Here is a 110,796-nt window from a genome sequence, read left to right on the forward strand (position 1 = left end):
AGCACTCAACCGATTCATATCAAGGGCGTCAGACAAATGCTGACCTTTCCTGTAGCTTCTTAAAAAAGGAGAACAATTCTCATGGAACGACCAATGTCACCAAGCGTTCTCCACTCTCAAAGAGTACCTGACGACATCACCCGTCCTAGCAAAACCAACAGATGGGAAAACGCTGGGGCTTTACCTAGCAGTGTCAAACTTTGCTATAAGTTCGGTTCTTTTCAAAGAGGATAACAACTCAGAGAAGCCGATCTACTTCACAAGTAAGACATTAACACCAGCTGAAAAGAACTACTCTTACATTGAAAGAGTCGTACTCGCTTTATTATACTCTACAAGGAAGTTTAGGCCTTATTTTCAAGCACATCCTATCAAAGTACTCACCGACCTCACATTAAAGAAGATCCTTCTTAAGAAAAATAAGACAACTCGCATGGCAGTATGAGCGGAAGAGCTCGGAGAACATCACATTGAGTTCGTCCCACGTACTTCTCAGAAGGGACAAGTCGTTGCAGATTTTCTAGCAAATTTTCCTGTCGACGACCTGAATTGGGAACAAAAAACAGACATCCCAGCCATGAAGAAGCAAGACAAGTTTATTTGGTCTCTCTTTGTGGATGGTTCTAGCAACCCTGGAGGGAGTGGAATTGGAGTCGTCTTAGTGTCCCCAGATAGAGCTATGATGGAGAAATCACTTCGCATCGATTTCGCGACCTCCAATAACAAAGTGGAGTACAAGACACTAATCATGGGGATCATAATGACGCTACAGCTCAGTGTACAAGAACTTCAAGTCTTTAATGACTCACAACTATTTGTTCGCCAAGTTGCTAAAGAGTACACTACCCATGAAGGTAACATTTCTAAATACCTTCACGTTGTTTATCAGTTACTTCCTTCTTTTAAGAAAGCCACCATACATCACTTTTTGCATGACGAGAACCGTCACGTAGACAGTTTAGCTTATCTGGCTATCCAGACACCGAACTGCTCCCCTAGACAGTTACTCATCGAAGTAATTGACCGACCTGCTTACCGAACTGAACACATCTTGGAAATTAGCGACCTATGCCCACTCTCTGACAATCAGATTAGTCAAACATGGATGCAGCCCATCATAGAGTACATCCAACATGGTACAATCCCAGAAGAGCGTACCAAAGCCAGACAAGTTCAATATTAGGCACGTCGTTACTACCTAATCAATAACAAGCTCTTCAGAAAGTCTGCTGGCGGCCCTCACTGAGGTGCATAAGCCCAGAACAAGGTCAGTTGATTTTTGCAGAAATACATGAGGGAAAATGCGGGAACCATGCTAGAGGTCGCTCCCTGGCTCACAAAGCGATCTCCCAAGGGTACTTCTGGCCACGAATGCAGATTGATGCCAAAAAGTGCGTCCTTAAGTGCATCAAATGCCAAACTTTTGGCCACAATATCATTCAGCCAGCTCACGAGTTAATCAACATTGGCAGCCCTTGGCCATTTCACATGTGGGGCTTGGACATCATGGGACTGTTCATCCCACAAAAGAGCACTGGTTTTCAGTTCGTCTTGGTTCAACTGATTACTTCACTAAGTGGGTCGAAGCAATCCCCTTAGCTCATGTTAAGAAATCACACGTCAAAAACTTCATCTGGACTCACATCATCACCAGATGTGGCTTGCCACACACGCTGGTGATGGACAATGGCTCCCAGTTCAAGGGAAAAATAGTCAAGGAGTTTTTGGCCAAATGGAAGATCGTCCATGCATTCTCCACTCCCCAGTACGCCCAAAGCAATGGTCAAGCAGAAACTAGCAACAAAGCCATCTTGGAAAACTTGAAGAAAAAGATCGAAAAGAACAAGAGCCAATGGCCAAACCAACTAGAGAACATTCTATGGGCTCACCAAACTACAGCTCGCTCTAGCACAGGCGAGTCACCATTTGCATTATGTTATGGCACAGAAGTCGTTATTCCTACTGAACTGACAGTCACCACGACTCGGTTAGAGCTCGTCGAGTCTGGACAAAATAACTCCTTCCTAGCTCGAGAGGTCGACTTGTTTGAAGAATGTCGTGACCTAGCAGCCATCAGAGTGGCATCTTACCATCAGACTCTAAAGAAATCCTACAACAAGCAAGTCAATCCGCGATATTTTCAACCTGGTGACCTAGTTCTGAAAAAGACACAAGATGACGCTAAGCTAGCACCAACATGGGAAGGTCCATATATAGTGGAACGCGTCATCGGCAATGGAGCGTACTGGATCAAGACCCAAGAAGGAAAACCATTACCACGCCCTTAGAACACTTATTTGTTAAAGAAATTTTATCAATAAAAATCTAACATTTTGTAATCTATTTTTATTTACTGCAAAATTTTGTATAATTTACTTATGCATATTATTACAACCTACTCCGGTCAAGTTTATCAACAGACTCACACTGAAAGAGCCACCAACATATGCGAACTACTAACACGCTCTCAGCGAGCACAATGCTTTCTTAAGCTAACACGCTCTCAGCGAGCACAACGCTTTCTTAAGCTAATACGCTCTCAGCGAACACTACGCTTTCTTAAGCTAATACGCTCTCAGCGAGCACTACGCTTTCTTAAGCTAACACACTCTCAGCGAGCACTACACTTTTCTTAAGCTAACACGCTCTCAGCGAGCACTACGCTTTCTTAAGCTACCCCGCTCTCCACGAGCAACACGCTCTCATGAACTCATAGGCTCCATAGCCTATCCAATTCTCACTAGTTGAAGACCTACAACTCTATGATCAACTAAATGGGAACGCTCTCTACGAGCAAAGACTCCCCCTCAGCTAAGTCTCAGGCTACTCAGCCACTACATGTCTTATTTATTGTGAACAAAACAATAGATACAAGCAGATAAGCATAAGCAAAGGGTATGCGTTCCATAAACATCCATAACGAGAACTGCATGAACAACCTCAGGAAACCAGTTCCCAAATCCACTGATCTGCTGGGACTACCCAGAAATCCAGATCAGTCTACATACAATTTTTGGAAACATCGAACTGCCACTTCCGTGGAAACCAGTTCATTCTGTAGCAATGTAATCATAAAACAAAGTGAACTCCCCAGGCAAGCCTGAGAAACCAGTCCTATAGTTTAATTCTCTCACAAGGAGCAGAACAGACAAAACATTCAAAAAAAATTCACAACTTACGAGAAGACAAATCCAGCTTCATAGTCAAGAATCGGCAACAATGTGTTTATCCTTCGGAGCAGCACTGGTTGAGGGAGTGTGCCTCGCATCTCTGGGTACGACACGCATACTCGTACCCAAAGCCCCACAGTCACAAACCTCCTTCAACTGTAGGTACTTCTCTTCCAGCTCGGCATACTCGCCACATGTCAGGTCGTACGCACCTTGCGCTTTGCGTGCAACGCCCTGGCAATGTTTGGCATACTCCATCACACCAGCCAACTTTTCTTGCAAATCCTTCATGGAATTAATCAACACCGACTTCTCATCAATAACGTCCCAGTACTTTTTCGTCATTGCTTGCAATTTCTTCTTGTCAGCCCCCCACGCAACTCGCATGCAGCCCAACTCGACTTTAACACTATCATCATTATCAGCGCGTCGAACAGCACTTTTCAGCTTATAATACCCAGCAAGGAACTGCAAGTAAAATACCAAGGTTAGGGTCGCCCATCTAGCAACAGGAGGACAGATCAGATGAAGAGCTTACCAAACAACAGGCCATATCTATGGTCCCTAACAGTTCCCCCATATCTTCATCTTCGACCTCTGCCTTATCACTGTCCAGTACTATCCCTTCCAGAAGGCAGGTCACTATGGGTGCCGAGTGGAAGCTGCAATCAAAACGTTTGACATCATGCTTCTTCCCCGTCTTCCCAACATAGAAGAACTCGCTCCTTACGTCACCAGAACGCTGTGCTGAGCTGTCACCAGCACCATCTTGGCCTTGACCCAGGTCGCCACGTTCCCTATCAGTCAGGTCGGCCCCATCCCTCCGACTAGGGGACCTGAATACAATGCCACCAGTAGAGCAACCTGCACTTTTGGGTCGTTTGTTACTCTTGGCCTCAGAAGCAACAACCTTCCTTTTGCCACGATCACCATGACAGCGAGGTTCGAACTCAATCTCTTCCATTACAAGGGGGGAGGTTTCTCTTGTCCCTTCATCTTCAACAGCATTCTCACATTGTCTAGCCATGGTAGATTTTTCAAACACCCAATGGTCAGCAACACAAAGCAACAAAGACAAAAAAAGCAAACCAATGGAAAACACCTACCTGAGATGAAAAAGAAACTTGCGCAAGAACTTTGGAGCAGCAGCGTTGCGAAATGGTAAAGCAGATACTTTTGATCGTCTAGACACAGTTTCTCTTGTTTATGTTCAAGTAGCGTACCTTCTCAAGGCACATCATAATTACATCGAGACGCCAAACGTCAAGCCACCTGGCAACCATCATTTCATATTCGTAACTGTTCATATTACCACACGTGCTAAGCACGTGCTACAATCTCCTTTCATCAAGGCACTCTATGAATGATAACGCTTCATAAGAGTGAGACGCTCACCTGATTTCTTATAATTTGGGCCCTACAACGCTAAGCTTAAATAGCAGGATGCTCAATCAGGCTGACCGATTACTTAGCCTCACCCACTTTTGTCAAGGATCGCACACACAACCAGATAATTACGACAATAGCAAGAATCACACATTCAAACCATCAAGGAGTTAAACAAAGAGGAGAAGCAAAAATAAGCATTTCATACAAGCAAAAAGACGAACTGTTCGACCAAACCCCAGGCCCCAGTTCGTTAAATACTACCAGTCGAAGTCTACTCAGGAAATCCAGCTCGACTAATCATCATTCATCATTCCATAGGCTCCCCAAAACGATATGGGAAGCCAATTCGACCAGTATTTTGACAACCAAAAAGGAAAGGCGAACTGCCCAGGTTATCCTGGGAAACTAGCTCTAATGTATCACAACTTACACTATTACAACAAGTAAAAATCACTCGCAACTCACAACTTCAAGACAAAACTGACATAGTTTCGGTAGACAAGGGGTCCAGTACGTCCTCTGCAGCGTTCTCATCACCTGCCGCAAAAGAGAGACCAGTAGCATCCACAGTCACAAACACGTCCGACACAACACCTTCAACTTGAGACTCAATGACCTCTTGAGCAGGAGCAGCAGAAATAGGAGCATCACATGCATCTCCCAGTACGGGTACTATTGATGTACTGGGAGCCCCGCGTTCATGCGCCTCTTTGAAAGCTTTGTATTCTGCCTCCAGCTCAAGGAATTCAGCGTCCAAATCTTCATACGCTTTATTAGCCTCCTGAGCGACATCTTTGCAATGATGAACATACTTAGTCAACCTACCAATCTTCCCGTCCTCGCAGCATCAAGTTCTGCCCTCGCTTCTTTAAGCTTTAGATCTTTTCCATTCAACTCGATACTCATCACCATCTTTTCATAACAAACGCTCCGATGCTCTTTCTTCAGCTCATCAAGCTCCTTGCGATCAATAGCATACGCGTCCTGGACATTCTTTAGCTCATCACTCAACTTGGCCACAGACTCCCTGTCCGATTCTGATATCTGAGCGATCTCCTTCAATTTCTGGTACCTATTCACAAGCTACACACACAAAAGTACAACAATAGTCGGTAATTGACATGCACATACAAAACTAAGGAACAAGATCTGAAGAGCGTCACTTACCAAGCAGTGAGCCATGTTCATTCGCCTCAGATTATCGACAAGACCTTTTGTGTCCAGTTCCTTACGGTTACCATCTAGAGAAATGTGGTCGAGCAGGCAAGACGCAATCTTACTTGACTTAAAGCCGACATCAGTTCGCTTCACAATTCACTGCACACCCTGGTCGTCCTCGTATACCACTTGACGTTCCAGATCGTCATCAGCCATAACTGACTTCCCACTAACCTTACTAGGGACCTTCAACTTCGCCGACGAGCTGGGTTCTTGAGACGTTGGAGGTAAACTCTGGCCGACCTCAAAGGTCTCCAGGTCCAAGAGTGGTGCAAGCCTCGACCTGGTGCTACGAGTGGTCTTACCACCAACTCGTTCCCCACCAGAAGCGCCCCCATCATCCAAGCCATCCCCAAGCACATGCCTCGCAGCCTTAGCAATCTTAGCAGCGTGCTACTCACTCATCTCAGCCTTTCCTCTTCGAAATGGAAGTCATGCTTCGGCGGCTTGAAGCTGATAACCTCCAAGTCCAAGGGAAAGCCACTAGACCCCCCCTTCAAGTCGCTCACTCGACCCACCAACCCCCGAGGCACCAGCACCACCGGTTAATGTAGGGATCGGGTCGGGTTCGGGTTGGATATGGCTATATCCGAATCCAAATCCAAACCCGATCCGAACCCAATTCCGATCGGATAACTAACACTAAAAATTCAAAAAAAGCCCAAAAAATATATCCGAATCCGAATCCGACAGACCCGACCCGAACCTGAACCCGAATAAGTAAACGGATATAAAAATCGACCGAACTCGAACTATTCAGGTTCGGGTTGGGTCGGGTCGGATTCGGGTCAAACCCGACCTAATTCCCTGCCCTACCTCCGGTGGGTCACTTAGGACCAACCCGACTAGATCACTCTTTCGCTTATCCATCCTTGCTTCACTAGTTTGACCCCGAGCTTCTTTCTGATTCCTCCTCTTCTCCCTGACCACGCGACCTCCCCGCTCCACAAAGAAATGTGCAATCTCATGCAATTTCTTCTATTTCTAAGCTCAGGTTAGCTTCGCAAACTTCTCTATCACCGACCAATTAGTTCGCTTCTTTATAGTAAGCTCTGCAAAAATAGCAAAGACACAAAGTCAATTAAAATATCAACAATTCGAACATCAAGACAGCAGAACAGCGCACTCCTACCCACCAGCAAAATTGCAAACCCTAGTTTGCAAACTAGCACAGAAGTTCTCCACTAACAGCAACGACTTCCTCTCCCAAGCCTCATTGCTTACACCATCCAACACGCTGGATTTCCCAGTCAATGTTTGCAAGCTAAAGTTAAAAGTACTAGATTGCTTTACCGTGTAATGCTCGATAATGTCTGCGACCTCTATGCGGTATTCACCACTCGCATTCAACAGATCAAACACTCTAAGTAGCCGCCAGGTATTACCCACAAACTAGCAGGGCGCTTTCCAACAGAATATTAAAAAGTCACAAAGAGAACAGTATCCTCATACCAGCCCTCAGCTGCTCCTCGCAGACTATTATTCCGTAGTTCGGTGGCATATACTTATCATTGAACACCTTTATGCTCTTGTCCACTTCGTGAATTTCCAGGTTGCCCTCCTGGATGTCGTACACTTCCCTTAGATTAGCGAAAGCTTTCGTGACACGCTTATCTACAACCCTAGGGGGGAACCCACTAGAGGACGACCCTTCATCACGACCTGAAGTACTAGCCACAGCAACAGCAGATTTAGATCGTACTTCCTCCTCCACATCCTCACCCTCACATTCCACTGATTCATCCATTTCATCCTCCATTTCCCCACAGCTTAACGATACCTCTCGAATCTCTTCAGATCGAGTATCGTCCGAATCAGACATTCCTTTTTCTTACTGGTTATGAGTTCTAAACAAGACAAGCTAAAGACAACCTAACAACTCAACGAAACTAACAAGAAGTAAGAAAAATGAGCAGCAACAATGGCGGAAGCACTAACCTAAAGAGTGTTCAGTCTCTGCGGTTCTGGGAACGAAATAAAAAATGACTTTTCGAATCTCCAGAAATTATTTTGTATAACCGCCCTTCCAGTTCCTAATGCATTATGATTACAACCTACGCCCTAGCCCGCACACGTATACCAAGGACCTGTCTTTTCAAGATTCCGAAAAAAGCGGCGACACGTTTCCTCACCAACTACCCAGATTCTGTCACGTGCCAGTCACTTGCTAATTATCACCCACATCAGTTCATCATACAACACGAACTTCCATAGTTCAGTGGGTATTTTCACGCCAGTTCACTTTTTCACTCGTGCTCAACACACGCTACCATTTTCTCTCAGCAGGTCGCTTCAATGAACAACACGCCCTACTAAGAGGGGGATGTGTGAGGGAGTGATATCTATATCAAGTACGTGTCCAGCATAGCGGAAATACCACACCGACATCTGACTTAGTTCTCCGAACTGCCGTCGGAGCGACCTACATTATCGAAACACATCCACGAGCTACGAGACCGTTCTATAACATGTCGACCCGTACACCTTCATACAGAGCGTTCTACATTATGACTCAGCATATCTTTTAGAAGCAATCATTGTCAAAGCCTAAGTAACACACTCTGTTTCCGCAAATTATGAACCACTGTAACCATTCCCCATCATTACAGAATTCCTACTAACACCATTCTAATACTCATTCTCGATCTGACCCATACATTTGTGTTTGTCATTACACGTGTTGGAGAGGGATCCACTTTCACCATCTATAAATACTTTCCCTATAAACTACGCCAGACCTGATTCTTCTCTCCCCCCAAAATCAAAAGATATATACGTAGTCAGTTTGCTCAGCAACGAACTCGGTCTTTCCAATATTCAATCTCCTTCTCCTCTTAACTTTGTATGTAAGGGAATACCAAAACGCTCCTTTACAGTATTTATGTCCACCTAAAATACACAAGAAAAAGACATTTCAATAAAATTAAAGAAGAAAATATATCGAGTTAGACACATCAGATAGACAGATAGATGGTGTTGGGCATAGTACAAAATATCCCGATATATCGCGATATTTGGGGATATCTATCCAGATTTCAAAAAATATATATATAAATATCACAATATGTTCATAGATATATACAACTGCAAATATCGACAATATTTCGATAATATTTGTGATATTTGGGAGTATTTTGCGATATTTGGAGATATTTGGCGATATTTTATATATATAACAATTTTATTTAATATTTACCATTATATTTCAAATAAATATAAATAATGTATATATCATGATATATCAAAAAATATCTACAATATCTACGATATTTATTGATATTTTAGATATATTCACTATATTTGCATGTGAAACAATGTTAAATATCCCAAAAAAGAGGAATATATCCACTATATATATCTAGAAATTAAATATCGATAAATACCCATATCATATCATGACATTTTATACTGTGGTGTTGGAAAGGTGGAACACTAGTATTTTGGTATGTGCCAAAACTTTTCAAACTTCAACGATATTTTAGTTGATTCATTGATTTTTTAATGTCTTCTCAATGTCAGCCTACTCAAGATTTTGAATTAAGAGTCTATGATCTATGATATGAAAGAAGTTGTACGTTCAAGTCAGCGGGTACATTGCAGATTGGTTTGAATAACAGTGCACGAAGGGATAAGTATCAAAGGGAAAGACGATACCCTGTTCTTGCTATCTAACTATCTTAACTATATTTAGAAACACTTTATGGTTTCATCTATACGTTGTAATGAGGCGTAGGTGAGTGAGCTGGAGAGCTGTGGCAAATCCGTTCCCACAAAGAGACAATTTCATTTATATTATTTCGGACAGTTTTGTCCCAATTTCCATCTAAAATTACAATAAAAACAGTTAAATATTATTGTAATATTAAATAGATTGCAAAGGCTAAAAAGTAATTATGAAGGCTGACGAGATGATTGGCGTGGGCAAATGTATTAAAGTAATTATGAAGGCTGACGAGATGATTGGTGTGGGCAAATGTATTAATTGAGTTGTCTCAATCAAGATAATCCCTTTAGACTATTATGTCCCTATTTGCCATCTTAAATTACAAAATAAATATTTAGATATCAAACTAATAATTGATATATTTTAGGGGCAAAAACGTCTAAAAATTTTTGGGAAAAAATGAGTAAAACAAACGAATTGTATCACAGAGCTCAAAACTAGTTTAATTAAAAGCCCCCACTACTTAATATAATAAATGAATAACATAATTACACGAAAATATATCATTGGCAAGTGCTAAATAATTGAATTTTCATGATTCTTGAGAACCCAATATGTGATAAAGAGTCTACGCGTCTTTCAACAAGAATGGCTAAAAGAAATAACTAAATAATTTATCAAAGTTCAATTTGAAAGTTGGATTTTGAGACAATCCAACTTTGCCTAATGCTAATTGGTCTACGAACTTCAGGGGCAGCTAAACTCTCACTATATCATAATAGTTTATAATTTTCATCTCCACTCATAGAAATTTCAAAAGCATTATTAGTTGGAATCATGGAGAGAATCATGCCATTCATTTTGCTACGTGATCATGCAAGTGATTGGGCTTGAGGCCCACCCAGGCCATGCTCAAAAGTTAAAAGTTGTTCAATGCATATGCATGGGTTGATGTCAACCGCATTGTATGGCGCATTTGCAAAAGTTCAAGAACATTCTAGTAAAATGATCTAGTAATTTATGCTTCTAGATTTGATACTTCCTCTTCTGTCAAACTATACGGGACCATACTTCAAATTTTCAAAACACCAACATAACCATCTAGTGAGATGGTCTAGGAGATAAAGAGACTACTAGCTTTCAAATGATCTACCAGTCTTCTGTTTCCACTTTCCACATTATTGAATTTGGCTCAGTTCAGTTAAGAACTTGTGAAAGCAGAATTATTGTACCCTTGGCATTTAAATCTGAAGTGCACTTGACCAGTTGACCTCATCAGAACGTCAAAGGACTAGACAACCTACAGCATGACTTCCAACCACTGGAGCAACTACTAAGGTGCAGGAGACTACTGTTGCGAGACATGAACTTTGGTCATATTCATAAAGGCCACAACTACCTTTGCTTTTGCTTACTACTGCGATTTGACTACCCTATGTCCCCAGAAGATTAAAAAGGATATACCTCTTTGTGGGAAACATGTTCAAGTGCCTTCCATTCATTCCCACAGTAAGAAAAGTAAATTTTCCTGTAATCATTCCAAGGGAAATTATAGTGTAAAGGTAATATTGCTCAAAGTAAGCAATTCAATCATAGGCCTATACGCTCAAACTGTTATTTCTTCTTTAGTTCAGTAATTGGAGGAAGAATCGTGGTTTACTCCCTCTTACTAATAAATCGAGATGAATGGCAGCAAAGGATAATTGTTCGCTCTTTATCTACAAGATAATTTAGTAATATATATATATAGAACGGGAGGTCTATAATATCCAAATCTCCATATGAGAGGATGATATGGGTTGCATAAGGCTGAAAACTCGCCCACATTCACAAGGATCAGTATGAGACTCGATTGAATGAAGTCGAGAACTCAGGCACATTCACAAGAACTGAGGACCATTCTTAACAGTTCTTAACAGTTTTTGTAAAATGACCAAGACAAATCTTAAAGGAGGATGGTGACACTACTCCAGAAAAGAATATACTTTTAAGTACTTGGAATTTCTTTTTCCAAAAAGGTTGATGGATATCCTAGACCTCGGCAAGAATATCTTCTATCATATGCTTGCTTGAAGAAAGACGGGGAAATATCTTCCATTAGATGCATTTCTCATAACTAATTTCCTGATCCCTATTCTGTAACAATATTCGCTCTCATATGCAGGAGACGTGTTATTCCAAGAACCAAAACAAGAACACCAAACAACTAAAACCGTAACAAAATTAGAATTTGCTATAAACACTGACAAGAGAAGCTAAGATGGCAGGGGTGGCACCACTACAGTGGAAGATGATTATGACCTAGACATCTCCATTAAATTTAACTAAATAAATATGAGAGCATACAGGGGTGTTTCATTTCACAATTACCTTTTGCAACTACCATAATAGACAATATAATGCTCAATTATCTATCAAAAAAGTTCAAAATATCTTTAGTCCATTCCTCTTGCACTATCAAGTCTACAGAAGCAGTCACATAATTTTCACAAAAAAGAAAGACAGGTATTGAAGCAAACAGTGGTTCAATTCCTCAATCTCTTAAACAATGTTACTCAGTGAAGAGTCTAAACCAATTCTCACATGTCACAACCCTTTCACAACAAAAAGCAAAAGGACCAAACACAGAAATGATATTATAAACAATGCTGCAAATGGCCAGGAAAAAAACAAGCACAATTGTAATAGGCCAATGAATATAAAGCATATTAAATGTTGCCGAGTGTCATAAAAGCTCCCTTATGGTTAAATGACAAACTACAAACACATTTCAAACGACCCACCACAAAAGATGCGTACATATATCTCCTTGTGTCTATCTCGTTATCCTTATCACTTCTCTAAATTTGTCAAACAACAGTTTGGGGGGGGGGGGGGGTGTTTGTTGGCAAGTTCAGTGACTGTCGAACAATCCTTTAATAGCCCAAGTATGTTATGATTACTAAAAAGAACAATCTAATTCTATGGTTTGCAGGAGGCGAAAATATAGTAACATTTAATTGAAAGAAGATTGAAAAAAGAGAGAATAATTTAAATACCTTAAACATCAGAACAATGATATGTGATGCAAACTTATGCAAGAAACAGTCAAGGAAGGACATGCGAGAGGATAATGCATTTGCAAACATAATAGTCATAATAGTCGCTGATTCTCCTATTTTGGATGATCTCTTACCAGATACCAATAATAACAAGCATCCAATCTATGAGTGTTTTTGCTTATCATGTTTGTAAAACAGCTAAAGACATTAGTGTTACAGTCGCATACCAGTGGCTTACAATGGTTTCTTTTACTCTTACTCATACAAATGCACCCAGACTTAGGGTACTACTTGAATACTTTATGATCACTATTTCGTATAATCATATTACGACTCTTGTCGAACAATATCTTAATATGTAATCAAGCTTGAAGTGTCGTTCCTTCCAATCTCTTTGTTAAAATCAAATCTTTAAACTCCCTAAAACATTGACTAAGAAGTCACATTCACATGACGGATATTGTTATTCTTCAAGGAGAAGTCAGCAACTCAGCACACTTTACCTTAGCCTTCACAGCCATGGTTACTGGAGATCAGTAAAAAAGTATCTTCAAATTTTCCGCTTGGTGTAACACATACTACCATCTTAACATGTCCTAATTAGGTTTCTGCAAATCATCCTATAGCAAACACTAGAAGGCTCGGTTATACATTTAGAACATCAAACTTGAAAGCAAAACCAAATTCAGAAACATCCTACATGCAATAAAAAATGAAACACCAAATGATCAGACCTATGGAATCTCATGCATTTGTTTAAAGGAAAGCACTTGAAGTAATTATTCAAAAGAGGTCAACCCCTCGGGGTTGGATCCCAAGGTCTTGGGATTGATTCCCACCTTCACAAGGGAAGGGGATTAAGGGTTAACAATTATAACAAGTTTTACTGATGAAAAGGTGATGTTAGAAATTGCTCATACGTGTAAGAAACTAATCAAATGAAATTTCACTACAATCGTTAATGCAGCAAAATTGCGCTCAACAAAGTAGTTAAATGTTCTTGAAGCAAAATCAGGTTCAAAAGGTTGTTCCAACTTTGTTGGTAAAATCTCACTCAAAGTTATTGGCTAATCAATCCTGCTTCCACTTCAAAAAGAGAAGTATTTAAGTTGCATCTAATGAATGACTCATATCAGAGTTCCACATATCACTAGTAGTTACCAACTTCCAGTGCCTCACCATTCACTACCATATTCACCAAGTAAACGTATGGGTTCCAAATTGGTAGTATTAAAAATTTAATCAGTACTGTAAAATACCTTATCTTAAATTATAAATGGTTTTAAGAAAAATCTAGATAGTAAGAAATTTGGTTTTAACTACCACTCTTCCTTTAAAGCCTCAGATACCCTCTCTAATTGCTTGTGCCTACTGACACTTTTCACAAAGTGACACAAACTACACATATACATATACATCCTGACAACGAATTTAGAGGTGCCTTTGCCACAGAGTTCCCTTTTGAGCATTCAACTATTCTTCAACTCAATGATGTGGTCGTCCAATTTTGTAGTACTTCAGCATTTAAGTATACGTTAGCACGATTTAAATGAAATTTACAATCACTTTGCATCCCTCCTCCCTGGAAATCCACAATATGTATTAACATTCCACTTGCAATGACACTCGACCTGACTCAATCCATCTGCCTTTGGCATTTGATTCGACACCTAAGCCTATTGGCACTCCCATCAACAGATCAAAATCAAGACAAACTCCCATAATGACATAATCTGTCTTCAATATGCACTGCCAGAAACATTCCATTCCACGAGCCAGCTGCACAATCTGTCAAAACCATTTTGGTGCATTTTCACAATCATTTTCCATGCCTTTGCCCTAATTTAATTGGAATACCTTATCCTAATTTTAAGTCCTAGCCCTTAAATCAAACTCCTTTCCCTGGTGAGGCTTTTATCCAATACCTCGAGGCCAACATCTCATTCAAGTTCTTATTCTGCTTTCCATGCCCTGCGATTGCAAAGGTTGACCAGGGTCATTGGAAACCTTCAGATTTGCTCATTCCTATGTTAGCTTAATTACAATTATCCAAATTAAACATCAATGTTATTTTTATAAAATTTCATACAAGGCCGTAGATTTATAGGTTACCTACTGATCAATTGTGACAAGCCATAGAAAACTACTACAACTCTTCCATCACATACTAGTGCAGAATAAGTGGCATAAAAATAAAATAAAAAATGATTATTATTCTGCAAGAGAACTTGAGTATCTATAGTTCCTTACCGTTCCCTGATGGTGAAATTTAAGCTTTGTTGACACTCCCTTTACCTTCATCATTAGGTATTTCCTTATCGTTTTCCCCAGGGGATGGAAATTGAGCTTCTGCATCATTCCCCTCTGCCTTATCACTGGGAGTTTCCTCAGATACATCTTGCAGCTAGAGCAATTTCAGAAACATAAGTCGGTGCATTCAAGGAAACACATAGAGGTATGGAGGAAAGAGTTTCACAATAAATTACCCCCAAGTCCTTTAGCTTAGATGTTACATCATCTTGTTGCTGCTGGAGAGTTGTCCGCAATTCTTGAAATTCCTACATGTCTTTAGTTATAAGAATTTGAAAAAATATATATGTATACTGAGATATGTTACGTAACCAAGAATAATGTAAAGCCACTTACCGATCTCATTTGCTCCACTTCAACATTAAGGGATTTCTTTAGGTCTGACAGTTCCTGGAAGGCAAAAATTTTAGAAGACCATGATTTGGCAGATCATCCAGGTATCAACATTTTATTGCAAGTGGAAAGAAATCCCTCAGAAAAAACTTAACATATTAGCACATTTAACTACTGAACAAATTATTTAGCCATGCTTGCTAGGGCAGCTAACGGCACACGTATATACCCAAAATCTTCTATGATATAGATGAAACTGAGTGAAGGCCCAAATGCGCTTCTAGAAATATTATATACGAAAATGTTGTTCGAGATCAATTTTCCAAATATCATTCACTATATTATACCAGTCCAAGAAAGTTATAATGTTCAGCTAAAATTTCTAGTATCAAATGTATCACACGTTTTACTCATATACTAGCATCACCTATCATACCAGAAATGCATTTGAACAACGACAGCTAGTAAATAAACTAGTAGTGGTTTGAGTACTCACATCACGATAAACTTTAACTTGAGTATCTAACTTAGATCTCCAACTCTGTAAATCCTGTAATTCACAATTCACTTAAAAAAATCAACTGTCTAAAACCCTAATAATAAAAAAAAAAAAAAAAAAAAATCACCTGTTTTAGTCCTTGAATCCTAGTCAGCAACTCTGACCTAGATTCACTTAGTTCCTGCAAAACACAAACATATAATCAATTTTACGAAAACGGAATAAAAGAAAAAAATGACGGAATTTAAGTTATTGTTACATTGATTTTTGCAGTAATGGGAGAGATGGTATTATTTTTCTTTGGAGAAGGTGAGAGTGGAATGAAGACTGAAGAAGGAGGAGGTGAATTTGAATCTGACATTTGAGAGGAGTTTTTTGAGTGGAGATAATATTTATATTTATAGTGATTGGATTTTAAGCGGGGAAAGATAATTAATAATAAAAAACAAAATAAGGAATACGCTAGAAGAAGGGGTCGAACCTCCGACCTTGTGGTTAACAGCCACACGCTCTAGCCAACTGAGCTATTCCAGCTTCTGATACACTTATTTTCCAAAGTAAAGTGGTTCATTACGACTTACGACTACTAGTCTATATTGGGCTTGAAAAGCCTGTAACTTGAATATTGAATGTGGGCGTCTTAAAAGCTAGTGGATCCTAACACCAATCGGTTTCCCCAAAGTCCAATGTAACATAACTAGGTTTGTACAGTATTTATGTTGAAGAATTGGAGTTTTGGTTTTGAAACTTGTTCAGCAATCTTGCTGTTAATGACTTTTGAGTGAACCATTGAGATGCTCTTTAAAGCAAAGGAGGCATTATTGAGCTAACCAAAGTAAAAGTTTTCCAGTCCGATATATACCGATTCAAATGGATCCTACTACATACACAATTTTGGATGTAGCCACGATCATTTAGCTCAATCCTAATACCCTAATGAATTGAAAGCTTGATTTTTAAGTTTAGTACTTGCACCAAATGAATGTTATTACTTGTCCAGTACAACAATTCAAAATGGTAATGTAGGTAATCTCATTTTATTTCCAAGTTCTAGTACAAGAATTCGATCAGGCACGCCCACAAGGAACTTTAGGAAAGAGAAGACAAGTGACATCCAAGTTGAAGCTAGCATACTCAAATGTCCCTGTCCCTTACACACTCAGGAGGAACAGTAGTGTACCTAGACCTATCTGTACAGTAATTGTAAATAGTGTATTTCTTCCTGACCCAACCAAGTCGCCTGTATTGCAAACCATCTAAATCTTGGAATGCCTTTTGATCCCACCACTTCATTCCAGTTGTAGAACACACTTGAGCTGATTGAGGTGTAGTTGCATCACAGCCGTCCACGTGGAACGAAGTGTATGATGCTATAAAGGGTGCTTTTGACCAATCAGTTTTTTCTAATCCACCTCTTGTTGCCCAGTCATCAGCATTCCATAAGCTCGAATATATCTTCATGGGTTGATTGAATGGGAACCTCACACCAAGGTCTTTGCTGTTCTTGAAGATTCTTATTGGTACATTATCAACAAAGAAACTGCAATGTTACGTACAATAAATAAGTGCTAACGCTTTATCAAAGCAACAACAAATTTAAAAATGAAAATTCAGGACATGCCTTTTGACCTTTGTTACACCACTTACACCATAGTAGCAGGCACTTATGAAGTATCACATGGCTTATAATACGCAATAATGACACCGTATGTCCGTATGAAGTATAGAAGTGGTGCTATATATGGTGTAACACACAAGGAACAGAGGTTAATCTTTGCACCCCCGGCATGTATTATGGAATTTGTGACTTACGCAATGTGATACATGTTCCACAACACAGAGTAACTATGGTATGCTTGTGTTGGATCAAACCAAAGATAGATTCTTTGTTCCCTATTTCCTTGCCCTCCAGTGAAGACATTGGTTTGCACTATGTATGGCTGACCAGTCCTGTTGCCTAGGAACTCAAAGTCTATCTCATCGTGTTCTGAATTTTGTGAGGAAAGCTGAGGAAGAGATAATATAAATTAGAGTATGCAATTAAAAGGAATCAATTAGACTACACGTCTACACTTACGCCTACTGCCTACACACAAGTATAGTATGGAAGCTGCAATGTGGTACAAGTGTTACACTCATTTAATCATTTGTAACTAGAAAATATCATGTTATCAATCAAATATGTCCATTTTTTGCACTTACATAGAAGGCCGTAACAACTCCTGCTGAATCACCTCCAACCAATTTTATTCTCATGCTGAAGTGCCCAAAAAGGTAGGAGTCTCTTGATTGAAAACCAGTTCCTTCACAATTCAAAGAAAATTAAGTAACCTGCTTATAAGTTTTTGCACTTACAGAATGATCCAAAATTCCAAACTATGAATTCAGCAACGTTTACATGTTTTAGGCCTACTTAGCTAACAGAAATGCCTTCTTAGGTTTGCTACTAAACATAAATGCTCAGAAAACGTACTAATAAGATTCTGCCTAGCTGCGACGCACATTTTCAGGACTAGGAGAATCAGAGCGCCTAAAAATATGCGCTAATGAGCTCCATCTCAAATGAGTAAGTGGTACTAAGAAAAATGTTCGCGCTTATTTGATAATTGACGAACACAAAAAAAACGTACTGCACTATGAACCGCAAGGACTTGAGGCTAAATAACTGAGTGCTAACCAGAATATTTATCGAGAACAAGATGAACCTCGGAACCTCCATTAATGTACTTGATATGATCAGCAGACCATGAAGGATTATAATTCTTTTGAAATGGCACATCAACTGGTGCCTTAGGCACGGCACCAATAACCAAACCACATAGTCCACACAAAACCACTATAACAAAGCAGTACTTATTCACCATTCCTGCAACTTGAAAACAATGTGATAGAAATAAGGGCAATAAATGGTTTAGTGAAGAAGAACAAGTATTTAGAGATATATAGGATCGAGAGGTATGCATTTATAGGAACAAAAAGGTGCAGGTTAGGTGACTGATTTCGGTGCTTGTTTGTCTTGAGGAGTATTAAAATGGATAAGTTTGTCAAGTTTGGAGTGATTAGCGGAGTGTTGCACATGATTGCATGAAATGATGAGGGGACAGTGGGACACCAAACAGTCCGTGTAAGTAACCTCTGTATAGAAGACATGGTCATCTCTGTGGGGGTGTTTCACTAGATTTTGTCAAGATCTATGACCGACACAGAATATGTAGCTTTTAGCTCATAAAAAGTGAAACGTTTTGGGGACCATGTCACTTTTGTTAAATCAGTTATTGATTATGTTAGACACCTGTTTTCTGGACTTTAATTACAGATTTACAGAAAGGTTTAGTGGATCACAAGTTTACAGAGTGTAGTTATCTAGAGGAGTTGAGGTTGGTAGTTGGTACTTATCCCAGTTCGTTATGCTAGAATTTAGCTCTTGTCCATCTTCAGCTAATAATTAAGCAAATTTTCAACCTCCTCGAAGTGCAGCATGAGACCAGCTTAATCTTGACTGCCATTGTAATTATTAACTTTGTTTGACAACCGATATCCACTTCTTTTGGCACACTATAATAGCGTTACTCACCGGTCATGCACTTGAAAACACCTTTTTGGTGTATTGCCAGGGGCGGAACCGGGGTTTAACTATGGGGCAACCTAACTGAATTAGGGGGTGTGTAGTGACGCTAGTAGCACTTTCACAAAAATCTTGGGGTTCGGGTGCGAATTCTTACCATTTCGACATTATTTCGACAAGATTTGCCAAAACACACCAGTTGGGTCAGAAGTGATCTTTTTGGAAGAGATTGTGAAGGGGATGGTTGTTGTTGAGAGTTGAGACTGAACTTCGGTTTGAAGTTGCCTACGTACCCAAATATTGCATTATCTTGGGATCAAGTCTCGATTGTGTAGTTCTGAAAAATGATGAAGGTTGGATTTTATAGGTAGAATTAGTGATAGTTACTTCATCGTTCTCCAATATTCTAATCGTGGGATGAAGTTGGAGAACTGTCACACGATATGAAGTTGATATAAGTGAATCTTGAATGTGGACAAGGTTGTGGACGAAGTTGTGGAAGTTGTTTAACTCGCAAAACATGTGCGTAATTGATATTGATTTTACGTGTATGTATGTAGGCTTTGAACATGGGCTCTGAATGTGGGTTTTATTGTAGATAAACTTTGGCGTGGGACTTTATTATAGATTAACTCTAAGCATGGCTTTATTATAGATAAACTCGAGAGCTCTTTGGGTTTATTGAATTGGGTTTTATTGGGCCATATTTGTGGGGCGAACATCGCCTCTCTTTTACATTATAACGGGCAAAGCCTGTGGCAAAGAAGATAATAATGTTTTGTTTTTGGTAGGTTCGTAAATAGAAGTGGTAGCTGGTAGGCAAATATCTTGAATAGTTTGATATTAAATTGATATGTAAAAATCAAAGTTGGTTGACAAAATGTAATTGGCAGTTTGGTAGATTGTGGGTAAGAAAAGATCAAAAGGATTTTTTTTTTTTTTTTTTGCAATTTTAATTTTAATATTGGCTAGTGATGGTAGTTTGGTAAATATAAAAGGATTAAAGAAAAGAAAGTGGTCGGCATTGGTATTGGGCTTTTGCTAGTGGGCTAATTAGATATTAGCATTAGATATTAGAATCACCCAAAACAAAGAAATAACATCATAGCATATGGGCGGCATATTTATCTCAATCTCAAAAATCAAGAATATTTCTTGCAATTCAAAGGGTAGGCATTTCACAGGATAGGCAATTCAAAGGGTCGACAATTCATAGGATCGGCAATTCGCATTTCATAGGATCGACAGTTCAAGGGGTCGACAATTCGTAGGATCGGCAGTTCAAAAAGATTGGTAGTTCAAAGGGTAGGCAATTTAAAGATCGGCAATTCATAGAATCGGCAGTCCAGGATCGGCAATTAAATGGATTGGTAGTTCTAATGAATCAGCAAAAAAGATCGGCAATTAAATGGATTGTCAGTTCTGGTGAATCGGTAGAAAGAATCGGCAATTAAATGGATTCGCAACTTACTTTTCCAAAAAACTGATCGGTTCAAAATATTGATCAGGCAATAGTATCAAGCGACCTTAAATGATTTTTCAGCAAGTTGTCCATTATGTAATTGAATTTTTTCATTGAATTGATCGGCCAAGTTGATTGGCATGTTTCGATCGACCAAATTCTGAACTTTTATTTTTGATCGACAAATCAACTAACTTAATAGGTCGGCAGTTGTTATATTATTGTTGGGTTGATAATCAATTAGTTTAGACAAAAAATAATGAACCGCCCCAACTGTAGCTCAAGATTAGTGAAATTACACGCTATTAATTTGCCGATCAATAAAAGCAATAAATTCAATAAACAAAATATTATTTTGTTATATCTTGATGAGCGGCAAATCTTTTCAGCATGAGTTAACATCTTTTGAATGATCGGCAAATCCATCAACGAAAGTGAAATCTTTTGAATTATTGACCAATGAGTTAACATCTTGATGATTGGCAGTTCAGGGATCGACATTTGTTAGTTATTTAGTAATTTTAGTTCAACAGGCAATTGAATTGGTTTGATAGGTAATTAAAATGAAAGAAATTGGTAGTTCGTTGGGTATTCAAATCAATATGGATTAATAAATAAAACTTCCAACATATTAAAAAAGGGTCAGGTGCTCAATTTTGAATATTGAAAAATATTTCGAAAATGGTAGCCAATCAAGGATCTGTTATCAAAAGAAGTGATTTTTTTGTGATCGAACCAATAAGAGTCGGTCAAAAAATATTTCAGATTGATCAAAAGAATAATTTTTCGAAATGATTAATTTTTTGAACGGAAGAGATCTTTTCTAAGCTAACAGGAAGATCTAATTTTTAAAGTTACCCAAACTCAAAATTAATTTGAATCAAAGTTTGTATACGTTAGGTAGTGTTAATGAATTTCGAGTGGGGTGTCACTATTTCGTGTAGTGTAAAGATATTGCAATGAAACTTGGGTGTCGCCGCCCCCATAATATACTGATAACGTAATTAAATTTGGGGTGTCGCCGCCCCCAAAGTTTAATGATAACGTAAGGGAATTTGGGGTGTCGCCGCCCCAAAGTATAATGATAACGTAATGAAACTTGGGGTGTCGCCGCCCCCATATTGTAATGATAACATAATGAAATTTGGGGTATTGCTGCCTCCAAAGTATAATGATAATGTAATGAAGTTTAGGGTGTCGCCACCTCCAAAATGTAATGATAACGTAATGAAATTCAGGGGTGTCGCCGACCCCAAGTGCAATGGTAACGTATTGAATTTTGAGGTGTCGCTCTCCCAAAGTATAATGATAATATAATGATTTAATGAGTAAAACGAATGAATGAAATGCTATAAATGCTAATTTAAATGTAAATGTATGTATGTATGTATGTATGAATAACAAATTAATTATAAATGTAAAAGTTATTTAAGATGCCCCATGTATGAATGGAAGGTCTTTCGTTTGTTGGTTGAGTGAATGTCGTTATTGCAATATTTTTTTTGTAGTGAATCAATATGACTTTGAGGCAGAAGAATTGTAAGTATCATCATTCTTTGAGCCGTTGGTAAAGCACTTCTTGTTGTATGCCCAATCCATTCTTTATTTAGGCTATAAACAGAAGAATATCGATATCATCATATTGGACTGATCAGCATATCGATAATCCATAGGCTTGGCATACTATCAACTGTGCGAGTTCCAAGACGAGATCAATCACTTATAGCTATATGCTGACCCATTCTTGAGTGAGACAACAAATAGAAGGCTATTGATCAGCATATGGACAGATCAGTATGTCGATGAACCCTTAGGTTTGGGCTACTATCGACTATGCGAGTTCCATGACGAGATCATCAACTTCTAGTTGTATTCCAATCCATTCTTCAGTGAGGCTACAAATAGAACGCTATTGACATCATCCTATGGAACAGATTAGCCACGTTGATAAGCCCTAAGTTTAGGGATACTATCAACTGTGGGAGTTCCATGACGAGGTCAACCACTGTCCTTGTTATATGTCGATCCCTTCTTTAGTGAGGCAACAAATAGAAGGCTATCTACATCATCGTATGGACATATATCAGCATGTTGATGAGCCCTAAGGTTTTGGCTACTATCAACTGTGCGAGCTCCATGATGAGTCAATCACTTCTAGCTCCTATCCATTCTTCAGTGAGACAACAAATAAAAGGCTATCAACATCATCGTATGGACAGATCAGCATGTCGATAAGCCCTAAGGTTTTGGCTACTACTATCGATGAATGCGAGTTCCATGATGAGGTCAAAAACATTATTTCCGATCCATTCTTCGATCTCCGAGGTGTGACGACTCTCAACTTCCAAAACCCATAAATCAAGTTCAAATATGCGGATAATTAAAAACCAGTAAAAAATTTTAGGTTAAACAAAAGTCTTCTTCATTACAAAATTTACAAATGAAAATACAAATAACTTTGTCTCGATGCCAATTTCTATATCACCTCGAAGGAAAATCTCTAAAACATATCTCAAAATGATTGATATGCTCAATATTAGAAACCACATCTATTCAATATAAGATCAACACTAAAAATGAGATCTAATCAACTATTCTTTCATTGAATGAACACAATTAAGTTAAATAAACTTTGCAAAGTAAAATTGAGATTATAAAAATTGAAAAACTTTTAAAATACAACATTTACTTATACCAAATATATACTTAAACCAATTTTAGTTCCTCCATTTTTTTTTAAGGTAGGCAAAATCCTTAAGTATAATAATTGCAAATTGGTTAATGAAGAGTTTTAACTTCCAACAACTAATACCACATACCATATAAAAAAGGCATTTAGTTCCTCCATGATATCTTTAGGTTCTAATCTAAACTAATAACCATCCAAACATATACAATCATCTATCTAGAGATATATAATTTACCAACATATTACCATAATTATATTAAAACTTTCTTTGTGTGTCCCTAAAATGACATGTTATCTATGTCTTACCTTAGTTTCAACTGGAGAGCTACAAAGGTTGGAACTATCATGTACATTGAACTACTACATAATGTAGTAACTGAAATTGGCATCCTGGCGGGATGCTGCATGTCGTAAATCCCCTCCATTTGTGGTGTAAGTAATGCCACTATTCGCATAAAATATCCGGATGTCATCGGATAATTTCTTCTAGGACGGAATAATCAAGCCACTTATAACCTTTCGTAGGAGGGCCATTTTCTAGCAATTAACGCCTAAAGTATCTTCAAATTGAGACACTATCCAAATATCAAACACCAAATTTTCAATAGGTTTTGGATTTTTTGTAATTTATTCAAGTGTCATACATTAATTACTCATAATAAATCCAATATATCACGCAAGGTCAATTGCCAAAATTTTGCACTAAGCCACAATATATAGAAATATCTCAATATATCTCATAACTATTTTCATACTTTCACGCCGCCAATATATTATTGCACTACACCACACTCCCACCGAAGCAAAAAAGATAAGAAAGAAAAAGTTGATATGCTACATTCGGTTTTAGAAAGCATCTCACTTATATAATAATGGAAAGTGTTTATACATTTATTTATCCAAAACTATTCCATTTAATATATATATCCCAACATATATATGTTTTACACACTTTTTGGTTTCACAAAATTTAAAATTTGGTACTAAATATTTGGGATATATTTCCTGGGTTTGTATCGTAAAGATGGTCACATGGTGACATGGTCACACTCTTTTTTTCTTTCCAGTCCACTATAGGCAAAATCTGCCTTTGCCGCTGTATGTCGGTAACCACTTGCGTACAGATTCTCCCATGGTGTACCAATCACCAGCTCCGCCCTTTGAGGAAGATATAAGCCCACTGGAAAAAGAAACTGCCCGGCCCACAAGATTGGAATTCCCGCTCTGAGTATGAGACTATGAGTTGTACGTAATGCTTTGTAGAATCCTAATTATTACTTTGCATCAATATTCATCCACTGATTAGAAATCCATTAATCAATTGGACTCTCTTACTTAATCAGTACCAAGTACCAACAATTCAAAACTTTCTACAAATACTCACTGCAAGATTCTTAATATGAGTTGGCATTCAGTAATATTCCCTTAAAATCCAAAATCAGACGTACGTGGACTTGACTCGCTAATCCTACCTTTTGTTAAACTGCATGCATTATACCCCTACAATCTTTGTGCCTATATAATCTTGATTTCAGGTTTGTTCATACCATGGTGTTCTTACTCGACCTTTTACTGATGCAAACGTAGTCAAACGTAGTCAAAAATAAGTCAAGGCCGGGTTTGGCCGAGGCACATTGTTAATATTAATCTGCAAGAGAGGGAGAGATCTAGAAAGAAAGAAAGTAAGATGGAGTCTTCTATATTTTCTGGCGATAGTGTCAAAATTGTGCGCCTTGGCATTGGAATAATCGGTAGGTTTCTAGGTTGATTAGATTATTGGTTTATAAGTACTAGCCTAGTTATTCTCCTGAGCTAAGGTAATTTTTCTTGACATTGTTTCCCACATTCAAGTATTCTTCTTTTTGTAGAGAAAAAAAAGGTGTTTTTTTTTTCCTCGTGTAAGGCGCACCCACACTTATATGCCTGGACAAGGGTGCGCCCGCGCTCCACCATATTTGAGATGAACAGTGTTTTAGGCGCGTGCGCACAAACAGTATAAATATAAAGTTTTTTCTATAAAAACTTAACCTAACTAAAAGAAAGAAAGAGAGAGATTGTAAGAGAGAAATTCTTAGTGAGTTAAGTGTTTATTTTTTATGAGTGAATTGGGAGCTCTTGTAATATGTTATTATGGATATCTAATAAAGTTTGGAACTCGCAGTGTGGACGTAGGCAAATTGCCGAACCACGATATATCCGTGTCTTGTGGTTGGTTCTCTTTTGCATTATTATATTTACTTTATATACTTGTTAAATTGTTAATGAGAAGCGTTGGATAGTACTTTACTTGGAGGGTGTTTAAGTCTTGTGAGAAATATCAATTCTTGTGTAGGGTTGATATATTTGTAGTGGATAACGTTGTTTCCGCTGTTATTTATTCACAACACTTTTTCTTGCAGGAAACGTCGTTTCCTTACTACTATACGCGGCGCCAATGTAATCCAAGAAAAACTAATTTATTCAAATTTATTTTGTGTTACATTTATGCTATGTACTGATTTTTATGATTTTTGTTAATAGATTGACATTTACAAGGGTGATTAAGAACAAAAGTACAGAGGAATTTTCTGTTGTTCCTTATGTTACAGCGTTATTAAATTGCTTGATATATAGTTGGTATGGATCGCCGGTGGTGAGCCAAGGTTGGGATAATCTTCCATTGGTTACCATCAATGGCTTCGGTGTTTTACTGGAATTATGTTTCATTCTCATTTACTTCTGGTTCGCTTCCCCCAGAGGAAAGGTAACATTCTTTCCAGCAGAGTTTTTGCTTTTGCTTTCTTTTTATTTATTATCTTTTTTCCTGAATCTTAATTTAGATAAATTCTTGTTTTCTGCATGTTTTCGCCAACTGATCAAAGAAATTTTATTTGATTTCTGTCTATGAGATTTTTGAATAACTAAAAATTGACCGCTCTAGTGCATATTATCACCTTCTGCTTTTTAGACCCTTTGCTGACATTTAGATAACATGGCAATGTGATTACAGAAAGCTGTAGCATTGATAATGGCACCTGTGACACTGTTCTGCATTGCAATGTTTGTTTCCACAATCGAAATGCATGATCGTCATCTTCGTAAAGCCATGGTTGGGAGCTTTGGTTTTGTTGCCTCCATTGCTATGTATGGATCTCCCCTGGTTGCTATGGTAAGTGTTTATTGTTTGGTACAGTACTATAGTAAATATTTTTAATGGTCTAATATTGCACCTGAAATGGTTAAATAAACTGCTTTATAATCCCATTTCAATATTAGAAATTAACCTTTGTTTTTTGAACTGCAGAAACAAGTGATACAGACTAAAAGTGTGGAATTCATGCCCTTCTATTTGTCTTTCTTCTCCTTCCTTACTAGTGCTCTCTGGATGGCATATGGACTACTGAGTAACGATCTTTTGCTCACGGTACCTACTTAACTTACATTTTTACTTTCACCATATTTTGTACAATTTCTATAGAGGAAAACTGAAAAATTTGCAATCTTCTTTTTCCTTTGCAGTCACCAAATCTCCTGGGCTGCCCATTGGGAGTCCTTCAGCTTGTCCTATATTGCATATATATGAAAAATATTCCTGAAGAACCATACAAGTTGGATCTAGAGAAAGGAGAAAAGGCCAATCTTATCACTCCTCTCATCAGTGATACTTCTGATGTCAAGAACTTAAAGAATTCTTTTGAAAAATAAATATTTGTTGTAGGATAGAATTGTTTTTCAGTCTGGAGATTTCAGTTGTTGGATGATTGATTTTTTGTTTGATTCCACGAAGGTCCATGGTCTATAAAACCTTGCTCAAACAATGAATCAAATCAGTACAATTTAGTATCCTTTCATTCCATTTTTCATTCTGGAAATTTCAATTGTGTATCTTTTTGCGTGACAAATAGTTTCTAAGGAAAATTGACGCAGTTTTTAGGCGCAAATGATTCCCTGGTAACTGAAGCTAAGATTCAGAATTAGAGTATTGGAAAGGGGCTTTGGAGCTGACGCAACGGCAAAGAAAGCTTCAATTTTTGATAGAGGAGATTGTTTTTGAAGTGTAAATCGGCTATCTTTAACTTCTAGATAGGAAAATCCATACCAACCAAACCTACTATAGGTTTTGAGTGTGGTCTGTAACTTGGTTGCAATAGTCACACTGTATCATTCATTATTCCTATCTAATAAAACATCCCTACTTGCACCCAAAAAAAAAGGCAAATGATTCACCAAACAGTCTGGAAACATGTTTTGAGTAGGGGTGTCTCTTTTTGCCGAATTTTGAAATTTGACCCGAAATTGGTCTCGCTCTGGGTGTAGTTTTCATGGGCCGATTTTCCGATTTCCGAAAAAAAATTGGATCGGATTTGGATATAATTCTAAAATCCGATCCTATCCGAAAATTTCGAAATTTCCGATATTATTGCCAATTTATTCCGAAAATATATACTTCTCTCACTATCCACTTGATTAGATCTCGACCGTTCATTCATTTTCTAGTTTTTTACTTCCAAAAACAAAACAAAAACATAACCTAGCCGCCATTTCCCCACTTGAATTGCTTTAACTCTATCGTCATTACACCGTCTGCCATAACAACAATGATATGAAAAAAAAATGTCATAGAGTCATACAATGACTTCCAAACCAATCCAAAAGCCAAATTCCAATAGATAGAATATTATGTAAACCTACTTAGAGTCCAAAACCATAATCCATTATTTATGCAGATACTTCACGCTTCAATTTCCACACACAAAAAAAAAAATTGAAACATTACAAATACCCAGACCTCAACAGAATGCAATGCTTGCTATTGGTGGCTGCATGTTCTTTTTCTCGTTTTTTCTTGGATCACTTGTTTGAATGAAAATGAGTTTTCTCAGTAAACAAGTGTGTATTGTTGTTGGTACATTTGGTGTTGTGGACATGATTTTTTCTCCCTACAATGAACACTGGCGTATGATATTCCAAAAATAATTGAAAGTAAAGAGATCTTTGAAAATTTACCAAGTATTCTGAAATTTTCGAGTTATTCTGAAATTTTCGAAAGTTCCGAAATTGGAAATATATTTTAAATCCGAAAAAAAATTGGATCGGATTTGGCTAACATATTAGGTTCCGAAAAAAATTTGAAAAAATTCTGAAGGAAGTTAATCCGATCCGATCCGAAGTCACCCCTAGTTTTGAGGTTCCTAGCTCAAAGTAAAGAAAATGTAAGCACGCAACAAAATATTATCCTTGTATCTTGAGGGGTAGCACAACTGGTCCGGTCTTGGGTTGCTCCCCAATGGTTATAAGTTGATTCCCCTCAAGACTATTGGCGAGCAGTAACCGGTCGAATTTCCAACCAGGGCCCGGGATCCGCGTAATCTGGCTCGGACACCCGGTTAGGGAAAAAAAATATGTGAGAAAACAATTAACCACGCGTGGTTATTGAAAATGAGTCAGTGTAAATCATTTATATAACAATTAGTTGGTGAGAAAGAGGTTCTAGTCTTACTGTTAGGTAACCAACCGGGAGTAAAAAAGCCGGCTTAGTAAAACTAAACAAATAAGTACTAAAATACGCCGGCGTGCGCCCAAAACCCACTTCACACTCATTCTCTCTCTAACTCTCTCTCTACTTTACTTAATCCCACAACTCCAAACTAAACAAAAAAAAAAAAAAAAATGTACAAATTATTATAACTCAAGTGAAGGCAAAGAAGAAGAAGGGAAAAAAAATGAGTCAAGAATCATTTATATACAGTTTTGTAGCAAGAGGGACTATGATATTAGCTGAATACACTGAGTTCACTGGAAACTTCCCAGCAATTGCAAATCAATGTCTTCAGAAACTACCATCTTCAAATAACAAGTTTACTTATACTTGTGATCATCATACTTTCAATTTCCTTGTTCAAGATGGTTATGGTAACTATGTATGACCCCTTGTGTTTTTTATTTATTTATTAAAGTTTCAATCTTTTTAGTAATTGTTTGTGTTTGAATTGTTTAGGGAGTAGTGGTTTTTAAATAGTGTGTGTTGTTTAGTTTGATTAATAGAGTGTATGGATGAATTTTGATATAAGATAGTGTTGTGCCACTTTGAGGAATATGCTAGATTCATGTGAATCTAATTCTTAAGTAGTTTATCGCCTGTAAATGGTGAGTGTAGTAGGAGAAGACATATTTATTAAAAGATTGAAGTCCGAGTCGTCATTAGCTCTAAGCGTGAAATTACAATGTTAACTTTTGCTTTTTTCCTAGTTTTATGTGTATATGCTCGACTGTTCCTGATATATTAGCTCTTATTGAGTTGTGCAGCATATTGTGTTGTCGCCAAAGAGTCCGCGGGGAAACAGGTTTCTATAGCGTTCTTAGAACGTTTGAGGGAAGATTTCAAAAAGAGATACGGTGGTGGTAAAGCTGATACTGCTATTGCCAAAAGTCTCAACAAAGAATTCGGGTATGTATACCCTGGTTCATTTTAGAAGATATTTGCAAACCTCTGTTGTTACTTTTTCCTCCGTTGATTGGCAACTATGGCATAAGAACTTTGGACTAAAACAAACTTTTTCAATATATGTAGCCCTGTTATGAAAGAACACATGCAGTACATAATTGATCATGCTGAGGAGATTGGGAAGCTTTCGAAAGTGAAGGCTCAAGTTTCAGAAGTTAAAAGTATTATGCTGGAAAACATCGACAAGGTACTTCTGTTCCAGTACTCGTGTATCAGGATTAGTCTGTTCTAAACTAACATGTGATAGGCTTTTTTGTTGTTACATGAACAAAATTTTGCATTGACCAATTATACAGTACGGTGAAAGCAAATGCATAATTTCAGAGCTATAGGATAGTGGAATGGTGTTACCTATTCATATTAATATTGCTTAGGGTACTTCTGAAGCTAGTGTACTATGTTTTACACATTGAGTGCTGCTGATTTTTTCAGTTTGGATGAAAATTTCTTTGTTAGTTTTATTGTTCTATATTGAATATACGTCAAGTGCTTTTGACTTAGTTGTTTTGGTTGTATATATATATATTTTTTGATTTTGGTCAAGCTAAGTGTACGCCTCATTCTTTGATTGCAATTGCTTGGCTTCTTTTGTCCAAATTTCTATGGGGAATGATACATATACTCCTATATTTCATGATTAAATGAATACTTATTTACCTTGCGGTGGTTAGTGGTTACAAAGTGACGAGACTTGTTGATCCCCATGAAAGGTCCATTAAATTCTGTATGGAATTTTCATCATGTAATGTGTTGTTTTTTGTCTGTATATGGACAAGAGAAACTGTTTGATCTGGTCGTTTGATCTTTATAGATCATTTAGAAAGTAGTTGTCAACGTCTCTGTCTCATCACAGTTCACTGTTTATTTTTGAGTACAGACTTAGTTGCAGTCCCAAGTAAGTTGCTAAGAGAAATAGATTAGAAGTTTTGTCATCCGAAGAATGAATAATGCTAAGGATACTTGAGGAAAGGAAACTTTACTGGGGATTAATAAGTGAAAGTGATCTTAACCTACAAACTATATTTCCAGCGTTTGGTATGTTATCCATGAATCAGGACAAAGACGTGTGTCAATGTCCAACACAGGTAGGAGTCAACATGCATAGAGTTTTGAGTAAATTGAATGTAAGGCTGTTATAGTATTGTTGAGCTCAAGTTCTCAAAAGCATTATTGTGAAATTTGAAAATTCGAAAGTATAGAGGTCAACAGTTGAGATGGAGTTGGAAACGTATACGCGTACTTTGAACACGGGTTCAGCATAGTACTTGGCTACTAGCAGTTATTCAAATTAACTCTAGGATGAAATTCTACATGTTAAAACTGAAAGTCGTGCAAAGTAAATTACTTTGCTTTGGATATGGTAATCAAATTCTACATGGCTTCAGGATTTTGAGGCACTCAAAGGGTAGAGCTGGATTTACCAACATTATTTTCTATTGTAAATTTCAAAATTGTAGAGGTCAAAAGTTGAAAATGAGTTTGAAACTTGTACATCAAGTATGAAGAATCATTCAGCATTGTACTTGATTACTAGTAGTTATGCAAGTATGAAATTTCACCTCTAGTATGAAATTTCACAAGCTAAGATTAAAACTAGGGTGAAGTAATCACTTAAGTTCAGATGTGGTGATTTAATGGCTTCAGGATTTTGAGGCTTCCAAACGTAGAACTGGTTTCAGAAACATCAATTTGCGTAGTTGTCCTTAAAAGGAAATAATATTACTTCTATGAGGTTGATTATGGAATTTGTAGACTTTCAAGACATAATCTTGTCCCACTTGGCATTCGTTCACAACGCCTGGTAATTACCAAGTATGGCATCCCAAAGACAGCTGATGCTAGCTTGTTGGCATGGAGAGGGAGCAATGTTTCATTCACACTTAAGATTCCGAGAAATGGATGCCAAAACTGACACATGTTTGAGAATTGGAAACATTGATAAGATCATCCTATCTTATCTAATCTCTATAGTTGATACTATGCTTCAATTTAGCTCAACTTTGGTTATAAGATTGTCAAGCAGTATCCTATATGTTTTTCTGAACTTCCCTAGTTGATTGACTTACAAGTACTGCTTGCAGCATGAAATAATAATAAATTAGAAATATTTTTATTGTACTTTAGTAACAGTCTATTATTCCGTGTATTGAGGTACACTTAGGGGTGACTTCGGATCGGATCGGATTAACCTCCTTCAGAATTTTTCCAAATTTTTTTCGGAACCTAATATGCTAGCCAAATCCGATCCAATTTTTTTTCGGATTCAAAATATATTTCCAATTTCGGAACTTTCGAATAACTTCGAAATTTCGGAATACTTGGTAAATTTTCAAAGATCTCTTTACTTTCAATTATTTTGGAATATCATGCGCCAATGTTCATTGTAGGAGAGAAAACCATGTCCACAACACCAATGTACCAACAACAACAACGCGACTTGTTTCTTGAGAAAACCCATTTTCATTCAAACAAGTGATCCAAGAAAAACGATAAAAGAAACCGCGACCACCAATAGCAAGCATTGCATTCATTTGAGGTCCGGGTATTTGTAATGTTTCAATCTTTTTCGTGTGTGGAAATTGAGGCGTGAAGTTAATCCGCGATAAATAATGGATTATGGTCTTGGACTCTAAGTAGCTTTACATAATATTCTATCTATTGGAATTTGGCTTTTGGATTGGTCCGGAAGTCATTGTATGACTCAATGACATTTTTTTCATATCATTGTTGTTATGGCAAACGGTGTAATGACCGGTAGAGTGGTCCAATTCAAGTGGAGAAGCAAGTGTTCTAAAAACGGTTAGGCCGGTGGGAAGCGCCCTAGTGCCTAGGGGATTGCCTAGGCGGGCTAGGCGCTGGTTTTTTTTTCCTAATATATATAGTAATATACACATATACTACAAGAAATAAAGAAAATCATTTACCATAATTCAAAAATAAACACAAACAAAATACTTATTACAAAATGTGTAATAGTTGAAGAATATTGACTTCATATAAAACATACTCTTTGTTACGGTGACATAATTTACATTAGACTTAAGTATTTTAAACTCATTTAAATCTTAAGCCTACCGCGGGCCTTTATTTTTCGACATTTAATCATTCAAAAAAAAAAAAACTTGATTTGTACGCCCTAGAGGCCGCCCTAGACCCACCTAGCCGCCCTAATCGGTCCTTTAGACCCGCCTAGTCGGTTCACCGATTTTTAAATGACTTAGGCGGTCGGTTGGAGCACCGCTTCGCCTAGAGGCTGCCCCGGCCGCCTAGACCGATTTTTAGAACAGTGAGGAGAAGTAGCGGCTAGGTTATGTTTTTATTTTGTTTTTGGAAGTAAAAAACTAGAAAATGAATGAACGGTCGAGATCTAATCAAGTGGATAGTGAGAGAAGTATATATTTTCGGAATAAATTGGCAATAATATCGGAAATTTTGGAATTTTCGGATCGGATCGGATTTTAGAATTATATCCAAATCCGATCCAATTATTTTTCGGAATTTTCGGAAATCGGAAAATCGGCCCATGAAAACTACACCCAGAGCCAGACCAATTTCGGGTCGGATTTCGGAAAAATCGGAAATTCGGCAAAAAGAGACACCCCTAGGTACACTAAAACTTAATATCTCTTAGAAGTATAGCCCAAACCTGGTGCCTTATTGGTATGCAGGAGCCACATGGCAAGTAACGTGTATTCACCTTCACCTAAATTTGTTAAGGATGTCATTTTCTGAAAACCTGCAGTCCGTTCAAGTTGGATTCTGCTTGATGTTAAACGTATCTCCTTTGATTGTTGAACTAGATCTGTTTATTTCAAATTGTTTACCCTTAGGGTTTGGGATGAGTGCACTAAACTTTCTAACATGGACACGCAACATCCCAGCCCTACATTTAGTTCATGTAAAGCTAGGATGGGTCTATTTTCATTAGTATTTGACTTTTGGAAAAGTAAATCTAAACAAGTCTTGGTTGTTGGGTGGACTCCTCTACATACGGTTTGGATTTTTCTTCTAACTTTGGATCCTTAGATCCAAAAAAATTAGTCATTTACGTTCTTCTTTAATGTAAATCAAATTATTCAAGTACTTCATTTTTATTAATTGAACCTAAACATTTGTTGATCCAAATATAATGAAGTTAACGAGTTATATCACCGATTCCCGCCTCTATAGTCTATGATTACAACTTCTTAATGTTTCTAATACCTATAGTGTTGCAAGTCAAGATCAATAAAATTTATGGAATTCAAAAGATTAGCCCATATGCAATCTTTTTAACTTTAGAAATTACTTATTTTATGTATTTTTGTTATTTAGGATTCTAGGGTGTTTTTAGATGTTTCCAGATTGTAGTATCAATTTAGGATTTTTCTGGATGTTTATGTTTCCAATTTGAAGTGTTTGGAAGCCTATAAATATGGCTCTAAGTTGTAACACAAAAATTAGCTTATTGATTAATGAAAATTGTTTAGAGAAGTGTTTTCTCTTGTTTATCTCTCATATCTTGGTATTCTATTAGTGGAATCAACAAGTCTTGGATTCCTTTCAATTTTCAAATAAGTTCTTTGTGAATTTCAATTGATTCGAAAGAAGTTTATCGAGTTTCAGGTAACGTTATTATTACGTTCAACTGATTTGATTGAAAATCTACGTTTCTCCACCACGCGCTGCATCATATAGTCATATTCATTTGATCATAGAGCAATTCTATGACTGCTACTTATAAAACTTAATGGGTGTATGTAAAAGAGAAATCTTTCAAACCTTTTTTTGTCTTCGTGGTTTAGCAGAGTCACCAAATGACACATGCCTAGGGATGCAATGAATTGCTGCCTATTCAGATTCGTTCTCCCCTTGTCCTCTTCATGCTTGATTGAACTTTTTAGTGCATGTTTTCGTTTTTCCTGGTTAAGTTCCTCACCTGCATCAGCATTTTCCTTATATTATGTCCTTGAAAATCTCTGTTCTGTTTCTGCGGAACTCGTGCCTGTGTTGCATCATTTTTCTTTGTTGTGTTATCGACTAATCTAAGCTATAGATATTATTTTCTCCCTGTTGTTTGACCTAAGAAATTTCTTCCAGGCTCTTGATAGAGGAGAGAGGTTGGATATACTTGCTGAGAAGACCGAAGATCTGCGTTCTCAGGTTGGTAGATGTACTCTGTAGTACTAAGTGTCAGTTTCAACTGTGCTCAACATAAAGCCAAACTGTTTCGGGCATTTGAAGTCTTAAAAAGTGTTTTGGGCACCAATAAGAGAAAATGTAGTATTTCGAGGGGATTTTGTTACGTCTTTGTCAGAGGTTTTGAGTAAGATGTTCAATATTAGCAAGGTAAAATCTGATCAGAACTTTGCTCAAACCAAAATATGATTTAAAATTTTGCATCCATGCCATGACTTTGAATGGGACCTACATCAACACAATGACAACACATGACATGACTACGTGAGCACACTCTAAACCCTTGAAGCCCAACATCTAACATAATCAATCAAAACTTCATTTCAGGTTGCGGCTTGATTGGAAACTTGCTTTTTATTGTTTTTTCTGCTGTCATTTTACTGACATCATCATATGTTGATATTTCAGGCCCAAGAATTTAAAAAACAAGGGACTCAAGTCCGGAGAAAAATGTGGTTTAAGAACATGAAAATAAAGCTGGTTGTTCTTGGAATCCTCTTACTTCTAGTTCTGATCATCTGGGTTTCTGTTTGCAACGGATTTGACTGCACCAACTAGCTTTCGTTAGAAAATGATTTCAGCACTTACAAGGCAGTAATCCGTACTGAAGCAGCGATCAATAAAATTGAATTTGGAGGGAACAGACCGTTTCTCGTAGAGACGGTAGAGAGTCAAAATCCTTCTGTGATGGTGGAGGACATTGTGCGCGTTGGCTAAATTAAGTTTGCACGTTGCAGACAGGGTTTGTGCCTGTCAAGCAGAACATTGTTTGGTATCCTTCAACTGGGGCTTGTGCGAGTATAGTATTATCGATAGTAATGTAATTGTTCTTCTTTCCTTATTATACAGTTTGGAAATAATATAAAGAAGAGTCCTAAATTGTGGATTCATTATAGTTTTAACATTTCAGGCCTAAAAGTGTATTTAAAGAGTTTGCCTTATGCCTTAACAATGTTTTCAGTTGCGCAGTGGAAAGCCATACTCTGCTTTATCACTGTACACAACAGATCTGATCATGATGGATTAGTGAAGCCAGAGGAGTTATTTCACCTTCATCTAAGCTGCTCAGTAGAAACACATGCTAGCCTCTGTGAATACTTATTTTGTTATTTAGAGTTTATGAAGGGTGTTGTAATGCCAGATATTGATCTCAATTTCAAAATGGTAATTAGTATTAATGAAATGAATATAGGATGATCTCCCCTGACATTCAATTAATTACTTGCATTCCATCCAGTCATCCACCCAGATTGGCAGCTAAGTTGCCTCAGGCTGGACCTGTTGCTTGTGAACAGTGCAGGTATCAAGCTGATCTCAGAGTGTCGACCAGTTTGTGCTACCTTCAAAATTGCAAACCTAAGTGAAATTGAGGTAGGTGAGCCAAGTAACCTTTAGAATACTCAGTACTGAGCCATTTGACTATTTGAGTGGCCTGCTATTGCTGATACAAAACTATAATTTGAACCCATTGCTTTCAAGCTTGTTCACTTGCTTTTTCTTATAATACGATCAAAAGGTATGCGTAAGTGGTAAATGGCCAACTATTTGAGCCCTTTAATAATACTATTCTCTTGCCTAACGAAGCAATGCACCAACTTTCATGGAAGAACTGATTCACATGAATTAAGGTGGGCGCCGAAACAACACTAAGAAGTGAAAGAAGGAAGAATATGAGTGTCTTTCCAGTTTCCACCCTTAAATTCATTTTTAACCTAACAAAGTTATTCTAATTCTTTAAAGATATCAACTCCACTATTATAATACGTATCTAGCTGCATGCATTGTGCATAGACTAATTGTTTAAACAAAGACTCACTTTCATACAAACATACGAATATATGATTGTGCATGGAACCATAGACTATGTTAATTACATTAAAGGCGATAAGAAAATTGTTATTTTCAGGTGTCACTGAATTTATAAATGCCATTTCTAATTAAAAAATTACAGAAATAGAGTTAGGAACTTAGGATCGAAGACAATACTTCGTAAGCATCTAGATGAAAAGGAAAGATCCCTAACTCTTGGAAGCATCTATGACTAAAATTAAAATGAACAAACCCAAGCAATCAAGTAAACACAAATAGTTAAGCTTTCCCTTCTTTTTGAAGCAAGAACTTTTCTTCTATAATTAAATATTTGTGCCAAGTGTGCTTTACTCTTTGCATCCCCTTGCAAACAAGTTACATACAGTGATACAGGGCACCACTTCTTTAGTTATATTACCTTATTATCAGTATATTCAAGTCTCACGTAACCAAAGGTTCACAATATGGATATTGTCTGATATATTGGAACCCAGATTCTTCGTTAAAATCGTCAAGGCAAAAATGGGGGAAATAATAATTGAAGTTGTTGAAAACTTAAAATCGGTCACGATTCATACTGAAAAAATCAACATTGGACCCCCCAAGATTTTGGATATATATCGGTAATATTCTCCACTATGCCAGGAAGAAAAAATGCACCTGAAAATTCTATTTTCAAGACAAAAAAAACGTATACTCAAGTGAAGTCATATGCAACTTTCTAGCTTAGTTGGTACTAGGTGATGATACCAGGTCTGGAGTTCGAACTCTGCTACACACTATTGAGTTACTGATCTCTTTAAAAACAGGCTTGCCCACACACAGGATATGTATGCATTTTAAAAACAGGCTTGCCCACACACAGGATATGTAAAACCTAAGTGATATGTATGCATTTTATTTATTTAGTTTCTTTTTATTTTTGATAGGAGATATAAAGGCAACTCTCTTTGAGTTGAATTACTTCTTTGCCAGGGCCGGCTCTGGGGCAAGGCCATCTAGGCAGCCGCCTAGGGCCCCCACAGTTAGGTCAAGAAAAAAGGCCCCTAGATAAACAATAAACACTTGTATGTTACATACCTCCAAGCCAGCCCAAGCCAATACTTACATGGTCCAAGCCCAATAATTGAATCATCTATTCATGTATTAGATTATAAGCCCAACAATCTACATGGTCCAAGCCCAAAAACTAAATCATCGCTCATTCAATTCTTAAAAATGAAGAGGAATGCATACGTTGGAATGAAAAAAATGCAAAGTTCTAACCCACTAAAGCCAAGGTGCTTGCTGAATGCTGATGATATTACAAGTTTACACCGAAAACCAAATTAAAGGTTTTGTAATTGAATAGGCCCTATATTTATATTTTGTGCTCGCCTTGGGCCCCAAGAAACTCAGAGCCGGCCCTGTTCTTTGCATTCCTAACTTGAGATAGTATGCTCAGCCTCCATAAGGTTAGAAATTCAAGCGGCAACCCAAGGATATCCTCTAGTCTAGTGTGTCTAGTGCTGATGATGACATAATGACATGACAAAGGCGGCATACATAGCAAGGAAGTCGAACTAATGTGAAGACAAAATGGGATCTCTTTTTCTTTCCCATACTTTGTGGATAGGGTGGGATCATGGAATTTGTCCTCTCTAAAGAAGATATCCAAGATCCAAGCTTCTTTCCTTTGGGAGAGTTTAAGAAGAGACTTATTACGCTTGGAAAGCAACTCCTTCAATGACAAGGAATGGGCAGTGACTGCAAAAGGAAGAGAATCCTTCTAACTTTGATGAAGGGTTTCAATTAAGCACGTGTTGATAAGCCCTTATCTACATGAGTGGAAGTGTGGAACCAGTGTTCTCGATCTGTCTGATACATACATGTAAAAAATCACGTGTAGTTTGGAAAGTGAATAACTAATTAAGTAGCTAGTAAAGGGAACACATGCTAATTTCTTCTGTAGATTATATATGGTTGGTTGAAGAAAAACTGTTATATGAATAAATGAATAATGTTTGTAGCATGAGGCCGGGATATGATCGTACACATGTTGGGCCGACAATGTGATATAGTGGTGCTAAGTTGCTTTGTATACGTACTGCTTTTTTAGTTTTTTATGAAGTGTATACTTCTTCTTAAACCTATAGTTATATGTACGTATAAAATAAGAAAGGGATCCCAACAAGAAAATAGAACTTATATGAAAAAACATGCTGAGTCAATTGAAATGTATAAAGATCATCGATCAGATCAATAGCTGTATTCGAAGTTCAAACTGCCACCGTACCTTTAGGAAAAGCAGTCACTGCAGAGTTCAGAATTTAGTATAGCATTTAGATTTGCACTATATATTTCTTTAGTAGTCCTAGTTATTCAACCATAATAGGTATCAAGTAGACCAAAAAATTTACGGTGTTTCTCAGCAAATGAATTTCAAAGGATTTTGAAGATAGCTTTCAGTACGTGTTTTTTCAGTTTTTCTTGATAAGCTAAGAAATTTAGTAAAAATCACAAATCTATCTCACTGGACATCATTCCTTTTGCGCCTGTTGGAGTAGTTCTAATTAGTTCTTGAGGACCACTTCTGAAAATATTGCTGAGGGAGTCCAATTACTTCTGAAAATATATAAATGCATTGTTACAGGTTACGTTACACTGATATGATACAAGTATATATACACAAAATCAAATGGAAAATGCTTTATCCATTTCATTTGTACAACTTTAATTGAATGCTTTCCCACTTCAATGGCCCATGTATGTTACTCTATTAACCCATGAAATCATTGCTTATAAGTTATAACTGAAATTCTCTGCTAGTCATAGAAATCTGCTGTTAAAAATATCAGCTGTTACAAGAATTTCATCGCCCACCATAAGAATCAGTTCATAACAAGCTATCCAATCGGGACTAGACAAATGGCACTAAACCGTGAATCTAACAAAAGTTTATGGATGTCTTCACGACTTCACGTGAAATTTCCCTCTCTTCTTCACTACTCCCTCTCCCTCCTATTGAATAGCACCGCTAAATAAAACTGCTAATAAGCAAACCACTTGAAGAGTTGCGCCAGTGCAAGTGTACGTGTGCCATGTGATTAGACCGCGGACACATTTTAAGGGAATTAGCAGTTTAGCACCATATATAGAACCTGTTTTAATTACATGGATTCACGAACTTAAATAGGAAGAACTTAAGTAAATGAGATAGATGATTGAAGTTCACACAAAAGAAAACCATATTTCATTACATAAACCAGCACTGAAACAAATACACTTTTGAGTACTCCAAAAGCAAAGTCAAAAAAGAACAAACAAAGACAGAAAATAGCTGTCAATTCAACCTAGCTACTTACACTCCACTAGAGAAGAACAAGAAGAAAACGAAGAAGAGGTACACTATATGATAGCTTACATATTGTCTCTCACTTCGAACATATTACGGTTCTTAACGACAATATCATACATGTGGACAGACTTAAACTTGTTAAAATCTTTAGGCAGAGAGATAAGGTCGATTGATGTTTGCTTGTGGAATTGATAGAGGTCTGGATCATCATAGTACCTCTCCCAACCGAGAGCGTATAGTTTTCGTTCAAGGACAGAATACGACGTAATGACTTCATTACTAGGCTTGTGAACCAATACCTTGCGACGACCGTCCATGGACTCAGTGGTTGGATTCTCAACAAGGCGAACTACGCCGTTCTTGAACACCCATACACCAGACATCTCTCCCAAAGAAGGCTTTTGATTTATGGGAAAAGTGTTGTAGCAGAAGTAGTGAATGTGAAAAGTGAGGGTGATGGACTGATGGTGTGGGAAGTAGGGATATGAATGAGGGTATATATAGGCATATAGCAATAGGAGACGGTACCCATAGCCATAGGAGAGAAAGGTTGGATATTGTGTAATCGTACGTGTGCACAGCATGTTTGGCCTAAGCTAAGTGTTGGGCTTTAAGTATTGGTTGGATGGGGTTGTCCGGTTGGGGCACACCTAGCATCAGTATGCAGAAGAATCCTTATTCCTTAATTTCAACTTTTTTGAAGAATCCTTGATTTGTTTCTACAAAATTAATCAGTATTTCCAAAAAGTAAAATAAAATGTGTATGAACTATTGAGCATTTGAGCCTAGCCGCTAGTTATAGTTTGTGTCCTGTTCTCATGCATAGTAGTGTATTTTACAGATGTATTATCATTTAATCATCTTAATACTTCCGGCATCATTACACTAAGTATATATGATCACATATATCAGCTTTATAATGCTCGCAGAATCTTATGTTATAGCAGCCAGAACTTCTTTTCTTTCTAGCTTTTCATTTCGGGCTTTTGGGGTTGTTTGTGGAGGGACCTATTTAATAAAAAGATTCTGGTTCGGCATTTCTTGAGCAAAATAAAATAAAGAATACTAGCTAAGACTTGAGTGAGATAGTCCTATCTTGCCCAACTAATTAACTCTTCACCATTTAGTAGGTCTTTTGTAAACTCGTAACTTCAGTGTTTCATCAATGTTCTACATGAGTTGAAGCATGGAACTAGTATAATCTGCCAATAGCGCATCTTATGGTTTATATGTAGAGTGTGAAACAGAAACTCTAAACGAAAATAAACAAAGCAAAAATCAGAAGAGGAAAAAAGGAAAAATTATTGGCCGGGTTGAATTTATCCTGAACCTCCAAAACTAAGTATACATGTAGTGGTCATCCATTCCACAGTGAGTACAGCTAAAATTGATTCCAAATTTCCAATAAGCGAAAGGCGAAACATTCCATGTCTGCCTTTACAGCCTGCATCCAGTTTCGTTGTAGCCAACAAACTAGTCCGCCATTCCTCTTGTGCTTTTCTTTCTCCATGCCAAAAGGCCCCGTGATGTAAACATATCATATATAGTTCGAGTCTCAAAGAGACAATCCTATTTGCATGCTTTTCTGTTGTCAATTTCACTTTAAGTCCTAAGAAATCTTGCTGGCCAATATACCTTGCTGCTTCTCCTTCCACAATCCAAAGTATTAGCTAATGCCAACATTTTAGATATTTTTGTGATAGATGCTTAGGTATGTGCGTCGAGGCTTGATATAGTACCCGATGAATTGTATCGACACTGATGATTCTTAGAATCCAACATTGCATCTCTAAGGTTCCCGGACATGCTATATATCAGAGAATTGAACCTTTAATTTTAAAATCTTTTGTGTAAAGTTATTCAGGGAACATGTTTAGCCCGCAGTCAGACCAGCTTTATAACAAGATGCTAGCTTTTATCCTTCTTCAAGGGATACAGGGGGAGGCTCCACATGAATGAATGAAAAATCTCATCAAGACATTTATATGTATTATTATTTTTTATTATCAATAAGTGAGTATACCGCCAAATTTCAAAAACAAGTACAATTCATTAACCGTGTTTTTGCCATCTACGAATTTTTCACTAGATAAATGTTTTAGAATGGATATATCGTTGTTCTTTTGGGGATATTTGATATCTTTTCACATGCAAATATCAAAATCGTAGATATATGGATAAAATATCCACAAATCAATCATGGATATAGTGGATATTTCTTGATACATTATTTATATTTATTTAAAATATATATAGTAAATATTAAATAAAATTGTTATTTATAAAATATAATAAAATATTAAATAAAAATATCTCAAAATATCGCAAAAATATCTCTAAATATCATCAAAATATCAATATCATCAAAATATCACCGATATTTGCAGTCGTATATATCTCTGAATATATCATTATATTTATATATCTTTATCTGAAATCTGGATAGATATCCTCAAATATCGCGATATATCAGGATATTTTGTACTATGGTCTGGTCTACACTTGTCACCTTTCTAGCCTCTAAAACATTAAAACTTAAAAGTAGCGTCATCTCTCAATTCTCTACATATTTTTACCTCTAGTTAGTTCTTAGCTAGAGTTTGCCAAAATTGTGGTAGCAAAACAATGCCATCTCTAGGTGAAAACAAATAGAGACCCACACAAATACAAATCTAAAAAAATTCTAAAAAATTTGTTAAAGTGGGTCCTATTATAATTATTTAGTATTTGAAAATTAAAATGATAATGTGTTTTAATTTGGTTAAAGTGAACCCCTTTTTTTTTTTCAAAAAAAAAAAAAAAAAAAAAAAACAAAACAAAAAACACAAAACAACAACAACAAGCGCCAATTGAAGTAGCGCACTATATCCACAAGCTTGGAATGTATAAGCTTATGTATCTCTAAAATACCCAGATAAAAAAAAAGGATAATGTATAAATCATACCTATATATGTGTTTCATTCAATCTTGACTTGTTACATGTTTCTAATATGTTTTCATTTTGTTTATACACGTGAAGGACACCATTATTAAGAGTTGTATATATCTATAGGTAATATTTCACACTATAGATAATAAATTAGATAATGTTCTCAATGTGTTATGTTTATGTAAAGGAATAAACATTTACTATTTCTCTTGGTTTTTTAGGCCTTTTTTGAGTTATCTCCCAAACTTATGTGACGTTTTGTGTTTAACCCCCAAATTTTGAATCATCACAATTAGACCCCCAATCTGTCTCAGAACTCTAACAGAACTGTTTATTTTTTCCATAATACCCAAACTACCCCTTTGAAAGAGCCGTTAGAAAATTCTGACATCCTCTTTGACTTATCCGATATTGGTTGACTCCTTTTCTCCCCAACAATATAAAATTCAGCTCGCTTCTCTCTCCAACAACAACTAATAGGTGGTGGTGAACCAGCTAAGATGCCACTTGAGGTAAGTATCACTTTTGACCCTTCAGTTGTTACTATTAGGGTCCTTACTATTACTGTTCTTGATTGGGTTCTTGATTAGAGCTTCCTTCCTCGTTTTTTGTCGTTTGGTTTTTTGGGGGTTAATTACAAATTATTTACAAAGAGTAAGGGTTAATAACATAATTTTAGCACATGATTTGAGGGTTATGTTTTTCTCTTTTCAGGCTACTGGTTGCTTTCAATGTGGCGATTTGAACCTTGGGGTTATGGAAAAACTATAAAATTAAAATATACAAGAGTACTAGGGAATGGAGTTTTGGACAGAGATTTCTAACATGCAAGAGATATGGATGTAAGGGTTTTATTTGGATAGACAAGGGAAACCTAGACAAAGACCCTAAAGACAAGAACAAAGAAGTTGTTGCCAGTACTTCAAGGGCTTCAAAAGAGGATATGAAGTGCCAAGAGGGAAAGTTGTTGGTCACAATTGAGGGTCCTATTAAAATGAAGGTGAAAAGAAATGCTAGTGATGTAACTTAACTTGCAAAAAAGTTGTCACTTGGATGAATTGTGTGTGAAAGAGAGGAATGGAAATGAAATAAATGTTATGTGTAATCATGTCCTGACAACTGATCATAGCAACATAGTAATCACTAACAGATCATAACAACATAGTAATCATGTCCTGACAACTGAAAGCACATTGAAACATATCAACAAAGCACATTGAAAGCAACAAAATTCCAACAAAAAACATTGAAAGCAACATAGCAACAAAGCAAACCCAAGCATAGCCAAAATTCCAACAAAAAACACATTGAAAACATTGTTTTGGGCAAAAATACAAATGCCACAAAACACACAACACAACAACTAACACAAAATAAGCACCATCACCATAAACATGACTATTTCCCTTTCTTTGCTCTCTTTGCTTGTCTCTCATTAACTGAGCATGAGGCTTGGCTTGATATTATCTTTTCTGTTGAAGTACCTTTTCTGTTATTGTACCTTTTCTGTTGTTGTGGTTGTATGGGAGGCATAGCAGGTATCACCAATGGAGGTCTGACATTTGAAATCTGTTGTGCTGGAGGTTATGACTGAGATGGTTGTGGCTGAGATGGTTATGACTGACTGGGCTGGGAATAGACAAATGAGGCCTCAGTTGCATTATTAGAAGTACACATGCCTCCTCTACTGCCCCTTCCCCCTCTACTCACACTTTCAGTTCCTCCTCTTCCTCCTTTACTGCCCCTACCTCCTCTGCTACCCCTTCCTCTACTAACACTTTCAGTTTCTCCTCTGCTGCCCCTACCTCCTCTTCCTCTACTAATAGTTTCAGCCTCTTCTTTACCTCCCCTATTAACATTTTCAGTCTCTCCTCTGCCTCCTCCATTAACAGTTTCAGCCTCTCCTCTGCCTCCTCCATCTTCAGTTTTAGTATCTCCTCTGCCTCCTCCATTGACATTTTCAATTTCACTTTCAGTTCATCTACCTCTGCTGCCCCTACCTCTTCCTTCTCTACTGCCTCTGCCTCTTCCTCTTATTGGTGGAGTAGCTTGAGCTCCATCTTCAGGGTTGATTGGTGCCTGCAAGAATGGATTTAGAAGTGGTCTTGTTCTTGGCCTACCTGGTCTTCCTCTAGTCCCTCTTCCTCTAACAACATTACCACCCACTTCACCTCCTTGACACCCTATTATATTATGGCAAAGTACACCACATCTAGAACACCTAACTGAGTTATCATTTTCATCTGCACCCCTTCTCCTGTTAACTTTAGGCCTTCTAGGTTGTCTATGCTTAACTGCAGGATAAACATAATCTGCAGCTACATGCTGCATCAATTAAACAAAACACATGTCAATACTCAATCAATAAACTATAAATTAAAAGAATTGAAAATTGGAATAAGAATTACCTTTGGCCAATCATCTTCATGAACCATCGGAGTTATGTGCCCACTATGTGCATTTCTATATGCTATAATAGTGAAAAAAGGACTGCATAATCTAAAAACAAGTACAACAACAAATTGTGATAGATAATGTAATTTAACACAATAAATTGCAATATAACATATCAAATTTAAACTTACTGTGTCCAAGTGTCTCTCCTTGGCTTAATAACAGCCACAACATGAATGCAAGGAATTCCACACACTTGCCATTCTCTACATGTACAACTTAATTGTACTAAATCAACAGTCCACAAATGTCCAGACTTATGTGTCACACAGAACTTATCCTCATTTGAACCAGCAACTTCATAGTCACCAATTGCATTCTCTCCTTTTGCTAAGATATCTTTCACCCTTGGTACTAGATCATTCTCATTCCAGTCTACAAACTTCCCCTTTCTATCATAGATTAACTTCATTTGTAATATCACTATCTTGAAAACCATCTTCAGGTCTAGATGGATGTAGATGGAAACCATAATATCTATAAATTCAGTCTAATTCTCAGTGTTTTCTGAAATACAAATAAAAAAATCTAGTGGAAACAATCTATTATTTCCATCTAATGCTAGAATAGACAGACATACACCCCCATGTTTTTCCTTTAAAAAATATCCATCAAGACCTATTAAAGGCCTACACCCACTGACAAACCCATCTAAACATGCTTTGAAAGCAATAGAAACCCATTCAAAACTCATGTAGTTAGCATTTCTAGAGAATTTAACAATAGAACTTGGGTTGGAGCTGAGAATATGCAAGCAAAGTTGATGAACCTTTGCATAAGACTCATCATAACTTCCATGAATCATTTCCATTGCTAAATTCCTGGCATTCCAAGCTTGCCAATACTTAATCTTAACTTGATATTTGTTCCACATGATTTTCTTGATGTCAAATACTACACTGACACATGATATTGACACAGTCAACCAACACATTGAGGTGGCTGGTTACGTGTCATATCCACGTAAGCAAAAGTCAAGAGACCATATTTTTCTTTTCGTTTCTGTTTCAGCGATAAAAAACCCTTATTACCTTCTCGCGCGGGCTCTCTCTCCTCCGCACACACAAAACTTCCATCCTCCTACCGTAACTTTCTTTGGAACTCACCCCTCCCGCACACACACCACCACCACCCCTGAGTTTTTTTTCTTTTTCAATTTCACAAACAGGGAAGAGCTTCTGGCATATGTTAATGCATTGCAAGCACAAGTTGAAAGGTTCTATATTCTGATCTTTTGTTGTCAGACAATTTGCATACAATTTGTTGTGTTTTCTATTTTTGATGGTTTCCTAGCTATGATCAATCGCTCGCTTCCAAACCTGGTTTTGCATTACGTTTCTGATTTTCCATATTGCACCATACCATCTTTTATTAGTTCACTTATCTTATTTGTTTTATTAGTCAATATTTTGTTCAATTTGATGAATCAGTACGTTTCATTTTCAATATAATATGTCGTTGTCATGTTGATCTATGGTTGCCTTGATTTTCAGCATTAGGCCATGTCAGAATAACTGTATCTTAAGCACAATTCTGTATTTCATAGGTAGAATGGTGTTTCGACCCCCACCTACGTGGCAAATGTCCATTAGTAGGGGTCTCCATTTTATTCATTTAATCGACAGGGCTAAAGCCAAATTTGCAATACCATGGATCAATGTATAGGCCCATTAACTCATATGTCTAAGGCTGAACGTTAGCCACATGGCTTGCCACTAATGTACTTTGATTTATGTACAGATTCATTTATTATCAAAGAGATAATTATTGAGAGTTAGTATTCAATCACAATTACTTAAGATACAAGAATACTTGAGCTACAAGGACTCTCTACTCTACCTATTTAAATACCAAACTATTTTTCATAAGAAACTACGTTGAAACTTGATCCCTAGAGAATAGATTTTGGGTATGTAGGCAGCCATTATTTGGTTCAGTTTCATCTCCCCTAACATCAAATTCCTCTGTTTTTTAGTGCGTTCTTTACCATTGCTCTCGTTGTGTTGAAGCAGTTTACTGCCGAAACATAATTGGCGCCGTCTGTGGGGGAGAGAGAAAGACAATCACCGGTCGAAGCTAATTGTGCGTGCCGCCAAAAATCTCTAACTCCAACAAGGGACAATGGAAGTTTGATTGCAGAAGAACTTAACGATAGAGAGTCAAGGGATGTCAAAATTTAAAATTTGATGGTCAAGGAAGGGTACTTGATAAGTTATGAAAAAACGTCATCCCAGACAGTTTTGACCTGACTGTACAGATTCATTTATTATCAAAGAAATAATTATCAGTTGAGAGTTATATTCAATCACAATTACTTAAGATACAAGAATACTTGAGCTACAAGGACTCTCTACTCTACCTATATAAATACCAAACTATTTTTCATAAGAAACTACGTTGAAACTTGATCCCTAGAGAATAGATTTGGAGTGCGAGGAAGTGACCATTATTTGGTTCAGTTTCATCTCCCCTAACATCAAATTTCTCTGTTTTTTAGTGCGTTCTTTACCATTGCTCTCGTTGTGTTGAAGCAGTTTACTGCCGAAACAAATGGTTTTATGAATCTCAACGTAAAAGCATGGCTGAAAATGCAAGTTTTGTTTATAAATGATAGCTATTCTAATTCCACCCAATTTTAATTAACACATCCAAAGGCTTGACATGTTGGTTTCTGTTAGGGGTTGTTTGTTTTTTTTTTTGAATTCAGCATTCAAAGCCTCTTAAACTTAAGTTTTAAGCATTTAGAGGCTCAAAACTTGTTTGTTTTTTTTTAACTAGTTTAAGCATTCAGTGGTACTTTTAGCATTCAGCATCAAAATTTCTTCTGAATGCTGAATTCTAATACTTGAAACAAGAACCTCCCTTCTTGCCCTTTCTTAAGAACCCAATCTTAAGAACCCATCTACTTTCCTACCTTGACTTTTATGGCTTCAAAATAAGTTCTTCAAAATTTGATGTTGGCATCACGGGTTTTTCATTTTTGGGTGAATGATATCCACTTTGTTAAAAATAGAATTACATATATATATATTCGAAAATAAACAAAATATGAAAATAAACCGTTAAAATATATTTGTAAAAGCATATTTTAAATAAATTTATTTATCATTTATTTTTTTCGATAATCCATCTCTTCTCCTCAAATATAATATATATTTTGTTTAACAAGAAATCAAGTTAGTGTTTAAAATAAATAGCATGAGTAAAATTGTCCGAATGATTTATATTCAGCCTTCAGAGCCAGGTTATTCTAACAGAAAACAAACATGTTTTTTAGAATTCAGCAATCAGGATTTAGCATTCAGAGGATGAGCCATTCAGCATTCACCATTCATAGGCTCAGAAAAACAAATTTAGTGTCAAAGGTCACACTATGCATAATGACTTCAATTCTCTTGTCATTTTTGAAGCAGCAAGCATTTCTTGTAAAACCCCTACAAGAATCAGTAGTGTAAAGCAGCACACATTCATGTTTCCAAAATTTAATCCATATCCTTAAGAAAAAGGTAGTGTAACGTGTGCAATCAGATGAATCTTTGTCGGAGTGGTTCATTGTTGTTTAAGAGTTCTTATTAAGGTTTAAGTCCATTTTGTTTCTTCCAAATTATGAAAACTTAACAGTTGTCATCATTTTGACAGACAACAAAGTGGTACAAAGCAGGTTCTTGAAGAGAGGATGGCGTCCTGTTCAGATACTATTGACTCGCTTCCATTGACAAAGCACGTGGACTTGTCAGATGAGAATGTGATAAAGTATGTCTCAGCGATTCGAGATCAATATCAGTTTCTAGGGATGGTGTAGCTCAGTTGGATGTTGATCAGGTTCATCCCCAATCCATAGGGGATGGTGAGTGGAGTGATATTCAAGCAACAGATTCAAGGATATCTGATGTAAGGGAAATCATGTCCGAGGCAACAGGTACTAGCTTAGAAATTCCTGTGATAACTCTGCCAGTTGATGACCACCGTGAGCATGACGGAAACTCGTTTCATTAACCTTGATATTTGACGTAAGTAAAAGAACTTAAAAAATGTGAGTGTCCATAAGTTTTTTTGAGTGACATTATTTGTAGCAGTCAGTTCAGTTCAATCAATTTATATATCTCTGTCTGTGTCCAACTTTGGGTGTATGTATGTCTTTGAAATCTTTTAACTTATATATATCCAAATTGGTGATAAGTGCTGGTGTAACACTGTAACGCTGATTTTTGAAACAATTAGAGATTATGTATTTATGTTGATGGTGATATCAAGGATATCTGTTGTAAAACTTTCAAGATATTGGCAATTGTGTTTATATGAAACTAATGAAAGCGAACTGCAGAGGTGTTAACATGGGAGTAATTGACATTTTGATAGTTGCGTTTAAAGCCTTTGGATAAACAACTTGCAATTGTATTTCATTCTGCGGCATTAATTTTGTTTTCAGTCAGAAATTGCAAAAAATGATTTAGTGAATTAACACTACTCAAAGAGACAAAAGATCCACTTGATTTTTCAAGAGTGTAAACACTGAGAAAAAGCCATCCTCTTCTGAAAAATCAGGAAGGCTTAGTTACATCTTCTTTGGAAACAGTATAGTAAGGTTACAAATTCTGTAATGAACAAGATCTCAAATGATCGTCAAATCAATGTATACAGCTTCAGTTGATGATACTGAGAAAAAGGCTTTCAACAATATGCAAGTGCAACTCGGACCTTCTTAGCTGCTGATGTGGACAAGCATAATTCACTCCCTCCAAAATTTAGCTTGGCCTGAAAATTACTACCATGTGATATCTGTTTCACAAATTCAGTGAAGCGGGTCCAGTTATCACGTTCAAATAGAGTCTGCCCCATTCTCACAAAGTTGAAGGAGAAGAACAGCTCGTCAAGACCGTCTGAATAAAACCTGGACATCTTCAGCACCTGCTGCAATGACTGGTTATTGAGTCTTGCTGTAGAATTTTCACCATCAAGAGGTAGATCAGATGCCCTGGCAGCCAACAGAATTTGTCTAAAGAACCCTTCTGAACTGCTGAGTGGATGCATCTGCTTCTCCTCCGAGTCTCTCATTTCAAAGCCAACACAGCATAAGATCACTCCATACCTACCAAAGAGGCGAGCTATGGGGAGGTATCCATCTCTGATAAAGGTATTGTAGTAACCAGCAGTAAACTCAGACGGATGAGATTCAGTGCCATAGTGCTAGTGCATCCCTGCCAATTTCCCAGAAATGCTTACTCCAGTCCCCCAAAATATGGTTTATGCCGTCATACACAGCCTCTCCCCATGTAGAAGCAACATACCAGAGTACCATTCAAGAAAAAATCTGCCATATTCTAAGACCCATCACTTTTAAAAAAATTTGTTTCTTCAGGATTCTGCATCAAATTGCCAGCTCCAAGAGGACCACCATTTCCCCACTCTCGCATTCCAACCTCTTGTGCACAATTGAAGAGAAGAAAATTGAATCTTCAACAATCCCATTGTATAACAATACACAGGGTATAGCTGTATAGTGTATAATGTTTATACAAACAAATGTGGCAAAACTATAAATTCCATATCATAACACCTTAAGAACAAACTGTCATAGGAGGAACTCCCTCCCTTTTACCCCACAAAATCATTAACAAACTATTTGATACAGCAAGGCTTATTATTATTTCTCTGGTTCTTACAGTTAGCCAACAAACGGGATGTTCTTTGTCGACACTACATCAACCAATCAATCAGTTAGATCAAATTAACAAACGAAACCTCAACAAATCAATTTACCTGGTGACACGTCTTTGAGAGTCCAAAGACTATATCATATTTGACTCGTTTTGAAGATGGGGAACAACGAATGGTGTCAACCTATTTGGGTTTGATTTTGGGGGTGGAAATTTTGGGAGAATGAATTTGGGTTATTCCAATTTTCGATTTCCAGTAGTGGTGGAGGAGAGAGAGAGAGCGCGCGCGAGAAGGTAATAAGGGTTTTTTTTTATTGCAGAAGCAAAAAGAAAAGAAAAATGGTCTCTTGACTTTTGCTTACCTGGACATGACAAGTCACCAACCACCTCAGTGTGTTGGTTGACTGTGTCGATATCTTGTGTTAGTGTAATATTATTCTTTCTCATGTCTCATGTCTTTCTCAATATCTTTTGCTATCCAAGATGCATTTGCTATAGAGTTTCTATCTTTTCTATCAGCTGTACAAGTGTGAACATCATTCAACCTTCTTAATCTGAATGTATTCCTCTCAGTCATGCACCTGCAATAAACCCTCCATTTACAACTTTCCTCCTTACACACAACTTCAATCTGTAGAGAATCATTTTTTTTTAACTTCATACTAAATTTTCTTTTAATAGCACACAACCTGAGATAATCTCTACACAAGTATCTATCAGCCTATTTCTGACCTACAAACAACCTAATTGATGTTTCATCAGTTCTAGTCTCTCCCTGATCATCAGTTGGAATATTAAAAGTGTTGTCAACCAATACATTTATTACATCATCATCCTCAACTGTTTGTGTCCTAACAGTTGGTTGTATTGGTTCATCTTCTTCAACAATTGAACCATTTCCATCCTCTTCTTCAGCAAAAACATACCCCTCATCAAACAAAGACTCTTCACCACTTAAATTATTTTCAGAAAGTATATACTCCTCATCAGATGAATCTTGATTGTAGTAATGCTCTGTTGCATCTATCTGGTCAATGTTGAATTCACATCTAAACCCTTGAGTTGCATTAGGACCTAAATCATTCAAACAACATACAAGAATTACAAAAGAAGTCTTTGGAAAAATTTGGATGTAGACAGCTATTAAAATAATTTGGATGTAATTACACATACCTGCAACTCCAGTAGATGTTGACAGCTCCTCAAATTCAATAAATGTGGGTTGTTGCTTTTGTTCTTAAACAACTCTCTTTCCCTTTACTTTATGACTAGGGCCACTATCTTTCTTGTCTTCAGAATAATATGACAATAGCAATGGTGGGGACCTCAAATTTGTTGTCTTCTTCTTAACATAGTCATAATCTTCTGTAGTGAGCCAGTTATCTAAGTCAAACAACTTCCCCCTTCTACATCTTCTACCATATATATATATATATATATATATCTTCACTATCTGTGGAAGAGTCCACAACATGTGGTATTTCACCTTGCCCCTCATTTTCATCATCACTTGAATCACTTGAAATGGCATCCAACTCATGCCAATTTACAAAGATATGTGTGAACCCATTTGCATCAACTCTTGCATATTCCCACATGAACAACACATCTCTATCTATTTCTAGACTTGTTTTGTTTCCACCATGCAACCAACATATTTCCAATACATTTCCAGATGGGACACCAAATGCTAAAGTGATCCAAGCAACAAGGTCTATCAAACTTGCGTAATCATAATCCCATTCCTTAGAATTTACATATTGTCCACTAACATATTTCATATATTGTCCATCCTCTACCCATTCACCTCGATGGTGACACCTAAGGATCCTAATTGTGGCTATTATCTGCAGCAACGTAACCAAGCCAAAACCAAAACAACAATTAGACATAACAACCAAACTTTAAAACCGTGCTATCAATTATAAAGCTATCAACTTTAAAACATTGTGTGTTTGAGTTGAGTGAAATAAACTGACTTTGACATGAAACAAAGTAACTAAGCATGATGATACAATGTAACTAAACAAACTAAAGTAACTGTGTAAACTAAACAAAGTAAACTTTATCCGACATTGATTATATAATTTAAAAAAACTTTAGAACGAAAAACCCTAAATTTTACCTTGAAAATAAGGCTCATGAAAATTACCTTGACTGTGAGATTATCGATTCGAGTACGAGATCGTGGATTCTAGTATAAGAAGTAGTTGTTTAGAGGTTGAAAAATGGATGTTGGAAATTCAGCAGACGAAGCGAGGAGATGAGAAATAGAGTGAGAAGCAAAATAAAACCCTAAGTTGGGGGGGTTTTAATCTAAGTTATTGGAGTGGGCCATGTTTAATTTGGGGGGACAATTTGCTCCCACAATTTTCTTAAAATGGTAGTTTGGGCATTATGGAAAAAATGAACAGTTTTGTTAGAGGTCTGAGACAGATTGGGGGTCTAATTGTGATGATTCAAAATTTGGTGGTTAAACACAAAATGCTACATAAGTTTGGGGGTTAATTACTTAATTATTGCTATTTTGAACATAATTCTCGTGTCTATTCATGTATAGTTTAAGTTAGTCGATATGATAGCGGAGTTTAGCTCTACTTACTATATGTCGTTTCATAAGTATGGATTGTATAATAGTATAAGCTTATGAATCTCTAAAATACCCGGATAAAAAAAAATAAAAAAAAACGTATAAATCATACCTATATTTTCGTTTCATAAAATCTTTGTTTGTTACATGTTTCTATAATATGTTTTCATTTTGTTCTATGCACATGAAGGACACCATTAAGATTTAAGAGTGGTATATATATCCATGGGTAATATTAATATTCATACTATAAATAATAAATTAGATAGTGTTACGTAAAGGAATAAACATTTACTATATATTTCTCTGTTGTAAGAGCATCATCAACGCGCTGCTAAAATAAATTGTGACACATCAGTTTTTTTCATCAATCAAAATTGTTATAATCATGTCATGTACCAAACTACCAATGCATTTTTTCAAAATTTTAGGTTTCTATTTAAGATGGGAATACTTGTCCCGTTCCAATTTAATTTTGTTTTAAACGGCAAAACTTGTCTCGTCCCAATCGAAACAATTTTTTTAAAAAAACATGTGCATTCAAGCTTCTAGTAACCATTTCACATACGAACAGGCGAGATAAACTCAAGCCCCTTCACTTCAATCACCTAGTCAAATATCATTTTTCTACCAAATTTCATTCCGTTTTTTGCAATTGATCACCATCGTCGAGTTGGATGTAAGAGGAGTCTTTTGCATGGGTCGGGGAGCTTAAATCCTCGAGAAAATGAGGGTTAACTTATACCAAAAATTGATGTCCAATTGCCACCGAGAATGAGTATTGTTGATCATCCGTCATTAGCTACCGATTGGAATAACCATGTCTCGTGTTTATATAGTAATGAAGGAATAAGTATGAGTTTATGAACACTGTTCAATTGATTTTTATTTAAAATAATGTTTAAAATATATCGTATACTAATTGTTTGATTAAATGCCTCAATGTATAGAAATGAATATCACCAAATGGAGATGCGCAATGCCAAGCGTTAAAGACTTTTGGAGACACCTAGAGGAAAGACAAGATGATATAGCGCACATTAGAGAACGAATATTACAAACGCCTTTTGGTCCTCTGATATTGTGTTCAAACATTCAGACTGATCGTCCAATCATATATATTTGCATTGGTAGAGCGATGGTGACACACTACACACACTTTTCACCTTCCATGTGCTGAGATTGGTATCACACCATGTACTTGACTTTTCAATGTTGACGGGTTTAAGTGTGGGCGAGAAGAAACCCGTTTTGTTTGATTCAAGTATTGAAGAGGATATGGGAAGGTTGAGGACTCTACTGCCTTCGTTGTTTGATTTTGATGGTGAGCTTGTACCAGGGAATATTGGTGGTAGATACATTTTGAACCCGCCCTTCAGAGAAATATACATGTACCGATTAGATGAGAATTATTGTCTATAACATCAAATTGACGCCCTATACTTGGAGCCAAACTTAGAGGCGGAGAATGAGTTTGTCAGGGCTTTTCTACTATATTTTTTGGGCCACGTGGGTTTCACGACTGGAAAATCTGGGGTTCGGGCTGGTTGGTTAGCGTCTTTGGTAGACCTTGATAACTTGGATGATTTTGACTGGGGTGGTGCTGCACCACCCCATGGAATGAAATGAAATGCAACGGGATTACGTGGATACTACAGGTAAGAGGATTTAAGTTTTAAGATATAAGATTTTATTTTTTTAGTTAAATATTATATAATTTAAGTTAAAATACACTTTCATTTTATTATTTCAATACTGGTGGTACGAGTATTTCGCTTGTTTAAACCCTATACTGAGAAGTGATTGGGATAAGGACTTATGGCGTCACCCACGGGGATGGGCTGTTGAGGGTCACGCTAGAGTCAAAGAAGAGGTCCATAATGATCTCCAAGCTGCTAAGAGCCAATTAGAAACTAAAAGTGTGAGATCTATTGTTTGGAGTCCGTGGCAAAGTTCTCGATATGAGCATACACATTTTTCAGCAGAGTTCGATCATGTCGTTAACAAGGTTCATACTAAAAGCCCCTGATATGTGTGTTTGGTTCCTTGGAGATAGGGTGACTATGCAGACCGTTGTATTTAGATATGTTCATGCTCCCCCACCCACAGACATGCGTGTTATGACTGTGCCCACCTCTTTGATTGAGCGGTATCATATTGCAAATGCATGGCTGAGTTTTACTGATTATGTTGATGTGAACTCCACTTTCGAATATGAAACTTATTGGCGGAAAGTTTCTAAGGGAAGCCTATCTACAGGTCCACTTTATATAGGTGCAAACATGAATGTGGCAACTAGTCAGAGTTTTAGACGAGACGTCGAATTCCCAGAACCTGCAAGTTCCAGCATAACATTCGGAGTATATCATGGTTATCATGCACCCCTATCTAGTGATCCATATATATGATGCATGGTCATACCGCGTTGTTAGTTCCCAGGGAATGGAGACCACCATCTCTTTTGAGCGCCCGGATGACAGCATCTTGCCTGGGCTTGTACCTGACTTCCAATAGCTTAATGAGGTACATTTATATTTCATTATGTTAATTTCAACGCACTATACAGATTTAACTTAGATAAAATATTGACACAATGCAGGAAACATTGCGTGGTCACTTAGCAAATGAAATCTTACTCAACCAGGGGCTTCGAGTTGGTTTAATTGACCAAACTCAACAGTACTATGAGTATTTTAGACCATGAACAAGCTGAAAAGAACACACGCTGAGCAACAACTTCATGAACGTGACCAGACGATAACAAATTTAACAAACCAAGTGGAAGCCTTGGTAATTTTATTAATTATATGCTTTACATTTTCAAATATTTATTTTATAACTCAAATTTTAGATTTTAATTAAATTACATACATTGCGTTGATGTTTCATAGAGTAGCTACTGAAATCATGCAGCAAGGCAATGCTCCTAAGATAGGGAGAGGGCGAGGAAAGATAGGGAATTACCATAGCAGTCAGGGGCAGTGCTCCATAATGTTAATGACACGTAGATATTTTGTAATAATTATATTGGTTTGTTGTTGTTGTTGTTGTTGTTGAGGATTTTAACAGGTTTAGGTATATGAATTATGTTGATTAAAGAAATGAGGCTATATTCAAAAAAAAAATATGCATTATACGTCATTATATTATTATACGTTATTATATTTTTATACATCATTATATTATTATACGTCATTATATTTCTATACATCAAATTATTATATGTTATTATATTTATATATGTTATTTTATTTCTATATTTCTATACGTCATTATATTTCTATCCGAATTATTATACATCATTATATTATTATACATATGATGATGGAACATTGGAGGACAAACTTCTAAAGTGTGATGTACATACGTTGATGATTATATTGTCCCTCAAATATCATCATCTATCATACAAAACATACACTTAAACAATAAAAACATATTACAAAATAAAACATAAATAAATTGCAACGCTAAAACGTACATATACTAATACCACTCAACTACATCTCCAAGAATTTCCAAACAACGTTCATGAACAAATTATACTTCTTTAGTTTCTAAAAACATACGTTTCGCCGTAGTTTTTCGCTCTTCATCGCTACTAAAAGCACCAACAATCTTAAATGCACGCTGCAATTTAAGATATTTATTACAATTCTTACAAATCCTCAAAAATCGGTCCAAAAAGGTTTTACGCGTTCTATCTCCACGATTTTCATTGTGTCTGAATATTTCACAAGTTATATCTCAAAGAATTTGTCTAGGTCTATAATTTGACAATACAACAACACACTCCATTCCAGCAATTACAAGCATATATGCTCGACATAATAATTTATCTTTAGTAGGGATGAAATACAAACTACGTCTCGGATGAGGATGACACTCCATATTTTGTGAAGACATTTTGTTGAAGAATTAAATAAGAAGGATGAGAGAAAGATGAGTGAATTGGTGAAAATTGAGTGAGGCACCAATGCAATATATATAGGCTATAAATCCAACGGATCTAAATATATCTGTTGGGCCCAAAAAAATCCAGCCGCTTTAATTTTTTATTAAAAAAAAATTGAAAAAGTTATGGACGGCAAAACTTGACCCGTCCAACATCTTGGGCCCAATGGTACAAAATCCAGCCGATTTTATTTTTTATTAAAAAAAAATGAAAAATTTCTTGTCACACCTCGAATTTCGACAAAATCGGAAAAATAATATTTGTTTCCGACTCTTCGATTTTCAAGGTGTGTCGCACTCTCAACTTCCAAAAACCCATTATCCGTTTGATTATTCAAATCATTTGACAACAATAAAAAGTTAAAATAAATCAAAGTCCGCTTCTTTACGAAAATTCATAAATATGATTAAGTTACAAATTTCCTTTCAATAACTCTTTAATTATAATTACAACTGAAAATACAAAAACATTGTCTCAACTGAAAATCTATTGCACATTAAGGGAAAACAAAGCATATTATGTAATAAGATACTAACGCAAACCATAAGCCGTAATCAACTTTCTTCAACACTAATCCTGTCAAGACTTATCGACTATGTTCATTTTATGAACACACCCGATAAACAAACATGCAAATCGGGTCAGCGTTACAAACAATACTGGTATGAGTAGCCATAAAATACAAATCATACTTATACATATATATATATATATATATATATATATATATATATATACACACACACAATACGGCAGTTAGTTCCTCCACTGATGTGCATTAACTTCAAATTCAATAATAATAAGGCATTTAGTTCCTCTACCGAGGCACCTTAGCTTCAAACTGTACTAGATCAACTACATCTAATAAAATAACAAAACTAAAACTTATTCTATACTTACACTAGTGTAGGCATAATCACAGAGTAGGTCACACCTGCATAAATAATCAATTCAACCCACCCTTCTGCAAAACCATTGTAAATGCAAAATAAATTATAATAAAATAAACATATCATATACATAATTCCAATTATCGCATTGAACCAACAAGAACAATCTCAATGACCAATTTCATAACCACAATAAATCATTTATTATAGATTTAACGTATACTTTGGTATATCATCACAATTATTGTTTAGAGTTTCTTCAAGTGTCTCTAGAATCATGTCGTCTCTATATTTTACCTAGTTTCCCTTGCTATTACAATCGCTCCCCAACGCCGAACATGTACATCCACATGCCTCCCCTCATGTAATGAACCACTTCGTGCGTAATTACCCTAAGCGGGATATCGCATACCAGGTAACCCTCACACGAACGCCATTAGGTGAGTACTGCCACTATTCAGCATAAAATATTGCGCGCCTCGTTCTAAATTTTGCGAACGAGATAATCAAGCCACTATTAGTCTACGATTGCCTTACATAAGGGTCAATCAACATTTCATACACCCTACACAAGGGCCAATCATATCACATACACCCTACACAAGGGCTAATCACATGAGTTGTGGTGGCTAGATTCTAGGATTTTCGTTACGTAATTTATTCAAATATCTTACAATTATATCTCATAATCATTCAACACTCTATCATGTGCCAATAAAATATATTGCACTAAAACACAACATTTGAAAATATCACCATCCATCTCATAACAATTTTATTCTTTCTTGTGCCAAATAAAATTATTGTACTAAACCACGTACAATCCCTTTGGAAATATCCACAAAGACTATAATACCTCATATAGCATCTGACAAATATAATAATAGAGCGTTTACATTTATTTCTGAAAAATATCGCATTTAATAGATATCATAACATATCATATAATTTAACAGAACAACAATTATAACATACAACATTATATCACCATTGCTCTAAACATACTGCATAATATTTTTATAGCATTTCAGGGATGTCATGTCACACTGAAATCATACATACACTTTGATTTACATTACAAAGATTTCTAATTAATCCATCCGAACCCCATTTAGCCATTAAACACGTCTTAACAATAAATAAATTTCCCAATTACAACATTTCCAATTTGTTACGTATATCACATGCTAATAAAATCTATAAATAATTATACTCATACAAAACCAACATTTAATACATATACTATCATCATCCAAAAATCTTTAATTTATTCTGGTATCAATATACGCTCTATACATACAATATTCATCAAATAATTATGCATGCAACTTTTATTCCAATACATGTAATAGAACTCTTTATACAAATAAAATAATTACTCATCCAATCAATACACAATTATTTGAAATATTAATACGATACAAATTGCATGATTATTATATATTTTTTTTATTGTACAACTAAAACCTACACTAATAAGTTACGTATATTGTTCTATGCATGAGAAATTGGTTAGGACAATTTGACCTTTGTCCATTCTAAAAATTATAGAGAATTAATATAATCAAAGTTTTGAATCAATTATACCATTCTGAAAATCCATTTTAATACAAAAATTCCTAAACACTAATTCGTTTAGTATGTACCCTAAACTATGTGATGGAACAGACCCAACAACTTAAATTCTGCTATTCAATTTTCTGACGTACTTTCTTGTAAAATTCACATCAAATAGAATATAAACTGGAATCAGTCAATGCCAATTGGAAATGAAAGATGACTTAGAGAACTAAAAAAAATTAGTTCTATCAAAAAACTAGCTGCATCCTCTAATTAGTCAAATTCAAGTCACAAGTCAGTACTTGTGCAGAATTCTGCAAACATATCATCGTTCCAAACAACAATTAACATTTCAAAACAAATAGCAAACACTCATAATTAAATATGAAACTTTTATAAAATGATAATGAAGCATTTATGAAGCAAACAAGATAAAAATTATAAAAAAAATGATTTATATATATATATATTTTTCGAGAAAAATATATCTACTCACCCATTTGTTGTTGCCATCGAAAGAACAATCATAGAAAAGAATCAACGTCATGAAAAATCCATATCACCAAGCAATAGAAATACTTCATTTATTCATTCTTTCTTCTTATTCTTCTTTTTCTTTTTCTTCTTATTCTTTTTAATCTTCTTTTGTTTTTCTTTCTCTCGTTTGTTTTATTCTTATTTCTTTTAGATCTAAAACAAACTCAAGACATTTCCATATTTACAAATTCTCTACATATTCTTTTCAAATAAAAATTTTTCTCTTTCCACAAATTATAGACATTTTTCTCTCTATGTTTCCTTATTAATAAAATCTCTACACATTATTTTAAAATTTTAAAACTTTCCTATTAAACCATTTTCAAACTAAACAAACTATTTTTTTTTTTTTAAAAAAAAGTCAAACATACATATTCACTTAAATTTAATAGCCAACTTAAAACATAGTCAATAATAGATTAAATTTTGTGAAATAATTAATTTTGGACATTAATAAAAATAGAGGTGTTACACTTCTGAACAGCAAAACTTGACCCGTCCAACATCTGGATGGCTAAAGTTGTCCTGTGTGGGTGACTGTTAAATTTCTAAGTATTTTGGTCGAGAATTTAGTAATTGCTGAAATAGAAACGAGTGTTTAGTAGCGCATTGGTGAACAAAATTGCCAAAAAAAAAAAATTATATCTGTCACATTAGAAATGATTTTTAGCCGTGTGTTGGTGATGCTCTACTTAATTATTGCTATTTTGAACATAATTTTCATGTGTCTATTCATTTATAGTTTAAGTTAGTCAAATAGTCCCAATTGCGTTGAAACATCGTCTGGTATCCTAAAGCTCTCCTACGGCTAAAAGCATATTTTCTTCCCTTGATTTATTCCCTTAATTTTTCCCCCTCTTTTCTTTTCAAATTTCAAACTGTGAATCCTAGCTGTTTGAGTATCCTAGATTTTTCTGGCTGGGGGTTTCTTTTTTTTTCATCTCTTTCGGAACAAAAAAGGGAAAGAGATTGGCTGGTGGGTTCTAGTGATTTGGAGTAACTCTTGCTGAATAGTGTTGTCTTGGTGACTCTGCATACAAGAGGGATACTAGTCTGAGAATAATATCTTGTTTACTGTTTCTATCTCTCCATCTCACGTCTGATAAAAAATTCCTCTCTGTATCTGGTCTCTACCCCCTTGGTTTTCTTCTTCTTTTACCCTACCATCCCCACGGCCGATCACAGATTCGCTCTCTTTGGGGTAGATGGAAGTGGTACAAGGGAGAAGTGTGAGGGATGAGGAACAAGGGGAAAATACAAAGAAAGAAAATATAGAAAAACTCCAAGCTGATATGCAGAACCTGTTCTGCTCAAAGGAAAAAAAGCTAGTAAAAATCGGCTGCAAGAATTTGGTAGTAGACCCAAAAGATCACACAACCTTAGTAGGGAAGCTGTATGGGGGCAAGCATATTGCTTTGCAAGATTTTGCGGAGGAGGTACATAGGTGTTGGCAAACTAAAGGAGAAACAAACATAGAAATGATTACAAAAGGCTTTTACAAGATGGTGTTCGACAATGTGGATGAGTACAATCATGTCAAACAGAATGGACCTTGGGTGATACAAGGATTTATTCTGTCCATCAAAAAAGGTAAATACTCAGAACTCTTGGAAGCAGATCGGAAGTTTGACAGAGTGGATTTCTGGGTCCAAATCTATGGGCTTCCACGAGATCGAATAAATGAAGAGAATACTAAGATCATTGGGCTGAATCTAGGAAAAGTAAAGGAGGTTGACATATGTTGCTCATCTGAATTCAAAAGACCTGTTGCGAGGGTGAGAGTTCGCATGGACATCAAAGAAAGGTTACTAAAAGGTATAGAGCTATGCACGGAGCTGGGGGAAGTTCTTCCAGTGACTTTTAAGTATGAAAAACTAGAAATTTTTTGTTACTTCGACGGGTGTATTGGGCATGATCTGCATTTCTGTAGCATAAGAGAGAAACACAGTGTGGAGTTAAGGAAACTGGGAGGTTCCCCTAGGGATATAAAAAATAACTTTTCTTTCTTGCTGAGGGCAAATGTGTTTTACAATGGAGCGGCCTCCTCCTCCCCGGCAACAGTCACTATCTCGGGAACTCCTCAAAAACCAAGACTGGATCAGATCCCAGCCAGAAACAGAGGTTCTCCGGGCAGAAGACACTGGCATGGGGCGGGGCTCTTCTCAACAGCGCCGAGGGTAGCCAATGTGGTTGTTGTCACACCCCGAATTTCGACAGAATTCGGAAAAACATTATTTGTCCCCGACTCTTCGATCTCCGAGGTGTGACGCACTCTCTACTCCCAAAAACCCATAAACAGTTTTAAAATATGCGGATAATAAAAACCAATAAAAATTTTAACTTAAACAACAGTCATCTTCATTACCAAAAACAATTTACAAATGAAAATACAAATAACCTTATCTCAACTGAAAATCTATATCACCTCAAGGGAAAACAAAACTTATCCTGAGATGCAACGCTAACACAAACCACAAGCAGCAACCGATCATCTTCAACACTAAACCTGTCAAGACTTATCAACTATGTTCATTTAATGAACACACCCGATAAGCAAACATGCAAATCGGGTGACATTATAAACAATCTTTGGTGTGAGTAGCCCTAAAATACAAATATACTTATACATATATATACATAATCCACAAGGCAGTTAGTTCCTCCACCGAGGCTTTAACTTTCAACGACAAATACAACATCCTTAAGAATAATAATTAAGGCAGGTAGTTCCTCCATTTGGGCCTTTAAGTTCCCACTAACCACACAACAAACTATACACATAATAAATAAGGCATGTAGTTCCTCCATCGAGGTTTTAGGTTAAACTAAACAAATAACCAAACAAACGTATTATATAATGCACCTCATTCCCTGCTTTCAATCACGAGTGGGTCGTCTGCCCAAGTAATTAATTTGACCCACCCTTCGCAAAACTATATATAATCATCTATCTACGATACATCATTAACAAATATATTACCATAATTATATTAATTACGGTTTTCTTTGCGTGTCCCTAAAATCACGTCAGATTATCTATGTCTTACCTAGTTTCCCTGGCTACCACAATCGCAAACCCAACGCCCGAACATGTACATCCACATGCCTCCCCTTACATAATGAGCCACTCCGTGCGTAACCACACCTGGCGGGATGCCGCGACAATGTAAATCCTCACACGGAAGCCAAATCTATGTAGCACCGCCACTATTCGGCATAAAATATTGCGCATCATCGTTCTATTTTGCGAACGGAATAATCAAGCCACTATTCGCTCGCCGGAGGAGGGCCGCCGAAGGCCATTCAAACTTAAGCAAACGAAGCGCCGGAAAGGGCCAATCACATGAGTTGTGGTAGTCGGGTTCTAGGATTTTCGTTACGTAATTTATTGGTGTCATACATTAATGACTCATAATCATTTCTACTATATCGCGTCGCGGTCAATTACCTTATTGCACTAAGCCACCATATATAGAAACATCTCAATTATATCTCATAACCAAATTTCATTCTTTCACGTGCCAATATATTATTGCAGACTACACCACACTCCGTGGGCAAATATTCACCAATACTATATTAGCATCTCACATATAAAATAATGGAGTGTATATACATTTCTCCAAGATATTGCATTAATATAAATATCCCAAAGATATTATCTCATGTCACAATGCTTCAACGTATCACATACATTTTTATTATAACGTATTAGGAATATAATATCTCATAATATCTCAATATCGTCACGTGTCAAAAATACACAAATCAAGGTCAAATCTTTCTTAGATAATGACTACCAAATTATACAAGCTTCCACAGCATTTTATTACTATATGTGTCCATATAATATACACATAAAAACGAAGACAAATAAACGGTCACGGTCCACAATCAAAGCCCAATATATATGCTTTACACACTACTCACGTCAAATCTAAATTAGATAATGACCAACCAAGTTATACAATCTCAACACTATTTTATTACTATATTTATCCATATAATCAAATATGTGAAAAACTGGAAAAGTCAACATTCCCAGTCAACGGTCAACGTCAACGGTCAAAGGTCAACACATCATGGTCAAGGTCAAACTCAATATGTCATGGTCAAAGTCAAAGTCAACATGTCCTGGTCAAAGTCAACAGGTCCTGGTCAAAGGGCAACACCTCATGGTCAAGGTCAAACTCAACATGTCATGGTCAAAGTCAAACTGTCATCGTCAAAGTCAAAGGTGAAAGTCAACCATCCATGGTCAAAGGTGAAAGTCAACCGTCCATGGTCAAAGGTCAAAGTCAACCATCAAAGTCAACGGTCGATGGTCAAAGTCAAACTGTCCTAGTCAAAGTCAAACTGTCCAAGTCAAAGTCAAACTGTCGTTTTCGTGTTCGACAGGTTCATGGTCATAGCCATGGTTCATGGCTAAGGACAAAGGTGTATGGCTCATGGGCTCATGGCCAAGGTCATGGTTCGACCCAACTGGCCAAGCCCAAACCTTAGAACCCGAAAGTCTAAACAATGAAAGACCCAATTAGATCTATTTTAAGTCCAATGGACTGGTCCATGCAATATTAGAAACGGACCCAAAAACTGTTAAGTGGTTCGGTCCAAAAATGTTAAATTGAACTGGTCCACAAAACAATCTAAATTCTGGCCCAAAGGCTTAAAAGAACAAAAAGACCAAACCAACTAAAATAGAATCCGGCCCATACAAACAAAAATAGAATCGGGCCCAACAACAAAACAAGGTCGGCCCAAGGAAACCGACCCAGGCCCAATTCGGTCTACAGCAGGTCGTCTTCTCCAAATTTCTCCTCCACCAGCCACCAAAATCCGGCCACCACCCCTCACTTCCTCATCACATCCGTTCCATTCCTCATCGAAAATCAACAACCTTTAATGAACACACCACACACTTTTTATGCTTTGCGAGATCACTCCCCAAAAATCGGATCTCGACCGCCATTAATACATCGTTCAAAGCTTCACACAACCCAAATCTCCGGTCCACCATCACCCCACTACCACCATTCATCAAACTCCCAACCCACCCAAACCAAAACAAACAACCAAACAATCAAAAACATAAAAACGCGATTCTTGTCGGCCGCCGCCATTGCATTTTGTTCAAAGCTTTAATGACTACTCATTCCATCGTCAAAACCGAAACCCCACACTTCCTAATCACCCATCCCGAAACAAGATATAGCGGTTCATATTTCACGCCTCCATTACCGGTAATGCGTCGACGTTTCTGACTTCAACAATACCCACATATCAAACCCCGGCCTCACACACACTCAAACATAAACAACAACAAAAGCGGTTCAAAAGTGGTGCTTTGCCGATATCTTGTCGAGCCTTGGCGCCATTGATGCTCTGTCCGAAGCTTCGACAGTTCAACATCAAATAGCCCCATAAAGCATGGCGGTCCAAAGATAACCAAAACAATAACCTACTAACTAACCGGTTTAATAATTAAGCGATATGACGAAGAATGATGAAGCGATGAAACTATTCAGATACGGTGAAGTAGAAACTAACTACTCAATTGCGAACAATTTCGGCGAATCCTCCTAGCCGATTCGTCGTGGCTCAACGCTCAAACAAACCGGCTTCTCTCTCTGCCTCCATTTTTAATATCTTATTTTTCTCACGAACCCTATTTTCTAGAAAAATGTGTTTATATATTTCGGTCCAAACCCAAGCCCAACAACATTTCGGGCCCAAAACAGGCCCGTATCCGAGTCCAATCCGGCCTAATTTTGAAAATAAATAATTTAATTAATTAATAAATATAAAAATACGTATTTAAAAATACGGGCGTTACAGTTGTTGGGGTGGGGAACAGGACAAGGGAGGCAGAGGAGGATAGGTCTGGTCTGACAGAAGTCGAACGGATGGATCAAGACTGAAGAATTCTGAATCAGTAGCCGTTGGGGATGCTGACATGGAGGGCCAGAATGTTGTTGGTTGAAATCAACAAATGGTAAGTCGGGCCCAAGCCCTTGAGTCTGGAAATGAAGAAGTCCATGGGGATTTCCTGGGTTTGGGCCATGGCCCAGCACATAAGGAACAAGCTTTAGTTATCTGGGGCTCGGGTTCTTCAGAGATGGATCTGGATATACAAAAGGTGACTATGGTGGATGGGGCACATAAAGCCCAAGAGGAAATGTTGGTTTCTCTGGAAGGTACAGATGGAGGCCTAGGGGATCTAGCTCTGAGGAAAGGATCTTTGGGAACAGAAAACAGATCTGGAGATGATCACGCCTCGCCGAAATATCTCTCACCTTGTTCCAAGACACTCATACCTTTTCTTGAGAATACCAAACGAGATGGGATTCCTCAAACCAAACCATCAGCTGGAACAGAACAACCCTCTTTCAGGTTCTCTGGAATACCTCCACGTGGAAGGGGTTTTAAGACATTGGTGTCTCGAGGAAAAGGTAAAGGGTCGGTTAAGCGGAGAATTGGATCAATACAAAGGGGTTGGTGTGGGAGAAAAACAAAAACTCCTTGTAAGTTCTGGAAGAAAGTTTGAAAATATGGATGATGGTGAATGAGAAAGATATTGTATTAGAATGGTAGTAAAACAATCAAAAAGAGCGAAAAGAGAGGCTGATGATCTGAGAGCCAGAGGACTGGGACACTTGCTCATTCCTGAAGAAGCACCAGTTATTAGCATTTCAAGTGATTCTGTGGTATCAACTTAACCATCTATCTTGAATAGATCCCTGGATTCTACCATCCCATCTGACATCTCAGGACACTCCATCCCAGAAGATCAAATTCCCTCATATGTGTTTACAGAATGGGGGGAAGAGTATAACTGTCTAGAGGCTGGTAATAATTTGGGGATTCATAATGGTGGGGTGCAAGAGGAAGTGTCTATTGGGAACATACCTGCGGATCTTGCTCAAGGAAGCTTGGAAGGAGGTGGGTATGACTCTGAGGACAGCATTACTCAGATAAGTTTCCCACAACCAAAGCCAATAGCTGTGGATGATTCCTTGGTGATAAAAAAGAGATCCTTTATAGATAAGAAACAACATAAGGGGGAATGTTCAGGTAAGTTCAGTGGAGATAATGAGGAAAGTGGGGTTGGTAAGAGTAATATCTGTGGTAGTGATGAGTCTGGAAGCAGTGGGGGTCTGGTGGCTCCTCCAGGGTTCGCGGCAGCTGTCCCACAACAACTGCCTCGTCAACCATGATACAAGCCTGTAATTGCTGGGGAATAAGTTCCTCCGCGGCAGTTCAAAATCTAAAGGAATTAATAGGAAGGTTTGACCCAGATATTATATGTCTGTCTGAAACAAAGGTTGGTATTGAAAGAATGCAAGGGATAAGTAGGATGGTTAAGTACAGGGGATGTTTTTGTGTTCCAGCTATGGGTCGGAGTGGGGGTCTTGCTGTTCTCTGGAAAGAAGGGGTGGACCTGGAAATCTTGGGGGCAACTAGGAACCAGGTGATAGGTAAACTAAATAATTATTATTGCACTGAATCTTGGTTTTTTTCCCTTGTTTATGGGGAACTCTTAGCATGTAATAGACATAAAGTTTGGTATGAGCTCAGGGATGTAGCTACCCTGATTCCTGGACCTTGGTGTATGTTTGGGGATTTCAATGCCATTACATCTCTCAATGAAAAAATTGGGGGTAGGAGTATTTTTGATAAGAGTATGATGGAGTTTAATGGGCTGATAAATGACCTTGGGTTGATTGACCTCGGGTTTAAGGAAGGGCCCAAAGTATACTTGGAGCAATAACAGAGCCCCTCAAAGTCACATCATAGAGAGACTAGATAGAGCTATGGCTACTGATGCATGGGTTATCCTCTTTCCTAACATGCATGTGTACAATGTTGTTAATGCTAGCTCTGCTCACTTGTCTATCATGATAAATCTTAATGCTAAGGATGATAATAGAGTTGAACATGATAAACCTTTTAGATTCTACAATATGTGGTTTACTGATAATACTTGCTTGCCTGTTATAGATACTGCTTGGAATTCTATTTTTCATGACTTGCCTGATATTAATGTTATCCTTAAACATAAGATGACACAACAACATCTGTCTATTTGGAATAAGAAGGTGTTTGGCAACATCTTTACTAATATTAAAAAAGTTAATAAAGAGCTGGAAGATGTGTTGAAAAAACCTTTCTCCCTAACCAACTATGAAAAAGCAAAAGGCTTAAAAACTGAGCTGTTTGAGTAGTTGGTTAAGGAGGAAAGTTTTTGGAAACAGAAATCCACTATTCATTGGTTGAAACCTTTCAACCATCTCCAGAAGAAGGAAAAACAGCATTGAGAAGCTACAGAAGCAAGGGGGAGGATGGAGTGTGGGGAGAACTGAAGTAGGAGAGAATATAAACTCCTACTTTAAAGAGCTCTTCAACTTTGACCATCCCCAAAGAAATGATAGCATCCTCAATTTGTTCAAACCCTGTATCACTGATAAGGAAAATGAGAGCCTTACTGCCATCCCTACTTATGAGGATATTTGGAGAACTGTTAAAAAGATGGGCAGCCTTAAGGCTCCTGGACCTGATGCGTTCCAAGGGTGTTTCTATCAAAACACATGGGACATAGTGGGCAGGATTATTGTTGCTTTGTGAAAATTTTTTTTTTTTACTAAGGGGAGCTTAACCCCATTTTAATGAAACTTATATTGCCCTTATTCCTAAGATAAACAATCCACGAGGCTGTGGCAAAATTTTAGGCCTATCAGTCTCTGCAATTTCTGTTATAAAGTCATTTCTAAGATTTTAGCCAATAGGTTAAAGAGGCACCTTAATAAAATTGTTTCTCCCTTTCAAGGGGCCTTCATAAAAGGGAGAAATATAGGGGATAATACTAGGTTGGCTTGTGAACTTTTTCATCACATGAAAAACATGAAAGACAAGAATCATTGGTGGGTTGCTTTAAAGATGGATATGGAAAAAGCATATGATAGAGTGGAATGGTCTCTAGTGGATAACATCTTTGAGAGGCTGGAGTTTGATTAAGCAATGTATATCTACTGTTTCCTTCCAAGTCCTTTTGAATGGGAGTCTTCTTAATAAGATCATCCCTGAAAGAGGCCTTAGACAGGGTGATCCTCTATCACCTTATCTCTTTATCATCATGTCTGAGGCTCTATCAAGGATGATTGCCAAAGCTGAGGAAGAGGAGAAAGTCCATGGGATTAAGATCAGGAGAGCTTCTCCTCCCATCTCCCACCTCCTCTATGCTGATGACTTAATCCTGTTCACTAGAGGTAATCTTGAGGATGGTGGTCACCTTAAGGACATCCTCCAAGACTACTGTGCTGCTTATGGGCAATTGATTAATTTTGATAAGTCAAGCATGTTTTTTAGTAGAAACATCAAGTTTAGAAACAAAATAAAGTTAAAAAAGTTCTGGAAGATGAGACTTTTTGACCCAAAGGACAAGTATTTAGGGATCCCTATTATGCTGTCTCAAAGGAAGGCAGATGATTTTGACTTCTTAGTGGACAAGATCCACAATAAGATTAAAAAAATTTTGGGAAATTTAAGGTACTCTCACAGGTTGGAAGGGCTACCCTAATCCAGTCTGTGGTACAAGCCACTCCTCTTTATGCTATGTTTATTTATATGCTTCCCAAGTCTACCTGTGACAAAATAGACAAAGCATGTAGAGAGTTTTTTTGGCATGGTTCTGCAAATTCAAAAAGTGTCCATACCATTGGGTGGGACAACTTATGTAAACCCAAGTCTGAAGGAGGATTGGGGTTCAGAAAGATGAGAGACATAAATGTAGCTATGCTAGCTAAGCTTCTTTGGAAAGTCGCTCATCGATATAGAATCTATATGGACAAAGACCCCTTGCTAGTATATATGGAAAAACTGGATTTGGGAGGTGTGGAAACCACACGGGTATGCCTCCTTCTTTTGGAAAGGCATACACAAAACTTTCAATCTTATTAATGGAGGATTGGTGCAGGGGATCCATAGTGGTACTTCCACATCTTTTCGGATGACCCTTGGGTGATCCAGAATGGGAAACCCAAGACTATGAGAGAACTAGGGATGGAGGATCCCGGACTTGAAGATCTCCATGTGGTTGACTGTTCAAGAGGATAGAATTTGGATGGGATGAGGCCAAGCTCTGGCCTTCTTCCCTCCTTTCCTAGTTGCAAGAATCAAGGAAGTTATGATCGAGACCTTTGGGTCTACAGGGAAGGATAGGATGGTTTGGAGTGGGGAGAAGTCAGGGAGATTCATAGTGAAATCTGCTTACAAACACATATTGATGGATAATGGTATAGGGCAGAGTTCTAGCTTTAATAAAAACACTGTGAAGCTCCTTTGGAAAGCTAGAATACCAGCCAATCTCCATATGTTCCTTTGGAAAGTGTATATGTATGCTTTGCCAATGGGGGAAAGGTTGGCTTCTAGGAAGATGTTGGGGGACTTCTCCTGTCTCTTATGCTACAAATGTTTGGAAACAGATAGTCATCTGTTTTTTTACTGTGAATGGTTCAGACTTCTGTGGTTCTCATCAGGCTTAGGTCTGAGAATGGAAAGCAAGGGTAGTAATAATGCCAAAGAATGGATTACAAAATTTCTTAGTTGGTGCAATAACAAGAGCTAACATATATCTCAGGCAGGAGTTCAGGCTTGCTACCTGCTACAAAACATTTGGAAAACAAGAAATGAAGCAAAGTTTGAACACAGGGTTCCAAACAGAGAGAGAACTCTTAGAAGAAGCGAGGTGGAGGCCTGCAAATGTAACAATGGGTTTACAGAAAGCAACACTCAGAATGAGACTTCTAACCCCCCTGAGTTTACTTTTGACCAGTCTAAATATGATTTAGACTCTTTGTTCCCTGAGATTCCTAATGATTGTATTAACATAAGGTTTGATGCTGCTTTTCAGGTTACCTCAGGAGAGGCAGCAACTGGAACAATAGCTTGGGACTCGGAAGGTAGAGTGGTAAGGCGGGCACTAGAAAGTTCAAGCAAGCAGTCAGAGGAAGAGAGATGGTGGCCGAGAGAAGCGGCAATAGGACTTACTCTTGCCTTTGGGTGGAATGCAGTGTACATAGAAGGGGACTGTTTAGAGGTTATAAATGCGTTAAATAGCCAGTCTTGTTCATGGATGTATGAGAGCTTGAGAGATTATGTTGTTAAGTTAAACTCTGATTTTGTCTTTTGTAAGTTTAAGTGGATAAACAGGAGATCTAATGGTGAGGCACATTTGTTAGCAAAATGGGCCTCCCATCTGCAGCAAATGGATCAGCTACCACAATGTATCCTGACAAACAAGATTACCCCTGTACTGGTTTAGTGGTTTAGTTATGAATATATAAGGTATTATCGAAAAAAAAAAAAAAAAAACAGAGTTTAGCTATACTACATATCATTTCATAAGGTAGTAGATAAAAATGAGATGATAAAAGAAATCACTACAATGCTTGCTTGTCCAAATCAATGGAATTTCATAACTGCCCCTTTTCCTTATAGAAATCGCACAAGATACATTTGGAATTTACAACCACACGATGTTACCTCTCTATACTTCACAATAATAATAAACTTTTAATTAAGATACAATAATCAATTTTGCGTGGAAGTAACAGGTGAAAACAAATCTCAATAAATGATTCAAAGACCAAATAGATTGAATAACCCATAAGCTAAATAAGCTAACTGCCTTCAGTAGTCATCACCAAAGGGGTAATACTCAAGAGTAATTGAGAGTTTGCTAAACATAATGGGAGGGTTCTAGGAAAATATTTTATTTTGACACGTAAACAAACTCAAAATTGTTAGGACATTTATAAGTTTTGGATTAAACTAATTTTTTGTAGATATAATATCCTAACTATTCTAAACATTGTCACAAATAATAATAAAAAATAAAAATTTTCTAAACTTGCCAAATATAGTATAAAAAATGGTGAAAATGAACGGTCTATAATTAGCCAAATTTTGTAAATTGTTAACTACATTTGGCAAGTTTGAATTTTTTTGGATTTTTTTGATTATTTGTGACAATGTTTAGAATAGTTAGGAGATCATATTTACAAAAATTGAGCCTAATACAAAATTTATAAATATCCTAAAGATTTTGAGTTTGTTTACGTGTCAAGATAAAATATGTCCCTCGAACCCTTCCATATGCAATTGGGAATAGAATATAGTTGAATTCGCATAAAAAATAGTAGACAAGGACAATGTTGTTTCGACTTTGTTTAATCTGCGCTGCTGCATAGGAGATTAAGAGAAACTAATATTTATTTAGTACTAGTAATTAACATTTTTGCTAAAACAACATTAATTTTCTACCAATACTTGATAATAATAATCACTTTTCTAAGACAATCATGTATCCCGTCGTCGTCGTCGTCGTCGGGAGTGATTAAAAACAAAAGATGGTTCCGGAGTTACTATTGACCCATTCTCCAAACTTCCAATCTACTTTAGTTTTTTTTAGTACCACGACTCACAAATAAATTCAAGCCCAAGCAGCTGTGGTGCAACCCACACCAATGAATATCAAAATATAAAAAAAAAATCTCTCCTCGTCATCATTTCTGAATTACAAAATTATTTTTAGGGTTTAAACTTTGAAGGATGATGGAAAGTAATGATGATATTATCGCGGAACTCATGGGAATGGGATATGAGTATTCTGAAATTATTGAAGCTATTAAATCCGTTGGTCCATCAGTTGATAATGTAGTTAACTTTATTTTAAATAGTACTAGTAGTTTGGGGATGAAACAGTCTAGTATGTTTAAATATTTACAATCTTCAAATGCAAGTAAAAGGATTAAGACTGCATTGGAAGATATAGGTGTACACTGGGAATGTAGAGTTAAGAATCTGTTACAGAAGCATTTTGGATTCTCCTGTTTGAAGACTTTTCAGAAGGAAGCATTGGAGGCTTGGTTAGCTAATGAGGATTGTCTTGTTCTTGCTGCCACGGGTTCTGGTATGCTTTTTTTTAAAAAAAAAAAAACTCTAGTTACATTGACTTGGTAAACTACTGTTTTTTTTTTTGTAGGGAAATCTCTCTGTTTCCAGATTCCTGCATTGTTGACTGGGAAGGTTGTGGTTGTGATTTCGCCGTTGATAAGTTTAATGCATGATCAGTGTTTGAAGCTAGCAACACATGGGGTTTCTGCTTGCTTCCTTGGATCTGGACAAACTGATAACAGTGTGGAACATAAAGCAATGAGCGGAGCATATGGGGTGATATATGTTTGCCCAGAGACAGTATTGAGGTAGGATATTTATCAATCAACTTGATTTTGTGCTGCAATAGTTTCCTTCCGTCTAAACTTCTATTTTAACTATGACTTTCCTTGTTTTACAGACTCATTAAACCACTTCAAAGGCTTGCAGAAAATCGTGGCATTGCACTGTTTGCCATTGATGAAGTGCACTGCGTCTCCAAGTGGGGCCATGACTTTCGACCTGACTATAGGTATAATTAATGCAGCTTACCCTCTTTCAAAGACATCAGAAATTTAATAAATTCTACTGATAGTGTGACTGAATCAGTTTTATAAACTTCTTAGAATACATGTTATTCTAAAATACTCAGCTAATGATCAGGAAGTTCTATATAGCCCTATAACTTTATACAATTGGTGCACAATGTAGTGTGTGATATATCAGAACGTGTTTTTACTCAAAAAAATGTGCTATAAAGGCTCAATAATTAGCTGAAAGTTTGTAACAGATAGGTCCTAGAGTGTAAAGGTATGAGACTCCTGCATGTATTCCTCGTGCATGCCAGTGGTACATTGCACTTATGCTTCAACGAACTCTGTCCAATGTTCTTATTTTCTCGTCTACGTTTCTCTACAGTTTTTAGGTTCTAAAGGTAGAACTTATCTGGTCCTCTATAATAATTAATCACATGTATTCTAGGCGATTGTCTGTACTGAGGGAGAGCTTCAGAGCCTGCAACCTGGAGTTCTTAAAGTTTGATATTCCTTTGATGGCGTTGACTGCTACCGCTACAATTAATGTCCGCAAAGACATTCTTGAATCACTTTGCATGTCGAAAGAAACAAAGATTGTGCTCACATCATTCTTTCGACCAAATCTTCGATTTCTGGTGAGTTGTTTATGTTCATGAGATGTATTCTCTACATTTTTTTTTTCTTCTTCTTGCCTTCTTGGTGTTTTTATAGTTTGTACATGCTCTTTTTGTATGTAAAACAGTAAAGGAGCAACAATGCATTTCTATATTGTTCTCTTACATGTTTTATATAGTTATTGAGTTTTGTTCGGGGTTCCATATTAATATTCCTTTGTTTTGTGTTGGTTGACTAAATTGTTGTTCCTTTTGATTATCTGTACAGGTAAAACATAGCAGAACTTCTTCTGTGAAATCCTATGAGAAGAATTTCCGTGAATTAATAGAAGCTTACAGTACGAAAAAAACCATGGGTAAAAAGGAGCATAAGACTAGCTTGTATGGCTCAGACGATGAGTCAGACTGCTCTAGGACTTCCGATGCTGATGAGATATCTCAGAGCGATTTTAAGCACTTTGAAGATGATTGTTTTGATGGAAATGACACTGAAGGAAGCTCAATAAATAGGACTGGTGAAGCTTCTTGTATGGAAAAAGAACTGTCTGTTGAATATCTGGAAGATGAGTTGGATGCCTTTCAGAATGTGGACGATTTTGATGGTACCTCTCTTAATTCTTTTGAATTTTTTTGTACTCCTATCGTTCTCTATTTTTTCTGCAATTTGGGACACGCTCTCTCACAGTCTCACCCATATTAATGCGATCGTTCTGAATAGTAATTGTGGTGCTCGATTTGACTGATCAGTTCCAGATCTTAGGCCAGAGCAGAGGCTTTATATGGAGCTTCTTTTTATATTTGATAGCCGCCTGCAAAACCGAAAGTCACAGATTTTACATTATTAATGTCCAAACTTGGTTCGTATTACATTGATAACTTCAATATTCATATCTTCTGCAGTTGCCTCTGGTGAGTTCTGTGCTTATGTTTCTACTGAGAATGTGGACACACTTAAGCCGTCTGAGACAGTGGATTTGCAAATGAAACCAGAAGAAAGACTTTTGCTCCTACAAGGGCCTTTAGAACTTGGACCTACTATTATTTACGTTCCCACTAGAAAAGAAACATTAGCGTTGGCGAAATTTCTCTGCAGGTTTGGTGTAAAAGCTGCTGCTTATAATGCCAAGGTATTTTAGCTCTCAACATTTATAGTTAAATCAAGCCATACCTATTTTGCTTTGAGCCAACAGTCTGTGGCTTTACTCATCCAATTGTATCACCCTGTTAACGTTTCGCTGTGAAGTTTCAATTTCTTAGAATATGACCTATTGTGTGTTTTGTTAAATAGATCGTTAAGACAGGTACTTACCTAGCGTAAACTTGTACCAGTTACATAAGTGTCATTAGAAATCTGCACCTACTTGCCTGATGTAGTCACCCTGATGATATCCTGCTGGCACAAATGTTTCCTCACGGTTGATATTTTATTTGCTTTCCGGTTTATAGTTAAACTCTGCTCTTTCTCACAGTTGCCAAAATCACATTTGAGGCGTGTCCACAAGGAGTTTCATCAAAATGACCTACAGGTATGGGACTTCATTAATTAATGGATTCGGATCTATCAGTATATAAGCATGTTGGAGTTTTCTCTTTGTACTTCAATTAATAAATCTACTTTAAATCACCTGTATATATGACTTCAACAAGCAAGGGACGATCGCCCTAGGAAAGCTGTTGCGCTAATGCGCAGCCATTTTCTTGACCATTCCGAACCCAGCCATGAAACCATTGATGGAAGGGAAGAGAAGAGATCCAGGAGAGGAAGACGATGACTTCTCTTCTTCTTTCTTGTCATGCTCTTTGGTTCCAACTGATTCATAATAATCGAATAGACACATTTGAATGCTTTTGATGCTTTTCTCTCATCTCAACAAGTATGCTAACTATGGACCTCTTCGTGGTCATTATCTAACATGTCTGCATACAAGAACTCTTTTTTGACCAACTTTACCAATCTTCCACATATCAGATCCAAATTGTTTCTTACTCAACGCTGTTATTTGTCTTTGAGAATGTTGTAGTTACAACAGGCGTTCCAGTAAGGTACTAAAATTTTATGGTGTAAACTCCAAGCTTCCATGAAGTAGGAATCTTGTTAAAATATAAAATTAACTTCTCTGTCAGATCCAAATTGTTTCTTACTCAACGCTGTTATTTGTCTTTGAGAATGTTGTAGTTACAACAAGTGTTCCAGTAAGGTACTAAAAGTTTATGGTGTAAACTCCAAGGTTCCATGAAGTAGGAATCTTGTTACAATATAAAATTAACTTCTCTGTGTGGATATTAACTGTTATAGTTTCTATTTTAGTTACTTTTGTTTAACAAATTGGGTTCTTGCACATTCTAAATTATCAAAAGGTGATTGCCCTTCTTTTAGTGGGGAGTAATTTGTGTTTGTTTTAATGAGCTTGGAACATGTTTATAGACAACTTTACTAGAAACACTTGGGCTTTGAGGTAGTATTAGTGACACTAAACTCATTCATTTTTGCAATTTTGCTTAAATTGAAGTTCCTTTCTTATACTTCATCTTTAGTTTCAAAAGTCGTAGTCCTAGGTGAAATCATGATAAATTTGCTAGGCAAGCTCATATGTACGGAATATTACTAATAGTCATTGGTTGCTTTATTGTTTAACAAGAGACATTTTTTACAGCTAGTCATCTGTAACACAGGTCATTGTTGCAACAATTGCTTTCGGGATGGGAATTGACAAGTCAAATGTCCGAAGAATCATACATTATGGATGGCCACAGGTCTATCTCTTGGCTTTATACTTGAGTATGATCTGTTCCTCGTGCAAGTTTTAAACTATATCAGTTTGTAGTTTTGCTTCAATTTGACATTCTGCAGGACATGATTCCTTTGAGTTTCTAATTTTAGGTGTCGTATGTGCGTATATGCTTGTAAAATTGTGGGATCAAGAGATGGGATGCAGATCAAAGAAAAATTAAAACAAATGTACTAAAGAACCAAAGTGCTTTTAACTTTTAAGCCATACTAGAAACGAGTCATGCAAGATACTTACTTTAACAATTGACGTGAACAGGAAATGGTAATTATGTTGATTTGCTTATTGACATAGGAAAGGCATATGATGGAGTGGCTATGTAGTTAGTGGGGTAGGCTTTGGGACAGCGAGGAGAACTCCATAGAGGCATAGAGTATATTGAATTGGGTATGGAAATGCTTGGTGGACTTGTGAATAGTTTAGATCTTAGACGCATCTTAAGAAGAAATGTGTTTTTTTAATAGGACTGGTTTAAACAAAGATTGATTTGGTTGACACTTGGTTTGTATTTGTTGGCTGCAAGGACAGATGAAATGGTTGACTAGGCCTATTGTTTATGTTATTTGCAATTGATCAGTACTAACTTGGGCAGTTTCTTTTAAGCCCAAGAGAAAAATAAAAATAAAGCATATGGAAGTCTACCGTCTAGTAGGAAGTTTGAGAAGGTTGTCTGGAATATTTCTGAGGGTAAAGAAATACTTAAATGAGTTAATCTGATTACTTTTGGTATCTTAAAGTCTAATATTTGTGACAATGGGGAGATTGCTGCTGTGCTGCACTTAAAATAAGGAAGTTGAAGCGGAGGTGTGCATAAAAGAATTGTTAATACTTAATAGTACAAGAAACTTCACTAGCTCACATTAAATTACATGCATCATGCCATCAGTAATCATTGTCCAAAAGTTGTATCTACACCAGTCATTGATCTCCGTATCTCATCTTCTTGCTCCTCTAATATTCTTGTCATCTGAAGGAATCCTAGTGTTGCCAACGGTTTCACTCTCTTCCTCAAAATCCACATCCCAAATTTCACAGAAAACCTTGGTGTATTGACAACCCTCACCATTCTGTCTGATACATGTTTGATATGCAGTTTACGTCATAATATTCTGAGCATGACTGATTGAGTTTTAACTTGTCCAATACATTATTGTATTGATGATCTAGGTGGACACACGGTAGGCACATGTCTGATGGATCATAAATGAACTGTATGCCGCTGAGGGTATTAAGGATTAAATATTTAAATCTGTTTCCTGATGTTTCCTTTGCCTGCTAATTATCTTTGTTTGTCATATCATTCTTTCCCTTGGCCATTGACAAGAGTTTGGAAGCATACTACCAAGAAGCAGGTCGTGCTGGAAGGGATGGAAAGTTGGCGGATTGTGGTTAGTTTGCAATCACCTTGCTATTGCTGATAGACAAAATGTTAAAATGGAACATAAGACATTACTGAATAACGCTTGGGCATCATGTGCCTTAACTTATTAGTTTCACCGGATTTCTTGATATTATCTCAGTTACTTTGATATTTGTTAACAGTTCTGTTTGCAAATCTATCAAGAGTACCCTCACTTTTGCCTAGTCGAAGAAGTGAAGAACAGACAAAACAAGCATATAGAATGTTATCTGATTGCTTCAGGTGTGAAAATTATCTTCACGGGTAATTTTAGTTTCATTCTTGCTTATGGGACCCTAAATGTTGTCTTACACTTTTCTTTTTGCAGATATGGTATGAGTACTGCAACTTGTCGAGCTAAGACACTCGTGGAGTACTTCGGGGAAAATTTTGATTATGAAAAGTGTCTCCTGTATGTCAGTTTCCTTCCCTTCCAAATTTTCCTTTGTTTTTTAAAGTTCTGATTCCATAATTACCTTAACATCAACTCGAAATATTACCTTAAGATCGGTGCGACATATCTCTGAAGAAAAACTGTGTTGGAAAATGTTCGACTCACCAGACACGTTACATTCCCTTTCAGTGCTGGTATGTTAGGCGATTTATGCAGGCTTCGAATTGGGGTTTTCTATAATCCTTAAGAACAGAGAATATAAAAGAAAGGTCATTCAAAGATTACTTTGTCTCCCCATCTGCTTCACTTTTGAAAAGAAAGTTATCAAAGACTTATAGATTCCTAACCACAAGGAGAAAAAAAGCGGTCAGGTTGTTTAGGCGCCAACTCTATTTTGAAGTAATGAGACCATGTGATCCTAGTAGCAAACTGGAAATTACCCCTAGTCCTTACTTAGTCTGATAACAGCTTTATGTATATTGCAAGTATTATTGCTTATCGTATCTCCTAATTGACGTCTTTCCTAGAGAAAGGATTATAACTATGTTACTTGGACACGATGTTTTCAAAATAATCTGTGTTGGATATGCGTCCGACACAGACACGACACACACAGTATTTTGATATACCTCAGTTTTTGGTATTTTGCCGTGGCGGACACTTCATATTGTACCTGTGCCCATATAACTTAGGATTGCAAGAATAGCAGCTTAAGTTACAATTATGTTTTGGGCTCTTTGAGTTTTCGAGGCTGATGATAGTTACCATGAAAGCTTTATGTCCTCTAATTATATATTGCTCGTGTTGACATTTGAGTTAGAGTTATACAAAAGTTAGTGAACTTCAATGCTTCGTCAAAAGCAAACTATTCAAAACTAATGAAACTGCTTAAAAAATGTGAAGCAGTAATAGCGTTTCTATTGGATGTTGCTTCTTGAAATTGTACAATCGTAAGTTGCATATTTTAACAGTGAACAACTATTTAGTTTCCTTTTCAAATTATTCTCCTGTTTGTAGGTGTGATGTCTGTGTGAATGGACCTCCCAAATTGCAGAATCTAAAGGAGGAAGCAGATATTTTCATCCGAGTACTTGCATCCTACTATGTGGGTATTCAAATTGGTTTCTGTTTCTCATCATACCGTCTTATTCTGTGGGTGTGGAGTTGCTTTTTCTTCAATTCTTACTACTTATTTAGCCCTTGGTCATTATGAGTGTCTCAAATAATTAATCCTCCTCTCAAAATGTTACTGGTGTCAATGGATAGCCAAAGATCTAGACTTGGTTCTGATCTTTATTCACCCGAATGACTGATTGAATATTTCCAAATTTTGAATATGGAAATAGTTTCTAACTAAACCCGATCTTTTATGGTAGATATGTAAATGTAACTGACTAAAATAATGTTATTTGTGTTTGTTAGTTTATTATTTAATTTTGAACACAACTATTGGGTTGAATCTGCAAATAAAATCATTACTTGTGTATTGCAGATTCTGAAAATGGATTGTAGAATTGTTTTCTACTATCCAGTTATGTATAAATTATCTTACTAACAGATATGTGTCCAATTATAGGCCCCAAGTAGTTATGGGAATGACTCTTTTGACAGTACAATAAGTGGAGGGAAACTAAGAGAGAAGCCGAACTTTAGGATGCTGATAAGTAGAATAAGAGAACAGGTATGGGCTCAACATAAATTACTGCTTCTCTTGATCCTCCATAATTCTATCATTTTCTTTTGGAGATTACTCTTATCATATCTTATCACTTTTAAAAGGAACTCAACTGAAAGTCATCGCTTTTTTTTTATCTCATGGGAAAGAGATAGTTGACACTTTTGCTATGACACCTTCTTGTAATATTATGCTATACCTGTCCCTTTCAGTAAATTATTTTGGAGCAAAGGTTAATGTTAATTGAATTCCATTTTTTTGGTATTAATGGAGTAGTTCCATTCGTACCATGAAATGTTAAACTTTTTGTTTTTTCTTTATGAAGCAATTTTGGTTAGAGGTGCATATCAGAATGAATGAACTTCGCCTATCGTTACGTACGTCTAGGGTACATGCTTTGAATAGCTTTTTGTTTAGGACTTAACTTTGGGATTCAGCATAGTTGTACATTTTGTTTTCCTTCATGATTTCTAATATCTTGCATGCCCTTCACTCCTTCATTTAGGTGCCATAGTCATCTTCCTCTTTTTATTTTTTTATTTTTTGAAAATCCTTCTGAATGTTTCCTCATTTTCTTTCTTTTCTTGTGACAAAACAAAAGAAATTTTCATGAGTGGCCACATCACCTGGAAAAGGCAATTTTTATCATGCAACTCTGATGGCTTGTGTGTTCTTGCTTAGGTTTTTCTAGTATGCCAGGAGTTCTGACCTTTTTGTATTTACTCAGTTGGGTACTCAGTAAGGTACTTATATGGTTTCTGAGAATCATTGCATGGTGAATTATATCGACTTCATATAAAAAGAGATGTTGCGGTAGATATGGTATATCGATGTGCTATACACAATCTTGGAATCTTGGTTTGTTATTTACTAGTTGGGTTTTGATTATATAGTATGTAAATGTGTGGGAGACTGATTATGAATATATTAGATAAAAAACCAAAAATCCAAGTCATTTTTCCATAAAGACAGTCCAAAATTTAGGATGAACATTGTTTTTATATGAATTTCCTCTTCGTCGTCAAGTACTTCTCCCATTGAATTCCATTCGCCGTAATTTTTCTCTGACAAGTTTTCATGCGGTGGTCATTGGACAGTTCCCAAAATTTGTTGCAAGTGATCAGCTATGGTGGCAAGGACTTGCTCGCCTATTAGAAGATCAGGGATTCATAAGAGACGGGGATGACAAGGTACGAACTCAAGAGGGTTTATTTCACCCAAAAGACAAAAATAACTCCAGAGTTCACCAGTTATTGTACTACGGAATAGTTGGTGATGAGTGTAATTCTCGTAAAATATTGCATTATCCCTGTTTGTAATTGCAAGTCAATCTAACCCTATTGCTCCATTGAATTCTATCTATGGCCATAACCTAAAACTTAAAACCTCTATGGTATACATTGCGTTCTAGTGTTATGTATGGATCTTGCTAAGTTTCCTGGATTTTTTCTTTAACACTGGAGAAAAGTCTGTCATACATCAAAATATGATATTCTAAGCACATTTTGTTGGTTGTTCTTTTGCAGAAACGGGTAACTGCAAAGTTCCCAGAGCCTACAGAGCTAGGACTAAACTTTTTGCAATCTGGTATAGAGAATTCTTTCCTTGTTTACCCTGAGGCAGACATGCTGCTTTCCTTGCAAAAGAAAAAATCGTACTCGACCTTCTCAGATTGGGGAAAAGGTTGGGCCGATCCGGAGATCCGTCGACAACGTCTGCAGAGGAGGAAGTCGAGAAGAAACACGGGTAAACGCCCAAGCCGGAGTCAGCCATATCTGGGAACAGTTCGTGGAAGATTAGCGGAGAAACTTTCAACGAAGAAGCGATAAGTGCATGGCAATCCAGAATTATTAGGCAAAGGCTAACAGAGAAACCTTCAATGAAAAAGTGACAAGTGCGTGGCATTTTATGAACTACTGTTTCTTGTACATGGTGGGCATGCCTGTTATCAGATAGGCCTTGGTTCTGTGGTTCCTGAAGGTTTGCTTCAGTTATTGGATGCGAATTATTTGGAGCATTGGATCTATGGTTCCTGAAGGTTTACGAATTATTTGTCGTATATGGACTTGGTTCTTGAATCAAGTTGATATGGAGTAACATTATCGACCATTTTTTAACTTTTGGTAGTTTAAGAGGAAAGACTGGCATTTTGAGGCAAAGCTAGAGACGTTAGAGTAATGGTCGTTGACATAAAGGAGTGTATCTTTGTACGAGCCACATTGAAAAGAAATGGAAGGACTTTTTTTTATTTTTTGATGTTCTACTGCTCAAACGGTTGTTTCTTGTTGTTTCATTTCAGTTATTGCTTTGCACCGTTGATTGGATACAAGATGTTGCTCCGACCAATCCAAAAAATAAAAATAAAAAGAGTATCAATGCACTCTTTTCACTTGTGTCAAGTTAGTTTCTAATGGGTGTGGAATGAATTGGGAAAACTCGCCAAATTGGTCCATTCATGCCTCAGGGTTTTGGTAATAGCTCCTATGGTTTTGTGTCAATATACATCACTGAATCTGATTTCTAAAAAACTCGACATCTTAAACATTATATCCCAAGCCTTGTTGTATCATTGCCTGTTTAGTGTTTAGAACTCAATCGCCTGTAAGATTGTGTCAGAAAGGTGATTAGCATAAAGCGCATTTGGAACTTTGTACATCAGAGTATCAGACCACCATCCTAACAGACTGTAGACTAACGATGCCGATGGTAACCATCCTATGTTCCTAACAGACTGTAACCATTATAACTTAGTAGTGCTAAGGTTTCAGTTTCTTAACCAGTTGCATTGCAACTACTGTTCAGTTTTTCCCTGTTGGCTAAATTGAAAAATATGCGACGGGAACAGGTTCTCTTAGAATAACTAAGAAATGCAAATAAATAGTCAAATCAAATAGCACTAAACATGAGTTCCAATTTCATAGTAAGGAGGTTCAATCCAAATTCTTTCTTTGTAAGCTTTGTCAAGGGCTCCAATGTATTCGTTCAATAAGCAGCCCCTACCTTGAGAATCAAGTTCAAAACACATAACAACTCCGTCCCAACCTAAGTAAATTTTGTTCTTAATTTCTCTGTCTTCAACTGGAACTGCAATTCCCAAGGAATACAAATACTACTTGATTATTTACAGAAACATTTTACAGACTTAGGATAGAGTGATAGACCATGAGTATAGACCAAGAAGAATTTCATGAATATGGAAGAGTAAATACCATGGGAAAAACTTGTGCTCACCAAGAAATACAAATACTAGTATTACTTACAGACCCCCACAATCTTGTTTCAGCCCAATACACCGCACCAACAATAGCCCAAACCAGAAGAAACCCAGAAAACCCAATCTACTAGGCTTTCAAAATTTCAGCTCTCTCTCTCTCTCTTGAAAGAAAACAAGTGGGTTTCGAAATCCAATTTTTTGAGTCCCGCCAAAGGTTGCCCGTAGAAATTGGATATATCTTGCCAAAGGTTCTTAGAAATTGGAACCACATCTAGTCAAGAACGTATGTGATCAAACTTGACAAACCCAAGTAAAAAAGAAACATTGTACTCAATAATTTACCATAATTTGTATTCAGTAACGTACTTGATGGACTGAAGTTCAAAGAAATGAGGAAATAAGAAAATGAGACAGTAAAGCAGTTTTTGTAGGTAAACATGATTACACGAAACATTTTGTTCGGGTTGGGTCTAATGTCATATAGACTGAAATGGTGTACGTAATGTTTTTGATTAAGAAATCCAATAAAATCAGGAAACCTAGCTCTAATGCATATCCCCCATCCTTCTTAATTAATTGAACCGAGTGGTCAAGGTTTACCTGGCATGATTTACATAGTTGCATCTCATAGATAACATATTCATCAAGGCCTTGTACGTAAACCAGATGCACAAATGGTTTTCAGTTTTTCCGGCCTTGTGACTAAATTAAAAACAAATCAGGGGATGCCCATAGGATAACCAGGAATTGAAAGTGATACAATGTTATTGAACTCTTACATTAAAACTTGTTCCAAAAGAAGAAAACACACAAATAGTCAAATAACATTAAACATGAGTTGTAAATTCCTAATAAGGAGGTTCAACCCAAATTCTTTTTTGATATGCATTGTCAAGGACCCCATCGTATTGGTTCAATGTGCTGCTTTCACTAGAATCAAGTGCAAAATGCAAGATAAGTCTTTCCAAACGCACATAAATCTTGTTCTTAATTCCTCCGTCTTCAACTGGAACTATGACGGTTTCTCCACGATCGCCAATAAGTAATACTTGATCACCCAAACTATCCATTTCAGTCACAACCAAGCTATCTTTTTTACTCCAAGTCCTTTGAAATTGATCAAGCCTCAAAATGTCGTGGCAACGACTGCTAGAGGCATCAATATTTTCTGCCTGGGTCATCGGTAAATGATCCAAACTATAAATTCTCTCCCTGCTACAATATAAGCAAGCCGTAGCATCTGTTAGAAGGATCAATAAAATTTTTTCCCCTTCACTAGATTTGACCAAATAACCTTGGTCATGTGCAAGGCAATTTTGGTGCTCACAAAGCTCCCGATCAACTATGCAATACTCCTGGTCAACAATGCTATATATCCCTATACCCCTGTAACTCGACCAATAAAATTTCCGATCCGAATAGACCGCATTAATGTACCAGTCATTCACGGGGGAGTAAGCATTGAAGTTGCGAGTAATCCACTTTCTGTCACCAGGACGACATGTACTGATTGTAAAACTTGCGGGGCAACATGCCAAGATAAAGATAACACAGTCTGGGGAAGGTGGACTAGTTGAGAATGTAGCGATCTCAATATCTCTCTTAGTGTTCAAATTGGGAAACCTAATAGTCGACTCAATATTGTTGACAAAAGGGGTATACAAAAAAAAGGAGTGATCATGTTCGTTCTTTGAAAAAGAAAGTAACAACCAACTAGTCTTAGAAGCATGGATTACTGTATCACTTAGATCTTTCCCTTTAACACACTTACGATTCATGTCAAGAGTATAAGCTTTACTGTAAGCAGGGTCGATAAGTTTAATTGAAGTAGATGAACTCTTATCCCAAAGGAAGAGCCATGGCAATTGCTTCAATGGTGAAACTTTAGGCATTGAATTCCAATCCTTACATGCCGCACGAAAATGAAGGTGATCAATGTAATATAAACGTTTCATTATAGATTCCATAATACCAGAAGGGAGATCAGACCATGGTCTATACTCTTCCATATTTATGACCGGGACTACTTTCACCTTGACAAATTCTTCAAGATTGGCGAAGAGTTCTTCCCATGGCACTTCTACTTTTGCCTTTTTTGCATTACCGCGACTACTTTGTGCCTCCATTTACCTAGCTACAATATAAGGTAGAGCAAAGTGATTCAGACTCATTAAAGTATCAACGCGTAAGTTGTACCCTTAAAGGTAGTATACAAAATAATAAAAAAGATAAAACAAATACTAATCCGCGACAAAGATAAAAGATAAAACAAAAAGTTTGAACTTGAATAATATTTTTGAGTGATTACTAATCCAAACTGAATCTTGGCAAAAAGAAATCAAAAAAGAAAAATCTAAAGTTGATCAAATTAACTACTCCTAATAACAAAAACATGAACCATTTAGAGGGCAAGCAATGGCCACTTAATCAATTGGTAGTTCACCATTTCCCCTTCACAATTGATCATTTTTTTCACTCAGAAATAGATTTATTTACTAGTTATTGGCCAAAAATAAGAAAAAAAAAATATTTAGATAATTATGAAGCCGCATTATAGCTTCTTTATAACACAGTTTTCACAAGCCATGTTGGGCACTTGAGAAAGAACGCTAATAAACCAATATTGTAGGAGTAATATTACTTACTTAATGGTCGATCTGTATGCGTATGCTACTAATTCTTTGAGTTTGAGGAATGCAAATTGCAAATTATACACATACTGGATCAGTTTATATAGTTAACATGGTTACCCCTAACATTATGGTAGGGTCAGGGGTGAACAAATGTGTGGGATCTGCCGAGAGTTATATATGTACTTTTAGCCAAATGAAGAATGAAAATTACAATAGCGGAGAAAAAAAGGAAAGGATTTGGTGAAGTTATTAGGGATTCAGGAAATATTTGAGATTAATTTTTGACAATCTTTTTGTAATTAATTTGTTCACTAATTAAGTGACCAGCTATTACTCCTTGAGATTATCGCCAAAAAAGGGTTGACATTCCTTGAAAGTTTGCAAATTATCAAAGTCCAGTTGTCAAATAGCAAAAATTCAATTACTTAACCAAGATCCTAACAAATTTGAACACCCAACTTTGCTACTTACAAAGTTGTTTGCCTTATTGTCAGTTTTAAATTTAAACTATTTTTTTAGAAGCAATTACTCAACTATTTCTAACTACGTCTTTCCAGTATCTAGGTGACCACTTATTATCGCGCGACTAGAATATAATTTCTCAAATTTTAGATTTAAGTGCAACTATACTTAGTGCTTCATGGGCATTTTGTTATCGTTGGCCTAGAGGATAGAGATAATGAGATGCATTTATTTGTCTAATTGTGTTACCAATATCGCATATCCCGTCATTTAAATGCTATTGGCCACTCACTCTTAATGAATTCATTTACTGTGAAGGTCATTCGACTACACGTGGAAATCATTGCATGATGGGATCTCATCAACTGGCATATGATAATTGCACATCAATTCTACTTGTGTATTAGGCCTACTTACGAAGTTGAATTGTTTAACCTATTGGCGGTTTTAAATTAAAACTATTTTTTTTAAAAGCAATTACTCAACTATTTCTAACTACGTCTTTCCAGTATCTTGGTGAGCACTTATTATCACGCGACTAGAACATAATCTCTCAAATTTTAGGTTTAAGTCCAACTATATATAGTTAGTGCTTCATGGGCATTTTGTTATCGTTGGCCTAGCGGATAGAGATAATGAGATGCATTTATTTGTCTAATTGTGTTACCAATATCGCATATCCCGTCATTTAAATGCTATTTGCCGCCCCTTTTAATGAATTCATTTACTATGAAAGTCATTCGACTGCATGTGGAAATCATTGCATGGGATCTCATCAACTGGCATATGATAATTGCACGTTGATTTCACTTGTGTATTAGGCCTACTTACAAAGTTGTTTGACCTATTGTCGGTTTTAAATTAAAACTATTTTTTTAGAAGCAATTACTCAACTATTTCTAATTACGTCTTTCCAGTATCTAGGTGACCACTTATTATCACACGACTAGAACATAATCTCTCAAATTTTAGGTTTAAGTCCAACTATATATAGTTAGTGTTTCATGGGCATTTTGTTATCGTTGGCCTAGTGGATAGAGATAATGAGATGCATTTATTTGTCTAACTGTGTTACCAATATTGCATATCTCGTCATTTAAATGCTAATAGCTACTCGCTTTTAATGAATTCATTTACTGTGAAGGTCATTCGACTACACGTGGAAATCATTGCATGGCATCTCATCAACTGGTATATGATAATTGCACGTTGATTCCACTTGTGTATTAGGCTTACTTACAAAGTTGTTTGACCTATTGTCCGTTTTAAATTACAACTATTTTTTTAGAAGCAATTACTTAACTATTTCTAACTATGTCTTTTCAGTATCTAGGTGACCACTTATTATCACGCGACTAGAATATAATCTCTCAAATTTTAGGTTTAAGTCTAACTATATGTAGTTAGTGCTTCATGGGCATTTTGTTATCGTTGGCCTAGCGGATAGAGATAATGAGATGCATTTATTTGTCTAATTGTGTTACCAATATCACATATCCCGTCATTTAAATGCTATTAGCCAATCGCTTGTAATGAAATCATTTATTGTGAAGGTTATTCGACTGCACGTGAAAATCATTGCATGGGATCTCATCAACTGGCATATGATAATTGCACTTCGATTCCACTTGTGTATTAGAGTTATACTATTCCAAATGCAAAGTCTACAATATTTTTGGTCACTCCGGCTTTAAACTTGCAAAGAACCAATAAGGTTATAGGGATATGTATTGGCAGTGCAGATCCACATTTAGTCAAGAACATACATGATCAAACTTGACAAACCCCAGTAAAAAAGAAACATTGTACTCAAGAATTTACCATAATTTGTATTCAATAATGAAAAATGAAAAGTCTACCTGTGTTTTCAATGAAATGAGGAAATAAGCAAATGCGACAGTAAAGCAGTTTTTGTAGTTAAACATGGTTACACGAAACGTACATTTTGTTCAGGTTGGGTCTAATATCATATAGACAGAAATGGGGTACATAAAATTAGGAAACCTAGCTCTTATGCATATCTCCCATCCTTCTTAATTAATTGAACCGAGTGGTCAAGGTTTACCTGGCATGATTTACATAGTTGTATCTCATAGATAACATATTCATCAAGCAGGCCTTGAATGTAAACCAGATGCACAAGTAGTTTTTAGTTTTTCCAGCCTTGTGGCTAAATTAAAAACAACCCAGGGGATGCCCATAGAATAACCAGGAATTGAAAGTGATACAATGCCATTGAACTCTTACATTAAAACTTGTTCCAAGAGAAGAAAACACATAAATAGTCAAACAACATTAAACATGAGTTGTAAATTCCTAATAAGGAGGTTCAACCCAAATTCTTTTTTGATATGCATTGTCAAGGACCCCATCGTATTGGATCAATGTGTTGCTTTCACTAGAATCTATATCAAGTGCAAAATGCAAGATAAGTCTTTCTAAACACATATAAATCTTGTTCTTAATTCCTCCATCTTCAACTGGAACTGTGACGGTTTCCCCGTGACCGCAAATAAGTAATACTTGATCACCCAAGCTATCCATTTCAGTCACAACTAACCATTTTTTTTTTTTTTTACTCCAAGTCCTTTGAAATTAATCAAGCCTCAAAATGTCGTGGTAACAACTGCTAGAGACATCAATATTTTCTACCTGGGTCATTGGTAAATGATCCAAACTATAAATTCTCTCCCTGCTACAATATGAGCAATCTGTAGCATTTGTTAGAAGGATCAATAAAATCTTTTCCCCTTCACTAGATTTGACCAAATAGCCTTGGTCATGTGCAAGGCAATTTTGGTGCTCACAAAGTTCCTGATCAACTATGCAATACTCCTGGTCAACAACGATATATATCCCTAGTCCCTTGTAACTCGACCAATAAAATTTCCGATCCGAATAGACTACATTAATGAACCATTCATTCATGGGGGAGTAATCATTGAAGTTTCGAGTAATATAATCCACTTTCTGTCACCAGGACGACATGTACTAATTGTAAACAAACGTGCGGGGCAACATTTCAATATAGAGATAACACAGTCTGGGGAAGGTGGACTAGTTGAGAATGTAGCGATCTCAATATCTCTCTTAGTGTTCAAATTGGGAAACCCCATAGTCGGCTCAATATTGTTGACAAAAGGGGTATACAAAAAAAGGGAGTGATCATGTTCGTTCTTTGAAAAAGAAAGTAACAACCAACTAGTCGTAGAAGCATGGATTTATGTATTACTTAGATCTTACCCTTTAACACACTTACTATTCATGTCAAGAGTATAAGCTTTACTGTAAGCAAGGTTGATAAGATTAATTGAAGTAGATGATGAACTCTTATCCCAAAGGAAGAGCCATGGCAATTGCTTCATATATGCATTGAATTCCAATCCTTACATGCCGAACGAAAATGAAGATGATTAATGTAATATAAACGTTTCATTATAGATTCTGTAATACCATAAGGGAGATCAGACCATGGTCTATACTCTTCCCTATTTATGACCGGGACTACTTTCACCTTAACAAATTCATCAAGGTTGGCGAAGAGTTCTTCCCATGGCACTTCTACTTTCGCCTTTTTTGCATTACCGTGACTACCTTGTGCCTCCATTTACCTAGCTACAATATAAGGTAGAGCAAAGCGATTTAGACTCATTAAAATATCAACGCGTAAGTTGTACATTTTATGGTAGTATAGAAAATAATAAAAAAGATAAAACAAATACTAATCCGCGACAAAGATAAAAGATAAAACAAAAAGTTTGAACTTGAATAATATTTATGAGTGATTACTAATCCAAACTGAATCTAGGCAAAAAGAAATCAAAAAAGAAAAATCTAAAGTTGATCAAACTACTCCTAATAACATAAATGTGAACCATTTAGCGTGCAAGCAATGACCACTTAATCAGTTAGTAGTTCACCATTTTCCCTTCTCAAATTAATTGATCATTTTTTTCACTCAGAATTGAAATAGATTTATTTACTAGTTATTGGCCAAAAATAAGAAAAAAAACATTTAGATAATTATGAAGCCGCATATAGCTTGTTTATAACACAGTTTTCACAAGCCATGTTGGGCACTTGAAAAAGAACACTAATGAACCAAAAGTTTTGGAATAATATTACTTACTTAATGGTCGATCTGTATGCGTATGCTACTAATTCTTTGAGTTTGAGGAATGGAAATTGCAAATGACACGCATACTGGATCAGTTTATATAGTTAACATAGTTACTTGGCCCCTAACATTATGGTAAGGTCAGGGGTGAACAAATGTGTGGGGTCCGTCGAGAGTTATATATATACTCTTAGCCAAATGAAGAATGAAAATTATACTAATGGAGAAAAAAAAATGATTTGGTGAAGTTATTAGGGATTCAGGAAATCTTTGAGATTAATTTGTGACAATCTTTTTGTAATTAATTTGTTCACTAATTAAGTGGCCAACTATTACTCCATGAGATTATTGCCAAAAAAGAGTTGACATTCCTTGAAAGTCTGCAAATTGTCAAAGTCGAGTTGTCATATAGCGAAAATTCAATTACTTAACCAAGATCCTAACAAATTTGAACGCCCAACTTTGCTACTTACAAAGTTGTTTGACCTATTGTGGGTTTTAAATTAAAACTATTTTTTTTAAAAGCAATTACTCAACTATTTCTAACTATGTCTTTTCAGTATCTAGGTAACCATTTATTATCGCGCTACTAGAATATAATTTCTCAAATTTTAGATTTAAGTCCAACTATAGTTAGTGTTTCATGGGCATTTTGTTATCCTTGGCCTAGCAGATAGAGATAATGAGATGCATTTATTTGTCTAATTGTGTTACCAATATCGCATATCCTGTCATTTAAATGCTATTAGCCACTCACTTTTAATGAATTCATTTACTGTGAAGGTTATTTGACTGCACGTGGAAATCATTGCATGGGATCTCATCAACTAGCATATGATAATTACACGTTGATTCCCCTTATGTATTAGGGTTATACTATTCCAAATGCAAAGTTTGCAATATTTTTGGTCACTCCGGCTTTAAACATTCAAAGAACCAATAAGGTTATAGGGATATGGATTGGTAGCGCGCAAATCCTCTCCAACACCTTTTATTACTACTCAAGAGGTTGAAGTAGTACTACTGGCAACTAATCCTAATAGACCATTGTGAAGCCAAAAAGAAACAAAATGATACAAACTCTTCTTTAGGAGACAAAGAGCGAGCCTAAGAAGATGACAACTCCAGTAGAGGAAAGGACTACAATAAGTTGGCCAAAGAGAGCTACAATAAGTCGGCCAAGTGTGGTTAAGGGGCGCTTACCTACTGGTGAAATTCGTCATACATTATGTGCATCCGAGTGGTTTGTTCATCATGAGTGTTTCATGATTGGAAGACTTATATCTTAGTGTCTCTGTGGTGGGGATCCTCGCTCTCTCTAATGATCGTGCACTCTTATCATCTTATGGACTATGGAGGTATGTGACCCTTTCTAGTTCTCTTAAGGAGGAGTGTAGTAATGTAACATTTGTTTTTTTGTGATGTACTCCCTTTAGATATCATACTTTTTGGGGGAGTTTACATTGCAAACTTTATGCTTTTTATATAGTACCAATCAAAAAATATATATCACAACATTGTATTAGTGTAGTACACTACAGATTTAAGACATCAAGAGCGCATCTGGTGTAGTGGTATCATAGTACCCTCCCACGGTACTGACCAGGGTTCGATTCCCTGGATGCGCACTTCCATATCTTATATTTTTATTTATCTGCTCTCTTGATTCTTCCATTTTTTAATTCTGCTTGCTATCACGCTGTCTTAAACATTTTAAAATGTGAAGCAAGTAAGCAACATCACCAATTCACCGCACTCACTTTTAAAACTTTTACTCCAAAGTCCAAACACATACAATGATACAAACCATGTCACAAAATGTTGTTTCACAGCTAAACGAAATAGCAACCAAACTAGTCCACCTCCTAAACACATGCAAATCACCTTTTCAACTTAACCAAATACAAGCCCAAATCATACACCACAACCTTCACCCAAACTCCACAATCACACACCACTTCATCAAAAAATGCCAATCACTAAACCGTTTAAACACAGCCCTCCTTTTATTTAACCAAATCCACAGGCCCCATATATTTATTTGTAACTCTATTATAAAAGCATTTTCACATTCCCATTCACCTCAAACTTCCTTATCTATATACTCTTACATGAATAAAAACTTCATTTGGCCGAATAACTACACTTATCCTATCATTCTTAAGACATTATCTGACCTTAAACTTATTAAACAAGGCCAATGTGTCCATACTCAAACGTTTAAACACGGCCATATGTGTGACATTTATGTTTTGAACTCATTATTGAATGTTTATTCGTCGTGTGGCGATATGCATACTTGTGAGAGATTATTTGATGAAATGCCTGAAAGAGATGTTGTGTCGTGGACTATTTTGATAGAAGGTAATAGGAGTCTTAGGAAGTATGATGACGCGCTTTTTGCTTTTGAGAGGATGCAGTTTTTAGGTGTATTGCCGAATCGTGTAACTATGGTTATTGCTTTATCTGCGTGTGCCGGCTCTGGGGCACTTGAAATGGGTGTATGGATACATGATTATGTAAAAAGGAATGAGTGGGAGGTGGATGTGATTTTGGGGACTTCATTGATTGATATGTATGGAAAATGTGGGAAAATTGATGTGGGGTTGAGTGTTTTGAAGAGCATGAGTGAGAAGAATATTTTTACGTGGAATGCAGTTATTAAAGGTCTTGCATTGGCGAAGAGTGGGGAGGAAGCGGTGCGGTGGTTTTCTATTATGGAGGTGGAAGGAGTCACGCCTGATGAAGTGACTCTAGTTGGTGTGTTAAGTGCATGTAGCCACTCAGGAATGGTGCAAACAGGTAGATATATTTTTCAGTCCATGATGGATGGGAAGTATGGATTTCGGCCAAACACTAAGCATTATGCGTGCATGGTTGATATATTGGCTCGAGCTGGATGTCTTGATGAGGCGGTCAAATTGATTGAGACAATGCCATATGAACCTTCCAAAACTATGTGGGGAGCCCTTCTTGCTGGCAGTAAAGCTCATGGAAATCTGGACTTGTGTGAGTATGCTGCATGGAAACTTGTGGAACTTGATCCGGGTAATGGAGCTTACTATGTCATGTTGTCTAACTTGTATGCAGAGATGGGAAGGTGGAATGAGGTTGAGAATGTGAGGAGATTGATGGAGGACAGGGGACTTCAGAAGGATGTTGGTAGTAGTTTTATAGAACTTGAAACTGCGGAACAAGTTTATAATGTATTTGCAACATGATTTTATTTATTTCACTTTCTTTTATTAAAAATTAGAACAAATTTTGTGCGTCTCCAATTGCTTGGATATCATCCAAAATTTGACATAGAGTGACGAAAGTTATGTCTTAATGAGGCATTCCTGTGTCAAAATAACGAGACATGTATCCTGGAAATTAAAAACTCAAAATCATCGTAGTGATTGTATTCCTTTATGTGCTTCAGTTTTGTTTATGTTGTCAGTGACACATTTGAATATTGTTACACTTTGTGCACAATCTTCGCTTGCAAACAGTTAAGATCAATGGTTGTGGTTGCAGCGCAGCAGCTACTACTGCACTGCGTTAAAACTAAAAACTTAAAACATTACTCTACCACAAAAATAAGGTAGCTCTGTGCCTCTGTGATGTCAACATAGCCACGGTACTAGCTGAGTTTCTTTGCCCAACATCAACGAAACTGAAAATAAATCGGAGAAGTACGTTTACCAAATGGTTTGGGAGGGATTTCTTGGTAACAAATTAAGAGCATCCACAGGAATAATCTAAAGTAAAGAAGGACCAAATGATCAATTTAAAGGTTCATGCCACAATTTTCGTTTCTCTGCTACTTGGGATCTTAAGTAACTAGGACATGTTCAGCAATGGGTGTCCCTGACTACAATTTCTTGCCCTGTTATTGAGTTAGTTTAGAGCCACTTGAGCATCTTTTGAATGTCATGACTCATGACCTCCCCTAACCCTGACATTCTGCAATATTGCGATTGAACAATAAAAGTCAATAACCCAGTTAACGTGGAACCTTTTTTTTTTTCAGATAAACCATTTAACGTGGAGGGTCCCCTAACGTGGAACCTAAAGGCCTCTTAAACGATACTAAAAGTCCAAAGGCTTAGGAAAGGCCCAAAACGTATGAACACCTGCTAAACTTTGCCGGATTGCACATTTAACAAGTATATTAACCATGCAGCCCAACCTATGGTTGGGCCTGCTATTTTTAAACCCATTAGAAAAGCCTGTTAATTTTTCAAAAAAAAATTAATTGGGCTTTTGTTCACCTATAAATTTAAGGCCAGTAAATTTGGGTCTTTTTAATTTTTAAAAGCTTTTGTTGGGCTTTTGTTAATGAATTTAGATTATGTAAAAACTGTAAGTGCGCGTACCACTTAAGAGTTTGACACTTTTTTATGAGAAGAAAGCTTCAAACATTACCGACAGCCCAAAACAACAATATCCGCCTTGAATAGAAACTGACATCTTACAACCGTGCAACTTCATCCCCTAGATATATGACAATAATGGAAAAAATTTAGGTTGATTTCATTACATTTTTAATAGCATCACCATGCCACCACAATTTTATAGGATTCTTACACATAAAAATGAAATAAGTCTAATTAAAATACACCAATTAAATGGACAGATCCTTGCCTCTTTGGGCAGTTTGTAACAACATAGAGCTATCTCAAAGCCATTAATCATTCCCCTGCAAAATAATATAATAAACTCATTCACATCTGACATGCCTAGAACATAGCTTCTCAATTCTATTTATGAATTTCAAATAAGAAAAATTTACTAATTAAGTTTGTATTTATTAGCTTTCATTTTTTCCAAAAAGCCTAGTAACACTATAATGAGATCTATATACAATTAAAAAAATAAAATAAAGATGACTATATTTGGTTCCCGATTATATCTTAAATTGTTATGGAGTTAGCAACAAAAACATCACCTGCCATGTCATGCCCAATAATGTTTATCATAAAAGGTTTAGCTCCAAGCTATGACATACATTCGGCAACATTCCTTGCTACTCCTCCTGCCACATGGTACGGTATACCTGAACAGGAAAGTTCCAATCAATAAGTAAAGAAAACAGTAAAAGAAGGAAAAGGAACAAAGTAACATTTAGTCTTATTAATAAGTATCACAATTTGTTATTTTTTCATCATTTTTGCTTGGAACGTCAGCCTATATATGAAAAGGAGTTTATTCAGACACATGTATCATCCAACACAAACACAGGGAGGCAGACACATGTACATCTCCTCTCCAATCTCAATATCAATCCCCTCTCTCACACTATAATGTTTCCTGTCAGCCCCTACCTGTCTTCCCGACCCTATCAATAGTTGCACTTCTCCAAACTGCCAAAAACACACTGAGGCAGAGTATATCCTCTTCCCAACCTTAAATATTCTACCTCTCCATGCTAATGCATGTGTGCCCTTAATTGTATTTCCCATAACCCCATCACATATTATCATATTCTCATCTCACCAACCAAACTACATGCCCTTTTCAAACTCTCTTACTTATCACATAAACTTAGCCTCATTAATAATAAATTAATAATACACTTAATGAGCATGCAGTCAAATATATACATGTCAAGGAGTTGTTGTCGTTGGATGAGGTGGAGTAAATCACAGGTGATGTTGAGATAAATTGGTGATTTTCATGAATGCGTGTTTTGTTTTGTTAAATAAAGCTAGGGTTTGTGTTTTATTTTTGTAAATATTAGTATATTGTTCAAGCTACCATTTTGATTACAGAGTTTTTGTAAATGTAAATGATAACTACCCAATCGAAGACATATGGCAAAATAAAAATGTGTACATATCCAATTAGATTGCAACACTTTTCTCTTTGGAATCAGAATTATTAATACATCAAAGGAACAAAATTTTGCAAGTTCAAGCAAATCGGTTATAAAAAAATCGCTTATTGTGCGCCAAGTATTTACAAAGTACTTTGCAACACGGAGTCACATACCATATGTTTTGAAGCAAAAGATCCCAAAATAAATATACATGATAATCATATCTTTAATAACTCCATGACAAAGCAAGTGTTTCTAATTAAACTCAAGCTTTCAACTATCGAATTATATGTGGGGAAACACTAACCCACTTGAAATGAGATCTCTTGGCAATGAACAAATTAAAACTTGAATGAAAAATAATTGAGGAGTATAAAAATTAAGTAAATATAACAACAATGAGTAAATTTAACGTTATCTTCTTCAATTTGAGAACCCTTCAGTTCTGAATTATTCAATTCCACGTCATCTCCCCATAATTCACGATCATCATGATAAATAATGAGTGTTGGTAGGAATAGAATAATCCCAAAGGTCATGGTTACCTACGGTTTGAAGAAGGGTAGAGTTTTTATTTGAGTTTGAGGAGGGTTTGGAATTGGGGGGTTTTTTTTACAAAAATGTTTGACGAATGATTGGGTTTCTTTTCAGGTTTTTAATTACCTAAGTACCCCCGGCGTACAATTCATAAAAGGGCGTGTATTGGGTATTTTGTTTTCAAAGCATTTGAAAAGACCAAATAGACTTGTATGAAATTACAAAAATAGACCAAATTTTAGGGTTATTTTGGTAAGAAGAAAAGTAATTATTTTTTAAGAAGGGACTTTATAAAAAAACTTTGGTGACGTGGCTCCCTATGACCAATGTGTCTAGCCTAAACCTTAAATGGAATATCTAATTTATTGTCGAATGCAAATAAATATATTTAGTGGTAGCTCTAACTGCATATATCATATAGATCACAACCATAATATTTGTGAAGCAGGGTACATACGTTGGACTCACTTTGCTTGTCATTGGCTCGTAAGGGTCTTGTTTTAAATCACCGTACAACTTTTCTAGAGCCTCCAAGCAAGTGCCTTTGGTTCGTCTTTAAGCTTCAGAGTGGAAATGATCCTATTTGCTACATGTTAATGCAAAGAATAAAATCAATTCAAACCATGAGTATAATTAAACAGTTTTGAAGTTAATGTGATCAATATTGGAATTAATGTGTTAGCTAGTGCAGGAAATCAATTCGCATATGAAATTAAAATCACCAAACCCTTATCGCAATTAAAACCTTAACTTATGGTTTCTATTGGTCAAACCCTGAAACTGGCACTGTAACTAATAATAATTTTCTTCACCAAAATTTACCTTCCTCTCTATCACTACTAATAATTTACTTCAATTTCCTATTACAACATAAATTTACCTACCCAAGAGAAGGAAAAAATAGAGACAATTTCAAAAGCAATTATATCTAACCAAAACATATTATTAAATGATCTACTAGCCTCTACAAATAAGCCAAACTTAAAGAGCATTCAAACAAAATAAAAATACTAAACACTCACCATATATTAGAATAAGAATTTCCATTTTCATTAAGGTTGAAAAAGTTAATCTCTAGTGCCAACACCGATGGCTACCATACATAGAATAATGGTTCCCCCGCTTAGTAAAAGAAGCTCTAAGAGAAGGCTATCTGCCAAGAACTAAAGCCTGATGAATATAGATTAAGAAGTGGCCTGAACCAATACATCTGTACAATTAATCAAATTTGTCACTGATTCTATGGAGCTATTGTTCAACTTAAGGAACCACTATAATGTTCTTTGAATAAGGCAGCAAAGATAAAAAAATGAATAATGTAAGTAAAACTCAAAATTGATTTCGCGAAACTTTGACAAAAAAAAAAAAAATGATTTCTTACTTGCTCTATTGTAGGGTGTAGGCACTTTATCTGAAAGTCCTAAAGTGGGAGATCAAAACAAACTTTCTAAGAGCACGACTCGCGGTTTATCCATTTTTCCTAGAGTTTGGCAAGACTTTATGATCCATAGATGCTAGCGCCGATACCGATGGTTAACATTTTTTCATTAAAGAAGCCTGTGACAAAGTCAATACTTGAATACTAAATGCACTTTAAGGAAAAAAGTAAATGAACAAAAGCATTAAGATAACTAGACAGTCACATATCATGTACACATGATATTTGCATAAGTTTCTAAGAAAACCATATCATGGATGTATTGTCGTTGCACAATGACCTTTCGTATTGAGCCTTCATATACACATGCCTATCAAATGTAACTAAGTAAACGCCATAATAAAACCAAACACGTCAATAAATGAACATATTTAATCACAAAATCCCGACAATGTGAAAACAAAATTAAAGTAGGGAAGGTGAACTGAACCTTGTTTGTATTTGACCCTAATGCTTCGCCACAACCCATTTTGCTCATCTTATGCGTAAACCCTAAATTTCTCACTTGATTTGGAATTTGGAGTTAGGGAATTTAGGGTGGAATTTATAGAGGAGAGAGATACACTTTGTAAATAACCCCCCATGATTTGAAAACTCACACTTAACCACCCACTCCATCCCGGTTATGTTTATCTTATATCCATATTTTCGTTATTGACAACTCTACCCTTTGGGGGGTTTTATCTAAAAAACCCTATTGTTATATGCAATCTCATGCATTCGCGGTAATATAGACTGTTTCCTTATGTATTGTGCATACAAATCTCAAAATTGAACATATATGTAAAATCTTGTGTGCATGTTAAACAATTTTAAATACACACATTATGCATGTTAGAACTACACGCAATAGTCAAACAATTTGACCATTACATATTATGCACAGCACAATTAATGACTTGCAAATCTTAGTATGATTAAAACCTTGTAAGTAAACCACTCCAAATCAAACTCCTTTGTAAGACACTTCTTAGAAGCTTAAAAGTTTTTCTGGTTATAGAGGGCCTCTGAAATTGTAATAAGTGTCATAGCTCTAGTCATACTCTCCTCATGTGTCTCGCTAATAAGAATTTTCAATATACTAATCATCAAGCCTCCCCAACGCAAAATTCAACTTAACAACATCAACTTCTGCACGGAGCACATTAGCACCCAGTCCCCAATCTTAAATACCTTCTGAGACAGTTGATTCTGCTCCAAAATTTTCTCGTACTCCACCAATTCTGTATATACAACTTTAAGAAGACGACTAATATGGGCAAACTCAACTGAATCAACATCTCCTAATTGAGCTTTATGTATTTCCAATCCTTCAAACAATGTGGCAAAGCCTCTTTATGATTCAACACTACAACATGTTAATTGCCACACTAAGCTCGCTACTTGCAAGAACTTAAGCCATGTTAATTGAGGGAGGTGTTTCTAAATTGTAAAACATGAGAAATTAGAAATAGCTATTCGGTTGAGAAGTGTGGTTTTGATAACCTGTCTATCATATAGTGTAGAGATTTGCAGACCATATAAGCAAGTGTCCTAGTACTCCAAAAATTCTAGGGCGACAGTATTTTTGGTCTGATTTAGTGACAGGGCTGATGTGGCAGCTAGGTTTGACTACTTTTGACTCTTTAACATCTTTTCTGCGTGACAAAAAATTGAATAAACCGAAAATAGCCCCATCCCCCTCGTAAAACATTGATCTCTTCTCTCTCACCCCAACATTACCAATTTCCGGTTTAAGAAAAAAGACCAAAAAACAAAAACAAAAACAAAATACAAAACAAAACAAAACAAAACACAACGAAGAAGAGGGATTGTTCTATCAATGGCACCAATTCTTGAAATCCTCTTTTCTAGCAAACCCAATTCTCAACTCAATTTTTCTTTTAATTTTATTTTATTTTTTTGGTTTACAGACGAGTCCTTTGTGTTTCGTTTTTTTAAGTATTAGATGAGAAATCAACATGACAACAACTTGAGAGGAATTTAGAATGTAGGTAAATAGATGTGGAAGAAAGAAGAAAAGATTTTCATTATTGAGAGTATGGAGGGTACTAGAGTAATTTGGTTTTTAGTAGTAGACTTGAGAGAGTATAAAATTACAAGACAGATCAGCCCGGTCACTAAACCAAGCCCAAATGCCTGTCTCCCTAGAACTACTGGGTACTCCTTTGGATAAATGCATTATGCTCACTTAAAGAGTTAAAGGTAACATTCACAATAGCCAGAAGTATTAAATGATGGAAATTGATACTTCAGCTAGGAGATGAGTTGCACAAATGAGTGAATGTGCAATCTACCTCGATATAAGTAAACAGATGACAAACTTTTGCTCATTGGTAAGTGTAATGTATAATATTTTTTCTCGTATAAATGAGAAAACATGGATAGTATTAAGTTATTAACAACTTAATAAATGTAGCGAACTAAAATATGGTTGGTATTTCCGCCAAGCAAGCACGTCCCACAAGCATTGTTTCCTGACAGAAGCAAAGAATATTGGAGCCTTCTTCTGTTTATTTTATGTCTTTGAACTTATCTTTAAGCAGATCAATGGCTTCTTTCCGCATTCTTTGTGCTCTAGTTGGCTTCTCTGCATCCGCAATTCTGTACTTGCCTAATATGAAGAAACAGCGCAAGCAACAAGTTCTCATGGAAAAATTAAGAATAGTAAGTGATGCACTAGAACATGCTGAACAACGGGTGATTAGATTTCAAGAAAGGCATGACCGTCTTCTAGACCAGGTTTGTTCGTATTACTTGTGTAATTCACAATTGGAAGACGCTTTAGTGGCTGCTCGCGCTACTATGAATGAAGCTCTTGAGTTTGCAGTCACCCTTCAACAAATGCAAATGAAAATCATACGTTGTTTCCCAGATGGTATTCCAGAAGTTTTCTAGCCATACGTATGTATAGCTAGATAGTTCATATGATACTAACATTCAGGAAAGTCAAGGTACAATTAGATGAGGATTTTTTTTATGCAGTGAAATTTGGCTGATAAATGGAGCCAAAAACTTGCTATATATTGTGTAGATCACTGGATTAAGTAAAATTAAACATAGACACATAAAGGGGTCCTGTGACAGGAGTCCTGTCTTTCGGATTGGAAGAAGGTAATTAAGCATCTGATCTTAGAAATGCATATTGTTGGAGGAAATTACAAATTAGATTTTTATAAAATTGCACATTGTTATAAGACCAGTACCTTTAGTTCCTATTAGGTAGGCAGGGGAGGTATTCCGCTCGTGCATGAAGTAGGCTGATCCCGGAGCTGGTTTTACCGACTTTGCTAGTTGGCACCTGCTTATAAGACCATTATATTTTTATTTGTGGATTTTATTTTTCCATAAATTGTTTTACAAAGAAATTTACGATAAATTTATATAGAGTGGCTCTTATTTATATACGATTTTCATTCTTAACAATAAATTTAAGCTAAGTATCCCATATACATGCATGGCCATATGTGTTTATTGTATCCTAATGAGAAATTAGGATGAAATCGAACAAGCACATATTTGTACAGAATACTGGAGCAGTCAATTAACTACTAGGATTCAATTGAAAAAGAATATCATCCTAATAACCCACTAAATTGCCACAGAAAATCCATGGGTTGATGGAACATATAAACTCAAATACTTCGTTTTTAGTATTAAAGGGAAATTTAGCAAAATTGAATAGCTTTTGACTCATATGGGAGTACAGTATGTGGATTGTGGAGACATGCAGAAGATTAAATTTAATGGTACAGGAGTTGAAGAAGCTGAGGTCATGGATTGGAACTGGGGTCAAATTGGCTTGCCAATATGGTATTTTCGATGTTACTTCGAACTTTTGAAGGAGATCTATCAGATGAAGATTTCCGGGGACCAGGGTTGTTTATATTTAGTATTGAGAATAACTTCAAGCCCAAGTTTGAATACCTCGTGGAAGAAATGGAGGGGAAACTGGAGGATTGGAAGGAATTCCTTAGAGAAGAGAATAAAGCCTACGCACATTGAGGTTGTGGAGAGTGGATATACGGTCCCTTTGTCATTGATGTTTGAAGCACTGATGAAGAGTTTATGGAATTGATGAAGCAGCACACAGAAGAATTAAATCATGAAGAATATATATATGTGAAAATTGTTTGGTTGACAAAATTTCTCTGTCTAGGTTCAAGAGGCATAGCAACACGCTGTTGATAATTAATATTCCAACTTATCAAGGGATATATGCGCGAATTGTGAACTAAGTTACTAAGGTGAATGTGTTTTTAAATTGGATTCTTCAACTTGTCCATTCGTAATTTTTCTCTGAGCTGACGGGTATCTTGTTTACAATGCAATTGCACTTTCTTATGCCGTTGTAAAATTAGAGAATTTTAGTTTATAGAAAATTTCTTTAACAGGATTAATCAATTATAATATGTTTTTAAAATAGCAGTATAAAATTAGGGTAAGAGATCAAGATGAAAACTATGAATATATAGTTTCTTTTACGCCTTTTAGGAATTTAAATTACTCTTGTATGTTTAGTGCAAGGATTTAGGAAATTGGGTATTTTAAAGAATCAAGCTTTCTTAAACTATAAATAATTGTATGTAATCACCGAAGTGATTGAACAAATTGATTTTAGAGTTGTGAAGTACCAAAAATGACTTCTTCTTCTTCTTCTGTTTCTCAAGCTGTTGTTTTTGGGTAAAAAACAGGTACTATTCGTGTGAAGAGAAGAAGGTGCACACGCGCTCGAGTTGGCCTACAGGTACTGTTCGTGTGAAGAGAAGAAGGCACGCATGCGCTCGAGTTGGCCTTGCCCAAGGCGCGCACGCGCCCTTGCCTGAGAAAAGAAGATAGTTTTTTTCTTCCTTTTTCGCGAAACATGTTACTGGAAGTTGGGATATAAGGAGGTGCACGCGCGCTCGAGTTGGCCTTGCCCAAGGCGCGCACGCGCCCTTGCCTATACAAACCGAGTTATGATTTTTCTATAGTGAATCGAAATTTCACAGACACGCTGAAATTTCATATTACTATAAAAACCAAAGTTAGGTTTTTAGTAATGAGGTCTTAGAGAGACACCTAATTTTGAGAGCAACCAAAATTGAGAGGAAACCCTTACAAAGAGAAAAAGCTTGTAAGGATAGAAGAGAGATTTAGTAAGTTTGAGAGACTTGAGAGGAGTGATTGTAATCTTCCTTCCCACACTTATAAAAGAATTTGTTCTTGTAGAAGTAGACATCATTAGTCAAACCACGTTATATCTTGTGTCTCATTGTGGTAAGGTACTTTACATTATTATTACTTGTTTGTGATAGTTAATTCCATAGCTTAGGTTGTGGTTGTTGGTTGTAGTAAAAAATTATATTTTTTATTGGAGTAGTAGATTGTCCAGGTGCAAGCTATCTTAGTGGAGATCAATTGGTATCGTTTTTTTCCCAACAAATGGTATCAGAGCCGTGGTTAGATTAATCACTAAGATTGTTATCCAAATCTTGCTCAAAGGGTGTTTGATAAAATTCCTAAGAGGAGGTCTGAGTTAAAATAGGTTGTTGAAGATGGATCATTCTATAAACATTCACATGACTAGTCTAAATAAAGGTAACTACACTATTTGGAAAACCAAGATGGAAGACTTACTTTATTGTAAGGACTTGGCACAATACATTGAGAATAGAGGAGTAAAACCAGATGCAATAGCCGCGGCTGAGTGGAGCAAGCTTAACAGAAAAACTATTGGGTACATTCGATAGTGGATTGACGATAGTGTCTTCCACCATGTATCCCAAGAGACTACCGCTTTTGGCTAATGGAAGAAACTCGAAGACCTCTATATATAAGAGGAAGTCTGTAGGCAACAAAGTGTTACTCATTAAGAAGTTTGCTAACTCGAAGTACAAAGAATGTTCTTCAATGTCTGTACATCTTAATGCCATACAAAATACCATCAATCAGCTGCATTTGATGAAGATTCATATGGGTTATGAAGTTGATGCTTTGTTACTATTAAAATCTCTACCCGACAGTTGGGAGACTCTGGCAGTTTCTTTTGGCTGAGCCACTACAGATGGAATCGTTTCAATGGAAATGGTTACCGAGGCATTGTTGAATGAGGAGATAAGAAGGGGTTCACGAAGCAGCTCCTCTCACTCAGAGAACTTTGTCACAGAGAAGCGGGGGAGAGGTAAGAGCAAAAAACCATCTCATTCTAGAGGCGATGACAGAAGCAAATCTAGGGGTAAAACTAGAACTCCTAAGGTAGAGAGACAATGTTACTATTGTGCCACCAATGGTCACTTCAGATATGAGTATAGAACACTGAAGAAGGATGAGAAAAATAATTGTGTACATGAAGACATGGTAAAGAGGAACGGAAGCACAAACCGAGATACTACCGCAGTAGTAGACGATTATCTAGTGGGGATTGTGTTAGATTGTGGTGAGTATTGTGTTAGTACCTCATGCTAGGATACAATGTGGGTGATAGATACCGGAGCGTCCTATCATGTCACACTGCACATGAGTTTCTTCACTACCTACAAATGCGGTGAATTTGGTGAAGTGAAGATGGGTAACAGTGGAGTCTCGAAAATTATAGGCATTGGTGTTTGATAAGCACCAAAAGTGTAGTTTCAACCTCTTAATATTATTACATTTAGGCTAATTATGTTTATAATAAATAAGAGTTAGTATTGTTTACGTGTTTTTGTGTATTTCAGGTCTTGAAGCTGTTTATGTGATTAAAGATGTCATTTTGCATGGAAAATGAGTCAAGATGATTGCTATAAGAGTTCTATGTTTAAAACCCAAGAATCAAGAAGAAAAATCATTTTCAAGCCCAATCAAAGTTGGGAAGTCAAAGTCAATTCGGGTAGAAAAAGAATAGAAAAGTCAACAGAACTTCAAATGGGTGTATACTTGGACTCGGGCCTCGGAATTGGGCCTAATTTATGTCAAAATGGCCGACTCGGAATAAACTTTCCAATGGACCTAGAATTACCCCAATCAGAGCTATAAAAGTAGATAAAAAAGGTACTAAATTAATTTTCATCAGCTGTGGACTTTTTAGACTTAACCTAATGGACTTTGGGTTCACATTAGAAGCCCAAAGTCCCCCTTTTTGGCCCATGCATGAAAATGTAACCCTAACCCTCTCCTATATAAAGAGGGTTAAGGCTAAATAAAACTTGGCTACTCCCCTCATTAGTTTAGTTGTAATTTAGGTCTCTCTCTCTCCCTTTTTTTTAGTTTAGTTAAGTAATTAAGGTTAGCATTGTAGCCTCCATTAGAACCTATCAATAAAAAGCTTTAGTTCTTCAATTAAATTCTTGTCTTTTATATTATGTCTTTAGTTTATTATTTAGTTTAGTATGATTCCAATGAAATAAGTCTAAACCTCTATTAGAGGGGGTTTATGAAGCCATGTGAGGATGATTAGTTCTTAGTTGTTATTATTTTTGCATTAGAGTTTCAAATCCTTTGTTGTGAGTTTCTATAGATAGAACTCATAACAAAGGGCTAGAGATTAGAAACCCCATCAAAGAGATTTGTGGGGGGTGCTAATCTCTCATGCTAGTTAGACGATGACTATAGAGATGTAGGTTGTCTACTAGGGATCAACAATCGATTCGATGACTAACTAATAGCCAATCGAATTGCTTTGTGGATTAATCTTCTCTATATCTTCCTTCCAATATTTAAATCTACTGTTTTTGCAATCTTATTTACTATTTTCACATCACATATTACTCTCTCATTAGTGAAATAGTTGTTTAGTTTAAATTCATGTCAGGTACGTGCAAACAAGAGTAGTTCGAACACGACTACTCTCCTATTTATCACATGATTTAGAGAGTTTTATATCTTGATAATCTACTATTTTCACCTCTTCTCATTACTGTTTTGATAGAATTAATTTTGTATCTTATCAAAAATTTAGTTATCAGTGTTGTTCATGTAGAAACCAATGTCGGCTACACCTTGACACTCAAGGATGTAAGACATGTCCATGATATTCGGCTAAGCCTAATTTCCACTGGGAAGTTAGATGATGATGGTTTCCAGAGCTCGTTTGACAATGAAGTATGGAAACTAGACAAATGTTCCTTTGTGGTAGCCCAAGGGAAGAAGAGTTGCTCGCTTTACAATACACAAGCTAGTCTGTGTAAAGCAGAGTTAAATGTGACACAAGAAGAAGCTTCTACCAAACTATAACATAAAAGGTTGTGTCATATAGGAAAGAAAGACATGGAAGTTCTTGCCAAGCAAAAGGCCTTGCCAAACATCAAAGGTTCGTATTTAAATAGATGCACTCATTGTTTGGTTGGAAAACAACATAGGGTGTCTTTCCAAAGATTCTCTTCTCACCAAAAGGAGAATGTCCTTGAGCTAGTACACACAGATTTATGTGGTCCTATGAAAGTGAAGTCCCACGGGGGAGTTTTGTACTTTTTGACTTTCATTGATGATGTGTCAAGAAAGATATGAGCATATAATCTGAAGACCAAGGATGAAGTTCTTGGTGTGTTCAAGATTTTCCATAGCATAGTGGAAAGAGAGACAGGGAAGCCTTTGAAGTGTATTCATTCAGATAATGGAGGAGAGTACATTGGGTTGTTTGAAGAGTATTGCAAGAGTCATGGGATTCGTCATGAGTAGATAGTTCCCAAGACACCACAGAAAATAGTATAGTCAAGAGGATAGCTGAGAGGATGAACCGTACCATTGTAGAGATGATGAGATGCATGTTATCTTACTCTAAGTTACCAAGGAGTTACTGGGTAGAAGTAATGCGTACAGCCGTATATGTGATTAGCATATCGCCTTCGAAGCTTCTGAATAGTGATTATCCAGAGAGAGTATGGTCAAGAAGAGATGTTAGTTATAGATACTTGAGGGTATTTGTGTGTAGAGCATTTGTTCATATTCCTAAGGATGAGAGATCAAAGCTTGATAAAAAGCCAAACAATGCATTTTTCTGGGTTATGGGGATGAGAAGTTTGGTTACAAACTTTATGATCCGATCAACAAGAAGGTAATCCAAAGTTGAGATGTTGTGTTCTTGAAGACCAAACAATAGCATACTTTGAGAATGGTGAGAAGCTGGAAGATTTCATTGATGATATTATTGATTTAAAACCAGAAGATCATACTGTGGAATGAGATGCATAAGGCATTGAGAATGTAGATAACCATAGGTTTGTAGCTCATGATGATGATCATATTGCTCATGATGGGATCGAACATATTGAGATAGAAGATGCAGATGAAGTGCATGAACCACCACCTGAGCAAGCATAAGTGCATCCCCTGAGCCACAAGAAGATGAGGTAAGGAGGTCCGAGAGAGAAAGACAAGTTTCAACCAGGTTTCCACCCCATACGTATGTTTTACTATCTGATGGTGGAGAACCTATGTACTATCAAGAGGCTCTTGAAGGTACAAACAAGGAGAAGTGGTTGAAGGCCCTGCAAGATGAGATGGGTTATTTGCATAAAAATCACACTTATGACTTAGTTGAGAAACCAAAAGGAAGAAAAGTTCTCAAAAATAAGTAGATCTTCAAAGTCAAGTATGAGGAGAATAGTCCACATCCAAGGCACAAAGCTCGCCTTGTTGTGAAAGGATTCGGTCAAAGAAAAGATATTGACTTTGATGAAGTTTTCTTTCCTGTAATTAAGATGACTTCTATCAAGGTGGTATTGGGTTTGGCCACAAGTATGAACCGAGAGGTTGAGCAACTAGATGTCAAGCCATCTTTTCTTCATGGAGATCTTGGGGAAGACGTCTACATGGACCAGCCAGATGAGTTTGAGGTCAAAGGCAAGGAGCATTTGGTATGCAAGCTAAGAAATAGTTTGTATGGTCTAAAGCAGGCACCAAGACAGTGTACATGAAGTTTGAGTCCTTTATGGTGAAACAAGGCTACACGAAGTCTGCTTCTGATCATTGTGTGTTTGTTTAGAAATTTCCATATGGGGATTTCATAGTACTCGTGTTGTATGTGGATGATAACATCAACAAGATATCCAAGTTGAAGAAAGACTTGAGTAAGTTCTTTGAGATGAAGGATTTGGGTCAAACAAAGCAGATACTTGGGATGCGGATCACTCGTGACAGAAAGAGTAGGAAGTTGTGGCTTTCTCAAGAAAACTATATTGTGAAGGTGTTGAAGAGATTCAACATGGACCAAACGAAGCCAATCAGTTGTCTACTTAGTGGCCAATTCCGCATGACCAAAGATATGTGTCCAAAGGGTAAGCATGAACATAAAGAAATGCAAAATATTCCTTATATATCCGCAATGGGCATCTCGATGTATGCAATAATGTGTACAAGACCGGATATTGTTTTCGCCGTTGGTGTTGTAAGCCGATTTCTGTCAAATCTGGGTAAAGAGCATTGGGAAGGTATTAAGTGGATATTGAGATATCTCAAGGGAACTTTCAAAGCGTGTTTGTGTTATGGTGGGAGTAAGACCTTACTTGAAGGTTACACAGATGCAGACATGGCAGGTGATGTTGACTCTATGATGTCCACTTCTAGTTATAGTTTACTTTTGTAGGGGGGGCAGTTTCTTGGCAATCTAAGTTGCAAAAGTGTGTTGCCCTCTCCACTACAGAAGCCGAGTATATTGCAGCCACTGAGTGTTACAAAGAGATGATATGGATGAAGGGTTCTTCAATGAACTATGACTAAAGCATAAACAATTTGTGGTTATGTGTGACCGTCAGAGTGCTATCCATTTTAACAAGAATCTGAGTTTTCATTTTAGATATAAGCACATACATGTGCGTTATCATTGGATTAGAGAAGTTCTTGAAGAGAAACAATTGTGCATTAAGAAAATCCATACCGACAAGAACGGATTGGATATGATGACCAAAGTTTTGCCGAAAAGTAGTTTTGATGTTTGTTGTGTTATCGCCGAAATGGTAGCACACTCTTCCTATTGATTTGGGAATGCGTGGAGGTATCCCCCCTCATAGCTTGAGAGGGGGAGATTGTTGGTGTTATCCCTCACATGAGGAAGACTGGAAAAACCAATGAGCTGTTGTTTTTGGGTAAAAAACAGGTACTGTTCATGTGAAGAGAAGAAGGCGCACACGTGCTCGAGTTGGCCTTGCCCAAGGCGCGCACGCGCCATTGCTTGAGAAAAGAAGATAGTTTTTTTCTTCCTTTTTTGCGAAACATGTTATTTGAAGTTGGGATATAGGGAGGTGTGCATGCTCGAGTTGGCCTTGCCTAAGGAGCGCACGCGCCCTTGCTTATACAAATCGAGTTCTGACTTTTCTATAGTGAACCGAAATTTTGCAGACGAGCCGAAATTTTAGATTACTATAAAAACAAAAGTTAGGTTTTTAGTAATGAGGTCTTAGAGAGAAACCCAATTTTGAGAGCAACCAAAATTAAGAAGAAACCCTTGTAAAGAGAAAAAGTTTGTAAGGAGAGAAGAGAGATCTAGTAAGTTGGTGAGACTTGAAAGGAGTGATTGTAATCTTCATTCCCACACTTATAAGTAGCCATCATTAGTTGAACCACGTTATATCTTGTGT

General features: G+C 36.6%; 11 protein-coding genes, 1 long non-coding RNA gene and 2 other non-coding genes across 15 annotated transcripts; 8 read left to right on the top strand and 6 right to left on the bottom strand.

Moving 5' to 3' along the window:
* Positions 1-14,549: 14,549 nt before the first annotated feature.
* LOC147498951 (uncharacterized) lies at positions 14,550-16,079 on the bottom strand. The gene is made up of 6 exons (XM_086560788.1): positions 15,884-16,079; positions 15,752-15,805; positions 15,622-15,675; positions 15,129-15,182; positions 14,969-15,040; positions 14,550-14,886 (listed from the first exon to the last, which is right to left on the bottom strand). The coding sequence occupies exons 1-6, from the start codon at positions 15,983-15,985 to the stop codon at positions 14,752-14,754; spliced, it is 471 nt and encodes a 156-aa protein (XP_086416914.1). The 5' UTR covers positions 15,986-16,079; the 3' UTR covers positions 14,550-14,751.
* A 5-nt stretch (positions 16,080-16,084) lies between these two features.
* On the bottom strand, positions 16,085-16,158 carry TRNAN-GUU (transfer RNA asparagine (anticodon GUU)). The gene has a single exon. It is a non-coding gene; the product is annotated as a tRNA-Asn (tRNA).
* Positions 16,159-16,645: 487 nt separating this feature from the next.
* LOC147498953 (putative xyloglucan endotransglucosylase/hydrolase protein) lies at positions 16,646-18,576 on the bottom strand. Its single transcript, XM_086560784.1, has 4 exons — positions 18,302-18,576; positions 17,827-17,927; positions 17,437-17,630; positions 16,646-17,164 (listed from the first exon to the last, which is right to left on the bottom strand). The coding sequence occupies exons 1-4, from the start codon at positions 18,486-18,488 to the stop codon at positions 16,759-16,761; spliced, it is 888 nt and encodes a 295-aa protein (XP_086416910.1). The 5' UTR covers positions 18,489-18,576; the 3' UTR covers positions 16,646-16,758.
* A 6,346-nt stretch (positions 18,577-24,922) lies between these two features.
* LOC147498954 (bidirectional sugar transporter SWEET3b-like) lies at positions 24,923-27,317 on the top strand. The gene is made up of 6 exons (XM_086559085.1): positions 24,923-25,091; positions 25,740-25,776; positions 25,861-26,083; positions 26,330-26,488; positions 26,624-26,743; positions 26,839-27,317. The coding sequence occupies exons 1-6, from the start codon at positions 25,028-25,030 to the stop codon at positions 27,022-27,024; spliced, it is 789 nt and encodes a 262-aa protein (XP_086415211.1). The 5' UTR covers positions 24,923-25,027; the 3' UTR covers positions 27,025-27,317.
* A 1,181-nt stretch (positions 27,318-28,498) lies between these two features.
* LOC147498955 (vesicle-associated membrane protein 724) lies at positions 28,499-35,906 on the top strand. The gene is made up of 5 exons (XM_086560789.1): positions 28,499-29,232; positions 29,626-29,767; positions 29,891-30,011; positions 34,904-34,966; positions 35,411-35,906. The coding sequence occupies exons 1-5, from the start codon at positions 29,043-29,045 to the stop codon at positions 35,558-35,560; spliced, it is 666 nt and encodes a 221-aa protein (XP_086416915.1). The 5' UTR covers positions 28,499-29,042; the 3' UTR covers positions 35,561-35,906.
* A 4,114-nt stretch (positions 35,907-40,020) lies between these two features.
* Positions 40,021-40,644, bottom strand: LOC147498956 (flowering-promoting factor 1-like protein 1). The gene has a single exon (XM_086559086.1). It carries the CDS (start codon positions 40,529-40,531, stop codon positions 40,211-40,213), a length of 321 nt encoding a protein of 106 aa, XP_086415212.1. The 5' UTR covers positions 40,532-40,644; the 3' UTR covers positions 40,021-40,210.
* A 4,411-nt stretch (positions 40,645-45,055) lies between these two features.
* LOC147498957 (uncharacterized) lies at positions 45,056-45,944 on the bottom strand. Its single transcript, XM_086563380.1, has 3 exons — positions 45,664-45,944; positions 45,487-45,577; positions 45,056-45,403 (listed from the first exon to the last, which is right to left on the bottom strand). The coding sequence occupies exons 1-3, from the start codon at positions 45,942-45,944 to the stop codon at positions 45,056-45,058; spliced, it is 720 nt and encodes a 239-aa protein (XP_086419506.1).
* A 4,061-nt stretch (positions 45,945-50,005) lies between these two features.
* Positions 50,006-51,622, bottom strand: LOC147498958 (uncharacterized). The gene is made up of 2 exons (XR_015195655.1): positions 51,293-51,622; positions 50,006-51,229 (listed from the first exon to the last, which is right to left on the bottom strand). It is a non-coding gene; the product is annotated as an uncharacterized LOC147498958 (long non-coding RNA).
* Positions 51,623-61,926: 10,304 nt separating this feature from the next.
* Positions 61,927-66,639, top strand: LOC147498959 (uncharacterized). The gene is made up of 2 exons (XM_086563381.1): positions 61,927-62,842; positions 66,557-66,639. The coding sequence occupies exons 1-2, from the start codon at positions 61,927-61,929 to the stop codon at positions 66,637-66,639; spliced, it is 999 nt and encodes a 332-aa protein (XP_086419507.1).
* Positions 66,640-68,532: 1,893 nt separating this feature from the next.
* LOC147498960 (uncharacterized) lies at positions 68,533-69,343 on the top strand. Its single transcript, XM_086563382.1, has 2 exons — positions 68,533-68,933; positions 69,016-69,343. The coding sequence occupies exons 1-2, from the start codon at positions 68,533-68,535 to the stop codon at positions 69,341-69,343; spliced, it is 729 nt and encodes a 242-aa protein (XP_086419508.1).
* Positions 69,344-69,851: 508 nt separating this feature from the next.
* Positions 69,852-72,038, top strand: LOC147498961 (uncharacterized). Its single transcript, XM_086563383.1, has 2 exons — positions 69,852-69,984; positions 71,359-72,038. The coding sequence occupies exons 1-2, from the start codon at positions 69,852-69,854 to the stop codon at positions 72,036-72,038; spliced, it is 813 nt and encodes a 270-aa protein (XP_086419509.1).
* Positions 72,039-72,964: 926 nt separating this feature from the next.
* Positions 72,965-83,306, top strand: RECQSIM (RECQ helicase SIM). 2 transcript variants are annotated; one of them, XM_086560790.1, is made up of 15 exons: positions 72,965-73,688; positions 73,761-73,980; positions 74,073-74,183; positions 74,633-74,822; positions 75,070-75,403; positions 75,702-75,928; positions 76,271-76,327; positions 77,475-77,555; positions 78,915-78,978; positions 79,133-79,232; positions 79,318-79,401; positions 80,401-80,488; positions 80,960-81,064; positions 82,156-82,248; positions 82,585-83,306. In XM_086560790.1, the coding sequence occupies exons 1-15, from the start codon at positions 73,328-73,330 to the stop codon at positions 82,885-82,887; spliced, it is 2,418 nt and encodes an 805-aa protein (XP_086416916.1). In that variant the 5' UTR covers positions 72,965-73,327; the 3' UTR covers positions 82,888-83,306. The 2 variants fall into 2 exon arrangements, with proteins under 2 accessions (XP_086416916.1, XP_086416917.1); XM_086560791.1 differs by lacking the exon at positions 80,960-81,064 and having other exon boundaries at positions 73,061-73,688.
* A 9,735-nt stretch (positions 83,307-93,041) lies between these two features.
* On the top strand, positions 93,042-93,112 carry TRNAG-CCC (transfer RNA glycine (anticodon CCC)). The gene has a single exon. It is a non-coding gene; the product is annotated as a tRNA-Gly (tRNA).
* Positions 93,109-94,904, top strand: LOC147498964 (pentatricopeptide repeat-containing protein At5g66520-like). Its single transcript, XM_086559087.1, has one exon. The coding sequence runs from the start codon at positions 93,281-93,283 to the stop codon at positions 94,703-94,705; it is 1,425 nt and encodes a 474-aa protein (XP_086415213.1). The 5' UTR covers positions 93,109-93,280; the 3' UTR covers positions 94,706-94,904.
* Positions 94,905-110,796: the final 15,892 nt, after the last annotated feature.

This window comes from Coptis chinensis, chromosome 5 (assembly GCF_015680905.1).
Source record: "Coptis chinensis isolate HL-2020 chromosome 5, ASM1568090v1, whole genome shotgun sequence".
Taxonomy (NCBI): Eukaryota; Viridiplantae; Streptophyta; class Magnoliopsida; order Ranunculales; family Ranunculaceae; genus Coptis; species Coptis chinensis.

Bases quoted from the DNA above. Each gene is read 5' to 3' on its own strand.
- LOC147498951 (XM_086560788.1), bottom strand. From the start codon at position 15,985: ATGTCAGATTCAAATTCACCTCCTCCTTCTTCAGTCTTCATTCCACTC. The intron at 15,806-15,883 runs GTAACAATAACT...TGTGTTTTGCAG, and splicing joins CCATTACTGCAAAAATCAAT to GAACTAAGTGAATCTAGGTC. The intron at 15,183-15,621 runs GTGAGTACTCAA...TTTGCCTTCCAG, and splicing joins AAGTTAAAGTTTATCGTGAT to GAACTGTCAGACCTAAAGAA.
- LOC147498953 (XM_086560784.1), bottom strand. From the start codon at position 18,488: ATGGTGAATAAGTACTGCTTTGTTATAGTGGTTTTGTGTGGACTATGT. The intron at 17,928-18,301 runs GTTAGCACTCAG...TGAATTGTGAAG, and splicing joins TGTTCTCGATAAATATTCTG to GAACTGGTTTTCAATCAAGA. The intron at 17,631-17,826 runs GTAAGTGCAAAA...TCTCTTCCTCAG, and splicing joins GAGTTGTTACGGCCTTCTAT to CTTTCCTCACAAAATTCAGA.
- LOC147498954 (XM_086559085.1), top strand. From the start codon at position 25,028: ATGGAGTCTTCTATATTTTCTGGCGATAGTGTCAAAATTGTGCGCCTT. The intron at 25,777-25,860 runs GTAATCCAAGAA...TTTTGTTAATAG, and splicing joins CTACTATACGCGGCGCCAAT to ATTGACATTTACAAGGGTGA. The intron at 26,744-26,838 runs GTACCTACTTAA...TTTCCTTTGCAG, and splicing joins GTAACGATCTTTTGCTCACG to TCACCAAATCTCCTGGGCTG.
- LOC147498955 (XM_086560789.1), top strand. From the start codon at position 29,043: ATGAGTCAAGAATCATTTATATACAGTTTTGTAGCAAGAGGGACTATG. The intron at 29,233-29,625 runs GTAACTATGTAT...TGAGTTGTGCAG, and splicing joins CCTTGTTCAAGATGGTTATG to CATATTGTGTTGTCGCCAAA. The intron at 34,967-35,410 runs GTTGGTAGATGT...TTGATATTTCAG, and splicing joins CCGAAGATCTGCGTTCTCAG to GCCCAAGAATTTAAAAAACA.
- LOC147498956 (XM_086559086.1), bottom strand. From the start codon at position 40,531: ATGTCTGGTGTATGGGTGTTCAAGAACGGCGTAGTTCGCCTTGTTGAG.
- LOC147498957 (XM_086563380.1), bottom strand. From the start codon at position 45,944: ATGAAGTTAATCTATGATAGAAAGGGGAAGTTTGTAGACTGGAATGAG. The intron at 45,578-45,663 runs GTAAGTTTAAAT...ACTTGTTTTTAG, and splicing joins AGGAGAGACACTTGGACACA to ATTATGCAGTCCTTTTTTCA. The intron at 45,404-45,486 runs GTAATTCTTATT...TAATTGATGCAG, and splicing joins ATGAAGATGATTGGCCAAAG to CATGTAGCTGCAGATTATGT.
- LOC147498959 (XM_086563381.1), top strand. From the start codon at position 61,927: ATGGAAGTGGTACAAGGGAGAAGTGTGAGGGATGAGGAACAAGGGGAA. The intron at 62,843-66,556 runs GTTCTCCGGGCA...CGGGCGTTACAG, and splicing joins GATCCCAGCCAGAAACAGAG to TTGTTGGGGTGGGGAACAGG.
- LOC147498960 (XM_086563382.1), top strand. From the start codon at position 68,533: ATGGCTACTGATGCATGGGTTATCCTCTTTCCTAACATGCATGTGTAC. The intron at 68,934-69,015 runs GTTTGAGTAGTT...AACCATCTCCAG, and splicing joins AAAGGCTTAAAAACTGAGCT to AAGAAGGAAAAACAGCATTG.
- LOC147498961 (XM_086563383.1), top strand. From the start codon at position 69,852: ATGTCTGAGGCTCTATCAAGGATGATTGCCAAAGCTGAGGAAGAGGAG. The intron at 69,985-71,358 runs GTAATCTTGAGG...TATCTCAGGCAG, and splicing joins CTTAATCCTGTTCACTAGAG to GAGTTCAGGCTTGCTACCTG.
- RECQSIM (XM_086560790.1), top strand. From the start codon at position 73,328: ATGATGGAAAGTAATGATGATATTATCGCGGAACTCATGGGAATGGGA. The intron at 77,556-78,914 runs GTCTATCTCTTG...GCCATTGACAAG, and splicing joins TACATTATGGATGGCCACAG to AGTTTGGAAGCATACTACCA. The intron at 79,402-80,400 runs GTATGTCAGTTT...TCCTGTTTGTAG, and splicing joins GATTATGAAAAGTGTCTCCT to GTGTGATGTCTGTGTGAATG.
- LOC147498964 (XM_086559087.1), top strand. From the start codon at position 93,281: ATGATACAAACCATGTCACAAAATGTTGTTTCACAGCTAAACGAAATA.